This window comes from Mesoplodon mirus (genome assembly GCF_964341445.2).
Source record: "Mesoplodon mirus genome assembly, chromosome: 2".
Lineage (NCBI taxonomy): Eukaryota > Metazoa > Chordata > Mammalia > Artiodactyla > Ziphiidae > Mesoplodon > Mesoplodon mirus.
The window spans coordinates 25,963,018-26,107,196 of NC_138977.1; the positions used below are offsets into that span (position 1 = coordinate 25,963,018).

General features: G+C 40.2%; 1 protein-coding gene across 1 annotated transcript; it reads left to right on the forward strand.

The window, feature by feature from the left end:
• The first annotated feature begins 49,753 nt into the window (after positions 1–49,753).
• On the forward strand, positions 49,754–121,045 carry GPRIN3 (GPRIN family member 3). The gene is made up of 2 exons (XM_082611407.1): positions 49,754–50,048; positions 110,016–121,045. Exon 2 carries the CDS (start codon positions 110,130–110,132, stop codon positions 112,479–112,481), a length of 2,352 nt encoding a protein of 783 aa, XP_082467533.1. The 5' UTR covers positions 49,754–50,048; positions 110,016–110,129; the 3' UTR covers positions 112,482–121,045.
• Positions 121,046–144,179: the final 23,134 nt, after the last annotated feature.

Below are 144,179 nucleotides of genomic sequence, written 5' to 3' on the forward strand. Positions count from 1 at the left end.
TTCTTCTTGATGAGTCTGGCTAATGGTTTATCAATTTTGTTTATCTTCTCAAAGAACCAGCTTTTAGTTTTATTGATCTTTGCTATTGTTTCCTTCATTTCTTTTTCATTTAGTTCTGATCTGATCTTTATGATATCTTTCCATCTGCTAACATTGGGTTTTGTTTGTTCTTCTTTCTCTAGTTCCTTTAGGTGTTATGGTAGATTGCTTACCTGAGATTTTTCTTGTTTCTTGAGGTAGGCTTGTATAGCTATAAACTTCCCTCTTAGAACTGATTTTGCTGCCTCCCATAGGTTTTGGATCGTTGTGTTTTCATTGTCATTTGTCTCTAGGTATTTTTGATTTCCTCTTTGATTTCTTCAGTGATCTCTTGGTTATTTAGTAACGTATGGTTGAGCCTCCATGTGTTTGTGCTTTTTACGTTTTCCTCCCTGTAATTGTTTTCTAATCTCACAGCATTGTGGTCAGAAAAGATGCTTGATATGATTTCAATTTTCTTAAATTTACTGAGGCTTGAATTATGAATCAAGACATCATCTATCCTGGAGAATGTTCCGTGTGCACTTGAGAAGAAAGTGTAATCTGCTGTGTTTGGATGTAATGTCTTATACATATCAATTAAATCTATCTGGTCTATTGTGTCATTTAAAGCTTGTATTCCCTTATTAATTTTCTGTTTGGAACTTCTGTCCATTGATGTAAGTGAGGTGTTAAAGTCACCCACTAATATTGTGTTACTGTCGATTTCCTCTATTAGAGCTGTTAGCAGTTGCCTTATGTATTGAGGTGCTCCTATGTTGGGTGCATATATATTTATAATTGTTATATCTTCTTCTTGGATTGATCCCTTCATCATTACGTAGTGTCCTTCCTTGTCTCTTGTAACATTCTTTATTTTAAAGTTTATTTTATCTGATATGGGTATTGCTACTCCAGCTTTGTTTTGATTTCCATTTTCATGGAATATCTTTTTCCATCCCCTAGCTTTCAGTCTCTATGTGTCCCTAGGTCTGAAGTGGGTCTCTTCCAGACAGCATATATATGGGTCTTGTTTTTGTATCCATTCAGCAAGCCTGTGTCTTTGGTTGGAGCATTTAATCCATTCACGTTTAAGGTAATTATTGATATGTATGTTTCTATTACCATTTTCTTAATTGTCTTGGGTTTGTTTTTGTAGGTCCCTTTCTTCTCTTGTGTTTTCCACTTAGAGAAGTTCCTTTAGCATTTGCTGTACAGCTGGTTTGGTAGTGCTGAGCTCTCTTAGCTTTTGCTTGTCTGTAAAGCTTTTGACTTCTCCATCGAATCTGAATGAGATCCTTGCCAGGTGGAGTAATCTTGGTTGTAGGTTTTTCCCTTTCATCACTTTAGGTATATCATGCCTCTCCCTTCTGGCTTGTAGAGTTTCTGCTGAGAAATCAGCTTTTAACCTCATGGGCATTCCCTTGCATGTTATTTGTCATTTTTCCCTTGCTGCTGTCAATAATTTTTCTTTGTCTTTAATTTTTGCCATTTGATTACTATGTGTCTCACCGTGTTTCTCATTGGGTTTATTCTGTATGTGACTCTTTGCACTTCCTGGACGTGGGTGGCTATTTCCTTTCCTATATTAGGGAAGTTTTTGACTATAATCTCTTCTCGGGTCCTTTCTCTGTCTCTTCTCCTTCTGGGACCCCTATAATATGAATGTTGTTGCGTTTAATGTTGTCCCAGAGGTTTCTTAGGCTGTCTTCATTTCTTTTCAATCTTTTTTCTTTATTCTGTTCCACAGCAGTGAATTCCACCATTCTGTCTTCTAGGTCACTTATCTGTTCTTCTGCCTCAGTTATTCTGCTATTGATTCCTTCTACTGTATTTTTCATTTCAGTTATTGTATTGTTCATCTCTGTTTGTTTGTTTTTTAATTCTTCTAGATCTTTATTAAACATTTCTTGCATCTTCTTGATCTTTGCCTCCATTCATTTTCCAAGGTCCTGGATCATCTTCACTATCATTATTCTGAATTCTTTTCCTGGAAGACTGCATATCTCCATTTCATTTAGTTGTTTTTCTGGGGTTTTATCTTGTTCCTTCATCTGGTATATAGCGCTCTGCCTTTTCATCTTGTCTATCTTTCTGTGAATGTGGTTTTTGTTCCACAGGCTGCAGGATTGTAGTTTTTCTTGCTTCTGCTGTTTGCCCTCTCCAGAAAAAGCTTTCAACAAAATTCATCACCGATTTATGATAATAACCCTCCAGAAAGTAGGCGTAGAGGGAAGTTACCTCAACATAATAAAGGCCATATATGACAAACCCACAGACAACATCATTCTCAATGGTGAAAAACTGAAACCTTTTCCACTAAGATTAGGAACAAGACAAGGTTGCCCACTCTCACCACTAGTATTCAACATAGTTTTGGATGTTTTAGCCACAGCAATCAGAGAATAAGTAGAAATAAAAGGAATCCAAATTGGAAAAGAAGAAGTAAAGCTGTCACTGTTTGCAGATGACATGATACTATACATAGAGAATCCTAACAATGCTAACAGAAAACTACTCAAGCTAGTAAGTGAATTTGGTAAAGTAGCAGGATACAAAATTAATGCACAGAAATCTCTTGCATTCCTATACACTAATGATGAAAAATATGAAAGAGAAATTAAGGACACACTCCCATTTACCACTGCAACAAAAGGAATATAATACCTAGGAATAAACCTACCTAGGGAGGTAAAAGACCTGTCATCAGAAAACTATAAGATACTGATGAAAGAAATCAAAGATGACACAAACAGATGGAGAGAAAGACGATGTTCTTAAACTGGAAGAATCAACATTGTGAAAACGACTATACTACCCAAAGCAATCTACAGATTCTATGAAATCCCTATCAAACTACCAACGGCAGTTTTCACATAATTAGAACAAAAAATTTCACAATTTGTATGGAAACACAAAAGACCCTGAATAGCCAAAGCAATCTTGAGAAAGAAAATCAGAGCTGGAGACTCAGTCTCTGAGACTTCACACTATACTACAAAGCTACAGTAATCAAAACAGGATGGTACTGGCACAAAAACAGAAATATAGATCAATGGAACAGGACAGAAAGCCCAGAGATAAACCATGCATATATAGTCACCTTATTTTTGATAAAGGAGGCAAGAATATACAATGGAGAAAAGACAGCCTCTTCAGTAAGTGGTGCTGGGAAAACTGGACAGCTACATGTAAAAGACTGAAATTAGAACACTCCCTAACACCATACCCAAAAATAAACTCAAAATTGATTAAAGACCTAAATGTAAGGCCAGACACTATAAAACTCTTAGAGGAAAACATAGGCAGAACACCCTATGACATAAATCACATCAAGATCTTTTTTGACCCACCTCCTAGAGAAATGGAAATAAAAGCAAAAATAAGCAAATGGGACCTTATGAAACTTTGAAGCTTTTGCACAGCAAAGGAAACCATAAACAAGACCAAAAGACAACCCTCAGAATGGGAGAAAATATTTGCAATGGAAGCAACTGACAAAGGATTAATTTCCAAAATATACAAACAACACATGCAGCTCAATATCAAAAAACAAACAACCTAAATCAAAAATGGGCAGAAGACTTAAGTTGACATTTCTCCAAAGAAGATATACAGATTGCCAACAAACACACGAAAGGATGCTCAACATCTTTAATCATTAGAGAAATGTAAATCAAAACTACAATGACGTATCATCTCAACCTGTCAGAATGGCCATCATCAAAAAATTTACAAACAATAAATGCTGGAGAGGGTGTGGAGAAAAGGGAACCCTCTTGCATTGTTGGTGGGAATGTAAATTGATACAGCCACTATGGAGAACAGTATGGAGGTTTCTTAAGGAACCAAAAATGGAACTACCGTACGACCCAGCAATTCCACTACTGGGCATATACTTTGAGAAAACCATAATTCAAAAAGAGACATGTACCACAATGTTCATTGCAGTACTATTTACAATAGCCAGGATATGGAAGCAACCTAAGTGTCCCTTGACAGATGAATGGATAAAGATGTGGTACATATATACAATGGAATATTACTCAGCCATAAAAAGCAGTGAAATTGAGTTATTTGTAGTGAGGTGTATGGGCCTAGTTTCTGTCATACAGAGTGAAGTAAGTCAGAAAGAAAAAAACAAATACGGTATGCTAACACATATATATGGAATGTAAAAAAGAATGGTTCTGAAGAACCTAGGGGCAGGACAGGAATAAAGACACAGATGTAGAGAATGGACTTGAGGACTTGGGGAGGGGGACGTGTAAGCTGGGATGAAGTGAGAGAGTGGCATGGACATATATACACTACCAAATGTAAAGTAGATAGCTAGAGGGAAGCAGCTGCTTAGCACAAAGAGATCAGCTCGGTGCTTTGTGTCCACCTTGAGGGGTGGGATAGGGAGGGTGGGAGGGAGACGCACGAGGTAGGGAATATGGGGATGTATGTATGCGTATAGCTGATTCACTTTGTTATAAAGCAAAAACTAACCCACCATTGTAAAGCAATTATACTCCAATAAAGATGTTAAAAAGAAAATGTAAAAATAAATAAATAACTGTTGAATGAACTGAAAACACAGGATACAAAAATAAAAAATACATAGGGTGGCTGAATAGATAAAAAACCAAGACCCATCCACATGCTGCCTATAAGAGATCTACTTAAGAGCTAAGGACACACACAGACTAAAAGTGTGGTGTTGGAAAAAGATATTCCATGCATATGGCAATGAAAGGAACACTGGGGTCCAATACTTATTTCTGACAAACAGACTTTAAATCTAAGACTATAACAAAATACAAAGAAGAGCATTACATGATGAAAAGGGAGTCAGTTTAAGAAGAGGATGTAACAATTGTGTGTGTGTGTATGTGTTTGTATGTGTCTGTGTATGAATATATATATATATATATATATATTCACACAGGAGCACCTAAATACATAAAGCAAATATTAACAGACATAAAGGTAGAAACTTACAGTAACACAATAATCATAGGAGGCTTTAACGCCCCACTACATCAATCGATAGTTCATCCAGACAGATAATCAATAAGGAAACATTGAATTTAAATGACACATTACACCAAATGGACATAAGATATATATAAAAAGATAGATAGATATAGATAGAACATTCCATCCAAAAGGAGCAGAATACATATTCAAGTGCACATTGAACATTTTCCAGGGTAGATCACATGCTAGGCCATGAAACAAGTCTCAGTAAATTCAAGAAAATTGAAATTATTTCAGGCACCTTTTCTGACTACAACACTATGACTAGAGATGAACTACAAGAAAAAAACTGCAGAAAACACAAACACAGATGCTTTTTGTTTAGTGGAGGCTAAACAATATGTTACTAAAAAATCAATGGGTCAATAAAGAAGTCAAAGAGTAATCCCAAAAAAATACCTTAAGACAAAAGAAAATAGAAATGCAACTTTACAAAATCTATGGGATGCAGCAAAAGCAATTCTAAGAGAGAAATTCATAATGATACAGCCTTCCCCTAGAAACAAGAAAAGAGGACTTCCTTGGTGGTGCAGTCGTTAAGAATCCGCCTGCCAATGCAGAGGACATGGGTTTGAACCCTGGGCTGGGAAGATCCCACATGCCACAGAGCAACTAAACCCATCCACCACAACTACTGAGACTGCGCTCTAGAGCCTGCAAGCCACAACTACTGAGCCTGCATGCCACAACTACTGAAGCCTGCATGCCTAGAGCCTGTGCTCTGCAATAAGAGAAGCCACCACGATGAGAAGCCCGTGCATTGCGACGAAGAGTAGCCCCCATTCACTGCAACTAGAGAAAGCCCATGTGCAGCAATGAAGATCCAACACAGCCAAAAATTTTAAAATTAAAAAATAAAATAAAATAAATAAATTAATAAAAGAAGCAAGAAAACCATCTAACTTTATACCTAAAGAAATTAGAAAAAGAAGAACAAAGTTAGTAGAATGAATGACATAATAAAGATCAGAGTGGAAATAAATGAAATAGACTAAAAAAATAGAAAAGATCAATGAAACTAAGAGCTGGTTCTTTGAAAAGACAAACAAAATTGACAAACTTTTACCCAACTCATCAAGAAAAAAAGGGAAAGAGCCGAAATAAAATTAGAAATAAAAAAGAAGTTACAACCTATATGAACAGAAAAACAAACAATCATAAGAGGATACTACAAAAAATTATATGCCAACAAACTGGACAATCTAGAAGAAATGGATACATTCTAGAAATATCCAATCTTCTAAGCCTGAATCAGAGAGAAATAAAAAATAGGAACAGACAAATTACTATTAAGGAAAATGAATCACTAATATGAAAAATTCCATTATACCAAAATCCAGGATCAGATGGCCTCAGAAGTGAAATCCTATGAAACATTTAAAGAAGATTTAATACCTATCCTACTCAAACTATGCCAAAAAGTTGAAGAGAAAGGAACATATCTAATTCATCCTACAAGGTCAACATCACCCTGATACAAAAATCAGATAAAGACACCACAAAAAAGAAAATTACAGGCCAACATCCATGATGAACATAGACACAAATATTCTCAACAAAATATTAGCAAACCTAATTCGACAATACACTGAAAGGACCATACATCATGATCAGTAGGATTTATTTGAAAAATGCAAAATTGATTCAGTATCTGTTAATCAATCAATGTGATACACCAAATTAATAAAACAAAGCATAAAAATCACATGATCATCTTAATAGATGTAGAAAAAGCATTTGAAAAATTCAACATCCATTCATGATAAAAAAAAAAACTCTCAACAAAGTGGGTATGAAAGGGACATACATCAACATAGTAAAGGCCATTTATGACAAACTCACAACTAACATCATACTCAACGTGAAAAGCTGAAAGCTTTTCCTCTAAGATCAGGAACAAAACAAGGATGACCATTCTTGTCACTTTTATTCATCAGAGTACTGGTAGTCCTAGCCACAGCAATCAGACAAAAATAAATAAATAAAAGCCTCCAAATTGGAAAGGAAGAGGTAAAACTGTCACTATTTACAGATGACATGATACTTTATATAGAAAGTATCCAACAAAAAAAGACTCTGCCAAAAAAATTATTAGAATAAATGAATTCATTAAATTTGAAGAATACAAAATTGATATACAGAAATTTGTTGCATTTCTATACACTAATAATGCACTATCAGAAGGAAAAATTTTTTAAATCCCATTTGTAGACACACCAAAAAGAATAAAGTACCTAGAAATAAAATTAACCAAAAGGTGAAAGAACTGTACTTTGAAAACTAAGTAAGACATTGATGGAAGAAATTAAAGACAATGCAAATAAATGGAAATATACACTGCGGAAAAACCCAAATGAACTTTTTGGCCAACCCAATACCATGCTGATGAACTGGAAGTATTAATATTGTTAAAATTTACATACTACCCAAAGCCATCTACAGATTCAGTATAATCACTATCAAAACACCCGTGGTATTTTTCACAGAATTAGAACAAATAACTCTAAAATTTGTGCAGAACCACAAAGAACTCAAACAGTCAAAGCAATCTTGAGAAAGAAGAACAAAGCAGAATGTATCATGCTCCCTTTCTTCAAACTATACTACAAAGCTATAGTAATCAAGAGTATGGTACTACCATAAAAACAGACATATAACTCAATGGAAAAATAGAGAGCCTGGAAATAAACTCCTGCAAATATGGTCACTTAATCTAAGACAAAGGAGGCAGGAATATACAATGGGGAAAATACAGTCTCTTCAATAAGTGGTATTGAGAAAACTAGCAAGCTACATGTAAGAGAATTAAACTAGGCCATTTTCTCATACCATGTACAAAAATAAACTCAAAATAGATTAAAGACTTAAATGTAAGACCTGAAACCATAAAACTCTTAGAAGAAAACATAGGCAGTTTTAGCAACATTTTGCTAAAACTGCCCATGACATCAATCTTAACAAAATTTTTTGGATCTATCTCCTTAGGCAAGGGCAAAAAAAGCAAAAATAAACAAATGGGACTACATCAAACTCAAAAGCTTTTGCACACTGAAGGAAATCATCAACAAAAAGGGAAATTACTGAATGAGCGAAGATACTTGCAAATTATATGTCATATATATTATGACATATACTTGCAAATTATATGACATATATATATGTCAATTATATATATCATATATATATGATAAGGGATTAATATCCAATATATGTAAAGAACTCATATAACTTAATATCAAAAAACAAACAATCTGACTAAAAATCTGACTAAAAAGTGGGCAGAGGACCTGAATAGGCATTTTTCCACAGAGGACATACAGGTGGCCAACAGGCACACGAAAAGATGTTCAATATCACTATGATTTAGGGAGATGCAAATCAAAACCACAAGATATCACCTCATTGAGATATCACCTGTCATAATGGCTATTATCAAAAAGACAACAAATAACAAGTGTTGATGAGATAACAGAGAAAAAGTAACTGCCATGTATGGTTAATGAAAATGTAAATTGGTACAGTGACTATGAAAACCAGTATGGAAGTTCTTCAAAAAATTAAAAATGGAGCTATAATGTGATCCAGCAATTGCACTACGGGGTATGTATCCAAAGAAAATGAAAACACTAATTTGAAAAGATATAGGCACCCCTATGTTCACTGAAGCATTATTTACAATAGCCAAGATATAGAACCAACCTAAGTGTCCATCAATGGATGAATGATAAAGAAGATGTATATATACACAAGGAATACTACTCAGCCATAAAAAGAAAGAAATCTTGCCATTTTTGACAACATGGATGGGCCTAGAGGGTATTATTCTAAGTGAGATATCAGACAGAGAAAGACAAATACCATATGTTTTTAGTTATACGTGGAATCTAAAAGACAAAACAAATGAACGAACAAAACAGAAACAGACTCACAGACACAGAGAACAAACTAGTGGTTGCCAGAGGAGAGGATGTTATGGGGATGGGTGAAATTAATGAAGCAGATTAAGAGGTACAAATTACCAGCTATCAGATAAATGTCACAGGGATGTAATGTACAAAACAGAGAATGTGGTCACTAATATTACAATAACTTTATATGGTGTGTAACCTATAAAAATATCAGATCACTGTTGCAGACCTGAAAATAATATAATATTTTAAGTCAACTATACTCAATGAAAAATGTGAAAGTAAAAAATAAAATAAAATTCAGAAGATAATCTTCTGATCTTAAAAAAAGAAGAAATGAGATTCTTAGACACAGTGTTGTGTGGCAGATATAAACGCAAGGTGGCAACTGCTAAGAAATGAGAGAGTGGATCATATAAACCAAATTTTATCGGCCTCATGACTTCACTTAGGACCAAGCTTGACAACACATGCAACACGTTGTATGGTACTAATTTTCACTGTTAGCCAGAGTAATGAGTTCACATATTTTTTCTATATTCCTGTTTTAAATTCAGAGCAAAATTTCTTTGTCACTGTCTTAAGCATGATTCCTTTAATTCAGTATGGGAATGGGAGGAAGAGTTTTTCTAAGGAATTTGTGATAAGAAGAAAGATGAGGCTTAGGGTCAAAGCAACAAATACCTGAGAGAGATAGAATGAGGTTCTTCCACAAGAACAGCCTGACTTTTTAAAATAGAATCAATGTATTGGCAGAATTCACTGGTAGACAAGAGTTCATTAGAATTGACTGCAGTCACACTGAGACATACTTTCATAATTGATGTCACACTTGCAGATGGAAACTGTATCCTAGATTATTTTATTAAGTTGAGGTTATTCTTCTGACACAGGGAAGGCTCTCGAGATTCAGGAAGATGCCTCCCACAGTTGACAAGACTTCAGCTGATGATGGAAAACTCTTCTTTACAGAAAAATGCTCTTTCCCAGTCAGATGCTTTTTTTTCAGAGAATTAAATTTTAGGGGGTAAGGGGTGGACCATCAAGAGCGATGAGTGGGAAGAGAATATCTTTTGGAAGCAAAATATCAGTTTGAATCGTGGCCTACCCCTTATCGCACTTAATAGTGTGGGCAAGTAACTTGAAATTCTGCGAACCTCAGTTTATTCACCAGTAAAATGGAAATGAAACTACCTACATAAGAGGCTACTGTAAAGATTAAGCAATATAAATTTCATGGCCTGAGACCTGGCACCCTTAAAGGAAATTAAAAGTTTTGGTTCTCCTTTATTGTTATTTATGTAGCATTTTGAAATATGTTATTATTTTAATATTTGTACTTTTTAAAATCTTTTTTTCATAAGCTTCTCCTTTTGAGCCAGAAGTGTTCATTGCCTCAGAGAAATTTAGTATCTTTACAGCTGAAAGCTGTAATAAAAATTAGTGAAATGAAATGAAAGCACAAATAAAAATTAGTTGTTCATTTCTAGACTTCCACAATAGGCACTAGAAATCCATCTCTGAAACAACAGTCCTGAAATCCAGGCTTTTGATTATAACTTCTGGGCCTTTGTGATTTAAAAAAAAAAAGTATTCTAAATTCCAAAATCTTATCATTAAATATCAAGGATCAAAGCCTGACCCTCATAGCATAGTGTTTTTACTATAAGCCACAGACCAAGAAAGATGTAGAATATGGCACAAGTGCTTACTCTATAGCGAGGAGATTATAATAGCTAACCCATCTGCATTTTGTATTCCAAGTACTTTAGATACGTTAACTCGCTCACTCTCATAACAACCTTTTATACAGGTAGGGAAATTGATGCTCAGAGAGGTTAAGTAACTTATCTAAGCTCACACAGCTTGTAATCGATGGCTCTAGTATTTGATTCTATGTGATTTGGCTCCGGTCTGTGCTCTCAACTACTGCACCATGGTGCTATAAAAGCAGGTCCTGGGCTTGGGAGAAGGTGCTTGGAGAGAATTGGTAAGAAAGATCTGAAATCCTAACACTTGGAAGGGGCAGATTAAACATATCTCCAGTTATGTTTCAAAATTCGAAAGCAGAGGAGGCTGGGTAAAGATAACCCCACAGAGGGTCCCACTCCTCCTCCCCAATGCTGCCACACACACACCAGTCCTGGAGTAGTAGATACACTGGCATGGAGCATCTATTCAGAAGCAGGACTTGCGGTAGCATGCCCTCTGCTTTGCAAGTCCTACATGACCCTGCATATCAGTGTGATACCCTCAATGTTACTAGGGCATTAAATGCTCCTGAACTCAGAAAGGGAGGGAGGTGTGCTGAAACATGCATGCTCAGGGAACACAGTTTCTGGAAGACAGCTGGGGTCTGGACAAGGAGAACAGAGAGTCGCTGCATAGGGGCTAGAGTCCAAGCCCCCATCACACAGCAATGTTCACACCTCAAGGGACATAAGGAGAGCAGAATAGGGTTCACAGGGCATGAAACTTGCCTCCAAGCTTTGGGGAGCCCTGTGAGAAAAAAGAATATAATATGCTAAATACAATACTAAGAATGAAAGTAAATGTTTCTTTAAAAATTTGAGAAAAGAGGGCTTCCCTGGTGGCGCAGTGGTTGAGAGTCCGCCTGCCGATGCAGGGGACGTGGGTTCATGCCCCGGTCCGGGAAGATCCCACATGCCACGGAGTGGCTGGGCCCGTGAGCCGTGGCCGCTGAGCCTGCGCGTCCGGAGCCTGTGCTCCGCAACGGGAGAGGCCACAACAGTGAGAGGCCCGCGTACCGCAAAAAGAAAAAAAAATTGAGAAAAGAAAACAACAAATATATAAAAGCTAACATACAAATATCATAAAATCTAGATAATAGCAATGGTTTTATAAATTATTTGTTTATATCTCTATAAGACATTTTTCATACATTTGGGGCTGCACACTTTTTGATCACTTATTCATATGATAACTATTTTGCAACAGTTTCTGGAGAGAGAATAAAATGGTAGATAATCCAGGTTTTCCTCGATGATCGTTGATTGACATTTATTTTTTTATAACGATAGTTGGAAAGGAGGAATCACGTGGCCTCGCACATGGATGCACCTGCTCTCCATGCCTGTGCCTTACAAACATAGGAATTTTAAGTTCCATTTTGCATAATTTCTGCCAGAAAAAAAATATATGTAGCATTTATAATTGCATATGCTACACTATTGAAATATTCCTGGCCTAAAAATATCTGTATGTCAAGCTGTCAAGGAGAATTAAATTTTCTGCTTACAATGTTACCCCTCTGGTAACTGGAAGAATCTTCCATAGGCTTTTCCCAAGCCTTTTCTCCTCCACTCCCCACATACTTCTAGTGCCAGGCATCATAGGCGCTATATCCTGATATGACCCCAGCCTTCCACAGTTTTGAATTGGCACAGCAGGTGACAGGAATATTTCTAGAAGCCATTTCTAGCCAAGGTTGACCAGCCTATAACTTAACTATTCATAGAAGTGACTGTAAACCACATGAATCTATCACACTAAATACAAACTGAACATATCCCCATCTCAGCTTCCCCTTAATCAGGTCCCCCAAATTCCTACAGCCACTCCAAAGCTATTTCATATGAGGGAAAGTTTTGGTAGAGTGGAAATCAAGTGGCAAACAACAGTGGTCTTAATCAATTGCTGATAAAATATTTTACTTCCATAAATATTATAAAATCTATGACGATGTGAACCCATCACTGCTTCCCCTTCCAAGGGCTCAGAAGAAGCCCTGAAGTTGAAGCTTCATTAACAGTACGGTAAATTCAACTCCAGGTATGAGATACTTCAGCCAAGACCAAGGAGGGCAGGAGGACCGAGCAAGGACCAGTGCCTTTCCCAGGGATCTAGAGCTTACCCTGGGGGCAGGAAAGGGGACAGACACACTGACTTACTCTGGAAAAGAGGAAGATTTAAACTAAAAATGAGTAAGAAAACTTGAACGAGCAATCTAAGTTCTTCCCCATTCCTGACCAGAGCTGGGGGGGCTCATGGACCAGTTGAGTTCAGTTACAGGAAATAAAATTCCATTTCAGCATGTCTAAGTGGTGACATGAAATATAAACCCCCTACATATGAAAAGAAAATGACTGAAACAGAGACAAGTCAAGGAATTTAACTCTCTGTCCTCAAAAGATTGTGAGTTAATATGAAATGCTAAAAAAAGGAAGAGATAACTGCTTAGATAGCTTTAAATAACTTTCTGTGGTAACCTCTGAATCTCCACGGTTCTGGATGATTTTGACAGAGACCTGGACCCAGAATGGGTTTATCTTGTTTTGGTTTGAATGTGACACCGGTAATTCGGCCAGGTTTGGAAACACCACCTGGTGACTGGCAATGAAGCTTACCCCTATTTTAACCCTGCTCTCACCAGAAAGAGTGAGGGATACAGCTGGAATAAACTACTCCATCAAAGATAATGTAAAGAATGAATTCGGTTGGTCCTTGTTATGGACTGAATTGTATTCTTCCCAAGCTCATATGTTGAAGCCCTACAGCCAGAACCTTACAATGTGACGGCATTTGGAGACAGGGCCTTGAAAGAGGTTAAAATGAAGGCATATGGGTGAGCTCTAGTCCAATATGACTGGTGTGCTTATAAAGAGGGGAGATGGAGACACAGACAACTTAGACAGAAGGAAGACCACGTGAGGACAGTGAGAAGTCTTCTATCTGTGCACCAAGGAAAGAGGCCTTAGAAGAAACCAACACTGCAACTACCTTGATTTAGGACTTCCAGCCTCCAGAATTGTGAATAAATGAAGTTCTGTTGATTAAGTCACTCCGTCTATGGTACTTTTTGATAGCTGCCTTAGCAAACTAATACAACCCCAAACTGGGGTCTGGGTGGGGTAGAAGTTTCCCTTTATGCTCATAAATAACCATGATATTCATGAAAGTTTTTCTAATAGCTTCACACCTATATCTACCATATCTACTATTTTTTCCCCCATATCTACCAATCCCCTCTGGGCACTGAAGAGCCTTTTCAAAGGGGAAATATACCAAAAATTAATGTTGCAACAGGGCCTACACCCCCTTAAGACCTCCATTGGGTGTCTTAAGCACACACCGTGAATCCTGGGGACTCATGACAATTTCTATGTAAAAATTATTCTTTCCCTGTGATTTCTCTTCCTTTCTCTGGCAATTTAATATTTCTCTGGGAATTTAATATTTTTACCTTTGAACTAAATTGCTGAGCCTATATTTGAGATGGGTTTTTCCTCTATTATTTTGTAAAAAATATATATATATCTGTATGTGTGTGTGTGTTTGTTATATAAAATATCAACACTTCATTTTAGTGCCAAAAAGAAAGAGTTGTCAGCATTTGAGGCCAGACACGTTTTATAAATCAAATACGGGGAAAAGAGTTAACTCATTTTTTTTATATTTTGCAAGCTTTTGTGTAACATGAAATCTCCTTTTCCAGTAGAGAGTCATCATTTAAACACAGAGAGAGATGTGGAAAGGCTAGACTGTTGACTGTGAAGATGGAGCAAGGGGCCAGTAGCCAAAGAACACAGCTAGAAAAGGCATGGAAGTGGATTTTCCCTAGGGTCTCCAGGAGGAACATAGCTCTACCCACCATTTTAGACTTCTGACCTCCTGAACTTTCAGATGACACATCTGTGTTGTCTGAAGCCCCTAAATCTGTGGTGATCTGTTACAGCAGTAATAGGAAGCTAATATTCAGTGTATACTGCAGTGCACCCCACAAGCCCAAGCCCTTTCGTGGTCCTGAAAACATCATGAGAAGGCCAGGAAACGTATCAAAACTCTAAGTTCCACTCTCCATTGGAACATGAATTAAATGATGCCCTCAATCTGACCCAGTAAATAGCTCACTGAGGAGCAACACGGCAATTTTGTAGCCCTTGAACCCACATCACTTCCTGTCCACTCCTTCTTCCCCAATCTGTGTGGGCTTCTTCTGGACACTGAGCTCCTATCTGGACCCACACTGGTCCTATCTTGACAAAGGCTCCAGGCTTTCAGAAATACCACTACCCATAACTTGGGTAAACTCAGCCCCATGGGGAAGGAGGGCCCATACTGACACAGAGCAGGGTCTTAGCAAAGCAGAACAGAGAAGCAAAACCCTTTTAGGAAAGAATCAACATCCTAAGCCACAAGCCTGAGAGCAACTTCTTAAGATTTAGTCTAGCAGAAGTATATAATAATGGCTAATATTTCCTTGAGTGCTCAATTTGTGCAGGGGACTTTACAGGAATTATCTTATTTAATCCTCACGGCAATGCCTATGAGGAGGTATTTTATTCCCCTCATTTTACAAATGAGAAAACCAAGGATTCACAAACATCATTACTTTGACTAATGTTACGCAGCTGGGCTTGAGCCCAGGCAGTCTGACTCAGAACATCTACAAAGACTTCTAGCCAGCAATGCAGTGAGGTTTTGGGCAATGTATTATATTTTAAAGCTACACAAGTAAGATTGTCAGCAGTCATCACTTCCTAGGATGCTTTAAGAAGCTAAGTGAGGAGGGGACGAGAGTTTTAGGGACCCAGGTAAAGGGGGGGTGTGGGGAGTCCTGTACAGGGCTCCAGTTCCAGAGATACAAATAACAAAATCAGAAGGGGAAACAGCAGAAAGGCCACATCCCCAACAGGACCTGGAGAAGAGTGGAGCTGCAGGGAACCAGGTAAACTAAATTCCCGCACTGTGACTTGGGGTGGGGAGGGGTTGAGGAAGCAGGCACTTTTTCAGACTTCACTGACAAGAGAGAAGGACCATCTCATTACATCTTCAGGGCTGGTTTTCCTTGACTTGGGGCCCAAAAGGGGCTGAAACTTTTGGCCCTTTTGGCTAGCTACAGGAAAGGGGCTGGAGTAGGGAAAGGTGGATCATGGTGATGAGTGTGGGCAATGGGGCCCCTCTTCCTGGGCTCAAATCCCACCCTGCTGCTTGAGCTGTGGGACCTCCAGCAAGTTACTGACTCTCTCAGCCCTCAGTTTCCTGACTACAAAATAGGGATAATAAAAAAAACCTACCTGGGGTTTCCCTGGTAGCGCAGTGGTTGAGAGTCCGCCTGCCGATGCAGGGGACACGGGTTCGTGCCCCGGTCCGGGAGGATCCCATGTGCCGCGGAGCCGCTGGGCCCGTGAGTCATGGCCGCTGAGCCTGCGCGTCCGGAGCCTGTGCTCCGCAATGGGAGGGGCCACAACAGTGAGAGGCCCGCGTACCGCAAAAAAAAAAAAACAAAAAAAACCTACCTGATAAAGCTTTGGAAGAATTAAATAGAAACTACAGGTAAAAGGCTTAAAACCATGTATAACTCATAATAAGCTTGCACTAAATATTAGCTATTATTATCATCTGCCTCTTGGAAGTTTCTTCCCTGCCCATCCCCCCTCGTTTACATGTGGAATTTCCTAACCAACAACCCCTTCCTCCCAGGTGCAGCATGTAAGCTCAGGTGGATTCTCTCACCGCCCCATGTCCCCATCGGGGTCTGGCTCAGCTAGGCCACGCCCAGTTTCCATCCATCCCAAACACCTGTGTTCACTGCAGGCCAGCAGCTCACACATCTTAGTTAGTTAGGAGCTCCCCCAGGCTCCTCAGGAGCAAGGCTGAGCCTGGACAACGGAACTGATCTGAATTCTCAGGTTTGGAAACTTGAGCCCAGGGTTTGATTGTCAAAGGGCAAACTCTTGCCAGCTCCCCAGTTCAGGATTATAGCACGTGCTAGGGCATCCCTACAAGACTTAGGGAACACTGGATCATCTATCGCTTTTAGGATCTCTGGGGGAGGAGGGTTGTTAATGTCCAGGAGAATTTCCTCCGTTTTTTTAAAAAAAAATTCTGCATAGCAATACAAATTATCTGAAGTGCACTTGCCAAGATGATTCTCTGACATAAAATCCTTGCACTCTGCCCAGTAACACTGGAAAAAGGAAACCTCCTGGATAGGAGCCTCCTTAGAAGCTCATGAAAATCCTCTTCCAGAAAACACACCTACAAACGTGTGCTTGAAATTTTGTATAGAATCTCAGAAGGTTCACATCACCCCTGAAACTGCCCAAGGACCCCAGGTTAACTCCTAGTCGTCTGTTAAAAATCATTTTCTTTTTTATTATTCTCTAATTTTTCTTTCATTTTTCTCCCATCTCAATCACTTATACTTCCTGCCAATTTTGTAACAAGTAGACCACATACAAACATATCTGTACATATTCTGCATCTTGATTTCTAAACAAGTATCAATCCAAGAAATTCTTGAGCATCTGATTGTAGGCTTGGTACAGGGCTACTGGACAGATAAAATAGTGAATAAGAAACATTCCTTGCCATTAAGGAGCTTGCAGAGAATCTTACTTATCCGTAGCTGATATCCCCCTATAAGAAGGGGATTGAGAAGAGATAATAGGTTCAGAAGCATATCCATTTTGGCTAATTAAATGAAACTTGATTTAATGATGAGTAGCCAGGAAAGAACATCTTGAAATGATGCAGATTTCATGTTGGCAACTTTGCTAGTCTGACCTCACTTTGCCTTTGGTTTATGTTAAATTAAAATTAACTTCAACCAGCATCGATATATTTAAAAATATTGGAGTTTTCCTTTGAGCTGAATCAGTGAAAAGGCCTAATGACTTTCGAACAAATTGATCAAAATGTTATTTCAAGCCTGACATTAAAGCAGAACATGACAAGTAGCTTACTTGCCCTCAAGGAAAACTTAGACATAGAAGTGCTGTAATTTAAACTGTTCTTCCAACAGTGAGAAAGCTTGTTTATTGAAATAATGATAATGATGATGAGAAAATCTCTCATCCATTGAGCATCATGCATACACCAGACACCATGGTAGGTTCTCCACATGCATTATCTCTAGTCCCTGCAACAACTTGGAAAGGTAAGGTCTATTTATTTTATATATGAGAAATCTGAGATCAAGTAACTTGCTTAAAATCACATAGATAATATATGGAAGAATGCACATAAATGTGCAATATTTACATGAAAGATAAAAGTCATTTTGATTTATTCACGTATTTTATATTGTACATTACAGAAAGGCCACCTATTTCTGTTTTCTCTTACTCTTGCAACTTACATTTTTACTTTTAGATATTAAATCTCTATGTAGTATTTTCCAAAAATTCTGAGAAATGATAGACATCTGTTGTTTTTGCCTACTCAGCATTCACACATCCTTCAGATAATAGTACCTCTAACCACTTTCATTCCATGTGATTAGGTGGGCCTGACCCCATCACCTGGCTCCAGATTTAGGCATGTGAGTTATGTCTAGACAATCAAAGCACTGAATTACTCTGACTACAGGGTGTCTGCTTTTAAGATGGTCATATGACAAAACAGGGCAAATGAGAATTGTCCTCCAAATGTTTGTTGGAACTCTTGAGAAAGAAAACCTTTCTTTCTACTGGCATTGCTAGAATGATAAGGCAAAAACCTAGAGACAAAGAAACAACCTGCCTGAATTTGAAATTAGCACAGAGGAGTGAAGTGTCATGTGATAAAGAAAGGCAAATTCCTGGATCCATCTGTGCCTGAAGCCATCTGAACTTCTCCACTTAATAATTTAATGAATATCTTTTTTCCGCTTTATCTCAATTTCTTAATTCAATCAAAGTCATCTAATACAGAGCATAATTGCAGTCTGTAACTTTCTATTAGACACTAGTCATGATTTTTGGTAACACTAATACAATAAGAATCAATGAGCAGATTCTGTGGCAAGCAAAATAATGACACCCCCCCCCAAAGATATGCACATCCTAATCTGTAGAATGTTATCTTACAAGGAAAACTATCTTTGCAGATGTGATTAAGGATAAGAACCTTGAGATTAGATGGCCCAATCTAATCATGTAAGTTCTTAAATGCAGATGTTGGAAGCAGAAGAAAGGTCAAAAAATGAGATGTAAGAAGAATAAGGAAAGAATCTAAGCATGAGAGGGACTCCACCTGCCATCATTAGCTTGAAAGACGGAGGAAGCAGGCCATGAGCCAAAGAATGTGGTGTGCTCTAGAAGCTGGAAATGACCACCAGAAGGCAGCAAGAAAACAAGAACCTCAGTTCTACAACCACAAGGAACTGAATTCTGCCAACAACGTAAGTAGGGAACATAATTTCCCCATAGCCTGCTGGCACCTTGATTTTAGTCTGATGAGACACACACCAGGCTTCTGACCTTCAAACTGTAAGATAATAAATTTGTGTTGTTTTAAGTCACCACATTTGTGGTCATTTGTTCCAGCAGGAATAGAAGACTAGTATGGATTCTGATCACTGTTTTTGCCTTGGAGAGTCTGGGGAATCAGACCATAACACCAAAGGTTCTATTAACAGGATCTCCTGGGTTTTGGGGGAGGAAACTTTGGGCCCAATCTTAGCACCCACACAAAAAGGGAGAGTAGGAGGAGAGGCCTTAGAATCAGAACATAGAGAAGGCAGAGATCTTAGGCTGATAAAACACATGCCTCATTTTGTGTAACTCAGCAATCACTGAAGAGAAATATATCTGCTGTGCTAAGCTTGGGCTTTGGTAATCATATCCAAAATTCCTAATACAGAATTAGTAAGGAAAAAAGCAGCCAAGTAGAGCCTTGGAGGCCTAGAAAGCCTTTACCAGTGATAGAGAAACTTCTCTCCATCACTGTTAGTTCCAATGTCAGAAGTTTTGACAACAAGGGAAAGTAACAAAGGAAGAGGATGCAACAAGAGTATTGAATGGGGGTGGCAATAGCAGCAACACTTACAGGCCTGGAATGATCTAGGCATTGGCAGCAGCAAAGTTGTAGCAGCCACTGAGAAAGAACATGAAGTCCCCAGAACCCTTGAAGTGAGAGAGGAAAGAAAAGAAAGGGCGGGGTTTCCCATGAGAATTCTGGGGAGGGAGCAGAGAAATTAAGGAAATACTATTGCAATTATTGTACAAGACCTCAGTGGCCCCAAGACCCCACAGTCTGGCAACATATGGGTTACTGTGCACACAAGTTTATATTTTCAGAACCTTCTCAGAATATACTAAATGAGCTCATGCCAGCTTTTTCAAGGATGTTGCTGCCTTTGGGATGATGCTTTGGAGACTCTCAAGGTCCGCCATTCAAGGTTCACTAGTCTGTTCACGATGGTTTTACACTGCCATGGCAAAGGGTCCAAGGTTCCAAACTCACGACTCCCTTGTGCTGATTTGACACAATGAAGAGAAGGCTTAGGTACTTAAGGAAGAATGTTCCTTCCATTTCTCAGTATACCTGCCTCCTGATGTCTCCTGAAGGGAATTAATCAGGGAGTTCCTTAGTCATAAATCTCTGAAGATAGTACTCAAGAGAAAGAAACAAACCTTAGAAAGTGGAACTCTTAAGAAACATATTTTCTCCAGTCAACAAAAGTAGCATTTATAACTAAAGCATTGAAACCAACTTTCTCTCTTACATAAATCACCATTTTATTTTCTTTCTTTTTTGTAATGTGCTAGGATTATACTCTTAAAATGCAATGTTGTGTCATATGAAAGATTAGCCTATATTCAAAAAATCCTAAATATTTGAATTATTCGTTTAATTTTTCAAAAATATCCAAACACTATTTAAAGACACTTCTAGCTACTTGGACTTTGATATTACGTGGGTCAAGAAAAAAAAACGACCGAGAAAATAACAATAGTAATAGCGGCAAGAATTCATTAGGTCTATGCTACTTTGTACTGAGGAATCAAGGAATAAACACTATATTTTTTAAAGTTACGGCTAGAAGTTTTATCCATGTATTCTTTTACTTCTTTGCTCATATATAGCTACAAAGCCTTTATTCATTAATGACTCAGTTGGCTGATCCTAGAAAATCTATTACATGGGGGCCATTGGCCTCTCAAAATACACAACTTGGAAGAAAGCATTCTGGTTCATATTTCTTATAGTCGTCCGAGCTTGGGAAATTTTAAAGAAGACAACTGGAAAGAGTTTTTTCTGTAATACTATATTTAGTTTTATTTGTTTATCTTCCTTCCTGCTTAATTGAAATGTGAACATAAAATAATCTGATTTCTGGTTACCCAATCTACATCTACTAAACAGTAAACAACAGCATGTCCTTTCTAACCTCCAGGATTCTCAGAGTCGTCATACAAGTTACCCAATGGTAAAGAGCAATGCACTGCCTTTCTTTGATAATTAAGATTCATTATTCTTCTTTTTAAAAAAACATCTTTATTGGAGTATAATTGCTTTACAATCGTGTGTTAGTTTCTGCTATATAACAAAGTGAATCAGCTATACACATACATATATCCCCATATCTCCTCCCTCTTGCGTTTCCCCATTATTCTTTGTAATTCTCAGAAATGGCTATCTGTAAGGTTAGTAATATATAGTAGCACAATGTGGATTTTTCTGCTCTTTGTTTTTCTTAACAAAAAACATTAAACTCATGCACTGGATGCACTCAAACAAAAAACTATTTTGTGAAACCCTGTTTTCCTATGAATTTTGTTCCTGGGTTTATGAGAAGTCCTTCTATGTATCAGGAGATTGGATTTTAAAATTATTTTTAGGAACTCTGGGCAAGGAACATGCCTGGCTTTTTCTTCACTGAACTGCATTACAGAAGAGGAAGTTGAGGCCCAGTGACCATTATCACTCCACCAGCCATTAAGGGAGCAGGGCTCCTAACTTCCTGTCTAATTTTTATTTCCTGCATCCAGGGTCCCTGGAGGATGTGAAAGTTCAGAACAGTAATCAAAATAATGATGCTGATATGATATTAGAGCTAAAGGAATGTAGTCATCTAGTCCAACTCCCATATTTTCTAGCTGAAAAATACAAGACCCAGATAGATTGCAATTTGTCTGAGGTCATATGCTTTGTCAGAGGAAAAGCAGAACCCAATGGTGTTGCTTTCTGGCCCCCATCACCATCAGAAGTCAACATGTTCTTTGTAGTGGGACCTGGAAAAGTGAGACCAATTCCTGGGACCTCGATAGCTCTTTCATCTTTTTGTATCTCATAGATGAGTCCTGTGTAGGTGACTTTCTCCAAATGGAGTTAGTAAAACTACTTAAAATGCCAAAATAATGAAGAGCCTCAAGACATTCCTAAATACCTTGGGTGAATGATGCCATACAACTGGCCTTTGAAAAGAAACACGTTAACCTGCCTTTCACTCCACCCTTCTTGTTGTACAAGAACAGAGCCATCTTCTGCCCTAATTTGGGGCTGAACATCATAATTACATTCTGGATACTCTAATAGTAAATAGAGGTTTTCAGGTGCCATGGGAGCATAGATCCAACATGTCACATTTTTGCTAAAGGAGAAAACATGTCTTAGGGGAGGGGTAGTGTTTAATGGATCAAAAGAAGGAGACTGTTGCTTTTAATTGTACTTTTTACTTAACCTATTATAATGCAATGAATTGTACTTTTTACTTAACCTATTATAATGCATTGAATATTTGTTTCCCCCCGTGATTCATATGCTGCAGCCCTAACCCCCAATGTAATGGTACTAAGAGATGGTGCCTTTAGAAACTATTTGGGTCATGGGATATATCCCTCATGAATGGGATTAGTGCCCTTATACAAGGGACCTCAGAGAGCTCCCTTGCCCCCTTTCCATCATGTGAGGATACAGCAAGAAGACAACTGTCTATGAACCAGGAAGCAGGCTCTCACTAGACATCAAATCTCCTGGCACCTTAATCTTAGACTTTCCAGCCTCAGAACAGTGAGAAATAAATGTTTGTCATCTATGCCAATCTTAGATCTGGTACAGATCTTCTTCCACTTACGATGGGGTTACATCTGATAAACCCATTGTAAATTGAAAATATCACCAGTTGAAAATGTATTTAACACACCTAATGTACAGAACACCATAGCTTAGCCTAGTCTACCTTAAATGTTCTCAGAACACTTACATTAGCCTACTTTGGGGCAAAATCGTCTAACACAAAGCCTATTTTATAATAAAGCATTGAATATCTCATGCAATTTATTGAATACTGTACTGAAAGTGAAAAACAGAATGGTTGTAAGTGTATTGGTTGTTCACCCTCATGATCTCATGATTGGCTGAGAGCTGTGGTTCACTGCCACTGCCCAGCATCATGGGAGTATCGTGCTGCATGATGCTAGCCCAGGGAAAGGTCAAAATTCAACATTCAGAGTATAGTCTCTACTGAATGCATGTTGCTTTCATACCACCGTAAAGTCAGAAAATTGTAAGTTGAACCACTGTAAGTTAGGGACAGTCTGTATTTTTGTTATAGCAACCTATAACTAAGATACCTATTTACGTTTTCAATAGGAAGAACAGTGAAATCCACATTACTAGACTCTCAGATTTGGCAGGTCATTTGGGGACCTTGGTGAGGAAAGCATTGAGTGAGTTTATTAGGGATGACTTTCTCATTGGGTGAAGACAAATGTTGTCACAGTCAAGTTCTCTAGACTCCCTCTCTTATTTACTTGATACTCCAGAAGTATGTGTTTTCCACCATGGCTCTGAAAATTTTAACTTTCTTAATTCATTTATAAGCCCTGCTCTCTCTGAAGCAAAAAATAATAACAAAAACTGCCATTAAATGAGCTCTACTTTTGTGTAGGTACTGTGCTATATGCTTTAAATACATTATGCCCATTCTTATGATAAATTACAAGATAGATCTTATGACACTCCCTTTACAGATGGTAAATCTGAGAAGCCCAGAATTTTTTCTTTTTTAAAATTTATTTATTTATTTTTGGCTGCATTGGGTCTTCAGTGCTGCTCGTGGGCTTTCTCTAGTTGCGGTGAGCAGGGGCTCCTCTTCGTTGCGGTGCGCGGGCTTCTCATTGTGGCGGCTTCTCTTGTTGCAGAGCATGGACTCTAGGCATGCGGGCTGCAGTAGTTGTGGCATGTGGGCTCAGTAGTTGTGGCTCATAGGCTCTAGAGCGCAGGCTTAGTAGTTGTGGCGCAAGGGCTTAGTTGCTCCGCGGCATGTGGGATCTTCCTGGCCCAGGGCTCAAACCCGTGTCCCCTGCATTGGCAGGTGGATTCTTAACCACTGCGCCACCAGGGAAGCCCCCAAAATTTTTTCAACAGGTAAGTTAAGGATATAGATTACTTCCACTTGTGTCTCACCTGATTCAGGTGTTCTTTACAGATTCCTCTTCTCCTCTAACTTAATTCTAGTTTATAATCTTCTAGATGTATTACACCTAAACTGAAGGTTTGGAAATGATGTACAGCCTTGGAGAGACTGCCCCTGCTCTGGCTTGCTTGCTTTCCGTTGTTAGGGTCTTAGTAACAAAGAGAAACCGGGGAAGCCCAAAATGAGAGACTGTTGATTTAGTTGTGCTTTTTACTTAACCTATAGTCTACATTTTCAACAGGAAGAACAGTGAAACCCACATTACTAGACTCTCCAACTCAGCAGGGCATTTGGGGACCCTGGTGAGATAAGATGTGAGTGGGTTTAAGGAGATGTTTGAGCAAAGGAAAATTTAGAGATTGAAGCTTGACACTTCTTAATCAGAATAATATTCAAATCCAAAAAAGTGGAGCAAAAATAAGTACTAACTATGGGATAGAGTGGGAGAAGGAAACAATAAGATTAAAAAGGTTTTAGAAATACTCAGTAAGATAGAAGGAATGTAGGAGGTGATGAGGGTGATAGTGTGGTTGGCAGGGGTGGAGTTTTGGCATAATTTTCAGTGTATACCTAATAAGATTTAAACGTGAGCTGTCAGAGGAGTAGTTTCTAGGTTAGAACAAGGTATATACAAAGACATGAAGGATCAGAGATTTATTACTGTCTCTTAACTTTTGTAAAATATTACATAATTATGTTGACTCCCCCAGCAATAAAAATTGACCTACCCTTCACATTAACATAGAAGTTAAATCTTGTCCAGAGTTATTCAACAATGTTGTAACATTGAGATATGGCCCAAGAGAACTTAGGCTTTATGTTTTCAGTAAGACTAATGATTGAGTTGTTTTATATATTAAATTTGTGCAAAAATAACTTTCCTGAATCCAGTGTCTTTCTTCTGTTCTAGTGATGAAGGGATCTCTCATCTGTACCCAAGTAGCAGTGGAATATTTATTCTCAAAGGCAATAGTGGACCATAACTGACTAAAGGTAAAGAGTACATGATTGTAACCCATAAATAAAGAGTGTATTGTCTCTTGTTTCCTAGGACTCAGATATGAAGCAACATATGAAAGAAGAAATCTTATTACTATTCACCCTAATGTGTACAGGTCTTATGTCTATGGTAATCATATTGCCAAAAACTTCTCTGAGCAATAGACATTGTTATTGAGCATCTAATCCATCTATAATCTAATAGGTAGGTAGGTAGATAGACAGACAGAGAAAGATATGCATATGTCTGTGTCTCTGTGTGATGTATATGTACTTAATTATTTTGATCAAATTTGGTTAATTGAAATATTTCTAGACTTCAAAATTTTTAAATTCCCATTACTCAGCTTATATATGACTATTTGTAGTCTCTAGGGGTTTTGTTATTAGAAAATGTTATAAGTTACAAAATTAACCTATGTTGCCACAATCAGAGAAAACTACAAAAAAGAAAAGAAAACAAATACCCTTGCCCCAGAGCCCTCCATTCCCATAGACCATCCATACCCTGGGGTAACCTTCATTGTCTGTTCACCTCTTTGTGTGGTGGTGAGCTCAGGTTTGGGATGAGTCCATTTATCTCAATGTACCTGAGAGTTTTTAATGCTATTTTGTAGCCATTGGATGACAGAAATGTGTGGCACATATCCCCAGGTTTATGTGTGTGCATAAAGTTCCAAAATTTAACATCAAAGAATTCTCTTTACACTTCAGGAAGCTCTATGAAAGCTCAGATTTCTCTGTCCTCAGATCACTAGAGTATCTGAGGAATAGGTTCATCAATTTTAAGTCTTCCTCCAGTGACATCCTAGGGTTAAGGAGGCCGATCTGGGGAGCCTCCTAAAAAGGAAACATTTTTAAATGTTTGATCTCAGCCATTTCAACCTCTGTGGGTTAGTAATGTCACTCAACCAGTCCAGAGTAAGACATGTCTTTCTTACCATTACTAAGTAAGGTTGTTTTAGACCCATTTTTATATTAGCCGTTTATATATTTTTATTTTTTTAGATAAGAGATGGAACATAAAGTGCCACTCCATGTTCCATAGATCTTCCTTTTCTTATTAATGATTTTGTTGCTAGACAGTACACTCTAAAATCATTAAAAGTGCTGTAGAAAATCAGTGGGTATTTTATTCTTATCCCTTCGCATACTTTTCTGTTTCCCATGATGCCATTTCTGGGCTTTTTGCCCACTCTGAAGACTCTCCTTTAATGAGCCCTGAAGCATTTACTTGTACAGAAGTTGCAGTTAAGAGGCAGGTAAATATCTTCCAAAGCCCTTTACGCTCTACATAAAATACCTACAACAAAGTCTCCAGAGGTCACCTCTTTATTCCTGATCTACGAAGAGTTCAACAACAAGGTGGCCCTTAGCATAAGGGAGGATCAAGGATAAGTTGTGGGAGAATCAGTGAGAAAAGTCCATATTTAAGAAAGCAATGTGGACAGAAATCTTTTCCATCCCAAGAGAGAACTTTGCTGGGCATCTTCACCTAAGTCAGCAGTTGGCAAACATTGTCTGTAAAGGCCAAGATGGCAAATATTTCAGGCTGTGCGGTCCACACAGTCTTTCACAGCTACTTATTAACTCTGCCACGTTCCAATTAAACTTTCAATTTACAAAAATAGGTGGCAGCCAGACTTGGCCTGAGGGCCATAGTTTGTTAATCCCTGATATAAATAATCACAGTTTCAAACTGATATCATTAATAGAGAAGAAAATAGAAGGGAAGATAGATTTCATGAGAAAAAATATGAGTTTGGTATTAATAAACATTTGATTGAATATGACAAATATTTCCTGAGTACTTACTATATTCTAGGTGTAGTATTAAGTGTAAGGGGTTAAAAAATGGACAAAATATGAACTCTGCTCTCAAGAAACTCACAATCAATCATACAGTGTGATAAGATCATATCATGGAGCCACAACGTCGGGGAAGTTCTGTGTCTTGAAATAAGCAAGCCATGAACACGGCCTCAATAAAGGGCCTCCATTCAAATCACATTAATCCTCAAAACATGCTCATGGCTCAGTGAGCTGGGCTGAAAAGGGCAAGTTGAAAAATTTGCCAGTGAGTGTTGGCTAAATGAAGATAGGAGTGTTTGATGACTTTTGAATCATGTGGATGGAAATGCGATTTAAAAATTCAGACAGACCAAGCCTAAATTGTTGCTGACAGCTGAAGTTATGCTTATTCCTTTAAGAGGAACAGTGGAAGCTGAAATGCAACATGACACTTTAAGTGTAATAATATCATAAGGATATGGACGAGTGATAGGTAAGCATATCATCTACTTTAAACAGGATGTGTTCTGTGTACCACAAACCACCATTATAAAAAGAGAAAAGGGTGCACCACTGATGTCAGCACAGGTTCTGAGTATTCACTCAAAAGAGTTTGCCTACATGTCAAGTTTGTGGATTTGATGGAGGAACCAATCCCACTCCTGGAGAAATTGAAAGAAAAAGGGAAGTACCATTATGATTATCTAGTACAATGATTTTTAGTATTTGACAAGTTTACAGACCCTTAGAAAATATAATAAGAAATAGAGATAAGATTCCCCCTAAAAAAAAAAAAGTGTGTTTATACATACAAACAAAATCTTGGATGTAAATCCAGAGGAGCAGAGATTCATTGAATCCTATCTGTGGATCCCCTGGAAGTCTGTGTACCAGAAGTTGAGAAACCCTGCCTACAATAAGCCTAATGCTTTTCATATTTATCTCAGATGATCCTCAGACAACAGATAACAACACTTGACAAAGATCCTATTATCACCATTTTACAGAGATGAAAGAACGAAGGATCACAGATGCTGAGCAATTTGCCTGAGATCACAGGCTAGAAAGTGGTGAGGCTGAGTCTGTGAACACCCTGCTACCTAGTAAAATAGAACTCATGTGTGCCTTCTTGTTGTAGCAGCCTATCTGCCAATTGGAAGAGAGTAAATGAAATTTTTCTTTTATAAAACAACTTCTACGACACTCCAACTGAAGCTTACCCCAGAGGGAAATAAGTTCTTTGCCCTTAAATATTGAAAAAGTGTGATAGGGTGAAAACTTGCTCCCTACCTCCCCCAAAGATATTCACAGCCTAATCCCCAGAACCTGTGAATATGGTAGCTTACGTGGCAAAAGGGATTTTGCAGATGTGATTAAATAAATGATTTTGTGATGGTGAGATTATCCTGGATTATGCTTGTAGGCCCAATAAAATCACAAGAGTCCTAATAAGGGACTCAGGCAGATCAGACAGAGGAGAAGAAACTGTGATGATAGAAGCAGGGGGTGGCGTGATTTGGCCACAAGCCAAGGAATGCCAGCAACCTCTGGAAGCTGGAAGAGACAAGAAACAGATTCTCCCCTAGAGCCTCCAGAAAGAACTAGCCCTGCCAATACCTTGATTTTAGCCCCATAAGTCTCATTTCAGAACTCTGACCTGCAGAACTAGAAGAGAGTATATTTGTGTGGTTTTAAGCCACTAAATTTGTGTTACTTTCTTACCTTGGCAATTGGAAACCAGTACCAGAAGTAAAACCAAGCTAAGTTATATTATAATTTCATTTTTTTCCCTGAGCTCCATAAGGGCAGGGAGTTTTCTATCTTAGCACCTAGAACAGTGCCAGAAACAGAGTATATGCTCAATAAAAACACAATGAAGCAATGAATGTTCATAGTGGTATCATGTACACTTTACAAAGATAGGAGAATTAAAAGTGAACCTAGAGGAACATTCCTACAAGGAGAAAAAAATGTTTAAAACTACTGTTGGAAACTATAGTATAAAAATAACTATATCTTTGCCATGTGTTTACACCCAAAAGGTGCAGGTGAATTATTATATAAATTTTAAGGTGAATTGATTAATTATTCAGCCAAATTCCCTAATACACAAGTCCTTTTCTCACATAATCTTTTGTTATTTATGAATGAGGTGGTCCAAACTTCAGTTCTGCTTAGTAAATAATTCTATTTTTCTTTTTCTGCACTCCTGCTCACTCTGGCTATTCTTGGAAGTGGGCAGGGAAAGAATTAGGGAATAATGAATCAGTTAGGAGTTGCTGTAGGGAGGAGGCTGAAGCTGGTGATTCCTACAAGCCTTGAACTTCATGTCCTTACCTCTCAGCATCACTAAGACAAAAGGTGATTATCCCCCTTCTCTTTAAAACAAAAGCCTTCAGATTGATCTTCTGTGGCCATTTTGCTTCTTTAAGGTTTTCCCTCCAAAGGGGGGCTGATTTGGGGGGGGGGAGTATAGGATAAAGAATGAAGAAAAGAAAATGAACTCAAATATCAAATTCAATAGATGCCTCTTTTCAAGCCCCACCTACTAAAAACTTCATTAGAGTCACTGGCTGCTGGCAATGCCTGGAATTGTAGCCATTATAGGCAGCATCATTAGATAGATAGTGTGAGTGTGAAAGATTTCCAAGGGCAGGAGAGAAGAGGATGGGAGAGAATAATTCCAGATCTTGTGGCTTAGCATAGTTAACTGTATTTTTTGTTTATACGAAGTACAGAGCAAATGTTCCTAGTCCGTGAGCAGTCTTCCATGTGCTTAGTTAGGGACGCAGGACTGCTCAAGGCCTTGGAGTCCTCCATGAGACTGGAAATCAGAGAGAAGCGGGAATCATGCAGAACCTTTATGTAAGTAAGTCTGGGAGTAGTATACAGCATTTTTACCACATCCCAGGGGTTAGAACTCTTTCATATGGCTACACACCCCTACCTGCAAGGAATTCTGGGCAATATATAGTATGGCTCTGAATGAGAGAAAACAACTTTGGCAGAGATAAGTGTTCTATATAACTGGCCTCTGGCCACTTCTACCAACTCATTTCCTGTCGTTCTTCCCCTCATTTACTGTACCCCAAACATTCTGGCCTCCGTGTTGACCTTTAAACATACTAAGCCAAGGTCCCTGTCTCAGAACCTTTGTACAGGCTATTCCTAGTAACTGAAGTGCCGTTCCACTAGATATTCACACAGCTGGCCCTCTAACTTTATTCCACTCAAAACCACTTCTTCAGAGAGGATTTCCCTGACATCCACCCCCATCTAAAAATAGCACCGCCAGGGGCTTCCCTGGTGGCACAGTGGTTGAGAATCCGCCTGCCGATGCAGGGGACCCGGGTTCGTGCCCCGGTCCGGGAAGATCCCACATGCCGCGGAGAGGCTGGGCCCGTGAGCCATGGCCGATGAGCCTGCGCATCTGGAGCCTGTGCTCCGCAACGGGAGAGGCCACAACAGTGAGAGGCCCGCGTACCGCAAAAATAAATAAATAAATAATAATAAATAATAATAAAATAAAAATAGCACCCTGTCACTCTCTGGTCCCTCACCCTGCTTTTTTCCCTATATGTCATACATCACTATCTGACGTTATAATTTATTTGTTCATTCCATTTTTCTTGTTTTTCTCACTAGAATGTAGGCTCCTGAAAGGCAGAGACCTTTGTCTGTTTTGTTAGCTGCTGTATTTGCAGCACCTAGAACATTGCCCAATACATGATAAAACACTCAGGAAGCATTTTATTGAATGAACTGTGTTTCTTAATAAAGACGTCAAATATGTAACAGTGCAATGGCTCTATTTTCTAATGACCCATTTTGAGCACAGCCCAGGATATCCTCTCACACAAATATCTCCTGTTCATTCCACTTCTTCATCTCATTAACTCCTATCCATCTTGGATTTAACTCGTTTCAAGGATCCTCTCTTTGCACAAAACTCCAGCTGCCCTGTACTCCACAGTGCTTCATGCATAACTCATTCCTATATGGAAATCAAATGATTATGTGTCTGTCTCCCCTACAGAACAATGAATTCCCCCTGGGCAGGGCTGTGTATTATTCAACTTTGTATCCTCGTTGCTTAGGGTAGTATCTGGCATTTGGTAAAATCTTAACAAATATGTGTTCATCAGAACTGTTCAATAATTTTGAAGACTACTTGCTGCAGGAAAACTTAACAAGAGAAAAAAATATCAACCACTCAAACTTCCCTAAGCAGTTTTAATAAGGATTTGGCAAAACATTATTCTTCTCAACTCCTTCCAAATTGTAAGGATGCAAACAAAATTGTTCCTTGAATCATATATAATTAATGCAATGGTTATTAGAGCTGGATTATTCATTTTAAGTAAGTCATTATGATACAGTACAGTTATAATTGTTTTATTATTATATATGTACTGTAGTACATTGAGATCCCATGAATAATTGACGTACACAACCTATTTATGTCATTTTATAAAATTTAGAACATAATCTTATTTTAACTGACTGTAGAGATTTTCTTATTTGTTAGTTTTTAACTTTGAGTCATTTTGTTGTTGAATTCATGATCAGAGAAGCCAGGCCTAATGGTAACATTATTGTTATAGGGAAAAAAGATCCATTTCACACTGACATGCTTTACGATATAACTTCCAGGAATGTCTTACAGAGAAGTGTGGAGATTGCTTATAGTAAATGGACAATTAGAGAGACAAATTAATCCTGGAAATAACAAACAGAAATAATAACCCATTAGATGATTAGGAAAATCAAGTCTTTTTCTTAACTAGAGAAGTCTTTTTTTGCATTCATCTTTCATGTGCATAAAAGGTTTCCAGAAAATATGGTAACATTTGGAAAAATGTAAATCTTGTCAGAGACACCTTCAATCTATAAAAAATAAAAGATTATCTATGTATCTAGACTTTGTGGATCCCCTATGTACATGTATATATTTTCTGTGATACACACATATATTCATATACATCTGTATTTGTACATAAAGCATTTTCTCTCTCTTCATATATATATATATATATTAATATTTAGCATGGTTAATAACCATGCCTCTCAGGGTAGGGAATCATGACTTTTAGAAATCCTGTTCCACCATGTTATCTGCACTTCATGGACCGATTAGATGTTTGGTTCTGCCTTCACCCATGCCAAAAGAGCAGGGTTAAGACACAGCAGCCAAACTGGATGTGAGTTTACAAAATGCATTTGTCCCATTTCTATTTTGATACTCACCTAAAAATCAATCATGTCCTGGCTACCACCTCATGGTGAAGACCAGCCATAGGAAACTGAGCCAATTGGATGTCATAATATTAATACAGTTATCAATGCATATGAGTCTATAGGACCATAAAAACCAAATATAGCTTACATTTCTCTGGGATCTTGAGTAGGCATCAACCCCATTGACTCATCAGTAATGTGTGCTGTAGTGATTTCAGTTTTCAGAAAGTAAAGTGAGACACCTGGTACAATTCTACCCTTGGGTGAAGGAAGGGGAAAGATAGGATATAAAGAACCACTTTTTCTTTGAGGTTCCAGGTTTTCCTACCATTCTAACAAATAAATCAGATTTTCCATTTTGTTCAAATTTGGAAAACACCATTTACATAGAATACAAGTTAAGTTGTATTCCTTGAGTTGTGCAATTTCATGATAACTAGATAAACTTAACCAGTCTGGGGCAAACAAGATACCTTCATCAATCTACAAACAATATTCTTATGACATGAGTTTATTCATTCATTAATTCAGTTCTGATGACTGATGTAGTGGTGATGTTGAAGGCCAAATCACTGTTTAGTCTTGCCATGGTTTCACATCCATTACAGAAGACAAAATCAAGAACTATATCTTATTTTTCATTTATTTTTGGTTTCTTTTTCTTTTGTGATATGATACTGCACATTCCCAGCAGGAATCTTTATAGTTCTGCACTGAAAAATAATATTCCATCTAATTTATTGTAGCTGAGACCTGTCAAAAAGAAAGAGCAAGAGGCCAGCTGGCTGACTGGCTAATGATTTTAGGGAGGGTCTCTTGGGGATTCAGTACCTGTGTGAGGCTAACACAGGCCAGGGGTTTAGCTTTGTGGTTTGCTAAAATTAATTCTATCAGTTCATCCCAAGTGTGATCAAACTCTGGGGAAATTATTTAGACTGGAAAAACTCACAAGAGATGGGCATGCAAACCAGAGTATCAGTTTATGTGCATGGTTGACATATTTGGCAGGGTAAGTATCATTGATTAGGATAAAGCACTAAGGAAACTGAATTAGAGGTGAAGTGGTTGTTTGTGTGCTCAGCCTTAGAATAATAGGAGTTAAGAATTCTCAAAAAGTATTCCATCAGTCTAAACTAGTTGTTAAAGTAATATTTTTAAACAGCTTTATTGACATATAATTTACACGCCATACAATTCACACCCTTTTAAAGTGTACAATTGAATGTTTTTAGTGTATTCACCCCTACCTAACTTTAGAACATTTCCATCACCTCAAAAAGAAATCCCATACCCATTGCCAGTCATTCCCCATTCTCTCCTCCCCTCAGCCGTACATCCCAAGGCAACAACTAATCTACTTTCTGTCTCTATTGATTTGCATATCCTGGACATTTTATATCAGTGGCATCCTACAATATATGGTGTATTGTAGCTGGCTTCTTCACTTAGCTTGTTTTCTAGGTTTATCCATGCTGTAACGTGTATCAATACTTTGTTACTTTTTATTTCTGAATAAAATTATATTTTATGGATATACTGTAAATATAGAGTATATGTAAATATACATTTTATTTATCCCTTCATCAGTTGATGGATATTCGGGTTAATACTATTTTTTGGCTACTATGAATAATGCTGCTATGAACACTTACATACAAGTTTTTGTGTGAATAGATGTTTTAATTTCTCTTGGGTATATACTTAGGATGGAATTGCTGGGTCATAGGATAACTCTGTGTTTAACTTTTGGGGGACCTGACGAATTCTTTTCCAAAGGAGCTGCACCATATTTAATTCCCATCAGCAATTATAAGCATTCCAATTTCTCCACATCCTCACCAGCACTTGTTATTTTCTATTGTTAGTAGACATCCTAATGAGTGTGAGGTAGTTAGGATCTCATTGAGGTTTTGATTCACATTTCCCCAGTGACTAATGATAGTGAACATGTTTTCATGTGCTTATTGACCATTTTATATCTCCTTTGGAGAAACATCTGTTCAGATCCTTTGCCCACTTTTTAATTGGAGCATGTATGACTACTTCATTCATTTTATTGATGAGTAATATTATATTGTATGGATATACCACATTTTATGTATCCACTTATCAGTTGATGGACATTGTGGAATAATGTTTGTATTTTTATGGAGAATGTTGGTGATGTCAGCAGGATAGAGAACCAGAGAAATGTGTACTATGGAAATTAATTTGGTTTATAGGCCTAACTCAGAAAAAAGTAATAGTGCCTGGAAAGAACACAGCAAATTTATAACATACAGCCAACATCTTTAAGGTAGGGGGAAGGTGGAGTAGTCTTAGAAGTCTCTGCTCCCCTAAGAAGGTGGAATAGTCTTAGGCAAGGCAGCCAGTTTCTAGAGAGTGGTTATACCTGAAGCCACGTGCTAGTTGCATTCTCTTTCCAGGAGGTCTATCCAATGTAGAGCTGAACTTTACCCAATTACTGGAGAAAGTTGCACCAAGTACCATTAGCCCACTGCCCTTGGAGAAGAAGGACTGGCAAGGGATAAGCAGGGTCGGGGCCTTAAACAAGCAGGCTGAAATGCCAGCAGATGAAGTATTACTGAGAAGTCAGGCAGAAGTGGGACCATATCCATATGAACCAGGAGAACATGGTGGAGAACAGAGATGAAGGTTGATCATCATTGTAGACATGGTGGCTCAGGGCCCAACTCAGTCATTTCACGTTCCATGTGGAAATTTAGTGAACTTATTTCCATACTCCACCAGCTGGAGGGTGAGAGTCTACTGCCTGTCTTTGTTAGACTTGGCTTTGGATCTGAAAACTTGAGTATATATGGCGAAAAGCCTGAGGTCTGTAGCAACATCGTACAAGAGAAAGGTAGGGACTTCCAAGCCTCTGCAATCAAAAGATATATTCAACACTAGCTCACCTACCTGTCTGTCAGTCTGTCTATCTATCAATCATCTATCCATTTTTCTCAGAAGAAAGTAGTATCTCCTCTTTTGAACCCTTTCTTCCAGCATTGGAACAGATTTCTGAACCTTTGGTATAATACCAAAGCAAGTCATTGATTGTGTTCAGGTGCCATAATTTATGGGAATAAAAGGACCTTTAAACACCAGAATACTCCCCAGTCTGTCAAGAGAACTCTGCTATGAGAGCCTTACTGAGGGAACAGCAGGTTTTTGTCTCTTATCTCATGCTAACCCTGGGTCAAATGCTAAATTGTGGAATGTCATGCCCTAATGCCTGTATCATATGAATTGTTATTGCTGTATTTCTCTCACCATCCCTCCCCAATACTATGTATTTATATTTACATAAGTTAAATGGTCATATGAACTTTCAACTCATGCTACACTTTTCTTTACATTAGTTGTATTCCAGTCCTTTTCCCGATGTTACACCTTGAACATGTTGAGTGAACTAATTCTGGAGATCCCTTGCTATTTTGGTCAATGGTATTTCTGATAGAGACTGGGGATACACCCTAATCTAACTGTCAATTATTTTCTTCAATAGCTAACAAATATTGTTTTTTTGTATTGACTATGTGCTATGTACTACGCCAGATGCCACTCATAAACTAAGAAGAAAGTCCTGTCCTCGAAGAAATTACAGTCTAGGAGTTGTGGTAAAGAGGCAGACAAATCAATAGGCAATATAATACCAAGTGATGAACAGGTAGGTGCTTTAGGAACACAGAGGAGAAGTACTTAACCCAACCCCAGAGACTCAGATAGCCTTTTTAGAGGAAATGGCTTTACCTAAGACTTGAAAGATATATAGACATTGGCCAAAAAGGGGGGGGGGGCAGATCTGGGGCAGGAAATCATGCCAGAGGGAACGACCTACAAGAAAGCACTTCAGAAAAAATCCAGGGACTTCTGGGGAAGATGGCGGAAGAGTAAGACGCGGAGATCACCTTCCTCCCCACAGATACAACAGAAATACAGCTACACGTGGAACAACTCCTACAGAATACCTACTGAACGCTGGCAGAAGACCTCAGACCTCCCAAAAGGCAAGAAACTCCCCACGTACCTGGGTAGGGCAAAGCGGAGAGATTCCCACACAGAGGATCGGTGCCAACCGGCACTCACCAGCCTGAGAGGCTTGTCTGCTCGCCCACCGTGGCGGGCGGCGCTGGGAGCTGAGGCTCGGGCTTCAGTCGGAGCGCAGGGAGAGGACTGGGGCTGGTGGCGTGAACACAGCCTGAAGGGGCTAATGCGCCACAGCTAGCTGGGAGGGAGTCCGGGGAAAAGTCTGGACCTGCCGAAGAGGCAAGAGACTTTTTCTTCCCCCTTTGTTTCCTGTTGCGCGAGGAGAGGGGATTAAGAGCGCTGCTTAAAGGAGCTCAAGAGACGGGCACGATCCGCAGCTGAAAGCGCAGACCTCAGAGACGGGCGTGGGACGCTGGGGCTGCTGCCGCCGCCGCGATGCCTGTGTGCGAGCGCAGGTCACTGTCCACGACCCCCTTCCGGGGAGCCTGTGCAGGCCGTCACTGGTGGGGTCCCGGAATCCAGGGACGGCTTCCCTGGGAGAACGCACAGCGCGCCTCGGACTGGTGCAACGTCACGCCGGCCTCTGACGCCGCAGGCTCGCCCCGCCTACGTGCCCCTCCCTCCCCCCCGCCTGAGTGAGCCAGAGTCCCCGAAGCGGCTGCTCCTTTAACCCTGTCCTGTCTGAGCGAAGAACAGACGCACTCCGGCGACCTGCACGCAGAGGCGGGGCCAATTCCAAAGCTGAGCCCCGGGAGCTGTGAGAACAAAGAAGAGAAAGGGAAATCTCTCCCAGGAGCCTCAGAAGCAGTGGATGAAAGCTCCACAATCAACTTGATGTACCCTGCATCTGTGGAATACATGAATAGACAACGAATCATCCCAAATTGAGGAGCCAGGAGTCAGTGCTGTGCCTCTGAGGTGGGAGAGCCAACTTCAGGACACTGGTCCACAAGAGACCTCCCAGCTCCACATAATCTCAAACGGCGAAAATCTTCCAGAGATCTCCATCTCAACACCAGCACCCAGCTTCACTCAACGACCAGCAAGCTACAGTGCTGGACACCCTATGCCAAACAACTAGCAAGATAGGAACACGACGCCACCCATTAGCAGAGAGGCTGCCTCAAATCATAATAAGTCCACAGACACCCCAAAACACACCACCAGATGTGGACCTGCCCACCAGAAAGACAAGATCCAGCCTCATCCACCAGAACACAAGCACTAGTCCCCTCCACCAGGAAGCCTACACAACCCACTGAACCAACCTTAGCCACTGGGGACAGACACCAAAAACAACGGGAACTACGAACCTGCAGCCTGCAAAAAGGAGACCCCAAACACAGTAAGATAAGCAAAATGAGACGACAGAAAAACACACAGCAGGAGAAGCAGCAAGATAAAAACCCACCAGACCCAACAAATGAAGAGGAAATAGGCAGTATACCTGAAAAAGAATTCAGAATAATGATAGGAAAGATGATCCAAAATCTTGGAAATAGAATAGACAAAATGCAAGAAACAGTTAACAAAGACCTAGAAGAACTAAAGATGAATCAAGCAACGATTCAAAACACAATAAATGAAATGAAAAATACTCTAGATGGGATCAATAGCAGAATAACTGAGGCAGAAGAACGGATAAGTGATGTGGAAGACAAAATAGTGGAAATAACTACTGCAGAGCAGAAGAAAGAAAAAAGAGTGAAAAGAACTGAGGACAGTCTCAGAGACCTCTGGGACAACATTAAACACACCAACATTCGAATTATAGGGGTTCCAGAAGAAGAAGAGAAAAAGAAAGGGACTGAGAAAATATTTGAAGAGATTATAGTTGAAAACTTCCCTAATATGGGAAAGGAAATAGTCAGTCAAGTCCAGGAGGCACAGAGAGTCCCATACAGGATAAATCCAAGGGGAAATATGCCAAGACACATATTAATCAAACAGTCAAAAATTAAATACAAAGAAAACATTAAAAGCAGCAAGGGAAAAACAACAAATAACACACAAGGGAATCCCCATAAGGTTAACAGTTGATCTTTCAGCAGAAACTCTGCAAGCCAGAAGGGAGTGGCAGGACATATTTAAAGTGATGAAGGAGAAAAACCAGCAACCAAGATTACTCTACCAGCAAGGATCTCATTCAGATTTGATGGAGAAATTAAAATGTTTACAGACAAGCAAAAGCTGAGAGAGTTCAGCACCACCAAACCAGCTTTACAACAAATGCTAAAGGAACTCCTCTAGGCAAGAAACACAACAGAAGGAAAAGACCTACAATAACGAACCCAAAACAGTTAAGAAAATGGGAATAGGAACATACATATTGATAATTACCTTAAATGTAAATGGACTAAATGCTCCCACCAAAAGACACAGATTGGCTGAATGGATACAAAAACAAGACCCATATATATGCTGTCTACAAGAGACCCACTTCAGACCTAGAGACACATACAGACTGAAAGTAAGGGGATGGAAAAAGATATTCCATGCAAATAGAAATCAAAAGAAAGCTGGAGTAGCAATTCTCATATCAGACAAAATAGACTTTAAAATAAAGACTACTAGAAGAGACAAAGAAGGACACTACATAATGATCAAGGGATCAATCCAAGAAGAAGATATAACAATTGTAAATATTTATGCACCCAACATAGGAGCACCTCAATACATAAGGCAAATACTAACAGCCATAAAAGGGGAAATCGACAGTAACACATTAATAGTAGGGGACTTTAACACCCCACTTTCACCAATGGACAGATCATCCAAAATGAAACTAAATAAGGAAACACAAGCTTTAAATGATACATTAAACAAGATGGACTTAATTGATATTTATAGGACATTCCATCCAAAAACAACAGAATACACATTTTTCTCAAGTGCTCATTGAACATTCTCCAAGATAGATCATATCTTGGGTCACAAATCAAGCCTTGGTAAATTTAAGAAAATTGAAATTGTATCAAGTATCTTTTCTGACCACAATGCTATGAGACTAGATATCAATTACAGGAAAAGAGCTGTAAAAAATACAAACACATGGAGGCTAAACAATACACTACTTAATAACGAAGTGATCACTGAAGAAATCAAAGAGGAAATTAAAAAATACCTAGAAACAAATGACAATGGAGACAAGACGACCCAAAACCTATGGGATGCAGCAAAAGCAGTTCTAAGAGGGAAGTTTGTAGCAATACAATCCCACCTTAAGAAACAGGAAATATCTCGAATAAACCACCTAACCTTGCACCTAAAGCAGTTAGAGAAAGAAGAACAAAAACACCCCAAAGTTAGCAGAAGGAAAGAAATCATAAAAATCAGATCAGAAATAAATGAAAAAGAAATGAAGGAAATGATAGCAAAGATCAATAAAACTAAAAGCTGGTTCTTTGAGAAGATAAACAAAATTGATAAACCATTAGCCAGCCTCATAAAGAAAAAAAGGGAGAAGACTCAAATCAATAGAATTAGAAATGAAAAAGGAGAAGTAACAACTGACACTGCAGAAATACAAAACATCATGAGAGATTACTACAAGCAACTCTATGCCAATAAAATGGACAACCTGGAAGAAATGGACACATTCTTAGAAATGCACAACCTGCCAAGACTGAATCAGGAAGAAATAGAAAATATGAACAGACCAATCACAAGCACTGAAATTGAAACTGTGATTAAAAATCTTCCAACAAACAAAAGCCCAGGACCAGATGGCTTCACAGGCGAATTCTATCAAACATTTAGAGAAGAGCTAACACCTATCCTTCTCAAACTCTTCCAAAATATAGCAGAGGGAGGAACACTCCCAAACTCATTCTACGAGGCCACCATCACCTTGATACCAAAACTAGACAAGGATGTCACAAAGAAAGAAAACTACAGGCCAATATCACTGATGAACATAGATGCAAAAATCCTCAACAAAATACTAGCAAACAGAATCCAACAGCACATTAAAAGGATCATATACCATGATCAAGTGGGGTTTATTCAAGGAATGCAAGGATTCTTCAATATACGCAAATCAATCAACGTGATTCACCATATTAACAAACTGAAGGAGAAAAACCATATGATAATCTCAATAGATGCAGAGAAAGCTTTTGACAAAATTCAACACCCATTTATGATAAAAACCCTGCAAAAAGTAGGCATAGAGGGAACTTTCCTCAACATAATCAAGGCCATATATAACAAACCCACAGCCAATATCGTCCTCAATGGTGAAAAACCGAAACCATTTCCACTAAGATCAGGAACAAGACAAGGTTGCCCACTCTCACCACTCTTATTCAACATAGTTTTGGAAGTTTTAGCCACAGCAATCAGAGAAGAAAAGGAAATAAAAGGAATCCAAATCGGAAAAGAAGAAGTAAAGCTGTCACTGTTTGCAGATGACATGATACTATACATAGAGAATCCTAAAGATGCTACCAGAAAACTACTAGAGCTAATCAGTGAATTTGGTAAAGTGGCAGGATACAAAATTAATGCACAGAAATCACTGGCATTCCTATATACTAATGATGAAAAATCTGAAAGCGAAAGCAAGAAAACACTCCCATTTACCACTGCAACAAAAAGAATAAAATATCTAGGAATAAACCTACCTAAGGAGACAAAAGACCTGTATGCAGAAAATTATAAGACACTGATGAAAGAAATTAAAGATGATACAAATAGATGGAGAGATATACCATATTCTTGGATTGGAAGAATCAACATTGTGAAAATGACTCTACTATCCAAAGCAATCTACAGATTCAATGCAATCCCTATCAAACTACCACTGGCATTTTTCACAGAACTAGAACAAAAAATTTCACAATTTGTATGGAAACACAAAAGACCCCGAATAGCCAAAGCAACCTTGAGAACGAAAAATGGAGCTGGAGGAATCAGGCTCCCTGACTTCAGACTATACTACAAAGCTACAGTAATCAAGACAGTATGGTACTGGCACAAAAACAGAAAGATAGATCAGTGGAATAGGATAGAAAGCCCAGAGATAAACCCACGCACATATGGTCACCTTATCTTTGATAAAGGAGGCAGGAATGTACAGTGGAGAAAGGAGAGTCTCTTCAATAAGTGGTGCTGGGAAAACTGGATAGGGACATGTAAAAGTATGAGATTAGATCACTCCCTAACACCATACACAAAAATAAGCTCAAAATGGATTAAAGACCTAAGTGTAAGGCCAGACACTATCAAACTCTTAGAGGAAAACATAGGCAGAACACTCTATGACATAAATCACAGCAAAATCCTTTTTGACCCACCTCCTAGAGAAATGGAAATAAAGACAAAATAAAGACAAAAATAAACACATGGGACCTAATGAAACTTAAAAGCTTTTGCACAGCAATGGAAACCATAAACAAGACCAAAAGACAACCCTTAGAATGGGAGAAAATATTTGCAAATGAAGCAACTGACAAAGGATTAATCTCCAAAATTTATAAGCAGCTCATGCAGCTCAATAACAAAAAAACAAACAACCCAATCCAAAAATGGGCAGAAGACCTAAATAGACGTTTCTCCACAGAAGATATACAGACTGCCAACAAACACATGAAAGGATGCTCAACATCTTTAATCATTAGAGAAATGCAAATCAAAACTACAATGAGATATCATCTCACACCAGTCAGAATGGCCATAATCAAAAAATCTAGAAACAATAAATGCTGGAGAGGGTGTGGAAAAAAAGGGAACACTCTTGCACTCCTGGTGGGAATGTGAATTGGTACAGCCACTATGGAGAACACTATGGAGGTTCCTTAAAAAACTACAAATAGAACTACCATATGACCCAGCAATCCCACTACTGGGCATATACCCTGAGAAAACCATGATTCAAAAAGAGTCATGTACCAAAATGTTCATAGCAGCCCTATTTACAATAGCCTGGAGATGGAAACAACCTAAGTGTCCATCATCGGATGAATGGATAAAGAAGATGTGGCATATATATACAATAGAATATTACTCAGCCATAAAAAGAAATGAACTTTAACTATCTGTAATGAGGTGGATGGACCTAGAGTCTGTCATACAGAGTGAAGTAAGTCAGAAAGAGAAAGACAAATACTGTATGCTGACACATATATATGGAATTTAAGAAAAAAATGTAATGAAGAACATAGGAGTAAGACAGGAATAAAGACACAGACCTACTAGAGAGTGGACTTGAGGATATGGGGAGGGGGAAGGGTAAGCTGTGACAAAGTGAAAGAGAGGCATGGACATATATACACTACCAAACGTAAGGTAGATAGCTAGTGGGGAGCAGCCGCATAGCACAGGGAGATCAGCTCGGTGGTTTGTGACCGCCTGGAGGGGTGGGATAGGGAGGGTGGGAGGGAGACGCAAGAGGGAGGGGATATGGGAACATATGTATATGTATAACTGATTAATTTTGTTATAAAGCAGAAACTAACACACCATTGTTAAGCAATTATACTCCAATAAAGATGTACCAAAAAATAATAAAAATCCAGTATTTTACATTAAGAAACATTTAACTAGTTTGAGATACTTAAAAAAAAAAAAAGAAAGCACTTCATACATTTAAGGGAAAGTATCAAGTAGTCAATCAGATTCTCTTTCTTGGGAAGCTTGAACGCAAGTTGTGCAGAGAAAAAGAAGAATTCAGGGAATAGTGGTGTAAACAGAGAAACAGAAAGAAAGACAGTTACAAGGTCCTTTGCAGGCTTCAGAAAAAGAAGCAACAGCAAATGGCTTCTTCTTAAGGAATAGTGTGACTAAGTCACCAGAGCTTCTTGTTGGACCATAAGCACCATTGCCCATCACTGCGTCTGCTGCTCCATTCTGAGGGACATATGATGTCTTTCTGTGCCGCTGTTATAAGAGCCTATAAGAACTCTTCCCTTGCAGGAGACAAACCCACCTTGAAAATGACTGAGCAGTATAAAATTCAACAGTAGAACTTGAATTCAAGGATGGCTGAAGGTAGAGGTTTAAATGATATCACCAGAAATAGAACTCTGTCTCTTTCTCTCCATCTCCCAGCCCTGCTTTCCTTTCTTTTGTCTTCATGTCTCCCTCATGCAAGCTTCTTCCAAGTGGTCCCCACTAGCAGCCTCTGTTTTCCATTTGACTAGGCAGGAGACCCCATTCTTCCCAAGAGTTCCAGCCATAGTTTGGCTCTTGCACATATCCGTGAACCAATCACTATGGCCAGGGACAGGTGGTCCTCCTATTGCTCTGTCCTAGGTCCTATATGCACCCTGGATCAAGGTCAGCTCCACCTAATCACATGGACTGAGGTGTGGTTCCTCAGTGGATACTCCTCAGTGGAAGTTTAGAAGACAGAAACAGCAGCTCTCTTCCATAAATGGGTCCCTGTGTGTCCTTTCCGCTCTGCATCTTTCAAACAAGTTCACAGTAGCTGATGTCAACTCAGCATATTTGTGTGTGTGTGTGTGTGTGTGTATGTGTGTGTGTGTTCTCCTCATAGCCTGAAAGTTCCTGGGAAAAATAATCACTTGAAAAAATGGTCCAGTGTGAAATAGATTTTGTACGTGTGTGACATGTAAGTTTTAAATGGAAGGTGACGGTTATCCTTAAGAGCATGTGGCAAAACTGGCCAAGTACAAACCAAACACTGCCCCACTGTGGAGCCATGAAGATGGCATCAGCACAACCACCGTTTTCAGAGCCTAAAGTAATTCAGGACTCCTCCTTTGTCTTAAAGTTAGCTGGATGTCTTTTGTTGTAAAAGGATCATTCCATCTTCTCTGACTTTAATTGAATAGAGTAATAAACTTTAAAATGCCTAGCACAACGACTGAAGCAGTCAGTCCTTTTAAAAATTGAGCCGGCCTGAAATTCTACAAATGTTAACAATCAATAGGCAATGTGCCAAGTTTGACAGCAGAAAATAATATAATACAAAGACTTGTCCTCATGGGACTCAGAGTTTATTAAAGGAGAAGAACAAATAAATACACAAATTCTGGTACAGTGCTTTAACCAGAGCAAAGATTGATACCGGGTGCAGACGTATCACAGAGGAAGAAGTAATTAAATATGGGGCTGGGTGGTCTGGGCAAGGGTTCCTAGAGGAGGTGATAGCTAAACTAGATTTTGCCAGAAGAACAGGAATTTGATAAGTGGCTCTGAGGAAAGGGCGTTTCGGGAGGTGGTGAGGGGCGGGTACAAATCAAAACAAAGTCATGGGCTGTGGGAAAATATACTCCTGTGCTTTACAAACTACTGGGGCAGGAATGGAAAATGTGAGCTCGGGGAGCAGCAAGAGAGACACTGGTGTGACAAGCAGTGATCTGCATGTCTTTTATCCAATCAGCTGAACAAGCCTATCTTAAGACTATTGCAGATGGTGAGAATCTAAACCTTTGACAATAGGGCACTGATTAAATATACAGTGGAATACTAACTATGACTAAAAATGATGCTGCAGAGGCTATTTAGTATTAGAGGAGGGGAGGGAAGGAGGGGGAGGGGAGAAGGAAGGAAGGAAAGAAAGAAAGAAAAAGAAAGGAAGAAAGAAAGGGGAAAGAAAGGAAGAAAGGAAAAGAAGAACAAGAAGGGGGGGGAGGGAGTAGGGGTGGGACCGAGAGAGAGAGAGAGAGAGAGAGAGAGAGAGAGAGAGAGAGAGAGAGAAAGAGAGAGAGACGGGAGGAAAATAGGTAAGAGCCTGACTTATATGACTGGCCCTAGTTTTCCAGAAATCCAAAGGCAGTCAGGTAACATCAAAATGGACCTTACCGTGAGTCTTCAGTATTTCTATACTGATTCTCTGTGAAAGACACTACTAAGGGCTGATCCTAGAGCCTACGTTCCTTCTCTCTTAATAACAGAACCTTGGTTATAATTGGAGCACCAGGACAACTAGCCTAGAAAAATCAAAGCAAGCCTGTTCCTCCTGGCTAGGTGCTCACTTTCACAGCCTCCTTGGGTGATTTGGTGACTGAATTCTGGCCAAAGACTTGGGAATAAGAGAGCGGGTTCTGGAAAATATTTTTTTCTTCCATAAAAAGAAGAGGTTCCCTTTTCCACTGGAATTCTTTTCTTCCTATTATATAGGAGGGGAAAAAACCTTTTTCCTCTATCCCCCTAGGGTCTCTAATTGGGGCCCTGAAAATTAGACAGTCAAAATACAGATTAACAGGAGAAAAAGAAACAAAGTTTATTAATACGTATGTGCATCAGGTGTAGATGCAGAAGAAGCACAGTGATGAGTAACTCAAAGGGGTGGTTAGAACTTGGGCTTATATAGCCTCTTCACAAAAACAGTAAATTTGTATAGAGATAACAAGACAAAGGAAAAAGGGGTTTAGGCTCTTAGGGGCAGCAAACTGTGGGAAGGCAAATATATAAGGGGAAACCTAATTAAAGATGAGTTATTTTAATAAGATTTGTTTGCAGACTTATCTCGGGACCAGCTTTCTGTTTTCTTCATGGCCTTAAAACTTCCCGGGAGAGGGGATTTAGGGTCATCCTCCCTTCTCAGAAGTTGCTGGTTTTAGTCAGATAAAGGAAACTCCAAGAAGGCTTCTGTCTGCATCTGTTGGTTCTCATTTTCCTCCAGCTCAACATAATCCTTACGCCAAAGTGGCATAGTTTGCGGTGACATATTTGAATCCCCTACACGGTCTTGAATGTGGTTTGTAAGGATATGATTTTTAAAGCAATGGCAGCCATTTTGTAACCATGCGGTGATAAAATCTATTTAGAGTCCAGTACTGGGCAGAATGCATGGATATTAAAAAAAAAAAATAGAAGTTATAGTCCCGGAGCCCAAAAAGTGTAATACACAGTGTCAAGACACACATATGAATTAACCAGAGAACAATTACAAAACAACTTACAATATTACTCAGTGCCAACTAATGCAGGAGGGATGGCAGCCCTCCAGAATCTACCGCTGCTAACTCATCCTGCCAATGCCTCTTGCCAATCCAGCTAAAATGATGAAGCTTTTAGGAAAGATGTGACATTTAGAGAAGAGTCTCATTTTTTAAAATACAGTGCTGCCCCTGTCTAAATAGCCCTAAGAGCTTTCACTCAGAAAGGAAGTAAGACTATCAAAAAAGCATTTGGCTGGACACGGGGCTTTGGTCTTGGTAAAGGAACTGAACAGCTGTGGAACGTAACAAAGTTTATTTAAACATCTGGGATTTGATTCCTGATTTATAAATTGGGGATAATGATTCATTCAACTTACCGAGCCCTTACTAAATGGTGCGCACTGTTTTAGGTGATAGGGATTTAGCAGAGAACAAAAGACACAAAGTCCCTGCCCTCATAGACAGTAGACATACAATAAACAAATAAACACAGAATGCAGTAGGAAGTCTGATGGAAAAACATAAAGCAGGGTAAGGAGGATAGGAAGAATGATGGGTAAGTGGGGAGGGAGCTGCTATTTTATAGAGAGTGGTTGAGAACACCTCCTTGATAAGAAGCTTGCATTTCGTTCCCCATGCGATGTGAGGGGTGTATGTGTTCGTGTATTTGTGAGCATGTTGGCCTGCTTCTCTGGGGGCAGAGGGAAGGAACTCAAATAACTGAAAATATGTAAAAAGCACTTGGTGGGCTTCCCTGGTGGCGCAGTGGTTGAGAGTCCGCCTGCAGATGCAGGGGACGCGGGTTCGTGCCCCGGTCCGGGAGGATCCCACGTGCCGCGGAGCGGCTGGGCCCGTGAGCCGTGGCCGCTGAGCCTGCGCGTCCAGAGCCTGTGCTCCACAACGGGAGAGACCACAACACTGAGAGACCCGCGTACCGCAAAAAAAAAAAAAAAAAAAAAAAAGCACTTGGTAAATTACTCGGCACTATGTGAACATAAGGTATTATTATTGTTGTTATTATTTCAGGTTAAGTCTAAACTCTGTAACTTGACATTTAAGATCCTTCACAACACAACTTTCTAACCTACCTTTCCAGTTTTATTTCCACTCCCCTATATAAACCTAACTTCCAAATAAAGTTTTCACTTTACCTAATTCACTTGGCAATTAACCATGTACCATCTCACGTTGCTTCTCCTATTTCTTCTGTTTAAATCCTTTATTATTTTCATTTTCCATAAATTCTGTGCTCCTAATGAAATGTTAAACTTGTGCATGTCAGAGTCTTTCTATAAATTCCTTGAGGCATTCAATCATATGATTTGGCTTTGTTTCACATACTGGTTTAATGTTTATCATCACTCCGATAATTATTACTCTTTGGAATTTGGTGTTTTACTCAATTTTGTATGAGTTTTGAATTGCCTTATTCATCATAGAACAATGTACCCTTGAGAAGCAGAATTTTTTAAAAAAATTCTGTATTGCTAAAGTGAGCCTATAACTGTGGTTAGGACTTCCCCTAAGGATTACCTCAGTGCCATTCAGACCAATAAGTATCTCCCAATCTTATGTGTCCACTTCACAATCCTAGGCATCCTCATGGCTTTTTCAGGGCCTCGGGGTATTTCTTGCCAGTATACATTTGTTATTGTCTCTTGAATGACTTTCAAGTGAATATTTCCATTGAAAGAACTTCCCAGCAGTCTGAGAAATCAAGCAGAAGAGAAGGATGAGTAAAATACAGTAGAAACTATAGGATAAGCACTAAGTGAAGTTTTGGTAGATATAATGACCCTCACAAAGTATCTACATCCTAATCCCTGGGACCTATGAATATGTTACCTTGCATCGCAAAAGAGCCTTGGCAGATGTGAATAAATTAAGGATTTTGAGCTGGGGATGCTATTCTGGGTTATCTGGGTTGAATGAACATAATCACAAGAGTCTTTATAAGAGGGATGCAGGAAGGTCAGAGTCAGAGTAGAGGACAGAAACAGAAATCTGAGTGATGTGGTCACAAGCCAAGGAATGCAGGCTGCCTCTAGAGGCTGGGAAAGAAGATGAAGGAACACATTCTCCCCTCAAAGCCTTCAGAAGGAATGCATAGCCCTAATGACCCTTTGATTTTAGCCCTGTAAAACCTATTTTCAGGCTTTGGATCTCAAAAACTATAACATAATAAATTTGTGTTGTATTAAGCCACTAAATTTGTGGTAATTTGTTACAGCAGCAGTAGGAAACTAATACTGTGGTATAATTAAAAAAAAAGTCCTGAGCTAGGGATCTGTCACAATCTAGTCCCCACCACATGTTTATTAATTGTGTAATATCAGAAAAATCACTCTACCTCAGTTTCCTTTCCTGTAAAGTAAAATTATACCTGCCTTACAGCGTCGTTGTGAAGACAGATAAAATTATTCATGTGAGCACTGTGCAAAGTGTTTTGTGTTATACAAATGTTAGGTGTAAAACTTTGACTTAATGTTTTCTAAACAAGGGTGAGGACTGGAATGAAGACGTCCATCCTTGAATGTTACATCATAACCACCCTCAGTAACTGACGTGTCATTTTAGCAGTGGTAGAAGTGGCCACCTGGCACCCTGGTCACAAATGTCCCTGCGTTAACCAAGTTGAACATGGCTGATGGACTGCAACATTCTTTGCCCAAAAGCCAAGACACAGCCTTAGAATCCTTCTTAACCCACCTTTAGGAAGTTGCTGTCAGTCACCCAGAGCTGCCGTGAAAGAAGAAACTTATTAAAATCCCTGACCTAGTGGTTTAGAAAGTTTTGTCCCTTGGCCAGCATCACAGGCACCCCCTGTGCGCTTGTTAGTAATGCAGATCCTCAGGCCCACTCTGGGCATACTGAATCGGAATCTACAATTTAATAAGATCCCCAGATGATTCCCATGGGAGAGAGGATATATTTTGCAGCGTTTTGAATCCCAACTGTGCAGGTCACTACCGTGTGACCTCAAGCAGTGTCTGAATCATCAAAGCCTCAGTTTTCTCATCAATAAGGTGGAGAATAATACCTCACTAGGTCGTTATGAGAATTACAGAGGCTGCATATAAGGCATTTCACACAGTGCCTGCCAACAAATACTGAATGAATATGGTTTCTTTTCATTGAATCATTTGCACCATCTACAGCTGCTAACCATACTACACATCCATTCAGTGTTGCTGGAGCCGCTTTGAGTGGACACTTTCCAAAGCCATCCACGCCCAGGAGAGCGCAGTGGGGCGGGGGGGACAGGAACACTAGTAACAATGCTATCTCCAAATACGCAGGTAGCGTACATGTTGCAACACACAGGAAACGTTGGGTGGTCTCCCTGCTTTCAGATCTCCGCGGCGCGTGGCTTTATGAGAAACCGTCTGCAGGAGTCTAGACACAGCATGGAGTCTGGTGACCTGTGGGAGGGAGCAACAGCCAGAACCCCTGCTGCGTCGCTCTCGGCCCCAGCCCTCTACCTTAATCCTCTTCTTAACTTTCCATCTGCTGCCAGTCCGCCCGCAGGGGCTCCGCAGCCCGCCAGCCCGTGCCCGACTGCCCCCCGCCCGCCCCGTAGCAGCCGCCGCAAGCCCCTCCCCAGGGACGAGCGGGCTGGGCGGGGGCGCGGCGGGGGCGGAGCTGCCGCCGCCGCCGCCGCCGCTGCAGCCGCCGACCCCCCCCCCCGCCCCTTCCTCGGAGGCTCGGGCGGCGCAGCACTGCCGGCGAGGACAGATGGCCGCAGGCCGGGCCTGACGGATGAGCTGTCGGGCACGTGAACTCCCACCTCCAGTTTGGCTCAGTGCCCGGCGGCGGCGGCGGCGGCGGTGGCAGTCCCGCCGTGCCCCCCGCCGTCTCCGCCCGGCTCCTGCGCGCCGCCTCTGCTCTTTGCGTAGTAATTTCAGTTCCTGCTAGCACCCAGCTTGCTCCCGGAACGCGTCTGAGGAGGACCGCCGCCGCCGAGCCCGCCCGAGCCATCGGTGTGGCGCCGGGAGCCGCTGCTCGGGATATGCGACGGGAGGCCGCCGGCACAGCGCAGGCAGTGGCCCCGCCGCGCTGGGGAGAGCCGGCCGACACCAGGTAGGCGACCGGCGGCCGCGGGGAGGAGCCTCCCCCCCCGCCCCCGAGCCACCTCTGCCCGGCGTCCAGCCCTAGGGGACCGGAGCTCTGCGGTGTGCTCAGTACTGATGGGGAGTGGATTCGGTCCCACGATTTTGCCAGGTGGTCCTTTTTGCCTGTTGCTCTCGTCCCCATCCCAGCCTGAGCTCCAGGAGGGGCCGTCTTGCTCGCAGGTGATGAATTTCTCGGCAAGGTCATTGCTCCCTTAGGCTCTGGCTTTGAAGGTAAAAGAGAGAAGACGCCTGCTGTTCATGTTCTTGGGAGAAGTATTTATAATCAATCAGGTCTGCACACTGTGAATATCCAGATAGGAGTGTGTGTGTGTGTGTGTGTGTGTGTGCGCGCGCGCGCGCCTGTCTGGCAATACTACACAGGCATTTTTCTCATTTTCCTACGCTTATTCCCTTTAAGGGAAACATACTATCGTTATATATAATATACATGCGTTTGTGTGCGTGTGTATCCCCGCATTTACACATATACAGTTGTTCTTGAGATAGGCGGAGAGAGAAGAGCCGGCAGAGGTTGATAAAGGGAAATCATTGCAGAGACCTGTTTAGTATCTAGAGGTGAACTTTGGAACCACACTAAATAAGGGTAGAGAATAGAGGCTATAAACAGTCCTTCGGAGATGGATTTTAGAAAAGAAATCACTGAAGAACACTGTCAGCCAATACGCAGACAGATCCTGATGCCAACCAGGCAGATCTGCAAGATTCAGGCAAAATTTCAGACGCAACAATGGACAGTGAAGTGGGGGGGGGGAGAAAGGAATTTAAACACTGGAAAGTGAATTTTGGGTGGTGGAAGGCAGCAAAGCCCCAAAAGGTTTCAAGGGCTTTTCAGAGGGGCATTGGGAGAAATCTCGGCTTGGGGTGTAGGTAGTTCAAGGTTAAGATGATGGGAAGGTCCAGAAAGCAGCACAGGTGGTGGGAAAAAGGCAATGACTTGGAGGAGGAGGGGAGAAACGAAGCTCTGAAAGTCACCAAGAAGCAACCACCTTTTTTTAAGGTATCCTCTTCTTCCTGTTCAGGCAATACCTTGGATATGCTCCATGTAAATATTTTTCATAGCACATTTGTTAAAGATCCATTGGACCATGTTTTCATTTTGTTTTTGCAAAGAATCTGGGTCATGGTGGGACTAGAAGAAACTGAAGCGTTCATAGCACCAGCAAGATTTGGAGAGAGAGTTGATTAAGGCTTTAGCTTCATGAAATATTTACACATCTCTTGCGTGGGCTTTTGTTTGCTCTTCTGGTACTGCTACATATTTTACTTTGATAATGCTTTGAGTGTACTTCTCCGGAATGGGCCTATTTTCCAGTTATAAACTATTCTTTCTCTTCCATTGTGTTCACCATTGGCCTGCCCTGAGTAACAACTGTGGGAATAAAGATACATGAGTCACAGCTTAAAGAAGAAAATCTTCTCTGTTGTTATCTGGGAATGGCAGGAATTTATATTAGAGAATATTCTTTTGAAATAGGATCACGAAGAACATTTTTCAAGCTTTTTGGTGCGTTTAGTGGAGGGGATAGGTTGTTGACTCATAAACAGAAAAAAAAAGTAGTAATTGCCATGGCAAGCCTAGAGGTTATATCATCGGAATTTATTTTGGAAACAGTGCAGAGGAACTCATAGAGATCCTTGTAAAGTGTCCTTTGGTGTGGTGAGGCTTCACCTAATCACTAATTAGACTTTTATGAAAATGATGAGGGCAAAATTGCAAGTGTATATAGCTTCATATTGGAAACAGAGGACTGAGGCATGATATGAATCAGAAATGCCTCAATTGGAGGGCAGGGTGGGTTCCAACAAGCAGTTTTAAAATCTGGGTGTTTTTTTTTTTTAATTGCCTTAAAACACATACACTTGCCCAATACACTTAATTATTTGTCCTTTCAACATTTCCTTGGTTGTGCCCTAAATGAACTTGAAAGAATGTATTAGACACAGCTATCCTTCACTGTATGAATTTCCAGTGACAAAAGCTGCAGCCTTCAGGGAAGCACTAAAATATTGATCCTAGAATCACAAAATCATGAAAGGTTGGCCTCGGAGGGTCAGGACACACAATTCCAGTCCCAGATCACGCTCGAACATTTTCAGTGGCAGGTCTTTATGCACTCTCTTATTGATTCATTTATGCCTTCTACATATTTTTATGTCCTGAACTCGACGTGGTCCTAGATTGTGGCATAGAAGAGTCTCGGCCTGCAAGACTTGGGAGGGAGGGAGGAACAGCTAGTTAAGTGCTCTGACAGGGAGAGCACAGGGTGCTGTGGAAGCCAGGGTGTGGACCAGGAGAGGAACAAGCACAGTTCCCAGGGGCCTGAAGGATGAGGAGGTAGCCTGGTAAAGACGAGAGCGAAGGGTACTCCTGGTATAGGGACCAAAATATACCGAGGCCCAGGAAGAACAAGCAGCTCTAGGTAGTTGAAAACCTGTGAGGATCTAAAGATGGAAAGATGGCGATGGAGAAGGAAGTGGATCCATCCTCAAACCGAAGTCCAGAAGAGCTGCTAACTCATCTGGTCAGGAGACCATTTGATCCACACAAGTTAGGTAAATACATTCATATTGAGTCTCTAAGTTGTTCATATTACCCAAGTTTATCTCTTTCAACTATCTAGAAACCATATTTACCTTAATTTACAATAGCCTGATCAAAAGGGAGATATGCCCTTGAGAAAGTCAGAATTCTCTGTGCCTCAATTTCTTTATCCACAAAATGTCTACCAGCTACTGTGCATACTGCGAAAATAAAAGAGAATGAGGGAATGGAGATTGGAGCTTTATAGAAATGCAGGGAATCTTTATGACAGCATTGCTCAGGGCAAAAGAATAGAAAATAATTGTAAATTCCAAGCATTTAATTGTCCCAGATGACTCCAAAAGGCAAAAAAAGGAAAAGCCCAAAGGCCACAGATAATTATAAAATTATTTAAAGTGAAGGAAATTATATACAGCAATCCCAGAGTAATCAATAAGTGCCCTTCTAGAACTGGTCACAACCCATTGTGAAGTCAGTTTACTGGGTCTGATAGCACTTTTATTGTTGAAAAACAAAATAGAGTAAAACAGAATAGGCGAGTAAATAACTATTGTTCTTGGAACTTTTAAATAGATATCTATGTGTATATACACATCAGACTATGATAAAACATATATCTTATTATGCATCATTTCAGAAAGTCCAAAAGCTACTGCTTTAAGTGATACAAAGAAGAGATGCTTCCAGTTTGCAAAAACCCGAGAGTCAACTAGAGATCTACTACACAAGCATTTATGCCATATTCTGAATAGCAAACTGGTCTTGAGAAAGGCAAGGCATCATAATTTACCAGTAAATTCATGGCAGTAAAGTCAGAAGAGAGGGAGATCCTTGGGGACTGAATTAGTCTAGAAAAAGTTCAAAGTGGAGGTGGAACTTGAGGTAGTTTATGAAAGATGGATGGATCTGGGTGGGCAGTGAGCAAGGGGTGGTGATATAGGAGGAGGAAGTAAAGAAGGAGGTGGCGTAATGTGAGGTTTATTTAACAGTCACTTAGAAAAGAAAGAAATGAATATTGAGTTGGGAGGGAGAGAATTACAGCAGAATTTCTGTTTAGACTAAAATATGACTCCAAAATCACTTATTTCTATAATTTATTGATTTATTTTCTATCTAAGATTTATTTTCCTAATCCTGGTACTTTAGGAAAATCTAGACAGAAGGGCCATAATATCAGTCATTAATCTCTTATTTCCTGCCATCTTTTTATTTCTTTTGCAATAATTTAATGGCTAAGGCTTGTTTCAAATGAATTTAATGGTTGAATTATTGAAGTTATGTGATACACCACATTATAGCATGATTATTTCATTTCTCAGAACACAAGTATAGTCATTGGCACAGAAGGTCAAGGGTGATCAAGTGATTGCCATAAATAGAGCAAACCCTTCTATCGTTTTCACCAAGTCTTCTTTCTTGAGTGCCTTGTAGGTGTAACACCCCGTGCTAGGCACTGGCAGCTCTGTGAAGATGAATCAGACCACTTGGTACTCAGAATCCCAAAAGGAACGGCAGAAACTGCCAGATTTTCTCTTTCAGTTGCTCTATGACTTGTCCATCATTTTTGCTAAATATGTAAATATGTTTACATGCATTTTGAGAAATTAACATCGGAATGTTTTGCTATAGCTAAATAGTTATAAAATTAGAGAAAAAAGTCATTACTTGTGTTTCTGAAAAATTTTGGTGGGCTACTCTCAGCTCTTGCTGTCTTTCCTAAGCAATAAGACAATCTTATGATATTGATATCCTCTTGAATAAAGCTGTACCTTTAAGCAGGAGAACCACTGCCAGTTAAAATAGAGACTCATGTGCGTCAATTAATTGATTTGAAAGGCAGTCAAATATGGAAATTCACTTTTTTTTTTTTTGGTGGTACGCGGGCCTCTCACTGCTGTGGCCTCTCCCGTTGCGGAGCACAGGATCCGGATGCGCAGGCTCAGCGGCCATGGCTCACGGGCCCAACCGCTCCGCAGCATGTGGGATCCTCCCGGACCGGGGCACGAACCCGTGTCCCCTGCCTCGGCAGGGGAACTCTCAACCACTGCGCCACCAGGGAAGCCCGGGAATTCACTTTTTTATAAAGATGTCCTGGACTCCTCTTTCATCTTTCTCCACATCAGAATGTTTAGACTAGTGATAATCTAACATTTTTGCATGAGTCAAGTCTGGAATAATAAAAACATTTAGAGGCTGCATTTGAATTGAAAAGGCATTTGTTGAATTTCGTGGGGGAAGATGTATATACATATATATACATACTCTTACAATTCAGATTACTGTCTTGAATTCCGGTGAGAAAAATTTTCACAACCTCTTATCTGGGCATGTTAGAGTTGGCAATACGGTAGCAGCTTTCTAATTTTTCATGTCTGTAATTAGACTGGCAGCTTTACTTTGAAGCTAGCAGCGTAATTGAGGGCCCGAATTATTATTTTCAGTCAGTAATAACTGACCCTTAGCTGGAGGGTTAAATGCTATGACCTATGGAATCTGACTCCAAATCTGTAGGTAGGGCTTGAAATCTGTATTCAATAATGGTCCCCAAAGGATATCAATAGCCAGCCTTGGACACCCCTGTTTAGTCCTGCCTTTATATACAAGGAAGTAGACAGATTACAGGTGAGTCCCAGCCAAGTTAATAAATTGTCCTAAATCACTCTTAGAACTGGGGCAAAACAATCTAGACCTCCTCTTCCTAATTCTCCACTGATTCTCCACTAAGGGGAGGAGGAACAGGACCTGAAGTGAGGGTCTGAGGGCTCCTCAGTGGTAGGGGGAGGGAAATCAAATTACTCCTCCCAAATTGCGAGTCAGTGCAGTGATCTCTGTCTCAAGGGTCTGAAGTGGCAGAAAAATTGTGGCGATCAGCTGTGTGATCTGAGGCCAGGTGCTTTCTTGGCCTTACACACCAGATTCAATTTTAAAATGTTAATTCTTGGCTCCTAAACCCAGTGGGTACCCAAGCCATCCCTAGGAAGACTGCTTTAGTCAGTAGTCACAGCCTGTGACACTGGCAGAAGCAAGCAATCCCTGAAAAGAACTCAAGGCCAGAGAGTAAAAATCCACAAAGTCACAAGCGCCTCTAGGGACCTCAGGACTGTTGCTAATTCAGTAACAGACAACTGGACAGAGAGCTCCAGAGCTCCTTAAAAAATCTAATTGCACCTACTAATTTTCTGGAGGCATAGGAGTTGCAGAGAATCCTTTTTTTTAAAGCCTGAATTGCAAATGGTCCAACAAAGTGAGAGACCTAGTTTAGGGGGAATACTCAAGATGTTTTATGTGGACAGATTCTTGATTGTTTTTTCAGGATATTGACTTCTAAATAGACTCAAACTAACCATATTGTGTCTATGGGAGGCTCTTTCTTTATAATGTAAAACTTGGGGTCAATGAAATGCTTGAGGGAGTTAAATGTTTGTGTTCAGTATATTTTCTGAGGAATCAGAGAATCTTTTTGTTTCAATTCTTGTTGACAATTTTCTAAAATCTAATACCCTGTGCCTGTATGTCTGCCTTGATAAGGACAGTATGGCAAATATCAGGATTCAGAATTTTGCATCGCATCTGGGTATTTGTTCTGAATTACACCTGTGTAGGACAGGGCTGCTGAATATAATATAGAATTTTTAAACTGCTTTTCTTTTTTTTTCACTCTGATGTGAATGTGCCTTCTCATGATAGTTTTTAAAAATTTGTTATTGTTCAAAAATGCAAAAGATATTTGATTCCTTGTGGGTTCCACTTTGTTGGACTTTGGTCTTTGCCTTTGCCATTACATCATTTTGGAATGCGTATTTCTTCATCTGAAATTAGTTTCTCAATCCCCTCAAAACATGGTTTAAAGCTCAATTATTTCAGCAAACTCTCCATGCTTCTTTAGACCTGTTTCTAACTACTGTTTTATACATAGCATGAATTTTTTTTTAAATTTATTTATTTGGTTGCACCAGGTCTAAGTTGAGGCAGGCAGGCTCCTCAGCCGAGGCTCCCAGGCTCCCCAGTTGCGGCATGTGAACTCCTAGCTGTGGCATGCGTGTGGGATTTAGTTCCCTGACCAGGGATCAAACCCAGGCTCCCTTCATTGGGAACACAGAGTCTTATCCGCTGCGCCACCAGGAAAGTCCCCATGGCATGAATTTTAAATTTATCCTTACTTGTGTTGTTTTCTAAGCATGCCTTTCCTTGAAACCTATAAATTATTTCTCCTTGAAATATGCAGGCAAAAATGAAATGACTAGAATTTTAATGCTAATGAGAATTTTAACCAGAACTAAGGTTAATAAATAGATGTACATTTCCCCCTGCATCCTTGAATATGTAAAAATTGCTTATGACAAATGGGTGTGGAGGATTGGTTTTGTTTTTCATGTTGAACAAGTTCTGAAAGCAGTCAGAGAGCAGAAATCTGTCAATGTCAGGGTCAGGGGCTAAGCTCTGACTGAGTGAAAATGGCTATGCCTTCTCCTTTCACATGGGGGATGATTTCTTGTCTACATATGTAGATTCTCAGAGCAAAAGAATCCATTGCCATCAGCATCTGAGGGATCTGCTGCACTTCACTTAAACTGCCCAGACAGGTTTGAGGATGTATGCTACAGATCAGAAATTGAAAACTGGCAGTCTGTGGGCCCAGCAGGAGGATCATGTTCTACTTGGCCTGCAGGTATTTCTTTTTAATTAAGCCAATATTTAAAAATCAGAAGATCTGGGCTTCCCTGGTGGCGCAGTGGTTGAGAGTCCGCCTTCCGACGCAGGGGACACGGGTTTGTGCCCCGGTCCGGGAAGATCCCACATGCCACGGAGCGGCTGGGCCCTTGAGCCATGGCCGCTGAGCCTGCGCATCTGGAGCCTGTGCTCCTCAACGGGAGAGGCCACAACAGTGAGAGGCCCGCGTACCACAAACAAACAAAAAAAAAGAGACTAGTGGAAATTTTTGTTTGCTTGCTTTTTACTCTACCACGTGTTGCAAAAAGCAAAACAAACAAACAAAAAGTTTGATCAATTATTTATTCTTTAACTTGACCAATGATTACAGTTTTACATTGGATTGCTTTTTTGTTTTTGCTTTTTTTTAAACTGAGGTATAGTTGATTTACAATATAGTGTTAGTTTCAGGTGTACAGTAAAGTGATTCAGTTATATATATATGTGTGTGTGTATATATATGTGTACATATATGTATATATATATTCCTTTTCAGATTCTTTTCGCTTATAGGTTATTGCAAAATATTCAGTATAGTTCCCTGTGCTCTACAGTAGGTCTGTGTTGTTCAGCTTTATATATTTTTAAATGCACCATATCTTTGTTTTACGTACAGGTCTTTCCATAGACACTACACATGCATAGCCTCCTGAAAGCCCAAAGCATATCTCGAGGTTTCGGTAGATGGTACATTCTGTTTGGTAGGCAGGGCAGTTGAGAATAAACTGTCAGGGATGGTATCGACTTGTATCCCAGTTTGTAGCTGTGGTCTGCATACCTGAGGAAGGGTCACCTAACGATGGTAGTTGGCTGTGCTTCCAACCCGTGGCTGCAGCTGCCCAGATCCCTGTGCAGTCTAGCTACTTGATTGTGTGGAACTGCTCTGTTCATGTGGCTGAAAATGAGGTGACTCTGTCAGGGTTGATTTATTCGTGTTGTAAATAAAAACAAATGCCCTTTGGAGACAACAAGATGGAAAACGCAGGCAGATCACTAAAGTAGGGAAAGCACTTCCCAGCTCTGACATCTCTCCTACTTTCTCAACTCCAACTGCCACTCTCCTTCCTCGTGCACACTTCATGCCTGCCACCTCCACATCGTGCCTCCCACTTTGCTTCTAAAAACGTTGTCGCACCTAATTATTAAGCCCAAAGTATCAGTGCTTCAGCAGCTTCACTCCAAGAAGACAGTGCTGAGAATAGTATCAGTGGAAGCCAGCGGAGGACACGGTGCTACATCGACTCCGTGCTTTCTTGGGACAGAGTGTATTTCCTTCTAGAATAATGTCCAAATCTTTAAGTAGTAGGCATCACCTGAAGTGTATTGATAATACGTACAAAACCAGAGGTGTTCAAATTCTTTAGGGATAAAGTTATTTTTTTCTTAGTGATTTTAAGTACCTTAAATTTAGTTACACTGAAACTTTTATGCTCTCTCATGAAACTATTCTCCTATTCCCCTGGTGGTTATTTTGATGTTTAAAATTGCAGTGATGGGCTTTTAAAGATCATCCCTCTGGGGTTTGTGGCTTTTGAGTGGTGAGTCCAAGTCTCAGGAAGGGATGATCAAAGTTAATCATCTGAACTGGACTGGGTTGAGGGTACATCAGTACTTCTGCTTGGTAAATCAAATAAAAGCATTCCTCAAACCGGAAGTAGGCATTTATTTAGGAGTTGAAGGATAGAATGTGAGAGAAGGCTGGCAGAAAGCCCTGATTTAAGGAGGATGGATGCTTGGATCACTTCATAAGTTGGTGTTGAGTACTTTATATCTTAGACCCTGTGCTATGTGCTAGGGATTCAAAGTTGAATAAAACATAATCTGAACTTTCAAAATAATTCCCAGACTACTGGATTAGATGAACTTATTGATAAATGTGGCTCAGCCAAGTTACAGTGGACTCTTCTCCTGGTCAGGATCTCCGGGATTTCCCCAGCAGCCTAACAACCAGGCTCCTTTCTCAGTCCCGACCAAGCAACCCCTGTACCTTCCTCTTCCTTCCTCAGGCCCTAGCAATTCAGCTCCATTTCCGTCCGTCTTCACAGCTTCACCACCTTCTCGCCACACCTGGGTTTCTTTTTTCCTAACCAGGCCGACATGAAAACTAGAAGAAGTCTTTCCCACACTGTACTTCCTTCATGCCATCAAAAATACATAGACACATGTATTTTCAACTTCATCCTGCTAAAAACAACTAAGAAACAGAGGGTCCCAAGAGTGACTAAGATGGGGCAGATATAAGATTAAGAAATCTTCTAAGTTTCTGCTGGCGGCTAGTCTGAATACTATAGGACGTTTCCTCCCCATGAGTATACCAGAAACTCTGTGTAACTTCATCCCCTCTCTTTTCTATTCAAGAAAACATCTACAAATGCAAGCGAGATGAATGAAAGTAACATTATTATAGAAATGACTATTATCAAGATTGGCATAGCTGACATTAGAGAAAACTGCTCTAAATTATTCTTTTAATACATCATTTGTTGTCATTGGTACTTTATCATTGCTCATAAACAGTTTGTGATACACTAGTGTATTATTAGATGGTTTAAAGGTCATGGTTCTACACCATTACTTAGACTCTCAGGGATTACCTCCACCCTGGGGGGGATGATCTTGAGTCAGATCATTATTAGGTAATGTACCCATTTCAGGGTACTGAAGATACCTGGCTGTTTTCATAGTTGCTCAGTGAAATGCCCCGTGCCCTCATACTATCTTTTTTTTTCTAAGGTGGTGCTCATCACTTTACCCTGGTTTTCCTCTCCAGGGTTAGGACCCTGAAAGTCCAAATGGTAATTCATGTCTCTGCAAAGCCCTGGGGAATGGCTGCATCTCTGTGTGTTTACCCCTACTTAGCGGAGAACTTCCTAGCCTTGCTGCCCAGATGGTAGTGGCAGAGGGAAAAGGGGGGAGGGTACCTGGATTACAGAACTAATGATGATGAGTGGGAAAGAACAGACACATGAGGGAACAGGAAGTAAAGCGGGATAAATGGGTGCAAGAGACCAAAGGACCCACTCGGGCCACTTTGCCGTCTTGGTTCTGGGGCGCGAGAGAACGGAATACATTTCCCTTGATCCATCTGCTTTCCACTGTAAGGAAACCAGACATGGGTAGATTATAGATGTGTATAATTAATGACCTCTGACTCTTTCAAAACTTCATTCTTTAGGCTCCTCTGCCAGTAGCATCTGCTAAACTCATGTCTCATTTAAACAAATCTCTGAGGTTTGTACTATTATTTTCCCCATTTTAGAGAGGAGGAAACAGATTCAGTAACTTGCCCAGAGTCCCTCAGATACTAATTGATAGAGCTGTGTGAGAATCCAGAGTTGTCTACAACTTCAAGGCACTGGGCTACATACACTGCAATATATGAACATTATTAACATTAATTCTATGAGTCAAAATATGAGGAATGGGCAGGATTTTACAGACTGCTCTTTCCTATCTCAGATTTCATTTCATGTTGTTTAAAGAGCAAATGTGAAAGCTTCTAGATCAGTGATAAGTCATTCTTCCAGCAAACAGGGGGAGCTCAAGGACAAACATTTTAGGTTGAAACTTTATAAATCTTTGTATAGGTGGTAAACTTACAAAACAAAACATTTTATCAGAATATCCAGGTGGCACATATGTCCTACAAACAACATGTCTGTTTCTTGAAAGAAAAACCAGTGTCACACAGTCACGTGCATGCACATGTGCACATACACACATATAACAAGAAAGAAAACCAGGCATGAGTCTGTGTTTAGCTTTCCCAATGGACTTTGGACCTAGAAACTATTTATAGAACTAGTGTTTCCGTGATTGATGTTTTAATCACAGACATTCATTTACTTATGAAAGTGAGCGATTCCTTATTATAGCTTGCAGCTAAGTGTTCTGGTGGCAAATTGAAGGCTGAACAAAAGGTAATCTATGTACAGGAGGCCCATTTGAGACAAATTCCTTCTTAAAACTCTATTTCTGACAAACTAATGGTGCTTGACAGGAGGATGGATATACATATATTTGTCCATTTCAAACATGAAAATCCACTAATTGTTTTCAAGTTGTGACTTCTGCCTTAGTTTTTTAAAGTAATGAGTGACTGATTTTTTTTTTAGTGAAAAAGAAAGAAAACAGAAGTCCCCTACAGGCACTAGGCTTGTCACTGGACTCTTGTCATCAATATGGAATGTCTTTACCACTTTGTGTTGTTTCAAAATACAAACTCTGTTCCAGAGGGTAACACAGTAGAATGCACTGCTTTTCAAAGTGCGGGAGATTTCCATCAGTGACCTGTGAGATGATCGTAGGTAGTATATGGATTTACTTTGTATTGAATAGTTATGAATTTCTTTTAATATAAAAATACTTAGAATAAATTTTAAAGTATATATTTTAAAATATGCTATATGAAAAATATATCACTGTCACAACAAACCTGTGATCTTACAGGTATCATTTCTTAAGGCTAGGCTAATATTTTTAACTAGTGCACCAGTTACAGTCAATTGAATGAAAAATATTAAGTCAAAAATCATTTAGACAAGAAGTACATAAGACAGAAATCATGAGAGAGGTACACAGGTGTCACAATCTGTGAAAGTGGTACATGAAATCATGTCATTGCCCAAGACACCTCAGGTTCTCTAGAAATGAGAAGGTTACTCCAGGAACTCCTAAGATCAATTCTAGCTCTAATGTCCAATTATTTATTTATTTTTTATTTATTTACTTATTTTTTGTGGTACGCGGGCCTCTCACTGCTGTGGCCTCTCCCGTTGCGGAGCACAGGCTCCGGACGCGCAGGCTCAGCGGCCATGGCTCATGGGCCCAGCCGCTCCGCGGCATGTGAGATCCTCTCGGACCGGGGCATGAACCCGTGTCCCCTGCATCGGCAGGCGGACTCTCAACCACTGCGCCACCAGGGAAGCCCCTGTCCAATTATTTTTAACAGTCTTTATTCTTGGGCCTGTCTTCTAAATTTTGGTTCTCTTCAGCCTTTTCTGGACCTTAAAGATACCCTTCTTACCTTCCCCCTCCGTCAGCAGCAAGCATTCATGCATTCATTCATTTACGCCACATACTCCTGAAACAAACATTCTATGGAGAACTTACATACTAGGTAATGTGGGCAAACAAGAAAGCTACAGAATTCTGTATCTCTGACTTCAGTTTTGAATGAGTATACATGTCTGTTATTCCCATTGAAGTTAAAGCCCTCGAAAGCCCTGGACTTCCACCATAATCTTTTTTTTGTACTTCCTGAACAACTAAAAGATCTTCAGTGGAAAGTCCCTTCATTGATAAAAACACATTATCAAGGTTCACATTACAAATTTAAAACATGTGTTGTGCAAATCCTGAATGGGATTACACATGAGAATGGACCAAAAGGGCTTTCTGTATTTCATAGCTAGAGTGGTCTAATGCTTGGGATCTTTTGAACACAAAGGGAAAAAAAATAGTACTTTCTTGATTTTTGAGTACAGGGCAATGCAGTTGGTCAGCCAGAAATTTTTACAGGTCTGAGTGAAATGAGGAATTCATCAGGTGTTTTTTTTGAATTCAGTTACATTGAGGGAGGAATTGAGTTTCAGTGGTGTTTATTGTTTTTCTATATAATTTACCCCCAAACACATGGTTAAGGTATAACTATTATTGTGACTATATTTCTTTGGGAATTTGTCCTTGAGAAACATTGCAAAAATGTTGTAAAGCCCCTGAGTGTCGTAAGTAGAAATTGTCACAAACATCTGTGTAATGTCAGTAGAACTCTTTTATGCTTGCCAGCAATTCATAAGATTCTCCTATACTGGCAGAAAGGATATAGCTGTGGTTTCCTGCTGGAGTTTCTGTATAATAGTGAGAAAAGCATCAGAGGATGCAGTTGCTTGTGGTTGTTGGTTCATGCACTGCTGTGCTTTTCTTTCTTGTAAAAAACAGGAAGCTGAAGTTTGTTTTTTACTCAGTTCAATAGATGTTTAATAAGGAGGTATCCGTGTACCTCTCTGGGAGGATGTAAAGGTGAAAAATGCATCCCTGCCTTCAAAGACCATAAAATCTTAACATTAAGAATAAGAGGTTGAAACATTCACGGCAGTATTTATCTACTTTCAGTGCACATACATTGTGATAAAAATTAATGGCAATTGTTTTCAAAATTTTAATGTTTATGTTTTGTCATGGCAGGTATAACATTCCAAGTGTCACATTAAAACATATTTTGAAGAAACAGCTAGTTAGTGCGGGTGGTTTTTCATGCTAGTAATTGCACCAAAGTTCACATTAGTTTGTTAGTTTTTCTGTATTCTCTGGTGATGCATCAAACTTCTAATTCCCCAGCCCAGTAGTTCTGAGGGGAATTGGGCAAAAGAGCATATTCCAAGTCCCTTTCTCAAAGAGAAGGTAAAATAAAATGATATCCTTAGGCTTAATAAATCAGTATGATTGCACTTGACACTATCATACATTTCAAAGAAAGAAAGAAAGCCATGCACAGAAAGAATATTTGTAACCAAGTATGTATTCTGAATAGAAAGGATTTAATGGAAGCCATATCAGTTAGGAAAGCCGAACCACGATGGTGATATGGAGTAACGGACTTATTATACGTTTTAGACCTTGCACAGTTGTGGGAGCTTATAGAAAAGTTAATGAGCAGTGGTTGCTTTTGCATCTGGTATTGGGTCTGAAGTCATCATAGGTTAGCAGAGCTGGCAGTGGAAAGAAAAGCTGGATGTGAAGTGGAGACAAGCAAGGACAGACCAGAACCTGTGTGGGACTCCTGTCTCCTCCAGCCTCAGTGACCTGGGAGAACTGTGGAAGGAGCTGGCACTCTGCACTGCAAAGCTGTTTGTGCACCTGGGCCACAAGGTGAAGATGGGGATCTGGTGGGAGGCACAGGACCAAAGCCTGGCTGCTGCCCGGCTCCACCAGGGTGAACCGGAAGATCAGCGCCCAGCACCTGTTGCACCACACTGTCCTTCTGAAGGTAGAAACGCTGCCGCCTCACTTCGGCCTTCCAGACCTCACCTAGGTTTCCCTTGTAACCAGCTGTAACGAAGAACCATTTAGAGAAGGGAATTCTGGGAATGGATTTCCATCTGAGCTAAATTGACAGCTGGTACAAAATCATCACAGAAACTAGCCAATAGGAAGAGAAATGTCTAAGGTCAGACAGTCCCTTGTTTTTGAATTCTGCAAGAATCCTTCCTGCTAAAGGACTCAGAATCCAATCTGCTCGTGGATTAAGTTGCAGACGTTTTATTCTATTTTATACAAAGTTTCTTCTATACGCAACTATAAGTTGTTGGTTTACTTACACTCAAAAACTAAAGCTTCAGAAGGAGTATTTATAAAAAAAAGTTCCAAGATTTATGTCATTTAAGCCACTGAGCTCATCTCTTCAAAATATATATCATCTTGCAATATAAAAGTTAATGAGATTAACTCAGCACATGTCTGGGTGATATAACGATAAACGTATTTTCTGCCACAGTAGATTCCAAACTCCATTTTTAGATTTCTGTAGGTGCTACAGAAGGTTCGTATAATATCATGTTACAGAAAAGCAAAAGCTTGTTTAGAGAGAGAAGCTGCCTTCCTGATGTTTCTTTTATTTATTTTTTGCTTTTCTTTGAGACTTTTTTTTTAACATCTTTATTGGAGTATAATTGCTTTACAATGTGTGTTAGTTTCTGCTTTATAACAAAGTGAATCAGTTATACATATACATATGTCCCCATATCTCTTCCCTCTTGTGTCTCCCTCCCTCCCACCCTCCCTATCTTTGAGACTCTTTTGCTTGTAAGGATGTATACAGTGGTGCTATATGAAGTGGTGAGCTTATTAATGGTAGAAGGATTCAACCAGCTGCTACAGCCAGAATTCCTGCAATGACTGGGAGGTTGGCCTTCAGAGCTTCTGAGACTCATTCCACTTAGGAGATTCTTTGAGTCATTATCAGTGACTCTCAACCCCCCCCCTTTTTTTTTTTTTTTTTTTTTTTGCGGTACGCGGGCCTCTCACTGTTGTGGCCTCTCCCGCTGCGGAGCACAGGCTCCGGACGCGCAGGCTTAGTGGCCATGGCTCACGGGCCCAGCCGCTCCGCGGCATGTCTCAACCCCTTTATTTTTTTGGCCCCCAACTCACTTGATAACTGATGTCTACAGTTGGGTACCCCTTGTAATTCCAACTTTTTCTCTCTCACTTAAAAAACACATTAAAATGCAAGAAGCGATCTAACTCAAAAAAGAAAATTATAAATAAATATCCATTATCCCTTACTTAAGTACTAGGAAGAAAAATCTTGTCTTTCATATACGCACAAGAAATCCGTCAAAAAACAGATCACAACCATATTTTGCCATGCTAACCATATTTTCTAATTTACTTCTTAGTAAAGCAAGAAAACAAAAATCTATAGTTTACATATATAAAAATGGAAATATCCATAACAAGGAAGGAAAATGCATAGTTTTATAAAAATTCCTGTGGTATACAACAACTGATGAAATTGGGCAATACTGTCTTAATGTTTTGGATGCATTAGTTGTATTGTTGTGTGTGTTGATCTAATCTGATCATAGAGATGCATTTATTGAAGAAGCATGTGGTATTGGCCTATTGTTGCACATCTCTGCACTTGGGCTAGGGTAACAGTGCAGCATGTGTACACAGGTGGCTAGGATTTACTCCTTATCCACTAATGAATCTGCAATCTAGTAGGAGAGAGAACACAGAGATTCAAGCAAAGGGAGAGGAGGAAGTGCTAAGTGTGTGCTTAATATGGAAATGGTTCTAAAAAGATGAAGTTTTAAAATTCTGTTCCACACTATACATCTAGAATGACAAAGACAAAACAAAAAAACTTGACAATACCAAGGGTTGGCAAGAATGTGAAGCAACTGGGGCTCTCGTATGCTGCTAGTAGGAATAGAAAATGGTACAGCTACTGTGGAAAATTTGGCAATTACTTATAAAGTTAAACATTCACTTACCATTTGACCTGGCAATTCCACTCCTATTTAGTTAAGTGAAATAAAAACCTATGGTAACACAAAGACCTATTTCTAGGTCATAATCAACCAAAACAGGAAATACTGAAAATATCCCTCAACTAGAGAATGAATAAACAGACAGTGGCACACCTGTACAATGGAATACTATCCAGCATTGGAAAGGAAAAAAACTGTTGATATGCACAACACAGATGAACCTCACATATAGTATGCCAAATGAAGAAGGCAGCCCGAAACAGTTCCGTACTTTTATCGTCACACGACAATCGGGAAAAAGCAAAACCAGGAGGAGAGCACAGATGAGTGGGGGACAGTGTAACTACAGTGGAATAGTCAGTTCCCAAAGGAATTTCTTTTCGGGATGATAGGATAGTTTTATATCCTGATTGTGGTGGTGGTTATACAACTATGTATTTGTCAAAACTCATAGAACTGTATACCAGAAAAAGAAAATCTTACTGTACATAATTTTTTTTTAATTCTTAAAAAATAAATTTAGCCTTGAATCATGGTCCAAATTTTAGTATCCTCCTGCTTCTGAAATCAGAAAAGCTGGCCATATGGAGAAGATGCTAATCCTATTCTCTGTTTATTGACACAGAAAAATGTGCAGACTGAACAGATTTGTGCTCTGATGTCCAGAAATCTTGGGTTAGCTGAGATCTCAAAACTCTCTTTAAATGGATAGAGGCCCTGGATATCAGCTGACAGTTCTGTTGCTTAAAATTATGTTATGTTAACCATCCGGTGGATGTGTGTGAGAGTAGTGTGAGCTTTCTGTGTCATCTACTGTCTGTGTGTAAATGGGCTGCCCCCCCGCTTTCCCCAATCTCATATTCACAGACCCTGAAAGTAATTATTTACAATCTGATTTATTAAGGTCTTATAATATGAGAAGTGCTGCTCTACATGCTGTGAGCACTAATACCAAGCTACTTAGAATCTCTGTCAAAGGTGGTGCTTACAACCTAGGGTGAGAGATAAGACGTGACTCAATAACTATAATTTAATCAGATTATGATAAATCCTATAATAGAGGTTTTCTCACTGTATTATGGCTGTTGAGAGGAGGAAGTCATCACTTCCCGCCAGGAAGCATCAGGAAAGGTTATTTTGCGGAGAGGGTGGCATTTGTCCTGAACTTTAAGATTTTTAGTTCCTAAGCTCTTTGAGAAATGGGTCTCTTCTATCTTGTTTACTAGTTTTCCCCCATATCTAGTCCAGTCCCTGACACACTATTGATACATCAATATTTCTGAATTAATTAATAAGAGAAAGAAAAAACAGAGACAGAGAACACTCTCCAGGGGTACATGGCCTGAGCACAGGAATGCAGGCAAATGCTTGAGAAATGCATGTTTGAGAAACTGAGACTTGTTCAGTTTGGCTGGAGTATAGGGTGCTTTGGGGAAGCAATGTTCCAAAACGGTGTTGAAATCAAACTGGAAGTGTTCTTCTGAACATTTTTCGGTACAGGAAGCCACTGAAGGATTTTGAGCTGAGAATGATATGATCAGTCTGTTTTAAAACAATGTCATTTGACAGTGATTATGAGACAGTGACTTTTAGTGATTATATAAGCTGTACTGGAGCAAAGCAGAAAGACCACACCTGAGGCACCTACACCAGCCCAAGCATGACTTGGAGAAGGCAGGGGTTGGAAGACTGCAGAAGGCAGAAGCCCTGGGATCAAGTCCTAACTCTGCTACTAAGCTATGGGACAAATCACATAAGTTTCTGAAGCCTCAATCTTTGTATTTAGGAGGTTAATGTGGAAATTATAAGAAAGAATATCTGTGGGAGCTTTGTATATTCTAAAGAGCTATATAGGGCTTCCCTGGTGACGCAGTGGTTGAGAGTCCGCCTGCCGATGCAGGGGACATGGGTTCGTGGCCCGGTCCGGGAAGATCCCACATACCGCAGAGTGGCTGGGCCCATGAGCCATGGCCGCTGAGCCTGCGCGTCCGGAGCCTGTACTCCACAACGGGAGAGGCCACAACAGTGAGAGGCCCACATACCGCAAAAAATTTTAAAAAAATAATAAATAAATAAAGAGCTATATAAATGTGAGTCTCGGCTATGGGAAAGAAAGTTGCAAATATTTCTGGCAGAGATGTCACACGAATTGGTAACTGCATGATTATGGGGGATAAGGGAGCTGAAACTGTCAAAATCACTACAGGATTTTAAGCCAGACCTGGCTGGGAGACCATTGGTGCCATTAACAGAAACAGAGCTGTCAAGAGGGAAAGTTCATTTTGGCATTGATTGACTGATGTCCAATCCTAGGTTGGATGTTAAGTTTGGGATACTGGCATGACATGCAGGTCCACAGCTATAAAATGGAGAAGGACGGCAATGTTGGTGGAAAAAGTGGTGCCTGAAATTACAGCCATTAGGTCAGCACCGTTAGATATCCTAAGTGTGAAACAGATTTCCAAGGACAGGAAAGAAGAGGACTGAAGAGAAGAATTCCTAGTAAAACCCAGATATAGGGGTCAGAAAAGGAAAAAGTTTGATCTAAGGCTACAAAGGGACCATCCAAAAGTGGAAATGAAAGTCAACAAGGAAGAGTGTCAAGAAGAGGCGGGCATCAGCAGGGAAAACCATCTTCTAGACAGATGAATAAAATTCAGTTTCCTCATTTTGAACTTAAGAAAATAGGGCTTCCCTGGTGGCGCAGTGGTTGAGAGTCCGCCTGCAGATGCAGGGGACACGGGTTCGTGCCCCGGTCTGGGAAGATCTCGCATGCCGCGGAGCAGCTGGGCCTGTGAGCCATGGCCGCTGAGCCTGCGTGTCTGGAGCCTGTGCTCCGCAACGGGAGAGGCCACAACAGTGAGAGGCCCGTGTACCGCAAAAAAAAATAAATAATAAATAATAATAATAATAATACTTTCTCTGCTGGCTTGTTGTGGAGAATAAATAAGAAACAGTATGTAGTGCAATATACATAATAGGCTTAAAATAGGAGCTATTATTAGCATTGCTACTGGAAATTCATTCCCGTTTTCAATATCCTTTAGGAATTTTAAAAAATGTAAACCAGGCCTTGTGAGTTTTACATATGTGTGATGTTGCTTTCTTAAAAGTAAATCATAGGCTAAATTTGCTGCATAATAACATCTCCCAACCTTTAAAGTGTAAAACCTAGTTCCACCCTGGTTTCAGAAGAGCTCCATACTGTCCTGACAAGAGCATATTGTTTTTCAGTAACTCATGAAGGTGCCCTGCATGAAAAACATTTCTCCTATCCCTGCCAAAGTTAAATCATAGCACAGGTACCCAGGGTAAGAAGAGCTTTCCCATCTGCTTCCCACTGCCCTAATGTGGAATGTATCATTTATATGGCATTAATGCAACATTTCAATCCTGAAGGTGGCAATGTAAAATAAACTTAGTTGACCCAGAAAGTCACTAGTGAAGGTAAAAAATTAAAAGAATATTGGTTTGATGTATACACTTTTACTTTGTCTTAATGAATAAGTGATCAGGACAGCAAATAACAGTCATAAAATCTATCTGTGCCATGCCAATTATTTTTTAAATTTTTATCTAAGAGGCTGAGCATCTCTACTTTGATTCAGGTAAAAACCAGTTTGCTTTTAAAACAGGAAAACAAAAACAAAGAAACCCCTCTCTTCCAGGATCACATCTTGCATCTCATCTCAAACCAGCCACCTTGAAAACGTACAAATGTACACAATTAAGGAAACGTAGTGAGAAAGCAGAAAAGGCTCAGGGACATCTGCAGTAACTCTGGGGAAAACTATCCAAGGCAAGGCGCAGGATGCTGTGGTCTTTCAAGATCCTTGTGGCTCTGAAATTCAGTGGCACATTATTGCATGTGTTCAAATGATTAATCAAAAACTGTAGAGGGAAGGTGGCCAAGATAGCAGAGCAGGAAGACCCTGAACTCCCCTCCTCCCACAGACACACCAAACTTACAGCTACTTACAGAGCAACTATGTATGAGAACTACCTGAAGACTAACAGAAAAAAAATTTTCACAACTAAAGACACAAAGAAGGAACCACAGCAAAATGGGTAGGACAGGCAGACACACAGTGTAGTCAGAACTCACATCCCTGGACTAATGACCCACAAATGGAAGGAATATAACAATCATAGGGGTCCTTCCCAAGGAGCAAAGGGTCCAAGCCCTACAATGCGCTGAGCTTGAGGGTCCTGCACCAGGAAGACAAGCCCCAAGAACATCTGGCTTTGAAAACCAGGGGGCTTATGTTCAGGAGAGCCCAAGGGCCATAGGAAACAAGAGACTTTGCTCTTAAAGGGTGTGCCCAAAATCTCATACTCTGAGTCCCGACACAGAAGCAGTAGTTTGAAAGGAGCCCGGGTCAGACCCACTTGCTGATCTTGGAGAGCCTCCTGGAGAAACGGGAGGCAACTGGGACTCCCCCTGGGTATGAAGATGCTGGCAGCAGCCATTTTGGGGATCTCATTCTACCGAGATAACACCAGTGCTGGCAAGCACTATTTTGGGATTCTCCCTATAACCTATTAATACTAGGGACACAGCCCTGCCCATCAGCAGGACAGTGTCAGCCCTGAGCACCATGGGGTCATGCAGACAGCTGCATAGGGACCCAACTCCACCCTCCAGCAGGCCAGCACCAACCCCATGGCCCCCTGTGCCGTGTAGCCAACTGCACAGGAAGCCTACCCCACCTACCAGTGTGCCCACAGTAGTCAGTTCTGCCATAACAGAAAGGTGCACACAGTCCACATAGGGAGCACCCCTAGAGCATATGGCTCTGGTGGCCAGAGTGGAGCAGGCTGCTGGATCCCATAGGACATCTCCTACATAAGGCCGCTTCTCCAAGATCAGTAAATATAGCCCACCTACCTAACATGTAGAAATAATCACAGAGAATTGGGCGAAATGAGGAGACAGAGGAATATGTTCCAAATGAAGGAACAAGACATAACTTCAGAAAAAGAACTAAACAAGTAGAGGTAAGAAATCTACCTGATAAGTAATTCAAGGTAATGATCATAAAGATGCTAACCAATCATGGGAGAAGAATGGATGAACACAATGAAATTTCAAGGAAGAGTTACAGGGCTTCCCTGGTGGCACAGTGGTTGAGAGTCCACCTGCCGACACAGGGGATACGGGTTCGTGCCCCGGTCCGGGAAGATCCCACATGCCGCGGAGCAGCTGGCCCCGTGAGCCATGGCCACTGAGCCTGCGTGTCCGGAGCCTGTGCTCCGCAACGGGAGAGGCCACAACAGTGAGAGGCCTGCGTACCACAAAAAAAAAATAAATAAATAAAAAAGTTACAAAATGTAAAGAACCAAACAGAGCTGAAGAATATAACAACTGAAATAAAAAATACACCAGAAGGAATCAACAGTAAATTAGATGATACAGAGGAACATATTAGCAAACCAGAAGACAGAGTAGTGGAAATCACGGAAATCAAACAGAAAAAAACAAGAAACTAGGACAGTTCAAGAGAACTGTAGTGGAAAACACGGAAACCAAACAGAAAGAAACAAAAACAAGAAGCTAGGACAGTTCAAGAGACCTCTGGGACAACATCAAGTGTACTAACATTCACATTATGGGTGCTGGTAGGAGAAGAGAGAGAGAAATGGGTGGAGAACATATTTGAAGATATAATAGCTGAAAACTTCCCCAACCTGAAAAAGGAAACAGACATCCAGGTCCAGGAAGTACAGAGTGCTAAACAGGGTCAAGCCAAAGAGGACCACAACAAGACAGTCATTAAAACAGTATGTTACTGGCATAAAAACAGACACATAGATCAGTAGAACAGAATAGAGAGCCCAGAAATGAACCCACACTTATATGGGCAATAAATCCACAACAAAGGAGGCAAGAATACACAGTGGGGAAAAGACAGCCTCTTGAATAAATTGTGTTGGGAAAACTGAATAGCTACATGCAAAAGAATCAAACCGGACTACTCTCTCACACCATGCATGAAAATTCAAATTAGATTAAAGACTTAAATGTAAAACCTGAAACCATAAAATTCCTAGAAGAAAACATAGGCTGAACACTCTGACATAAATCATAGCAATATTTTTTTGGATCTGTTCTCAGGGGAAACAAAAGCAAAAATAAACAACTGAGACTACATCAAACTTTAAAGCTTTTGCACAGTGAAGGAAACTATCAACAACATGAAAAGGCAGCCTACCAACTGAGAGAAATTATTTGCAAACGATATGTCTGATAAGAGGTTATTATCCAAAATATACAAAGAACTCATACAACTCAGCATCAACAAACAAACAAACACAAGTGAAAAATGGGCAGATGACTTTAATAGACATTCTCCCAAAGACAACAGTTGGCCAACAGACACGAATCATTAGGGAAATGCAAATCGAAACCACAGTGTGATCACACCTGTAAGAATGGCTATCATCAAAAAGACAACAAGTAACAAGTGTTGAGGGGATGTGGAGAAAAGGGAGCTCTTGTGCACTGTTGGTGGGAGTGTGAATTGGTGCAGCCACTATGGAGAACAGTACGGAGGTTCCTCAAAAAATTAAAAATAGAATTTCCGTATGATCCAGCGATTTCACTTCTGGGTATTTACGCAAAGAAAATGAAACACTGATTTCAAAAGGTAAATGAACCTCAATGTTTTTTGCAGCATAGCTTACAGTATCTAAGGTAGCAACCTAAGTGTTCATCAGTACATGAATGGATAAAGAAGATGTCATATATACAGTTGACCCTTGAACAAAACGAGAGTTAGAAGGCTGACCTCCCCACCCCCGTGCTGTTGAAAATCTGCAGATAACTTTATGGTCAGCCCCTCCTTATCTTCAAGTTGTACATCTGTGAATTCAACCAAGCAGATTGTGTAGCACTTTATTTAATGAAAAAAATCTGCATGTAAGTGGACCTGAGCAGTTCAAACCAATGTTGTTCAAGAGTCAACTGAATATATAATGGAATATTAGTCAGCCATAAAAAATGAAATCTTGGCATTTTCGACAACATCGACAGATCTAGAGGGTATTTTGCTAAGTGAAAAAAGTCAGAGAAAGACAAATACCATATGATCTCACTTATATGTGGGAATCTAAAAAGCAAAACAAAACGAAATGAAAACATTCATAGATACAGAGAACAAATGGGTGGTTGCTAGAGGGGAAAGATTGGCGGCGGGGGGGAACAGGTTAAGGAGATTAAGAGGTACAAACCTCCAGTTATAAAATAAATAAGCCACTGGATGTAATATACAGCATAAGAATATGGTCGATAATATTGTAATAACTTTGGTGACAGATGGTCATTGGACTGGTGGTGATCATTTTATAATGTATGCAAATGTCGAATCGCTGTGTAGTATACCTGAAACTAACATAATATTGTAGGTCAACTGTATGTCACTTTAAAAAATTGTGGGACCTCCCAAGGAAATTGATAACACCTTTTTGTCATCATTTGATATAAGTTGCTGTCCCAACACTGAAACCAAGGCAAATTTTCTTCTATCTTTACAGTAATCAGTAAAAATCAGTATTATCATGGAATCGGCCCATCAATCTTTCTTAACTTTAGGATTTATTATGATTTTCAAACATTTCTAAACATACACATTTCTTTCTCTACTTTCGTTCCACATTTTAGTTATTAGAGTCATGTATTTTTCACTTACTTCAAAGTATGGAACTTTGAAATAATTTCTAGAATACAGTTTCTTAACTGGCACTGAAGTCTATTCATAATAGACTTGGGCCTAGAGCCATGTTCCCCAATGAGTATCCCAACCCATACCCTGTTTATACACTACTCCCAGCTCTCCTCTTTCATATACTCTTAAGTTCCAGGCATAATGGACCACAGTAAGTCTATAATTTCCCATCTTTGAATCTTTGCTTAGGCTTTCCCTTTTTGGCCCCAAAACTCAACTTTAAAAGCCCAGCTCAGATCTTTACCATGTGCTAGGAAATAGCACACAGTCCAATTTAGTCAGTTTAAATATATAAGCCAGAGTAGACTAACTTCTAATAACATATAACCCCAAAATGTCAAGGCTTAAGGAAATAACTTTATATGTATGTACTTTAAAAAATCTTACCCAGCACTTCCAAAAAGCCTTTGAATTTCACTCTAGTGTCAATTGAACATTTGCCCTCCTGTACTCCCATAGCACTTTCCTTTACATGCCTAGTATTATAGTTGTCTTTAGGGGTATATCTTCCCTAAAATGGTCAATTGTAGAGCATATCAGCCAGCTTTTCTATATCTTTCTATATCTTTGCATAGCCCCCCAACTTAACATAATGTCCTATACATAGGAATCCCCAGTAAATGTTTATTGAATTCAGTTCAGTTTTCCATTGAGTTCAGTACTGAATTCTTCAGGAATTTGAGACGAGAGTAGTAGATTAAAAAAATAATAATTTGCTTTATAAGTATTTTTGTGGTATTACCATTCAAAACCTTGTAAAATTAACAGTTGAGTTTTTTTTTAAGTGGCTTTATTGTATCTAAGGTTTTTACTGTATTTAAGGTATCTTTAATGTAATGAGATAAAGCATATATTTCCCCGTCAGTACTTGGTGATTTTTCTCCTTGAGATTTTTGTTTTCTACTCATTATGAAAGTAAGAAAGCTCCTGGAACCAATGATAAGGGATAAAATAAAAACAGGAAATTAATGTATAAGAGGAGATGTACATAGGAAATGGAAATACATTTAAATCGGAGTCACACTTTTAAAACATGAAAAAAAAAGACAAAAGAACATTAGTATTTTTTAAAGTAAGCTTTCCAAATATGAGGTAGATTCTCAGATGAAAAGAAAGTATATCCCATGTGTTAAAGACAGAATATAGGAAAGGCGAATTTGGCTGAAAAAGGAACATCAAAGCTGTTCTGAAGCCAGCCCCAGCCAGAGCATGAGGAATCAAAAAGTTGAGGGCAAGATTTTTGGGATCATCATTATACAGTGGTTATAATGAGCATCACCCACCCGATACTGTCATCTGTATAACTTTAACAAGATGATCAGCAAAAACCATACTTTTGTTGAAGCAAGTTCAGCTTTTGAAATGAACATCTTCATATTTTGCAAACTGGTGTCCTTCCTGACTTCTACTTCTTTTCATTGCTCTTGTTAAAACATTCAGAGAATATGACAACTACCCAAGCATCATGTCCTCTTTATTTTTATGTATATTTACATAAGGAAAACATATTCCTTCTATTCAAAAAACTGAGTGTAATTGAGCAACCTCAACCAAAAGTAAAATGTCTAAAAGTTAAGGAAAAAGGTATATTTTGCAAAAGGAAAAGGGAGAGAGCTGAAAAGATAAGCAACTGATGAAGTCAAGCTAGAAAATGATGAATCTAAATGGAGAACTAGTGTATGACTTCCTTTTCCACTGAGGATAAATTAAGCAGTTGGAGCATCAGAGTTAGGGATTTAGGCAAAGAGTGGATGTTCTAACAGGCTACTTGTTCATAGTGTTTCCCTCTCAAACACCAGTTCCTCCGCCAATTCTTGGATGCTGACTTACTTTCATTTTATGTACAGGGAATCTTTAGTAATTTCTTTCAGGAATAATTATGGAGAAAGGACATAGTAAGGTTTGAGAAAAGTAAAAAGAAGTGCATTGGATGACGGAGTAGAGAACTGAGGTCTTTGCAACGCAGGCTGAGGTTGCCGATGCATTTTCTTAATTACAATGTCAAGTTATGGACCATGATCTTTTTGTTATTCTGTGATTATGGAGTGGATGGAGTGAGAGAAGGGAGGTGGGGAGCGGGCAGCGGACATGGAAGGTCACCTGGCAGTGAGTTTACATTAGTCAGAAAGTACAGGCAATTGTACTGTGACCATCACTAGTACTACTTACGCTGCTCCTAGCCAGTTCTGTGTGCCAAGCTCTCTTCTAAGGGCTCCCAACAACCTCTGTTTCCATCCCTGTGTTACAAGCCTCAGGCACGGAGGAGTTAGGTCATTTACCCAAGGCCATGCAGCTCATACGTGGCAAGCTGGGTGTGAATCCAATCATCTGCTTCTAGAAGCGCGCTCGAAACAACTGTGCTCACGTAGGCTCTCACACAGAGAACTGTTTCCTGAAGGTAAGGGACACAGTGACTCCAAACTGTTAGTAGTTCTCTACTGTGTTGCGTTCAGTCTCCTGCCTCTGCTTATGCTGTTTCCTTCCCTTGAGTGACCTCCTTTCATCCATCCTGCCCTTCACACAGCTAACTCTTCACCCTTCAGGTCTCAGCTCAGGGGCCATCCTGCTCAGCACAGCTTTCCAGAACCCTCCTCAAGGTGGGTGGGGTTCCTTTCCTCACGGACGTGTGTGGTACCCTATGAGTACATCCATAATAGCATTTACCATAGCATCCTGATAGCACCCTCCTGCCTCATCTTGACACCTTGGACCCTCCTGCTCATTTGTCCTTCACATCTAGTCAATCATGGTGCACAGGAGATTTCACCTCTTCTAGTATTTCTAGACCAATCCCTTCCCCTCTGTTCCTGTGACCACTACCCTGGTTCTCTCAGTACCTCCTGCAGTCGCCTTCTGAGAGGTCCTTCTGCCTCCAGTGTCCACACACCTGCCCCGTCGAGCCCTCTGTGACCTGGGGAAAGGCCATACGAGGCCCAGAGCAGTCTTGTTTTGTTACTCCCTTTAGCCTCCTCTCCTGACAGATGGCTGCTTTGTGCTATCGGCCTAGGTAGGCCCTCACTCAGTTGCACCAACAGTGTGCTCTCTTCATGCCCTGTACCTTATTCTTTCATGGAGCTCATTACTTTATATTCCAATCATCCCTTTGTGTTTCTGCCTCCCCCACTAGAGAGGAACTTCTTGAAAGTGAGGACTGGTATATACTTATTATGATATTGTCAGTGCCTGGGACATAGCAAAAGCTTGATAAATGTTTGATGAATTAATTAATGAGTTAATATACATGTTTAAATGTCATGTATATAAATAATATTATTTCCACCTTTTATGCCTCATGCTTTACTATTTCTCCTTCCCCCTCACTGCTCATTAAACTTGGAGCTGTCCTTGTGTGTACCATGATCTGTGTGGTTATTTACACTGTTCCCGATGCTCCTCTTGGGCTCCTGTTGAAACCTCTGGCACTGAAATTGCCTCTCTCCCCAGCAGATGCCAACCCCTATAGGCAGGGATGGAGATTTGCTCATTTTTGTGTCTCTCTAGTACCTACCAGAGGCTCAGCACTAGTATATATTAAACAGTGTGGAATAGCTAAAAAAAGTAATATGTTTCATGTTTAGTACTTCAGGCCCTGTATTTAGCTGTGTTGAGTTGAGTGAATACAAAAAATAATTACTGTGAAGGCCCTGCTTTAATATCATCTCATAGCCTTCAATTAAGCAAGAGGTTTCACAAGCAACACACTAAGGCCCTTGGCAAGCTTTGTTAATCTTAATAACAGGTGGTCTTATTAGGCCTGAACAGACGTAGATGATGTTCTTATCACTTTTAGAAAAAAAAATGGCCTCCATTACCATCTGAGAGTAATATAATTGCATATATGACAAATAATCAGATTAGTGAATTCTTAAAGTAAACAAGTCCAGCTTGTTATATCTTTTATTAGGCGAATTTCCACAAATTTGTGAGGTCTTTGATGTAAATTCATAGTTCCCATGATAACCAAGTGGGAATAACCCACTAAGCCACTTCAGGCCATGTAGAGGTCATTTTTAATTAAAAGTGCCAACACATCTGACAAGTAAGTTCTCAGGCTAGCATCCTACACACTTTGGATTGATCCTTTCTTAATGAACTCTTATAAACCTGTGGGTTTATCCCAATGAAGGATGCACACTGCTGAAGCAAGAGAGAGACTGCAACCGCTCATGGTCAGGCTGACAAGGCATGATGTAAACTTTCCTGGCTTCCATTTATTTTATTGTTTAAAAAGGATATTTCTATTACCTAGATAATCATATAATATTTATTTTTGTTATAAACTGCTAGTCAAAGCAGTAAAAAAAATGCAAAGCAAACAATTCATGATTTGAGATAGCATGGACATAATTCTCGTCATTGTTAGTGAATAAAATTAACTTCAATAATAGAAACAGCTCTTCCTTTATGCTGAAGTAATTTTGTTGGCAATACATTGCACATTATTGGTCTTATGTGAGATCTTATTTTTCCCATTAATTTATATCCACTCTACTTGATGATTTGTAACTTTCTATTTGAAGGAAATAAAATCACACTTCTTTTGAGGCATGTTAACTTTTACCAATATTAACTGCATGTATTTTTTCTCTTGTTAGTGCCATGCAGGATACTGGAGCTGCCATGTAGGCACCCTCTCTATACTCTCTCAGAGCTTACTGCCTAACAAAGAAAAACAAAGGAAAAAAAACCAAAAACAATGATGGACAGCATAGCAATGCATTATAATGGAGATACGCACAGATGCAATGAGAGAACAGCATTATAATGGAGATACGCACAGATGCAATGAGAGAACAGAGGGGAGGTATCTAAAGCAGGGACTGGGAAAGGCTTAGGGTGGGAAAGTTCCAAGAAGGCTTCCCAGAGGAGGAGATGCTGAGCTGAACTGAGGTTCTCAAAGGGGTAAAGAGTTAGGAACAGTGTGTTAGCTTCCTAGAGCTGTCGTAACAAAATACCACAAACTGGGTGGCTTGAAACGACAGGAATTTGTTCTCTCACTGTTCTGTAAGCTAGAGTCCAAGATCAAGGTGTCAGCAGGGTTGGTTCCTTCCAGTAGCTCTGAGGGAGAATCTGTTCCATGTCCCTCTCCTAGCTTCTGGTGGTTGCCAGCAGTCCTTGGTTTGTAAATACATCACTCCAATCTCTGCTTCTATCTCCTCACGGGACATTCTCCCTTGTATTTGTGTCTTTGTCCATATTTCCCTCTTCTTATGACACATCCTAACTTGATTCTATCTACTAAGACCCTCGTTGAGGATTAAGGTCATATTCACAGGTTCTGGGTGGACCTGAATTTTAGGGGACAGTATTCAGCTAGTACAGCAGGCATTCAAGGAATAGGAAGCAGCATGGATAAAGCCACGTGGAGACCTTGACATGTTTGAGCAACCATGGATGCTTGTCAATGGTTGGATTGAACGGCTCCGGGAATCCTAACAAGTTATGAGGCTTAAGAGGTAACAGGAGCTTCATCACAAAGAGTTTTGTGTGCCAAGCTCAGGAATTTGAATTTCCTCATGAAATGTGTGGGTGTCACAGAAGGATTTTAATTCTAGAAGGTACATGATCATATTTTCATTTTAGAAAATCTCTCTGGCAGCAGTGTGGAGAATAGAAGAAGGTACAGATTGCAGGCAGAGAGATCATATAGGAAGTCCTTGAAATAATTCTGGCGAGAAATGATAAGCGCCTACATTACATCAGCAGCAGGGAGACTAGAGAAGAGGTGGTCCATAGAGGAGATATGTAGAAAGAAGGGTCTCTGAGACATGGTGGCTAGTTAGATGTGAAGGAGGAGAAGAGAAAGACGAGAATGGCTTTGAAGTTTCTGGCTTGCATGAGGAGATGGAGGTGACATTTGCTGAGATAATTAAGGAGGAGGAACATGCTTAGAGGTAAAGGTGGATGAGTTTTTGGACCTATTTGAGGCACCAATAACACTTCTAAGTGGACAGCTGCTATTTTGGCGATCAATAGGCAGTTCTGGCTTGAGATTTGAGATTCATGAACATATAAGTAATTGTGTCCCTCAAGTTGAGTGTAAAAAGTGAGAGGAGGGCTTCCCTGGTGGCGCAGTGGTTGAGAATCCGCCTGCCGATGCAGAGGACACAGGTTCGTGCCCCAGTCCAGGAAGATCCCACATGCCGCGGAGTGGCTGGGCCTGTGAGCCATGGCCGCTGAGCCTGCATGTCCCGAGCCTGTGCTCCGCAACGGGAGAGGCCACAACAGTGAGAGGCCCGCGTACCGCAAAAAAAAAAAAAAAAAAAAAGTGAGAGGAGCAGAAGGTCTGGGAAGTTACAACATCTAGGAAATTAACTGAGGAAAAAAGAACCAAAGAATGCATTAAAGAGGAGATTCCTGTAGAAAAAAAAGAGGAAAACCCAGGGAGAGCATACCACAGATAAGAGAGCTTCCAGAAGGACACAGTGCTCAGACTGTCAAATGCTACTGAGAAGTCAGCAAAGATAAGGAGAGGAAAGTGTTTGTTTTGGCAGAATCCAGTCATTGATGGCTTTAGCAAGGCCAGTTTCAGTGGATGGCAGGAATGACAGAGGAAGAAACAAGACCAGAGTAGATTTGGGGAAAGGGAGGCGTGTAGGGATTGTGGGCTGTCTTTTCAAGAAGTTGGACCATGAAGGAATCGAAGATCTGTTGGAGTCAATAGCTCCGTGGGGTTAGGGAAGAGGTTTCCCCTAATGATGGGAATTTATGCATGCTGTGGTCCAACTCAAGTGGGAAAATATGGGTTCTACAGGGTGGCCTTGGGGAAGAGGTGGAAGGTGGAAAAGTGTAGGGATATCTCTTACACATAAAGGAGTCTATGAGGACATGTTCTTAAGGCAGTTGAGGGATTTCTCATACAGTTGCTACATGGACATCTTGTTAATAGGAGTAAAAATGTCTCCTTCATTCTCCATGCAGTGGGCATTGTTTGCTGGCTACCTTTCCCAAATCCATGCCCTGTCCTTTGGGAACAACGCTCCCATTTCCTCTTGGGGAATTGATTGTTCTGCTGTGTGTGCAGCCTTAGAACTCTTAGACAAGATGCCCTGTCCTCCCCAGGCAAGGGTCAATTGTGCCTCTCTCCTTGGGCTTTGAATCTGGTGCCTTAACTGGTACAGGGGTTTGGGGGATGGGGGAGGGGGTGATTAGCGTTAACTTATCCCTGTGACAATTCTTTACCATACCCTGGCTTCTACCCTCTTCTGCCTTGCTTCTGTAGCCTCTCCTTCAATTCTGTGACTACCCCATATCCTTTGATAGGCTATAGTGCCAAAGACTCTGGAGCCACATGGCTTGGGTTCAAATCCAGTTTGGCCACATCCTACCTGCGTGACCTGGAGCAAGTTATCACTTAGCTTCTCTGTGCCTTGGTTTCCCTATCTGTGGGACTAGTAATGGTGCCTATATACAGGGCTCTCTAGGAATTAATGAGGGTTTTTTTTTTGTTTGTTTTTGTTTTTTTGCGGTACGTGGGCCTCTCACTGCTGTGACCTCTCCCGTTGAGGAGCACAGGCTCCAGACGCACATGCTCAGTGGCCACGGCTCACGGGCCCAGCCGCTCCGCGGCATGTGGGATCTTCCCGGACCGGGGCACAAACCCGTGTCCCCTGCATTGGCAGGCGGACTCTCAACCACTGCGCCACCAGGGAAGCCTGGAATTAATGTGTTTAATGCTTAGAATGGTGCCTACTCAAAGTAAGCTAGGTGTTTGTTATTCTTATTCCAATAAATCCCCCTTCTCTGTAAGCTAACCAGGATCATCTGTTGCTATGTGGCACAAAAGAATATTAATGGATACCTCTTTCATTCCAAAGGCGTAACATTATATTATACTGAACTTGAAAATCACATGTAATTAATACTTTCATAGGGGTTGACCATTCACAATGGTTTAGAGAGAAAGAGAATTTGAATATGATAGTATAGTTGTGCAAATGGATGAAAGCTCTCATTTAAGTATCAAATAAAGGAGGTTAACAAGAGACATTAATGGCATGTTTGTACAGAGTTTTGGAGAACAAATATGGGTAAGTTTTAAAAAATTATTTTGAAATGTGGTAACTCCACACTGGCTATTGATAGAAATGAGATGGATATGATTGTTCCTTTCTTTCTAAATTCATAATACAGTAGAAAATGCAGTGATCCAAGAATCAGATTTGAAGGCTTATGTCACTTATGTCCCCTAAAGGTAACATTTCTCAATGAGTCTCAATTTCCTCATGAAGAAAATGCTCACTGCTCTCCGACATTGAGCTCTGGCGTAGTTTGTTACACAGCAATACTGCAGCTAAAAGTAACTGATAAGATGGGTTATAAAGCTGGGATTAAGTAAGATCCCCTTTAAGGAAAAGGGGGAAAAGGCTGAGGAATAAATCTAACAAACTCTGGCAGTTAGAGCTAAGGAGGAAAAGCTACCCAAGGCGGACTGCAGAGAAATACAGAAGAACATGAATAAACTGCGGGTCATGGAGGCCAAGAGAGGCACACATTTCAAAGAAGAAATAGTCACGTGTTGAATGTGGCTAAGAGGTCAACTAAGATGAAGTCAGAAAGTCTTTTGGATTCATCCACATCGAGGTCACCAGTGATGGCAGCGTGAGGCTGGGTGGAATGCAGTGATGAAGGTTGGGCTTTATGAGTCAAATAATGAGCAACTAGTGACAAGAAATTATACCCAGGAGCCTCAGACACCCAAGGACAGAGGACGGAAAAAAGGAGTTTGGAATGACTAAGGCCCAGCAAGTGGCCCAGCATTGAAACATGACAATTTCCTCTCTGCAGACAAGTAATCTAAGGTCACCGTTGTGGACTGACTCTCCAAGGTCCCATGACACAAGGGGAAAAGCCAAGTTGTAGATCTGATAGGTGGAGTGATAATGGGCAGGCAGCCACGTTGAGCAACATCTGGGTCAGCACAAGAAAGCACAGTGGTTTGAAAGTAGAATATAGTTCAGCCTGTGTTCCCTGGGGTTCCTGGTCCCTCCCTGGCATGTGCAATGTGTGGACTACAGACTGCCCCTTGCAGACAGATGTTCTGCTCTTGCAGGGCTCTTGTGTCTTCCCCTGGGATCCTCTTGCCTCCCACCTAGACATAGGCCCCACAAGGGCGGGATCTGCCATTTCTCCTGAGAAGTTAGCCCACAAATAGAGGGAACACTGGCTACTCTTTTCACCGTTTGGGCTGGAATCTACAATTCCTAAGCCATTTTAAGAATTCAGCTGTAACTTCAAAAGCCACTGTGATAGAGAATGGACACTTCTGAGGTCATAACACTCCCCAACTTTAATGGTTCTAGGAGAAAAATTCTTTGTTTCAGCTGAAGGCCCTTCCCAAAATGTGTGAGAAGCTAATGAATCAGAATGAACTGTTGAAAAGGAAAAAAAGACATTAAAAAAGCATTATATTTAGGTCTGCCCAAACAAGCATACTTGACCCATATCCTTTTTTTTTCTTTTTTTTTAAGTGATTCAGTAATACATATATACATACATATATATTCTTTTTCAGATTCCTTTCCATTTAGGCTATTACATGATACTGAATATAGTTCCCTGTGTGATACAGTAGGAACTTGTTGTTTATCTGTCTTATATACAGTAGTGTATATCTGTTAATCCCAAACTCCTAATTTATCCCTCCCTCCCCATCCCCCTTTGGTAACCATAAGTTTGTTTTCTATGTCTGTGAGTCTATTTCTGTTCTGTAAATAAGTTCATTTGTATCATCTTTTTAGATTCCACATATAAATGATATCATAGGATATTTGTCTTTGTCTGACTTATTTCACTTAGTATGATAATCTCTAGGTCCATCCATATTGTTGCAAATGGTATTATTTCATTCTTTTTTATGGCTGAGTAATATTCCACTGTGGTGTGTGTGTGAGTGTGTGTGTGTGTGTGTGTGTGTATGCCACATCTTCATCCTTTCATCTCTTGATGAACACTTAGGTTGCTTCCATGTCTTGGCTGTGTACACCATGAACACCGGGGTGCACATATCTTTTCTAATATTAGAGTTTCATCTTTTCCAGGTATATGCCCAGGAGTGGGATTGCTGGATCATATGATAACTCTTTTTTTAGTTTTTTAACGAAGCTCCAGACTGTTCTCCATAGTGGCTGCACCAATTTACATTCCCAGCAACAGTGTAGGAGGGTTCCATTTTCTCCACACCCTCACCAGCATTTATTATTTGTAGACTTTTTGATGATGGCCATTCTGACTGGTATGAGGTGATACCTTAACAGTAGTCACAAAACCATGTATTTTTGACATGCATTTCTCTAATAATTAGCAATGTTAAGCACCTTTTCATGTGTCTGTTGGCCATCTGTATGTCTTCTTTGGAGAAATGTCTATTGAGGTCTTCTGCATATTTTTTGATTGGATTGTTTGGGTTTTTTTGTTATTGAGCTGCATGAGCTGTTTGTGTGTTTTGGAAATTAATCCCTTGTCAGTTGCATCAATTGCAAATATTTTCTTCCATTCCATAGGTTGTCTTTTTGTTTTGTTTATGGTTTCCTTTGCTGTGCAAAACCTTTTAAGTTTGATTAAGTCCCATTTGTTTACTTTTGCTTTTATTTCCATTACTCTAGGAGGCAATCCAAAAAAATATTGCTGCGATTTATGTCAAAGAATGTTCTGCCTATGTTTTTCTCTAGGAGCTTTGTAGTGTCTGGTCTTACATTATAGTATCCAGTCTTACATTTGACATGTATTGTTATAACCTATCATTTTATGAATGTATCCCTCTTCTCCCCATTATGGGAATATTAAGTATATGTTCAGACTAACGCTGCAGGAGCCAAACTCTTCCTGCTGGATTCTTGGCAGGCAACCAACATACCCAGCCAACATACCCACTCTACAAATGAGAGTAGGAGAAATGATGATACCACCACCTTTGAATTCCCGTCATGTGGGTAATAGAGAAAAGGCTGGGAAACACTGCCAATATGCTTGACAATAATAATAATGTGAAACTGTTCTTTCCCTGTTTCTTTACAGATTGCAATGCACTTACATTATTTTCTAATACATTTATGTTTCTTTTCTTTTAGTTTTAGAGGCTTTGGGATGAGTGAGGGGAGGATATACTTCTCATGTGTAACAGATTACCTGTTATTTCTGTAGAGAAACATAAGAGTGATGTCTAGTTTTTCAAAAGAAACTAACCACCATTTATGTTAGCATGCCCCAAATGAAATATTTAGGTATAAATCTAACAAAATATGTACAAAATCTATGAGGAAACCTACAAGACTCTGGTGAATGAAATCAAAGAAGTAAATAAATGAAGAGCTATTCCATGTTCATGGATAGGAAGAGGCAGTAATGGCAAACTGTCAGTTCTTCCCAACTTGATCTTTAAATTTAATGAAAAACCAATTGAAATCTCAGCAAGTTATTTTGTGATCTTGACAAACTGATTCTACAGTTTACGTGGAGAGGCAAAAGACCTAGAATAGCCAACACAATATTAAAAAAGAACAAAGTGGAAGGACTGATGCTACCAAACTTCAAGGCTTACTATAAAGCTACAGTAATCAAGGCAGTCTGGTATTGGTGAAAGAACAAATAAACCAATGGAACATTGAAATGTCATTAGAGTCCAGATATAGGCCCACATAAATATAGTCAACTGATCATGAAGAAAAGAGCAAAGGCACTACAATGAAGCAAAGATAGTCTTTTCAGCAAATGGTACTGGAACAACTGGACATCCACATGCAAAAAAGTTAGTCTAGGTACAGATAGTTAGTCTAGGTACACTCTTCACAAAAATTAATTCAAAATGGATCATAGACCTAAATGTAAAATGCAAAACTATAAAACTCCTAGAAGTTCACATAGGAGAAAACCAAGACGACCTTGGATATAGTGGTGACCTTTTAGATACAACACTAAAGGCACAATCCATGAAAGGAAAAATTGATAAACTGAACTTCATTAAAATTAAAAACTTATGCTCTATGAAAGATGATGTCAAGAGAATGAGAAGACAAACTACAGATTGGAAGAAAATATTTTCATAAGACAAACCTGAAAAAGGACTCTTAATTCAAATATGCAAAGAACTCAAAACTCAACAAGAAAACAAACAACCTGATTTTAAAATGGGCCAAAAACCTTTAACAGATACTTCACCAAAGAAGATACACAGATAGCAGATAAGCATGTGAGAAGATGCTCCACATCATATGTCATCAGAGAAATGCAAATTAAAGCAACAACAAGATATCACTACACACCAGTTGGAATGACTAAAATCCAAAAAAATAATAACACCAAATGCTGATGAGGATGTGGAGCAACAGGAACTCTCATTCATTGCTGGTGGGAATGCAAAATGGTACAGCCCCTTTGGACAACAGTTTGGCAGTTTCTTACAAAGCTAAACATACTCTTAACATACAATCCAGCAGTTGCACTCTTTGGTATTTACCCAGATAAGCTGAAAACTGATAGTCACATAAAAACCTGGACATGGGTGCTTATAGCAGCTTTATTCATAATTACCAAATCTTGGAAACAACCAAGATGTCTTTCAGTAGATGAATGAATAAGTAAGCAATGGTTTATCTGGACAATGGAATATTATTCAATGCTAAGAAGAAAAGAAAAAACATGGAGGAACCTTAAATGCATATTACTAAATGAAAGAAGCCAATCTGAAACGGCTACGTACTGTATAATTGCAACTATATGACATTCTGGAAAAGGCAAAACTATGGAGACAGTAAAAAGATCACTGTTTTCCAAACTATAAGACACTGATGAAAGAAATCAAGGATGACACAAACAGATGGAGAGATATACCATGTTCTTGGACTGGAAGAATCAATATTATGAAAATGACTATACTACCCAAAGCAATCTACAGATTCAGTGCAATCCCTATCAAATTACCAGTGACATTTTTTACAGAATTAGAACAAAAAAATCTTAAAATGTGTATGGAGACACAAAAGACCCTGAATAGCCAAAGCAGTCTTGAGGGGAAAAAAACAGAGCTGGAAGAATCAGACTTCCTGACCTCAGACTATATTACAAAGCTACAGTAATCAAGATAATATGGTACTGGCACAAAAACAGAAATATAGATCAATGGAACACAATAGAAAGCCCAGAGATAAACCCACACACCTATGGTCAACTAATCTATGACAAAGGAGGCAAGGATGTACAATGGAGAAAAGACAGTCTCTTCAGTAAGTGGTGCTGGGAAAACTGGACAGCTACATGTAAAAGAATGAAATTAGAACACTCCCTAACACCATACACAAAAATAAACTCAAAGTGGATTAGAGACCTAAATGTAAGACAGGACACTATAAAACTCTTAGAGGAAAACATAGGCAGAACACTGTATGATATAAATCACAGCAAGATCTTTTTTGATCCACCTCCTAGAGTAATGGAAATAAAAACAAAAATAAACAAATGGGACCTAATGAAACTTAAAAGCTTTTGCAAAGCAAAGGAAACTACAAACAAGACGAAAAGACAGCCCTCAGAATGGGAGAAAATATTTTCAAACGAATCAACAGACAAAGGATTAATCTCCAAAATATATAAACAGCTCAAGCAGCTCAATATTTAAAAAATAAACAACCCAATCCAAAAATGGGCAGAAGACCTAAATAGACTTTTCTCCAAAGAAGACATACAGATGGCCAAGAGGCATATGAAAGGATGCTCAACATCACAAATTATTAGAGAAATGCAAATCAAAACTACAATGAGGTATCACCTCACACCAGTTAGAATGGGCATCTTCAGAAAATCTCCAAACAACAAATGCTGGAGAGGGTGTGGTGAAAAGGGAACCCTCTTACTGTTGCTGGGAATGTAAATCGACACAGCCATTGTGCAGAACAGTATGGAGGTTCCTTAAAAAACTAAAAATAGAATTACCATATGACCCAGCAATCCCACTACTAGGCATATACCCAGAGAAAACCATAATTCAAAACACATGCACCCCAATGTTCATTCCAGCAGTATTTACAATAGCCAGGTCACGGAAGCAACCTAAATGCCCATCGACAGACAAATGGATAAAGAAGATGTGATACATATATACAATGGAATATTACTCAGCCATAAAAAGGAACAAAATTGGGTCATTTGTAGAGACGTGGATGGATCTAGAAACGGTCATACAGAGTGAAGCAAGTCAGAAAGAGAAAAACAAATATCATATATTAATGCATATATGTGGAACCTAGAAAAACGGTACAGATGAATTGGTTTGCAGGGCAGAAATAGAGACACAGATGTAGAGAACAAACGTATGGACACCAAGGGGGAAAAGTGGTGGGGGGGGGGTGGTGGTGTGATGAATTGGGAGATTGGGTTTGACATGTATACACTAATATGTATAAAATAGATAACTAATAAGAACCTGCTGTATAAAAAATAAATAAAATAAAATTCAAAAAAAAAAGAAAACACAGACATCAAAAAAAATTTTAAAAAGATCAGTGTTTTCCAGGGATTAAAAGGGCAGGGAGGGTGCTCACTCAGGCAGCACATGTACTAAAAAAGAAGGGCAAGGAGGGGAGGGATGAATAGGTGGAGCACAGAGTGAAATAGAACACTGAAACTACTCTGTATGTTACCATAATGATGAGAACACGTCATTATACATGTGTCCAAACCCACAGAATGTACAACACCAAGAATGAACCCTAATGTAAACTATGGACGTTGGGTGATAATGCTGTGTCCATGTCGGTTCATCAGTTGTAACAGATACACCACTCTGCTGGGGGATGTTAATAGCGGGGGCTGTGCATGTGCGGGGTTAGGGGTATATAAAAAATGTCTCTATCTTCCTATCAGTTTTTCTATAAACCTTAAACTGCTTTTTAAAAATAAAGTCTTAATTTAAAAAAAAAGTTTAATGGTATTTCCAGAATGACATTAGGAATTTTTAGGTTTCTTCTTTAAATTTTTTTATATTCTAAAATTTACTTATAGTTATTGTTGGTGGTTGCATTAATCATATTTCTCAACTCAGTTTATGAGCACTGGTCTGTAAAGGCCGCTATCTTGTTTAATTATTTAAATAATTCATTTCTCTTTATCATTTTCCCCATGGGTCACTGTGGCCTGTCATGCCATTTTTATGTTCTTATAAAAAGGATATTATATCAATATGTCTATTTCTATTGTATAAAATTTTTTTAAAAGAAACTAACTACTGAGGGTATCTTTTTCAGCTAGTCTTTCTACATGTATAAATAAGGAAAAGGAAAATCTAAATTCTAGGCAATAACAGAAGTGTCTAGTGCAATAGTAAGTAATGAAAGGGATCTATAATTAAGAGAGATTACATTAAAATGTGAATTAGAATATCATTAGCAAAACTATAATAATTAAATTAAAATAAATATTCTGAAAGGGACCTAAAGATCAGTGTATATTTTAACTTATATGTGGAATCTAAAAGACAAATAAATGTAACAAAACAGAAACAAGAATAGAACAAAGTGGTGGTTGCCCTCTGAGGGGAGGGGGGTCAGGGGATGTGCAGAATAGGTGAAGGGAATTAAGAGGTACAAACTACTAGTTCTAAAATAAAAAAGTCATGGGGATGTAATGTACAGCACAGGGAATATAGTCAGTAACATTCCATAACTTTGTATGGAGTGTAAGCTATAAAAATAATTGAATCACTATGTTGTATACCTGAAACTAATGTAATATTTAAGTCAACTATACTTGGATAAAAATTTTTTAATTAATTTTTAAAGGATCAGTGTATAGACAGTTGATAGAATAAATAAGAGGAGTAAAAACTATAAAATACAATTATACATGTTTATACCTGGTGCACAGTAGGTGATCAATAAATATTTATGAAAGAATGGTTGGTAATTCATTGTTAGTATCAAAAAAATACTCTATATTATTGGCTATATGGCAGAGGGACAAGATAGCTCTGAGCTCCAAAACAGGTAATTCTGTTTTTAAGCAATAATTTCCTGGAATTCAAGTCTCTTGAGACAGTTAAGGCTCAGAGGAACTTCCCTTGAAATTAAGTCTGCCTGGCCTAGGTAAATTGTAGACATTATTTATTATGGAACTGAGAGAACCGCATGAAACTGACCCACTGTTAAAATCACTTAGGCAGATTAGGATTTTGTTTTCCTTTTTTTCTTTATGAAATGTGTTGGCAAATATTAACCAGTCTGATTAGGATCCCAGATTGCATTATGGTGACGACATTACAGTTCGTCATTACTGGTGACGTTGACAGGGAGGCAGACAAAGGTCTATTTCATTAAGGAAGAAATAAATAACAGCCAAGGAAGGGGTTGCACAATCACTTTCCTAGGGCTCTTTGCAGGGCTGGCAGGAAATGAGTGAGGACGAGGAAGGGCTGCATTCGGCCCCTCGTCCAAGGATGGATGCAATTCTCAGCATGTCAGCAGGCGCACAGAGCTGCCAGAGCAAATCTAGTCCAAGTGTTGGGGAATCCGAATCTGTTCTGAAGAAGGAACAAGAAAGCTATCCTGTTGTCTTTTATCTCTGTTTGGATTCCTTTTTTTCCGACTGATTCCAAAATACTCAAATACAACCTGAGGTCAAAGAATGTGCTAACTCCGTCTAGCATAGAGTGGCTGCTGACTCTAGGCAGGATGCTATTATTTTATTATTGATGAGAATATCTTGAAATGGGACTTCCCTGGCGGTCCAGTGGTTAAGACTTCGCCTTCCAATGCAGGGGATGTGTGTTCCATCCCTGGTCTGGGAGCTAAGACCCCACATGCCTTGGGGCCAAAAAACCAAAACATAAAACAGAAGCAATATGGTAACAAATTCAATAAAGACTTTAAACATGGTCCACATCAAAAACACTTAAAAAAAAAAGAAGAATATCTTCAATAATACAATGTAAACATCATTGATAAAACTTTAAAATTAGGTATCTAGCTTTTGTTCTATTACTCAAATCATAGGGCCAAACCTGTCTTCTGTTTGAGTTCTCTCCTCAGACAAAGGCACTGCTTTACTCTTAGGTTAGTTGCTTTCCTCCCCCTACACCCATGTGTGAGTGTACTCACTGCACGCACACACACAGACACACACAGTTTGCCTGGCCCCTTCCTGGAAAATGCAGAAGTCACCAGGACACAGTGCTTGCCAAAGAGGCTGAAGCTCCTCTTGGCACATCTATAGCTCCTATGCCTGTCCATGACCTTCAGAAGATTTAAGCTCCAATTTGTTGTAGCTGTTAGATTAATGCTATAGTTGGGATTATCTGGGACTTGGGAACACATTTACTAAATTTGCAGACGGCATAAACTGAGATGGTGATGCAATGAATTTACCAGATATTTCTTAAGAAAAAAAAATGATCTACCAAAAAGATGTGATTCCTTCCCTCTTTCTTGTCGGCAACATTTCTAAAGCTCTATGTGTTAGATTCTGTGCTGGGCACCAGAGGCCCAAGCTGAACACATGGTTACCTCTTATTTGGCACTCTGAGTTAAACTGTTTTTCAATCTTTGGGTCACTACAGGTATCAATTTGGTGGGTTTTAGTCAGCTTTTTTTTTTTAAATTTATTGGAGTATAGCTGATTTACAACATTGTGTTAGTTTCTGGTGTACAGCAAAGTGATTCAGTTATATGTGTATGTATATTCTTTTTCATATTCTTTTTCATTATGGTTTATTACAGGATATTGAATATAGTTCCTGTGCTATACAGTATGACCTTGTTGTTTATCCATTCTATATATAATAGTTTGCATCTAGTCAGCATTTTTAAACGGGATGGAATTGAATAGAAATATCAGAACTATTGTTTCTAGTACCATTTTATTTTAGTGGACTAAACAATTGGATACAAATGTGTGTACTGGATTGTGAGGTATTTTTTTAAAGCTGGATTGTGTCAAAAAAGCTTGAAGTCGGGCTTCCCTGGTGGCGCAGTGGTTGAGAGTCCGCCTGCTGATGCAGGGGACATGGGTTCGTGCCCTGGTCCAGGAAGATCCCACATGCCGCGGAGCGGCTAGGCCCGTGAGCCATGGCCACTGGGCCTGCGCTTCCGGAGCCTGTGCACCGCAACGGGAGAGGCCGCAGCAGTGAGAGGCCCACGTACCACAAAAAAAAAAAAAAAAGCTTGAAATCCACTGGTATAACTAATATATTGACAGAGAAAATTTGCCGTAGCCCGAGTATTCCACTGAAGCAAAAATCCCATTAACCACAGTTCTTTTCAAACAATTAGAAACATGCCATCAGAAGAGTACCAAACAAAATCAGGGGCAATGGAAGTTTGAGTTTAATGCCCAAAGAGTGATTGAGAATGTGAGAAGAAAATGTTATTTTTATAAATCTTAAAATAGTAAGTGCTAATATAATCATGACTGCCATAATGGTATGATTGAACATAAAACTCTGAAAGGAAACTCCTTATGGGATTAGCAGAGTTCTGTGTGCTGTGGTCAGGTGTAACTCATCCAATACCCAACACCAGCAATTGCCATTCTGTGACTGTACTGCCTTCCCCTTTCCATCCACTCCCTGCAGGCTTATATTAAAGACCTAATTTTTACAGCCTTCCCACCAACACGTAGGCCCAGTCTCCAGGTTCTTGTTTCTTCCATCATCCCCTCTGACCAGTTAGAGTTTCAAGTCCTGGTAACTCTTCCATCAAAAGATGTATTGCATCCATGTCTTTCTCTTTCCACTTTCCTTCTCACTGCTTGTCCAGACTATTGTTTTCACCACCTGTCCGTTGCCTTTACTCCACTCCCCCCAGCGTTCCCATATACCCACGTCCTGCCCACTGCCCTTTGATGCTGCCATCCCTGTCCTGTGTGCTTCACTCCCAGTCCCAGCACTTCAATGAGCTGAAAGAATCTGAACTCTGAACCCAGAGGTATCGCTTATTAGCTATTGACTTTGGATAAGTTAATTAAATGTTATGAGCGTCAGTTTCATCAACTATAAAATGTGAGTTAAATGAGTACTACCTCATAGGATTATTGTGGGTTTTAAATGAGATCATGCTTATGAAGTCTTTAGGACATAAGAACACCTAGAGCATAGTATGTGCTCAACAAAATATGTTTCCACATTACAACATATTGCTAACCTATATGATGGGGTGTACACTCTTCAAAAGAATACTCAATTTTCCTCAGTCTGACATATTGTATTCATAGTGTCAAATCCTTCTGATTCACAGACTCACCACTGTAGCTGTCCTTGAGCACTGTAGCCTCTGAAATGTTCGCCTTTTCCCTCAACTGCCACTTGCCCAATGCACTCTTATCCTTCTCTGCTGTGCCACATTCCAGCGTCTGCGTCATGCTGCATCTTGTGTTCTGTCATTCACTTGGCCCTGAGCAATATATGTGATGAGTTACTGTCTCTCCTATGTGTATCTCCATGCATGAGATTTATAGGAAGGATCCCATAGCAAACGAAAAAGTAAAAATGCCAAATATGTTATAATACGTATAAGAACAAAATGTGTTTGAAAGAGTAAGAAAGAGATGAACCATTTGTATTTCAGTGTCTACTCAGTGAGGCCTACCTTTGTCTGGCAACTTTGATAAGTTAATTTGATTCTAGTTAACTGACCTTTGTTTTCTTAGCCTCAAAGCAAATTGCGAGGAGACTGACTTAGTCACAGAGATTTGATATAGACCCCAGAGGTTATCAATGTTAAGCTGCCTTCTTCATCCCTGAGAAGCTGTACTAAGACCACCAGATAAAGGGAAGCCCTTTATCTTTTTTTCTCCCACTCCTTTTGTCCTTTTTATGGTAAATCAATTTATCATATCCCTCTCCTCACCTCCTTTATGTTTTTTCATGTCACTATGTACTCTGCTTTGGTAACTTTAAAATGGTAATTAATCAATAGGTCTCGGGTAATATTGTTCTCCCTGAATGAGAATTGAAGATACTCAGGTTGACTAAGAATAAATAAATGCTCAAGAGTTACATGCTATTGGTTGGCTAAATTAAGCTGACAGTTCTAAAAGTGTTTTAAGTGAAAGGGACATGTATTACCTTAGGTCCTCAAATATTTGATTTAAAGCTTAGTGCAATGAGAATCCTATCGCTACAGAAAAATATTCCTGTCTCTCCACAACTATTTTTGATCACCAATTATGCATCAAACCACATAGCAAAACGTTGGATTCTTTGATAGTGCCTAATCATTGCCTTGAAAACGGGAATCCCTGTTGCTTAATCTATAGTTTTTTCAACACCTGAGTAGGCTTGAAGAACTGTGTTTTGTCCTGTATGGGAGAATATGGTTCTAAATAATGGGTATCTTAACCTTAATCCAACCAAAAGGTCATTTAGGCATAATCGCTTCTCGTATTCTGCCTGCTCTGGTTAACAATTTCTGTAATAAATTTCACAGTTGAGGGATTAAGCCTTAGAAATGATTCATTATGAAAAGAGTGAATACCAACGACACTAGCCTTTTGGAGGAGGGAGGAGAAAGACCAGGCAGATGTGGTTGTAGAGAGATGGGGTGGACATTTTAACACAGACCTACTTCCAGAAAGGTGCCCTCAAAGAGAAGTTTAGTGATATACTATTGAGGTGAACTGTTAACCTTTTTAAAAACTGCTACACATTAAGCATGCTAGCCCACTGGAAAAAAGTCATTATTGCTCAGTTGAATAATTAACCAAATTTGCAGAGGAAATCCAGCAGCACCACTGCCACAGGATGGATGAGAAGCAGGTGCCACCTACAATGGTCATCTTTGAAAAACATAATTTGAACTGGAGTATGAAATATTGTCTTAAAAATCAGAAGAAATTTTTCTCTGGAGGAACTAATAACTAACGTAGAAATGTTTAGGGATTCCTTCCAGGTGGGAATACATTCTGCCACCCCACCTTCCTTCAACCTTGATAACGTGTATATCCAGCACCCCTCAAAGTCATATGCTTGTCCCTTTCGCCTTCCAACTGATTTGCCTTAGAATCATTCAAGAGCTTCACTGTTTTCCTTACTTCCATAGCCAGCTTCTCGAGAAAGGTGTAAATATTTAACAACTGGCTCTCTGGGAGAACAATCCCCCTTAGATTTGGAGTTTGCTGGTGATGTCACTGATTACAGACTTACTGATTACAGAGATCCGGCACACTATTGCTTGTAGGCCTAGCTAGTCCCATCTTTCACCACTTAGGTACCTTAGTAGTGGCTCCAGAATTTCTATATAAAAGGGAGTTGCAGGGCCATTGTAACTGCAAAGGGAGGCTGCATATTAAGTGCACTATTTTTATTGGATTATATGGGTTTGGAGTGAATTCAGGGGCATAGAGAGAGCAGTGGGCTAAAGCCCCCAACCCCCAGTTCATGCCGTGCACCCACCTTTGGCAACAGTCACCCATTAAACGTCTTCCGGTCCAGCCTTGGTCCCTGTTCTTTAATCGTCTTGTCAACCTTCCCAACATCCTCCCAGTCACTCTGATTTGAAATCTTGGGATCATCCTTCATTCCTTCCCTCACCTTGCTTCCCACATGCCACCTCTGCCATAGTTTTCACATCTCTTTTCTCTTACTACCAACGACATTGATGGACCACTCCCTACCTTTTACGTGCCAGTAGCCTTGTCATTGATCTCCCTAACTGTGGATTCTTTTCGACTAGTCAGTGCAACTCGAAACCTGCTTCCTTTGTAAACTTTCTAATTGTCTCGCTGGCCTGTTGGAAAAGCTCTGGTAGCTTCCTACTGCCCACCATAAAAACCCCAGATATGTCAACAAAGCCATGAAAGGTTTTCCAGTCTCACCTGATCTACCATTATCTGCTTTTAGCCCCCAATAGCCACTTTTATGGAACTGCATACCAGTATGGGTTGTTTTACAGATAGCATCCTATCTGACAAGTCAGGTGCATGCAGGCGTATGCTAGCTGGTAAACATTTTTAGTGACACTCCTGCATATGAGTACACTATGTTTAAATTTTCAGGACAACCCATTCTTCCTTGAAAAACTAGTATATTTTCCCCATGTCTGCATCTTTCTTTTTGTGTCTGTGTCTTTCCCCTGTGTACGGTTGAAATCTTCCCTGTCATTCAAGGTCTGACTCAAATTCATGTAGCACGTTCAGACATTAACAAACAGAAAGAGGAGGTAATACGTCTTAAAACAAGAAAAGAGAAATGACTGTGGCATGTAAATGGCTTAAAGCAGAAGCCAGAGACTGGCTGGAGCCCAGGCAGGAAAGAAGGTTCAGGACTGAGCAGGAGCAGTGATAAGCAACTCCCAGGAAAGGCATGTAAATGCTGTTGAACCAGAGATGTCAGGGCGATTGTAACCCTTCTAAGGCAGCAACATAGAAGACTACCTCAGTGGGGCAGGTTTAACCCCAGATTTCTTCCCAGGTATCTAGCAGAGTCTAATTGTATACTGGGGACTCGCGTACAGAACTGGTTTAGACAAAGTAAAGAGCTGGTGTAATATCTGAAAACCCAGAGAGTGCATCAAGATAAAACAAGGTCTGAGAGTGCAACGTGCGAGAAAAACATCCTTCCCATGTTTACACCATGAATACTCTTAGCAATGGGAAACCCAAGATTTTAACATGCATTATAAAATAGGAAACCTCAGGGCTATGGAGTTTGATTTGGCAGTAATCGTGTTTCTCCATTCTTACTCTTCTTTACGTGTTTTGCTAAGTTTTACACAGCTCAACTAAGACTACGTTTACAGGGTTTTAAAAGTACAAAAGAATAAAGTTTTAAAAATCACCCATAAAACTACTATATATTGACTCAGCATTTTACACATTTCCTTCTAATATTTTCTTCTACATATGTATTTTCTCTACCTATTATATTAGATATAAATTTCTCGCAGCCTGGAGCATCACAACTTACTGATACAATTGATCAAAATTAGAGAAAATCAGGAATTATGAAAATGATACGTATATTCCTAAGATTTTTTTCCTTCCAACGAAAACATTTGAATTTGCATCATTCACTAGTCTTTTGATACAGGGCAGATGTTTTCTTTGAGAATAGAACCACTAGTTGGAATTTTGTAACCTCTTTCTTATGTAAACTCATAATGGACTCTCCATATTTTTCTACTTCAGTTTCGTTCAAGTGAAGCAAAGCATTTCTAATTAAGAATGTTAAGTGTTTACCATTATGTTCCCCTTTTATAGCTGTCTCACCCATTCCTAGTTCAATCGCTCCTTTTTTGTAGTCACCCACCTTTGTCAAGCCTTACCAAAGCATTCAACTTAGTTTCCAGGAAACAAAAACACCTTTTCCCTCAAGTTATCCTTTTAATGCAATACAGTTGTCGTCAAATGATGGGGTGACCAGAACAAGGGTAACTGGCACAGGCAGGTTCAGGAAGAGCCACTGACTCTCGGTCTTTACAATGTAAGTGATAGAAGCAGAACCCGGCAGGACCACCAGAGAGAGGGCTACCAGCTAGAAGGTTCCATGAGTCATGAGGCTCACCAGTAAAGCCTACATTGAGAGTGGAAAGCTCTTTAGCTGGGTGGGGTTATGTAGAGAGCTTCTGCTGTATAACCCTCCAGTGAGCTTCATGGTTCACAAACACTCACCAGTCATTTTGTTTACATCCTTAGGCTCAGGTCCCAGAAGTAGAATTATGTCAGCTTAGTAGGACTTCAGAAGGGACAGAGAGTGGCCGTCAGAGGATCGGCGGTTTGACAATAGGCTGGTCTGGAGGGGCCTCACTGGGAAGGCAACACATGAGCAAAGACCCACAGAAGCCCTGTGCGATCCCCCCACCTGACTTCACTCCCCTTCCCTCCTACTCAGCTCCCGCTGCCACGCTGAGCTCTTCACTCTTCCCCATAAGCTCCTGCCTCTGCACCTGGAGAGCAAAGGATGAGGCACAATGTACAAGGTGCCGTTGGTACAAGAGTGACCAGAGACGAGAGACGGGACAGTCGCTTTGGGTTGATGGGATCAGAAAAGGTCTTAGGGAGATATTATCTTTCCAAAATGCTTTGCAGATTCCCCCCCCCCTTGCTGTCTTTAATGTGCATACATCGTGAATTCATTTTTACCTCCCACTTTGTGCTCTTGGACGCAGTAGAGTGTGGGTTCAGACTCACCTGGATTTGAATTCCAACTATGCCACTTACTGAATGTGCGACTTTGGTGAGCTGGATTTCTCTGAGCCCCAGTTTTCTCATCTGTGAAATAAAGATAATAACCCTCTTTGAAGCTTGCTGGAAGAAAAATAAGTAACATACAAGGTCTGACAGATGATGAGAGAGGATATCCCTGTTACAAGAGAAATGGATCAGATAGTGAAGGACATTTTTTAAACTGTGCCGAGGAGCATGTATCTTATTTTATAGGTAATGGGGAACCATTAAAATTGTTTTGCACAGAGAAGTGACATAGTATATGTTTGTTTTAGAAAGACAACATGAGCAGCAAGTGGAGGGTACGTTTTTCAGAACTGGCGAAATGAGACCAAGTAGTATGATATGGCACTGTTGTGAGATGTGATAAATTCAGTTAAGCCTGGTAGAGATAGAAGAGGTGGATTTGATAACTGGCAATTAAAATATATTTTCTAAACTTTGTCTTAACATGTAGTTGATTCTCAAAATATCGGCAAAATAAATAAATTTTTCTTAATCATTTTCATCGATGGTTTGACCCGGTTTCCCAGAGTTTGGCTTTAGGTCATCCTTGGATTTATTGTTTGAGGTATATATGATTTGAGGACCAACTGCTCAAGCTACCAAGAATAGGAAAGGAGGGAAAAAAAAGAAATCAACTGATAAAAAGGAGTCAGAGAGTCTGGGAAAAGAAACTTAAGTAAACTTTATTTTGTGGCCCAACAGACATCGCTTTAAAAAGCACTTGTCAGCTGTTGCCTTTGAAAAATAATTACATCATCTAGCTTGAAGCTTGTAGATAACAAAAATGGATAAAGAAATTATGGTTTCTTTTTAACTGGTTGCATTCTGGGCTGATCTCCTTGCAGAGCAAAGAGCAGATGGAAAGAGTGTGGAAGGACAGATGGGCACAAATCCATCACCAGTGATAGAAAAGGTTCAGGGTGCAGGCATGTTCAGTTTTGCCTGGCAGGGGGGCACCAGCTTTTAAATTTTTAATTATTTTTGAATAGGTAATACATTCATATACTTTAAAATTCAAAAAGTACCAAAGGATATAGAATGAAAAGTCTTCCACCCATCCTACCCCCCAGGCAGCCAGTTACCCCCCTCTGATAGCAATTTCTTACTTATCCTTGCAGAGATATTTTATGTATATACAAGCAAAAGATATTCATTTTCCCCTTTTTAATACAGTTGGTAGCACAGTAAACATACTGCTCTGTATCTTAGGGTTTTTTCTAACTATCATTGTGTTTTTGTTTTGTTTTATTTGTTGTTTTACTTAACAATATATTTTGGAGGCTATTCCATATCAATACATAAAGAGTTTCGTTGTTATTAAATCAGGCTGCTTGTATATCGTTATATGGAAGCGCCATAATTTTTGTAACTAACCACTTCCTATTAATGGACATTTAGATTGCTTCTAATCTTTTGTTATTTCATGCAGTGAATAACCTTGTACATATATCAATTAGTACACTTATTTATTTTACTCATAAGGTTACCTAAGTAGTACCTAAGGTGGAATTGTTGAGTCAAAGTGTATTTGACCTTGTATTTTTGACCAATAGTGCCAAATTGTTCTTTATAAGAGTTGTAATAATTTACATTCTCAAAAAAACATTTGCATTCTCACAGGTAGAGTATGAAGAACACTATCTTTAACTTGAGAGCAGAAAACTGTATCGTTAATTCATGTGTACCTGGAGTAAATTCAAAGGGTCTCACATCAACTTCAGGTGTTCATTCTGAAGAGGTTGCTTTCTATCCAAGGTGATAAGTTTGTCTCCTAGATCAGTGGTTCTCAACTGGGGACAGTTTGGCCTCCCAGGAGACATTTGGCAACGTCTGGAGACATTTTTGCTTGTCACCACTAGGAGGTGGAGGTGCTGCTGGGATCTAATGGGTAGAGGCCAGGGATGCTGGGAAACATCCTACAGGCACAGGACAGTCACCTGTCTTTCCTCCTCCACAAAGAGTTATCTGGTCCAAAATGGCGGTAGTGCAGAGTAAGGACATCTGCTCTAGATCAATGTCTACGTCCTGCTGGTGGTATTAAATACATCTTTTACAAAGCTGAGGATCCCTGACTCTGAGACCTAAGGTCTGTGCCAAATAAAATAACGAGTCCTCTGTGCTTCTATAGTACATTTGGTTTTTGTTTCTTCTCCAACATTTATATTGGATTGAAATTAATGATTTATAGGAACTGTGAGCTCCTCAGAAACATGAATGTATCTTACTTATATCTGTATCCTGAATATCTGGCACAAAGAAAGCACTCAGCTTATTAAATGAATGAATGGATGTAGCAGTACTTTCTAGTTGTCTCAGTGTGACTTAAGGGATTATTTTATTTTTCTCTCGTTTCTTTTTTTTAATTAATTTATTTTTTATTTATTTATTTTTGTCTGCGTTGGGTCTTTGTTGCTGCACACGGGCTTTCTCTAGTTGCGGTGAGCGGGGGCTACTCTTCGTTGCAGTACGCGGGCCTCTCATTGCAGTGGCTTCTCTTGTTGCAGAGCACGGGCTCTAGGCGCATGGGCTTTTGTGACACGCGGGCTCAGCAGTTGTGGCTCGCAGGCTCTAGAGCGCAGGCTCAGTAGTGTGGCTCGTGGGCTCTAGAGCGCAGGCTCAGTAGTTGCGGTACACAGGCTTAGTTGCTCCGCGGCATGTGGGATCTTCCTGGACCAGGGCTCGAACCGTGTCCCCTGCATTGGCAGGCGGACTCTCAACCACTGCGCCACCAGGGAAGCCCGGCAGGAGGATTCTTAACCTCTGCGCCACCAGGGAAGCCCTATTTTATTTTTAATCAAAGGCCATTTTTTTACTCTTATTTGTTCAATTTCTCCTAATTTCAAATGTCCAGTTTTCTTTAGACTTACGCAAGTAATTTTTTCTAGCCGACAGAGGAATTGTACCAGGAAGTGTCAGCTGAATAAGAAACATGGGCCTCTCCCCTGACTTAAACTTCTGTAAACTGTGGTTTATTACCACAGCATTAGTCACTTAATTATATACTAGCTTTCTCATTTATAGCTTCTGATTGAATTTGTCTCGTCTCCTCAAATGGATTGAAATCTCCTGAAGGGCAAAAATCATAAATTGTAAGGACCTCAGTGAGGCCTTAGTACTTTACAGTCTATAAAGCAGGAGAGTGACAGGTTGTTGAATTCTCTCTCTTTTTTGTTAATCACAACTCAGACCAAGCCCAAAGAAGATCCTGACCTCGCAAAGAAACTCTTCCTTCTCAAGAGCAGAGGACCCCAGATTCTCCCAGACACTCGGGTCCTCCTCCCTTACCAACAGCAGAAGAGCCAGGCGCAGCGCCCTGAGGGATCCGTCTGCCTCCTGACTTAGCTTTCTCCCCCCGCCCCACCTTGTTCTCTAGGAGAGAAGAGCCCCGACTGACCGGTTCGTGCACAGCTCTCTTTCCACAACTGTGTCCATCACTGCAAATGCTGCCACCAGACGCTTTCCCAACTCAGCAGGACTAAAGGCCCCAGTGTGACTTGAGCTACAGACAGAAATCACTCATAAGCTTTCCTCCCACTGCCCGCTAGCAGGGGTCTCCACGTAGCGGCCCCCTCCAGGCCCACCACACCGGGGCAGGCACGGAGCCTGAAGGACAGTGGGTGGAGCCGAGGCCTTGTTTTAATGAGAAGCCCCTGGTGTGGGTGGGGAAAGGGCGTCAGCGGACCAGCGAGGTCGGAGAGAACTAAGCAAGGGCAAGAATCCTTGTTTGTAAGGCTCAGTGGCGCTAATTAGATCCTGCAGAAAATTGGGATGCGGGGTAGCTTTGATCCTCTCTGAGTTTAAAATGCATATACAAAAAAAGTGCAAAAGCCGAACCGCTGGGTTTATTTCCAATAGCTTGTCGTTTAACTACCATTTAGCCCTGAGATCCTGTTGCTTTCTCTTTCCAATTAAAATAAGCTTGCAGTTGAAGACCTTCAAAGCTGAATTGTGAGAGAAAAGGAAAACATTCAGATTGGAATATGTCAGGCATACCGAGTAAATGATAAGAGACAGCTTGATGAGGGAAGGTAAAGAAATAGCAAAACTTAAATATTTTAATCATCTCTTCCCTAGAAGAGTTCAAGTTTTAAAAATACCGATTTCAAGGCCTTTTTAAAATAGCAACTTTGATATTTAGTTATGAATTATCTCCACAGGTAGGAAAGTGGAGCTGTTGAGGGGTTAATTTTTGAAGGTTACTAAAACCTGAGTCGACTTTGCTGAGAAAGAACCCAAAAGGTCACATTTCCCACGTGATCTAAAAAGAATAGAGCTCATTATTGTGTTTATTTTCAAGTTAGCTAAAACTTTCCTCTTCAAATGATAGTCTTTGGGCAGGGGTTTGGGAGAACATATAGTAAACTTATTTAAGTGTTAGAACGTGTAATTTGGACTCTCTAGAAGGAGATTGCATAGTTTCTACCTTCTTAGGTAAATGATACCGAAATAATAATTTTTAAATAATAATAATTCCCCATTGTGTATCTGTTATTTTCCAAGAACCATGCAGAGTATTTAACTTATTTAAGCTCTATAACAACCCTTTGAGGCAGGTAAATTCCATTTTGTGACATTTTCCAATGCCTTAGACAAAAGGATACTAACGTGCAGTCTTGGAAAGGTTTCCAGACATGGACCTCCTAAAATTATCTGCAAACATGTATGTGTGTGTGCACATGTGCGTTTCTATTGAGAGTCCATGGTTTTCATCAGCTTCTCAGAAAACTCTGTGGCCCTTAAAGCATCCAAATTGGATTAATCATTATGAAGAGCAGGAACTTCTGTGTTGCGTTGTCTACCTCTATTAGCGTGAACAGGTAAATGGCTTCAAGGCTATGTTTTCTGAGTTTTCTCTTGTTTCCCTCATTGTCTGATGATGCTTCTTGCCCAGGTCCCTGAGTTTGCCTCCAGAAAAAATGGCCGTCTCTGCCCTGTGTAAAATTGGTCAACAACTTGGACTCTGGAACCAGATGGTCTGGATTTAAATCTGGTCTCTCCCACCTACTACTTGCATGACTTTGCCTCGGTTTCCAGCTCTGCAAGGTGGAGTGCAGAGTAGGACCATGCCCCTAAAGTTGTTCTGAGGGTTAAAGAAGTTCATATAAAGAACAGCGTTTGGAATATAGAAAGCAGTAAGCGCTTGCAGTACTGTGTGCTTCTCATGTGTTGTGAATTTAGAAGCCGTCTGTTCAAATCATATTTGATGAAAAGGGAGGATATATTTGGGGTCTTCATGCTTCTTAAGGCCCTTTTTACTTCTTGGTTTTTGTCCAGCCCTGCTTACCATGGAATTCAGGGAGATAACAAGCCATGTATTTGTTTTTCTAAAACACTGTGGAACAAAAGAAGAACTGAATAGGGAAGGGATGCAGTGTGTTTCTCATAAGCCTTTATTAAAGTAGTCATTATAACTGAAAGGCCACGACACTGTTGTTAGCACCAAGCAAAGCAGCCCGCCTGGCTCTTCAGCCCTTCTGATTTGCTTTAGATGCAAGTCGAAGGGAAGAGCCAGTTTTTCAGCTGGTATCTTTGAAGAGTGCATTTGAGGCAGCTATTAGCGTGAGGGTATGCTTTTTTTTTAAAGAAAGAAGAAGCAACTGCTTTCCCCAGCCTGTGGGTGTTTCCTGGGATTGAATCACCTCCCCTTAATACTGCACTGGCAAGATCTGCTGGGTTCAGAATGCAAATGATCCAGGCAAACGTTCCCGATTAAAGGAGGCAAAAAAAGCTGGATTAAATAGGATACCAGACGACATTTTTTTCTTTATCCTTTTCTTGAGGATTAATAGTGTCTTATGTTTCACCTCACTCTTCTCTAAGGGTCTTGGTACCATCCACCTGAAGGCTGCTGTCCGATGATGGGTGGAGACGGGGATACCAAGGTCCCTAGAACACTTTCCTAACATCACTAAAGAGATTTGATGACGTCCTGGAGCGCTTGTTCTAGCAATGCAGCCGTTGTGAAGTGGGCGAAGGTATCTGCCGCCCTCTGGATTATCACCATGACCTGCAGGGTATCAGCATCTTGCTGGTCTGGAGCTGCCAAGCCTCTCTCCATTCTTTCTGTCTAATGCTCTTCCCACCGGGGCAGCTTTGGAGCAAGTCACAAAGGGCTGAGACTCCCCGCTACCTGTCTTATTAAGCAAGGGGGTCTGTTGTGAAAATAGGTAGCGTGGCAGCATAGTGGAACCTACTATTTTCAGAATGAGCAGAGGTGATGTCAGCTTGCAACAAGCTGGGCTTTTCATAAAGTGACCAGTTAATGAATGCCATTGTAGTCGGTGTTAGTACCATCCAGGCTGCTGCTAAGTTGCAAACGACTTACAAAAAGAAGTTTCCCTCTCCTTTGAAGATAGATGGATGATAGGTGATAGATAGATAGATAGATAGATAGATATAGATAGATGATAGATAGATAGATATACTTTTTTTCCTTTCCATTTTCTTTCAAGAGTTACAGATAACAAGGAAGCACATAGAAGGGGCCCAGGCATTACCATTCATTAGAATTCAGTTCAACTGGAATTAGATGTATTCAGCCTTGAGTAAGTTACTTAATCTCTGAAACTCAGTTTCCTTCCCTGTAAAAAGTCGTTAACGTGTACCCTGCAGGCTTGCTGCATTGCTGGAACAAGGCTTTAAATCTTTGCTTACAATTTTAAAGGCAAAAGCGCCAAAGGGACCTGCTATCAAGAATCCAGTTCCCATCAGATTTAAAGACAAACTCACTTTGAGATACCATTAGCTTCTATGGGATCCATGCCCAATTCAGAAAGAACTCATAATGCTCCAGGGACTCATAAGAAATTCCATATTTGCTGATGCTGATGAGAAGACAAGGACTCCTTCCTTTACCAAACTTTAGTTAGTCTCCTCTGAGCCCACTTCTTAAATTAGGCTTCAGTCTTGGGCTTCCCTGTCTGTCCTTGCAGAGTCCAGTGTGAGCAAGAATCCTGCTAAGCCAGTTTAGAGAGAATACTCCCACCCATGGTATCTGATCATTCTCAATATCCAATCAAATTCCTCCTCCTTCACCATCCCCCAGGTGATATCTGATCACCTGACCTGCCTTCAGCAATAATCCCCCTATCCTTGATGTCTGTTCTTAATCATTTTCCATCCACTGACAAACCTCCCCAACACAAACCTACCCCTTGGTTATAAATCCCCACACGTTCTTGTGTATGTATGTGGAGTTGAGCTCAATCTTTCTGAATCTTCCTTATCATTTTAACAAGTATAAGAATAATTTTTTCTTTTAACAGAGATCAAAGCTTAAATATGAGGTTTTTTTGTTTGTTTTTTTTGCGGTACGCGGGCCTCTCACTGTCGTGACCTCCCCCGTTGCAGAGCACAGGCTCCGGACGCGCAGGCCCAGCGGCCATGGCTCACGGGCCCAGCCGCTCTGCGGCTTGTGGGGTCCTCCTGGACCGGGGCACGAACCCGCGTCCTCTGTATCGGCAGGCAGACTCTCAACCACTGCGCCACCAGGGAAGCCCAAATATGAGATTTTTTTAAAGAGGCTAACAGTGCCAAACTGTCCTCAGAGGGCTGAAAATTAGGTTGGGAAGTCTACTGTGTCAGTGCACTTACAACAAAGCTCTCAACCTGAGCTGCCCATTGGAGCCGGGGTGAGTTATGTAAAGGAGTGAAGCAGGCTAGGTGAGGAATGGGCAGTCTGGAGTCGGGAGCGTCCCTGCCCTCTAGAGGGACTGCCCTTATCTGCGCCACCTAGTGTTGCTACCTGGAAATGACCTTCTGAGTTTTTTTTTTTTAAGAGAAGCAAGAGAGAAATCTGGATTTTTATGAAAGATCAATTCAATGGACAAAGAAAGAAAAGAAAGGGAAGGAAAGAGAAAAAGGGCAAGGAGAGAGAGGGGAAGAGGAAGGGGAGGGAAGGGAAGGGAAAATCACACAGGACACACACACAGACCTGCAGAAGGAATTCATTCAGTGTGTGGATCACCTATTTGCAACCTCATTTTTAGGTGTTATTAAATCTTATCACAATGGACTCCCATTGCTTTTAAAGACTTTTACTCCTGACTCTAACCCACCAAGTAATTACATTTTTAAATGACCTATTTTTCCAACCTATTAGAGACTATAGATTTCTGCTGTTTGGCTGGAGAGGAGAGGGGCAGATGAGGGAGGGCTGCTTCTTGAGCTTTAGCAGCCTTTCTGGGGCTCCTGGAGTTGCCGTGACAATTACAATAGCAGATATGTCTTGAGAAGTGTTGATTTCCTATCTACCCTTGAATCAAGAGATTTCGAATTACAGGTGATAGCCAAGCAATCTGGGCTTTTCTTCTTGATTCGTTTTTTTTTTTTAATAAATTTATTTATTTACTTATTTATTATTTATTTTTGGCTGCTTTGGGTCTTTGTTGCTGCACACGGGCTTTCTCTAGTTGCGGCGAGCGGGGGCTACTCTTCGTTGCGGTGCATGGGTTTCTCATTGTGGTGGCTTCTCTTGTTGCAGAGCACACAGGCTCAGGAGTTGTGGCTCACGGGCTCCAGAGCGCAGGCTCAGTAGTTGTGGCGCACGGGCTTAGTTGCTCCGCAGCATGTGGGATCTTCCCGGACCAGGGCTTGAACCCGTGTCCCCTGCATTGGCAGGCGGGTTCTTAACCACTGTACCACCAGGGAAGTCCCTCTTCTTGATTCTTGAATTGATGGGTAATTTAGCCACTATTAACAAAGCAAACAAAAGAAAACATCCTTTCAAAAATCAACCAGTACAATCAGCTCTCTGTAGGAAATGGGGGTAAACTCAGTGACTTCTGAGAGTTTAATGAAGTCCCTCATCTTTTCTAAGTCTTTCAACTTTAAGTTGCTGAACTCTGAGGTGCTCGTATCTTACAGTCCTCTTTGGCAAGCCAGGCTTCTTGGCTCCAGCCGAATAACACAGGAGAGGTTCTGTCCTCCTGGGTTTATTAGACCTTCCAGCTTTTTGTAGCAGGTGGCCAATGTACTTGTTTTTAATTGTCTACACCTGGATTACAGATACATAAAACCTAAAAAATAAGATACAACCATGTTCTTATTTCTAAAAATAACACTCTTTTAAATTGTGTTTTCATTAATATTTCATGCCATGGGTTAAATTTTTTTATTATTTTGAAGTTTGGCAGGGCTTAATAATGGCCATTTTGGAGGGAAATGGAATCAATTAACACCTTTTTTGTGTGCAAGACCCTGCACTGTGTCCTGTGGAGTGAACAGAAAAGAATCAATAAGCTAGTTCCCTTACCTCCTGAGACTTGAAGGACTTTGGGAGAAATGAGGCATTTATACAAGTAACAGCGGTACAAAAACAGTACATAAAAAGCACAATACGAAGGACGCAGATGACCATAGCTGTAGGATTTTGAAAAGAGAGAGGGACTTTATGACCTGAAAGGCCTTAGAAGGCTTTCAGAAAGGATATGGGATTTAAGTGGGGCTTTGAAGAATGGGTAGGCTGTTTGAGGATGAGGGGCTCAGAGAGAGGACTAAAGGTATAATAAAGACAGGTGCGAAAGAGGGAGAGGAAAGATGGGCTGGCGCCACAAGAAGTGATTGAGATAGAAAACTCCAGAAAGGAAGAAATGGAGTATAAACCTGGGGACATGGTTTGAATGAGCAGAAAGCTGTCAAGACCAAGAATATTTAACCCATTAATATGAATAATGAAATTAGAAGGAAGAGCTGGTTTGGGGAAGAAGATAAGTTGGATTTATTGTTAGATGTCATATGATAGGTCAGCCAAATAACATTGAACCAAAATATAAAATTATTTATTTTCAAAATCTGGGCTCAACCAGATTTGCCTTTGCCTTACTTTGACCCTAAAGCTAAAGTTAAGATTGTGCTGTTTGATTTATTATCCAACACGTGCAAAACAGTAGGATCTTTGATTTTTGGATCTGGAAGAGTCCTTAGAAATCACATAATTCATTTCACCAATGAGTTCATTTGGGGTGCAGAAAGATTAAGTGATTCCCATGAGGTCACAGAACCTATGAGTGATAGAGGTAATATTAAAACAGTCATCTACTAATTCCTGAACCATTGCTGGAGTCTGGTTTTCCTTTCTTAAAAAATGTTTATGCATAAAGACACATGAATAAATTTTCATAAATACTTTAAAAAATTCAGATATACTTTTTAAAATATACTTTTAAAATCCAAAATACTTTTGGATACCTCCATTTCTTTTTCCCTGTTTCCAAAGTCATCACACTCTCTCTATTTACCACCTAATATGTCTCATTCTGTATATTTTTAGAATTTATATAATCATACACAAACATATCTGTACACACCCACAAAACCCATACATATGTAGTGTTTTAGGTCATTGTTTTACAGAAATGAAGACATATATGTTCTTCTCTGTACCTTGCTTTTCTCATTCAACCATACCTTGGGGAAATTTCTCCCAAGTGAAAAGTTATAGTCTAATTAACTGTTTATTTAAATGGTTGTATAATGCTCTACCATAGAGCTTTGTCATGATTTATTGTGCCTTTCCACCTAATCAAGGAGATCAGTTTATTTTGAATTTTTTGTCTCTACAAATAGTACTTCAATAAACATACTTGTACGTATATCTACATATGCTGGTATTTTATTTCTATGGATAGGATCACCGGGTCAAGGACATGTGTATTTTTAGTTTTAAAAGCTAAACTGCTTCCCTAAGAAAGCTGCACAATACACATTTGCACATACAATTAATGAAAATACTTCCCTTCACTAGATCTCCCCAGGCCATGGTGTTATAACATTTTTTTTTAAGTTTTTGCAAGTGCAATTGGCGTAGAGTAAAATCTCATTGTTACGTTATTTGCATTTCTTTGAGTACAAATGAATTTGATCATCTTTTCATAAGATTGTTGGCTATTGGATTTCCTATCTTGCAAACTGTTCCTTCATATTCTTTATCCATTTTTCCAGTGGATTATTTTGTCTCCTTGTACGTTTTTAAGAGCTTCTGCTATATTACAGATATTTTTGCCTGTCCTCTAGGGTTGCAAACATTTTTAAACCTATCGTATCTATTCGTCATCTTTTGCCATGCAAAAGTTTTGTCATTTTTAAGTCACCTATGCTGATGTTTTCTCTCATGGTTTTTGTATTTTCTGCCTCGCCAAAAGAAGCCTACCTACTACCCTGCCCCTAGATTATATTTATGATCCTACGTTTTCTTAACAGGATTATTTATTTATTTATTTATTTTCTATTTTAACCTTTAATCTAAGTCCATCTAAGACTTATTTCTGGAATTGGTGTAAGATAAAGATCTAGTTTTCTTTTCTTCCCATTGAATAGTTTGCCAGCCCCTTATATTAAATAACCCATCCTTTTGTCCCCAAATTGAAATGCCTTTTTTGTCATATATTGAATCCTCATTTATATCTGGATCTATTTCTAGATATTCTATTCCACATATCTGTTTAGGCCTATTTCAATACTTATTCATTTGATTACAGTAGCTTTATAGGATTTTCTGATATCTGGTAAATCGAATTACTCAGATGAGGTAATTATCAAGTGCATAGGTAAATACGTTAAAAATCTGTTTGCTAGACAGCAATGGGATGCAAGCAGAAACTAATATATCAAAATAATACCTGTATAATTAAAATAATTTTTCCAGAATCTTTCTTCCCAAGATCTATTTTTATATCAACAGATATGGGAAGAGAAGTTTTCATGGGCTTATGAGATCTTATACAAGTGACAATTTGGTGTAGTTTCAATCCGCAAATACTGTACTGTATTAATGGTACTGTTTCCTTGATTCACAGATTGGTCCTTCAGAGGAATCATCTCTGAGTGCATCTTCACTGTGAGCTACGACTGCTTCCCAGTGGGAGTGCTGCTCAGGGGAGAGCTCTGAGATTTTCCTGAAGAGAAATTCCATGGGGACTGTACCTGACCCTCTGAGATCGGCTAAAACTTCCCTGATTGCAGCTTCTGGAAAAGAAGAGGACCTGGGAGAGGTTCAGGCTGCTTCACCTCAGCTTCAACCAGCCGTCCTGGGTAGGAACACCAATGGCCTTTCTGGCACTCCTGCAGAGCCAGACCTCACTCCCAGGACAGCTGCTGAGGCCCTGATGCAGGCCAGTGGGCATGAGGCCGCACAGCCAGCCATGTCGTCTGCTGGCATTGTCAGTGAGGTGGGGAAAGCATCTCCCACGTTCAACTCTCCTGGCAATACCCAGCTGCCAGGGAGCAGGGAGCCCGCAGCGCCAGCCCCATGTTCTGCAGCAGGAAAGGATCTGATACACGTAACACTCACCATGCCAGCCAATCAGCACACCCAGCCGGCCATCCCAGGGGACCAGCCCAACTCCAGCCTCCCATCAGGACCTGAAGACACCCTGGTGAAATCACAGAGAACTGCAGATGGAGAGCAAGCTGAGAAGCCAAGTTGTCCGGTGGGAGGGATCCGTGGCAAAGATCAGGTGCCCCCTTATTTTCCTTCTCAAGAAACAATCCAGGCAGTGGTGCAACCTGCAGATACAGCAGCCAAGGCGTTCAGTCCCGCCTCCGCTCCTGTAGGCGGACCTGAAGGGGAAAGGCAGCAAGCCGTTTGTGATTCCCAGACAAGGTCCTGTAAATCTCCAGCCAGAGAAGTTAGATGTTCGGAGAACAGACCACCCTCTCCCATGACCTCAGACCCCCAGGCCGTGACTTCGGTGGCACCTCAATCATCCCACCTCCCTAGCAAAGGGTCCATGTTTCCTCCGGGTCCAGAGAAGATGCTGCCGCCAGCACAGCCTCAGGGGTCAAGGTTCAGAGAAGTGAGTACGATGACCAACCAAGCTGAAAATGAGATCAAGGAAGTTCCCCCCAGGGCTCAGCAAGATGCTGAGGTGCAGGCAGTGGCCAGTGTCGAGAGCAGATCGGTGTCCACCAGCCCCAGCATTCTCACTGCGTTCTTAAAGGAAACCCCCGCTCCAGAGCAGTTCGAACAACAAGAGCAGCTGCGTGTCGTCTGCCACGGCAGTGGCCACATAAGCCACACGTTGGAGCTGTCTGCAAGCACCCCAGCCCCCCGGGAGGCGGGTCAGTGCCTTGGCATCACGCCAGAGGTGCACATCCAGTCAGCTGCGGCTGTTTCTGCAGCTTTCCGGGGGGAAGGTAAATCAGTGAGCCTACCGGCTGAGGTCCTTAAAACCTCATCAATCAACGTGGCATCCAGTAATGCTCAGGCTACATGTAAAGAAGATGGGAGGTCAGCAGGAATGACCCAGGTGGGCCAAGAGCCCGCCTCTAGACAGCTTTTGGGTACTAATTCTACCTCCCTGAAAGCTAGCCTCAGTGACCAGATTTCTATCGGTGCAGGATGTCAAGCTGGAACAAGTCACGGATTAGGGAAATTTGAAACGAAGCCATCTGAGTTTGCAGCGGAAACCACCAGTGGCCACCAACCAGACCCAGACTGGAAACTCTCCAACTCTTGTGGCCCTGCCAGCAGAGCTGCCCAGCCCGGGAGCTTGGATCTCATGCATCAAGGGGACGCAAGAGAGAAGAAGCTTGCATCTCCTCAGATAGTAAGAGAACAAGAATCTTCTGGCATCGATATCCTGGACCCGAGGGCAAGGGCAGAGGCCAAAACTGTACTGCTCAACCCTAAATCTCAAGAAAGTAGAGGCACCGCAGCAGCTGCCAGTCCTACACCCTCCCCAGTTAGAAGGAGCCAGGGGGGCAGCGTGGAAGAAAATAGACAGCCCAAGACAGCCACCAGCCTAAGCCTGCCGTCTGATTCCATGGGGGACTCCAGCCCCAGTTCTGGCAAGAGAACCCCTTCTCGCTCCGTCAAAGCCAGTCCCCGCCGGGCCAGCCGGGTCAGCGAGTTCCTCAAGGAACAGAAGTTAAATGTGACGGCAGCTGCCGCCCAGGTGGGACTCACTCCAGGAGAGAAGAAGAAGCACCTGGGTGCTGACTCCAGGCTGCAGTTGAAACAGTCCAAGCGTGTCCGGGACGTGGTGTGGGACGAGCAGGGCATGACCTGGGAGGTGTACGGCGCCTCCCTGGACCCAGAGTCCCTGGGCGTCGCCATCCAGAACCATCTACAACGACAAATCAGGGAACACGAGAAGTTAATCAAAGCTCAAAGCAGCCAGAGCCGGAGATCCATCTCCTCGGATACTTCTTCAAATAAAAAGCTCAAAGGCAGGCAGCCCAGTGTTTTCCAGTCCATGTTGCAGAACTTCCGACGGCCCAACTGCTGCATTCGTCCTGCTCCTTCTTCTGTGTTAGACTGAAAAGGAACATGTACGGGAGCCCTTGGATACTTTGACGGTCTTCATAGATAGCCCCCTGTCTATGTCAAAGCTTAGTGTTTTCTGAGAGGCCAGGAAGAGAAAGCATTAACTTGAGGAAACTGCTATTAAGGATTGTGGCGTCCTTGGATTGGGGGTCCATAAATAATACATCATTTCAGTCTGAAAGAAAGAAAAGAAGCAAGCTTCACCGAAGGTTTACGACCTTAATTAAGAGGAAATAACATTCAGTGGGTTTTTTAATATGATGTTGCTTATAGAATAACATGATCATTACACGTGTCATTTTGTATTGCTCACTCAATTTATCACACTGTGGTATTTCCATGAAAATCCCTGCTTTATATTAAAAATAGCAGAAACACGGTTATACTTCCTAGTCCATTGCAATGAGAATGCTGATACCACACAAAATTCAAGTAGGTGATGAGAAATGTCATGTAAAAAATGGAAACAAATTTGACTCATTCCTCGGCCAGAAGATATTAAATAAAAGCATTTAAATGCATAAAACGCCAACTATGAAGTAATATTTGTCAACATCTGCAGATAACCCTTTTTATGAACCTTGTTATACCCGTTAATAAACGTAAGAAAGTCACATTAGGAAAAAAAAATCAGCACAGCCTTTGACTACGAATACTGCGCACATAAAACATGAATTTATATATACACATTTTCCTGCGCTGAAGGAGAGGGTCATCTCTGTGATCGTAACAAGATTAAATTCATATTTCCTTACCCTAGAGGAAGTACGTGTGACTGAATGCTTGAAGAGAGTCCTCAAATTATTGATAATACTAAATTTTATGTTGTTCGGGTGTTCTCCGACATTCGACTGAGAAAGTTATGGTTCTGGTAAGGAATTATAAATAGCCAATTACCAAGCACTTTTTTCTGTGTTGAAAAAAAGAAAGCCTCCTGAGTAACAAAAACAACAGGTTTAACTGAGACTCCTATAAACAGGATGCAATTTTTTGTTTTGTTTTGATTTGGTTCAGTAGCTTCTCATAGAAAATGTAGTCAAATAGAAATGAACTTGCTCACTGTTTTTGTATGTAGACTAATATCGTCTAATTACTTACGTCTAATCTGTGGTAAAAAGGTAACCTCTGCAAGCCTCTTGATTTTAAGAGAAATACCATCATATCTCATCCTTTGACCCCAATAAAAGAAGCCGCCTTTACAAAAACATGTTTTGAGCTTTGGGTGGGCTTGGTCCTTGAGAACACAGGCATGTGTTTGAGCTGAGCCCTCACCTGTCTCCATAAGGGGAGCATGTCCCTGGGGCCCATGAGTGCTGTGCAGGGCACTGGGCTGGGGTGACCAACAGTGGCTTGAGTCAGGGTAGTGAGGAAGAGGGGAGTGAGCAAGGGTCCTTGAAAGGCTTCCCCTCCTGGACTTGCAGGGAGGTTGCTGGTTTCCACCTTGCTTTTAGAAAATCACTGTTAGAGGTTGGAGGGGCATTGGCTGCCCTCTCTAAACGCACTGCCCTTGATGAGCCAGAAAAGATTGTCTGGCCGTGTATTCTCTCTCCAGAGATTCATAAATGCCATTTGTGCAGTAAATGCACAGTTTCTGTTTTGGCTTTCTTTTTTTTTTTTTAATTCTCTTTTGAAGATTCTGAATATATGGGGGTGCGTGGATCTCATACGTAAACTTTAACACCACAGGCTACACTGGACATAACCTAAATTAGTAAATAGCCATTTATTCCTTTCAAAGCCATTGGACTGTCGATGAAGGCTGTATAAGTAGACCAGTCACAGCATTCTCAGAGCCGGAGAATGGCAATTAGAGTTGTTAGACTTGAAACTTACAATGAATTTTTTAATAAAGCACATGTTTCAGTTTCTTACCAATTGGCCTCTAGTAAGAAGGTTATCTAAAGTAGAAATTACCATCAAATTAGCAGTCAAATTATTATTAATGAATTGAGTCTAAAACTCTCTCTTTTGGCCTTAAATACCCATGTGGCGTAGTGTTCATGTCACTTCTGTAGAAGATGCCTTGGCCAGTATGTAACCTCCCTCCTGTCTCGCTCACTGGCTGTCTCCCTCACACGTGCTGTGTACACGCAGAGAACACCTTCTGTATACAGTGGCAGCTGTCAGCAGTACCCATTCCAGATGGGCGGGCCCCAGGTCACCCTCTGCTCTGAACTGGCTGGAACAGGCTGTTCCCTGCATTAAAGTAGGAGGAGAAAAGGAAGAATTCAGCATCTGGTAATAATATTTGTTTTCATGAGTTTGGAGTAACCCCATGATTTATAAAGAGTAAAAGGAAACAGAGGCTGAAGAGAGTTGTAGGCATTTGTCACACATTAAAAATAAATTAATAAAATTCAATAAATTAAAACTGAATTTGGTGTTGTAGTTATGCCCCTCAAATTAAAGCTTAATGTGTGATGGAGTCACTTTAGCTGATTTTCTTTGGGACTGAAACTAACCTTTACTTCTTAATCTTTAATTTTTTACTTTCGATCTTTACCATACTCTAAAGACCGTCACAAAATGTTATAAGAGCTTTCTTCTCGCTTACTGAATCTTATAGAAGGAACAGCTTTGAAAAGTCACAGAAGTGAACAGGAGCCTATTTAAGACAGCAGTGTTTCTGCATTATGATCCCCTAAGGACCCTCAGGACAAAACCTTGATTTGAAAATGTTCTTTCACTTCGATCTGTGACACAGCATACACATTCAGGACATCATTTGTGGTTCCTTAGTTTCATTCAACAAATGAAGTTTCAAAATAATTTTCATGGCAGACTCTTTGAACTTGCTCTTCTTTTCCTTACCTGCATGGCACACACTGGGTTGAAAGCTGGTTTTCTCCTTAATTTATTTTACTTATGTTTTGGTCCTTTTTAATGCATTTTAGTTGTTGAAATAAATGGAGGAGATATTTTATTAAGTAAATAAGTATAAGATATCTTTTAAACCAGTAGCAAAAGAGAGATGAGTTTGAACATCTAAATGTTTAAAATGTGAAGATGCTTACCCAGTGAATATTAGAATTTCTAATTTAAATATTGATTTTTCTATCTTTATGACTATACGAAAAATGTGATCACTTCAACTGTCATATCTATGTATCTTCAGTACTTTTCTAATTACGTCTTTCTGGATTATTACCCGTGGTGCCACAGACCAACTACTTTATATACAGTAAAATCCTAATTAAGCTTTGTGTTTTGGATCAGTGGTATAAGTTAAACATTTTGTTAGGTCAAAGTTAACCAGAAACCTTTTTGTTTGCATCCAAAATTTATAAAAATATTTATAAAAAATATTACTGTTTTCCTACCTTGACAAGTCAGCTATATTGACTACAATTTGATGTTTGATGACGTTTAATCTATAGAATTGTCTAATATTTATTCTTTTGGATACCATTGTTCTCCATGTTATAGGTTAAATATCATAATTGAAGTAAATTGGACTGAACATGCATGTGTAACAAATACCTAGAGGTTGAATTTCGGAACCAATTTCTTAATAAGAGCTTATCTTAAAGTAGACAGCAGAAGAGGAAAACAGCTTTGGGTTGCATTTCAGAGTATTAAGGTTTTATAGTTCCTAGCTTATTCTAATGTTCTTCCTGTCATCTCTTGGAGTTCCTATCATTCGGGGAATACCTGTATATATACCACATGAAGACTAGAATACGATGTGACTTTAAAATTTGTTTACAGAGGACATATATGAGTATGCTGTTAATGTAAACTGTTTGACTCTGTTGTATCCACTTCGTTACTGTTTTGCTGCCAAAATGTGAGTTGTCTTCTCTTCCTCCTACATATTGTGCAAGTGTTAAAAAATTTGTCCATTTCTAGTACCACATAATTTACCACATCCCTTGTCTACTTTTTAAGAATCAGTATAAAGAAAAACAATACATTAGGGTAAGGTTTGCATATATGTATATGTGTTTTTACTGACAGTTGGGCACTTGTAGCCTTGTGTAGGCCTCTACCTGTCTGACTGACTAATCGTCTACAATGCTGCCACGGAGATGGCGCCGTTTACTCTCTCCAGCTTTGTCCTAAGTGGTGTTTGAGAAATGAAGCCTGTGAACTTCCCTTTGTGATAGTAATACAATGAACTCAGCAGTATCTTGGATAAATGAGCTGACCGTCTTGTCTCTACCCCTGTTTTGTCTACACCGTGAATCAGAAGTCTGCCTCAGTGTTTGCTATTTTATATTTGTATCTGAGCATTTTGTTTTCTGTTAGCAATGTTCTTTGATTCCACGTGTGGCCCCTTTGGTTGAATCTCTCCACAGGTGGGTCTGCTGCTGCCACCTAGCAAATAACAGGTGATATGATGAACCTCCTGTCCATCTTTGTAACTATATCCTTCTTAATGAAATTCTGCAACCGGCTGAGTAATTATAAATGTCATCTGTGCAGACACATGGGCTTAACGATGTCTACAAAATTTTAGACATTTTTGCAAAAGGGAAAAAAATAGTCTAGTAAAGACTGAAACAGATTTCCTTGAACTTTATCCTACGCTTGGAAAAAACAAATTCTCCTTGGCTACAGAAATAAGCTTGATTTGCAATAGCCAAGGACATAAACGAAGATGGATGGAGATGGAAAAATTGTCTCACAATCAGTGACATCTGCCAGAGTTCATTACAGCTGCTCTTAACTGTGAACATTCACCAGCTAAACTACTCACTAGCCACAACCAAATAACCTCTCTCAAAGCAAATCCAGTACATCTGTATATATGTATAGATTAAAAACAGCAACAACAACAACAAAAAAAAAAACCCTGAAAAATTACTGTTGGCTATTAGGTAAATCAAGGTGATAATTACAAAGGACATTGAAATAACAGCAGGCCTTGGTGAAATGACTGTGGAGGCCAGAATGGTGCAACAAAATGTTATTCCCAAGTTTGGTGTGTTTCTTTTTGTAAGACCCAGATATCTCAGTTACTCATCATGAGAATAAAGACTGTTGATAATGAAATTAAAGCCAAGCAATAATGTGCCAAAAAGAGGCAGTTATACCAGCAAGTGCATCTATCATGGGCGCACCATTATATAATTATGGTTTGCTCCATTAAGACTGACCGTAACCCACAGGGTAAAGTAAGCAAAGGCATAATTTCTGCTTTCTTGCTGGAAAAACTTGGTTAGGAGCTCCATAAAAAGGTACAGCACTCGTGAGCATTAGATTTTATGGTTAACAGCTCTGTTTTAACGCTAACCAAGACCAAAGGAATCACCAAGAATCTTGCTAGCTTAAAACTCAAGACAGCTCCAACCCGAAACTTGGTTGAAATGGAGGGGTTAAATGTATGGTAATTACTCTTCCTGGACACTAGCCTGTAGGAAAGCAATTCAGTTAACTCTGCCTAGAGGATTACCAGCCTTAGCTATGGAAAAAAAAAAAAAAGGTTCTCAAATGCAAAATAACTAAAATGAGAGTACTCATATCAAAAGGGGCCTGAAATAATGCCTTACAGAAAATGATGTTCCAGATGGGCGTTTCTAAATACTAATTCTTCATCAAGTATCCTTTTGGGTTCAAGCTCAAAATCAATTGGCTGGAATAAAGATCACATATTTTACACTTCAGAAAAAGATACTGATGATCAACCGGCATGGTGTTAAGTATGACGAGAGATACCCTAGTGACTTAAGTGTGTTAAGGAGAATTAAATGTGGGAGAAATGCCAACTTCTTTCTCAGTCTCTTAAGATGTGGGTAGGTCATCGTCTTATTTCAGGGTGAAAATGATAGCTTGATTTTTAACATTGCTGCTAGCATTACTCTTTGTTCCTTTGAAAATTAAATTATTCTTCAGCAAAACTTCTGAGCGGTTAAACATTCTTTTTTCTGGTTCATATTGCTTTTGTGTTATGTAACAGAGCAAACTATGAAATGAGCAAAGGGGGCTTACCCATGTTTATCAGTATCTCTTAATGATTTCAGTTTAGACTTCTTGGCATTTATTTTAACCACATCTTTGAGTAAATTATTTTCCATAATGCTTTCTGTCATGTCTTAAGATGATGTTGGTAGATCAGGAGATTGCAGTATTACAGTCATGCTCCTCAGTCCCTACAGGGGAGGAGAGACTAATTCTTGTTTTTAAGGGCATCTGGAAATACCTTTGCCTGAGGTCGAGAAAGGTCAACAGGGCCTGAAAACTCAAGAAGGAAATATACTAACAATTACTACTACATTTCTAAACGTATTTATCTCTGCTGTACTAACGTGTGAACACTATGCTGTGCATTATTACACTGTAGCTGGTTGTGGTACGTCAGTACATTCTGTAAGTGTGTACAGTCTGTAAGTCGTTGGTTTTCTATTTTTATGTGTAGAAAAAAATAACATACTGTATCCCATTTTAAGGCCAAGCTCTGTCATGAGGTAGGCACGTGGCTGAAAGTGAATAAAACCAACAAAAGTGTGTGTGTGGGGGGGTGTGTGTGTGTTAAGTAACAGAATTTGTCCTTTCATTTTTGAAGGTCAGAAATGGCTGTTGTTTTTTTTCTTTTAATCCTCTCCGAGAGTAGATAACATAATTATCACAAAGGTTGAAATAGTCATCAGTTCATTGGCATGTTACTAAATATGCCAGGGCTAATTCCCCACCATTAGTCACAGGTAAGGTCAGTTCTTTGACCACTGGGTTGATTTACATTCCTCACACATCTTCTCTGTGTTAAGTGTGTGATTAGGATGTACATACTATGGGTGTGATTGTGTACATACCTTGTATGAATTATCTAAATCTTCAAAGCAGTGCAGGAAAGCAGGAAGAAGAAACAGTTGTTCAAAAGCCTCAAAAGGGCTAATCAATGTGTATTTTCATTTTCTACACATAAAAATGTATACGTAACATAACTGTAAATAGCTTAACCACATATATATGCACACATAAATGCATTTTATTCATACTGGTATATTTAAATCAATCACGAATTAAAGCAACTAATTGAAAACTGCATCTTTTCATAATTGTTCTCTTTTACATATGTTAATATCAGATCAGATGCTCCCCATTAAATGGTGTGACTCCCTGGTAGCAGATTTGGCACCTAGGAAAGCCCAGACCCACTGAGTCGTGAAAATCTAGTTGGTATCTTACTGAGGCACAGACAGGTACTTAAGCAGCTTCAAAGATTTAATGCTGTTCTTTAAGCACCTAATTTTATATGTGGAAATGACAAACACCAGGGAAAACCAATTATGTTTCATAGACTTCATTTGTGCATTTATTAGTATTTTTATTTGCACAGGCTGATAAAAGCCCTACATTTTAGAGATGTATCCCTAGATTTCAAAAGTGTATAATCACTCGAAGTGAAGCATGATTGCAGGCATTATTCTCTTGAGATGAGCAAAACAACGTTTAACAACACCAGAGAAGTCATAGCGTAAAAACTTTATTTTTTAAAATTATAGATGATGCTGGTAGAATAACAGGATATTAGCAATTAGGATTTCCTTAAGATGGACTCAAATAAATTACTATTATTGACAACAAGTGATACTGTATGGACTGGATAACAAGATTAGAGTCATTAGCCAGAAAATGCCAACACTGGATGACGTTTGTCAATTTATCATAATTCCAATCAGTGAATCGATGTTGTTTTAGTTTCTCTCATTTATTTGAAAAGGAAGTACTCTATTAGACATCAAAAAGTCTGATCTGGTTCCTAAAACCTAATATGATTTGACCCTGATTCCTTGACACTAAAAATTATGTTGGCTGGATATTAGGTTGAAGTTATGAATAGAAATACCAGAATTGCCCATTAATAGAAAATTTTGTGGGGCAAAGTGCAAATATAACCACTTCTCAGTAGAAAGTTAATAATACCATTTAGCACATTTTCATATTTTAAAGACTGAATGTGCCATCTTTATATCTTAGATTTAAAAAAAAGAGGTTAACAACCATAAGAACACTACAATTACAACTATAGCTAGCTGTGTTTTTTAACTACTAAAAACATACTTCTTTATAAGAGCAGCATACATGAAATCTTGATGTCAATATCTACTGTTGCTTAAAAGATAAATGTATGTAATTATTTTGGAAGATATGTATTAAGTGCCAACCAGAAAAATTATAGCTGTCAATATAAGAATCATATATGTGTGTAAATACTCAAAAGAGAAAGACCAAAACTGTAGTGTGATGTTAAGTCACTGAAGAAACGGTAATATTTAAAATGAAATTCCATTTATGAATGTATCGATATTAGAATCTAAAGTTATGTCTTTTCATGATATTGATATACAAAGGTCATTAAATTGTTTATTTAAGAAAGCCCCCATCCTCTGGAAGGAAATCGACCTACCAATAAAATTTCATTTGCTAGAAAACTTGGAATGTTATGATAGATCAAGATTTTGAAATTACCTACACATCCACCCTCATTTTGGATTTGATTCTTGAATAGATGAATGAATGAAATTCAAGTGATGGCTTAGTTCTACCCTCGAAAAAAATGTCAAATATGATTTTTTTGCATTTTACTTTCCATAATAAATGTAATATAGATAAAAAGTTGCAGTCCTTGTTTTTTGTTGTTATTGTTTCTGCCACTGCTGTCAAAACTGTTCTCTTAGCCCTAGATGTTCAGAATCAGTTGATTTTCAGTGTGACACACTTCTGCTAGGTATCTGCAGTGGAGCTGAAAGTATTTACAATGAAAGGGTTTATTCCTTTGATTAAAATAGAATTCCTATGGAATCAACAGTGCCTGCAGGTCATCAGAGGCAGTGGTTTTCCCTGCTCTCAATGGCACGGTGGTGTGTGTGTGTGTGTGCACACATGTATGAACTTTTTGCTCCGTGAGAGGTGATGAGAGGTTGACATCCATGGAAATATGGGGGTGGGGGTGGGGGGATGTTACAGCGTACATCTACTCCTGTGGAGGCATGGAAACGTATATTCAGGCTTATATTGTCTCATACCTCTGCCCATGGTCACCCAGGTGTGTTGCTGTGTGAGTTCACCTTTTCTGCCCACTCCTGGGTAAATAAATCCGGATCCTGCAGTTTAGGTTCCTAGAAGGAGATAGAAAACCTAGCCATGGCCTCCAATCCAGTTTAATCATTAATAAAACTAATACTATATTTAGATCCCCTTTTGCCTCCTTGAATCTGTGTTCAATTCACTGAAGAACTGGACAGCTGTATAGATATAAAATTTATTAACCCCAAATCTCAGAAAATGATTTAGTGAATTTTCCATGAACTTTAAACAGTGACTGTTTCCAAACTTCCAGGGGCCATGCTCTCCCTCCAACAACTCTATATGGATAAATACACACCATTTCAGCCTAAAACAATGTCCTGAAGCTGCCATTACCTAACTCTTGCCTACTTAGACATTCATTTTGGCAAATTAAACTTCGTGCATTTCCAAAGATATAAATGCTATTCGCGGAGATGTCAGATGACGCAAGGGTCCTCAGGGGAGCTGAGATGGCTTGTCTTATGCCTCTAGCTGTTTGTGTCCCAGCAGCAGGCATTCCTATCATTAGGTGCCATTTCCAGCCAACTGTTCTCACTCACCCACATCTTTAATGTTAAGTAGTAAACACAAGAACAGCCTTAGCATAATCCAGTTTCACTGGACTGATTGTGAACTCAAAATACCTCTTATTTCTTGTGAAGAGTATGCCTTTTGTAAACCATATAGGATCGCTTTCAGTCTAGCATATATTCTTAATGAACTCATGAATACCAACATTGCTTGATTTTCCTCAACACCATTCTAGACTATCAGTGAGCTAAGTTACAGAGTTCTAAATTCTTTAGACCCTTTGAATTATCTTAATGTCCTACAGCCGGTTTTTCTAAATATATCATACAGGACTAACATAGTAGAAATTCATATTATCAGGATGAAAGCTGCAAGTGCTCAAAGAGATTTCTGGTGGGAGTATTAGCTTCCAAGAGAGCATATTTTCCTACGCCTTTTTTTTTTCATTCCCACTTGACACCTCTCAATCAAACTGCACAGGAACCTTGGCCTGTCATTCAAAAAGAAAAAGAAAAAAAAACTAAGCAGAACGTCATTGTCAAAGATATTCTAGGTGTTTAGAAGCAAGATAAGACTTCTTAAAATGTTGGAAAGTATTTGCTTATTATCTGTGTTCTTTTTGCCTAAAGTCAATACAAAGAGTAATGGCCAAGGGCTAAATATTCTGCTGGGCACTTCCGCATATATCTCAACCCTGGGAGGTACTGTATAAAAATGCACATTTTTTTCAGGCAATTTTTTTTCAGTGTTGACTTGAGGTGGAGCCTCAAAAAGATATAGTGGTAATTACCCAGGCTTAGAACTAAAGAATCCTGGGTTCAAATTTCAGCTTTAAAGCTAAATTTCTTGGCCCAGGTCCTTAATAGTTTTGAGGCTCAGTGCGTTTCACCTGTGAATTGAGGCTAACAATACATACTTTGCAAATCTGTGAGGATTAAATGCCACAGGTAAAACAAATTTTAGTTCCTTCCCCTACTCCTTTGAGCTTTGTGTTCTTTGCTTGAACGCTACCATTCTATTATAAAAAGGCTGGCATTCTGCTATTCTATTTAGTAAGCTTTTTATAAATCTAGAAAAGTACTAAGAATGGTTTTAAACATGACTATGACATACCTAAATTGTCACTTTAAGCATATTTCCCTTTTTTGTTTAAAACATAAGGATAACACTATTCAAACGTTTAGCGTTATCAGATCCTTAAGAATTAGTAAAAGATTTTAACTTTGTCACATCAAGTATGATTTTTAAAATATAAAGTTAAATGCTAATTAAAATATTACCAATTCAAAAAAGGAGGAAAGAAAGGGAAACAACTGGTAACTTTACTCGAATATTTAAAACTTAGAGATGATAAAAGATTCCATATGCAAATCAAAAGAGAAGTGATATAACTGACAAAATATTGGAATCTAGAAAAATAGGAAGAACACCTACAAATCAGTTACAAAAAGATGAATACAACAGAGAGATTTGTCAAACTGCACAAGCGAGCATCAGAAACGTATGAAAACATGCTCGACTCCACTAACAAATCTCTGTCCGCCACAGCTGCATGCTGTTGGAGGAGACAACGGGTTCAGATTCACAGGGTTTGAGTTAGGAGCTTTACATCCAAGAGTTGGAAGAGAGTACTTCACCTGCCTAAAAAAATGTGCAAGTTGGAGATCCCTGGTGAGGTGTGCGTGGGCAGAAGGGAGCCAGGGTGTGTGCGCATGCGCCCAGGAGCAGCACGTGTTTGCACGCAGGGGAGGCGGAGGTGGGTTCTCTAAAGAATCCACAGAACGCACGTGAGGGCGGGTTCGAGGTAACCCTCGCGAGAGAGTGCAACACTCGGGAAAGTATGAACTTTCCAGATCCCGTCCATTCCTGTCTCTCCCTGGTCTTCATCCAGATTATCTGGCAGAAACAGAATCTTTAAGGGGTGGAAAGAAACAAGAATCCAAATCACAGCCCCCTTCTTCATGGGGGTCTGTGGGTCTGGCTGATAAGGAGAGAACTTTCCATTGTAAACAGAATAGTGATTATTCCATGAGACCGGGCATTTGAAATTTGCGTTGAGACTGCATTTGCAATTTGAATGACCTGTGCCTGCTGAATCAAGGAGGGCTTCCCAAGCTGAAATAGACGATGTCACCAATGATGACCTTGCCACCTGACATAAAGCTTTGTCTGCACAGAAAATACTGGAAGTTCATGTGACTGAGCCCTGCTACCTGCTTGGACCATGAGAGCATCTGCATTTGCAGCTGCCGCTAGTCCAGAGGCCCCAAAGCTACCCCAGGTTTTAGAGGTCAGCAACCATATCAGACCTTCCACAGGTTTTGGAGACGGAGTCCCAGGTGATTCCTCTTCCATTTATTCAGACCCCCTGAGGCAGGCAGAATTCTCAGAAGGCCTTGGAGATTGCCGGCCTCTGATACTCACGCACCTTCCCCCAGTTATTCAATCAAGCGCTGCTGTGGGGGTGATTTTGTAGATGTAATTCAGGTGCCAAGTCAACTGACCTTAAAATAGATTATCTGCGTGGGCCAGACCTAATCACGTGAGCCCTTTAAAAGATACCTTCCCCCCGCCCCCACGCTCGTCCCAGAAGTCAGAGAGACGCGTTCCATCTGGCCTGGGAGAAAGCAAGCATCCCATGTGGGTGGCGAGGAGGAGGCCACGTGGCAAGGAACTGGGGTACCCTCGAGGGGCTGAGAGGAGCCGCCGTCGGATGACTGGAAGAAAACAGCGACTCAGCCTTATGACGGCAAGGAAATGGATTCTGCCAACAGCCAGTGAGCTTGGAAGGGGACTCCCAAACTCAGGTGAGAACTGCGGCACCTTGATTTCAGTCAGACAAGACTTGGAGGAGAATCCAGACACGCTGGACCTATACTTCTGACCTACAGAAATTGTTAAGATAACAAATGTGTACTGTTTTAAGTGGTTGAGACTCTGGTAACTTGTAACATAGCAATGGTAAACTAATACGGCTCTCAATTAGGGATTCGAAATTGCCAAAGATCAGTTGCTCAGTCAAGGGTTTGTTTCTTCCTTTGCTCTCCAAACCAGGAAACAGGAAGCCTTCCATGCTGAAGTATCAATTTTCCTGAAACATCTGATGGTAGCTTTAATGGGTGAGTACGTGAGTCACTTTAACACTGAAGCGAACATAGATGTTTGTGGTTACGCTAGGCATCTCCCCTCTGCTCTTACCCATCCACTCTTCACCCTTACTCATCCCGCTCTGTGCACTTGGAGGCTGACTTGGAGGGGTGGGTACCACAAGCCCCCTTGCCGTGCTTCTACCCACTGCTTTCAGCCTGTCCACTTGCTGGCTGGAGTTGGGTGGCAGGGGGAAGAGACAGTAAGGCTGGGACATTTATTTCCCGGATTGGCCCCATTTGTAGGCCTTGTGTTGGCTGTGTCACGCTCAACCAAGCCGAAACCCCTGCCAGGCAGACCTCTCCATTAGGTGGACTCCTGGTTACTGCTCCTGCCCTTGACTTCTCAGGCCTAAGAGGGGTGTCCTGGATCCTACCCTGTCTCGAGACCCCTGGTACTGCACGACTGTTTTGTGATTGCCCTAAAACCTACCTACATCCGTGTAAATCTCTTTATGGAATTCTCCTCAATTACCCAATTTGAAAATGCCAACTGTTTCCTACCAGAATTTGACTGTTCGAGGAATCAAAGGACAGAGTGCCCATTTTTAAATGATAGAACATGGGACTAAAGATAAATTTCTTTCTCTTTTGGCTGGCTACGTCCAGCTGTGCTCCTTCACCTTCCAGTATTATTAGTTTATTATTCTCACTTCCCTTTAGGGAGAATACTCCATAAAACTGGAAAACCATTTGTTAGTGTAAATAATGTAGCTCATATGCAGGTAAGATGTTCTATACTGTATGATAAAGCGTCATTTTAGTAAAGAAGCTTCCTGGTATGAAATAGGCACTAGGTTGTTACAAGATGTCTTCAGCTCTGTGCTTCCCAGGGCTCTTAGGATAAAGGTTTAATGAAATCATGTGCCTCATCTTCCCCATTCACAAAATGGGACAATTAGTATTATTTGTCCCTTGCTCACAACTAAATTTATATATACATGATTATACTTTAGTGGTTTTTTTCCAGACTGTTGCTGTTAATAATAATAGCTCAGGTATATTGAGTGTTTACTACATACTGGTCATTATTCTAAGTTTCTTATATACATTTCTTATTACTCTTCACAATAAGTCTGTGATGTAAGTGGTAGTATTATCTTGCACATTTTACCTATGAAAGCTGAAATGCAATTTACAGATGAAATGAAATGCAGGGAGATTAAGTGCATATAGCTAGTTGGTGTTGGCACCAAGATTCAAACCCACTCAAGCTCAGTGTTATCATCTACTTACATAACTAGTTCACTAAGGCTGCCTTACTGTACACAAAATGCTGATGACGAAAAAAATGGGGATTATCAGGATGTTAGATACTACTTCAATAAAACCTACTAGTTTTCTCAGTATGACCTAACTCATTCTTCTATTAGCCCTTACAAAGTTTTATTAACTCAGGCTTCTGAAGTGTTAAGTGATGCATCCCTCATAAAGGTAACAAATCTTCTCAAACCAAGGATGGAGTATTAAAAAAAAGGGGGGGGACAATTATTTCTAGAAGAAAATGAGTGTCACTTAAATATATTTCCTCCAAGTAGTGTGGAAAATGGGAGGAAGAAAAAAACAGGTTAAGTTACCAAAATATCCATTCATACTCTATGCAAATCTCATATTCACAATCACAATGTGTAATTTTATGCCAAGACTGCAAAAAAAAATAGGAGAATTCTTACTGAAACTGTACAGAATTACTTGCCCTTTTCTGGGAAAAGGGGGAAAAAAAGATCTGGGTGTATGAAGGCATTATTCTACGTGCAATCTGAATTACAGTTACACAAATTGACTAAAAGTTATTTCTTGTCTCCTAGCAGATGAGATTGCTGTCTACCCTCACAAGTGTTTGTAATAATTAATTAAGTTAACTTTTTATGAGCTTTAGAAACGTAACTTGTGAAATATATAAACAAGCCTTGAGCACATTTTAAAATAATTAATAAAATTATTGGAAGGTATAAATTTTAAATTACATCCTCCTTTATGACAGAACCAAGGCCTGGTACAACTTCTTTTTTCCCTTGAAGGTGAAATGTTCATTTAAAGATACCAATCCTAATAGCATTGGCCAAATGTGGACTGAGACATTTAAAGTAATTACGAATTCATAAGTGATATAATCATTTCATTTTGGGAAGATTTTTGATTTATCTTCCAAGGCTGTATATTGCAACAGAACAGAAACCATTGGCATTTTTGATGTGCCTAAAGAAAGAAAGGAAGGCAGACACAGTGTATTAATACTTCCTCTCTGGGAAAAACATTAGAAATACTAAAGAGATAAGCACAGAGACACAGATGACTTGGCAGGTAAATTCTCAATTTTAAAAAAGCAGGAACAGATCATATCTCCTTCTGAGGACTTTCCAGGGCATAATAACCAACTCTGCCCATAATTGGGGGACTTTTTCTCCACTAAGTCAAATGTCAACCAAAATCTTAACCTAAGAAACCATAATAGATTTTTTTCAAATGACATCAGAAGAGCCATTCTTTCAGTAGACATGAATTAGGCACCTGAACCAAGCACATATGTGACACGCAGGTGTTGAAAATGTGAATGACCCACACTCTAACCTTTAATAGGTTCTCAGATATATAAACCACAAAACACAACAGTATCAAAAAGGCCACAGTGGAGCTATTATCAGTTACTATGGGAGCCCAGAAGATGAAGCTCTGACCCTGTTTCTAGAGTTCAAGCTAGAAGTTAGAGGATGAAAACAGGAAAACACAGTGCCTAGAATGTCACAGTGTATATTTGCACTCCTACGTATTTATAGTATCTTGTATTATGTCACAAATTGTCATTAGACTATCACAATATTGGTAAACTTGAATGTACATTTTCACACATTCATTGATGAGATGTGAAAGTTTTAAGTGGGTAGTACCATGAAAAATAATTGAGTGAATGAACACTGAAAAGAAAAATAGTAAAATATATAGTATATAAAATCTGTATATACAACATGAGGAGATGATATATGGTGAGATACGATATATAGAAATGAACCTCCTCCTTTATCCAAAACCCCTAAATCGTGTTAGGAACCAATGGTTGAGAGAAATACACCTGACCTAAAATAGTGTTTAAGAAAATACTTTTTTTCCTATGAAACATGTCAGGCTGTTGTTTCCTTTCACTTTGACCTATTGCGTTTGTGATCTCTGAAACATGAGCATGACAAAGAATACCAGATGTCAGTGCAGGATTAAAAAAAAGGTCTACCAGTGTTCAATGTTTATTAATACAAAACAATAAGTCACATGATATTCTTGGCTGGAGAAGTCATGTAGGTCCAAATGGGCCTGAAACAGGAGTGTCAACTGCTCATTGTGCTCAGCTTGGGGTTCTCTGATGTCATTCATCCTGAGGTGCTCAGGCTGCCCCCTAGGAGTTACAGTATGGGGGAGAGGGTGTCCTTACACAACCATCAGGAATTCAGTATGTGAGGATCTGAGGTGGAAGCAACTTAATGGCTGTGCTCCTGTGATAGAAAACACTGGTGCCTTTCAGCAGTCGGTTCAGACCACAAGGCTTCTCACTGTCCGCATCTTGCCTGGTGCTGATGACCCTCAAAATGAGATGCCGAGAAGCAACAGGAGTAAATCAGAAATTATGCCATTAATCAAAAACTCTCATACATATCCTTTCACGTTGAAAGGCAGTTATTTTCCAACCTGGAACTAAAGGGTCAGAGGTTGCCTAGTTCTATCTCATGATGCTTATCTCGCCTGTAAAGCATGTCTTAGTCACAGAGAAAGGTAAGGTTACTGTGGTCTGGGTTTTCTCTCTGTCTCTACTTCCACTCTGGGGATATTGGAGAGTCTTCAAAATGAAAACTCTCTCCGTTTAGTTTAAAAAGGTCAGGGAGACGCAAACCTCCTCTTTTCACTGTTGACTATTCAGTCTACAGATCTCAGAGCTTCTGCTCCCATTACATGAATAGGATTAAAATCTAAGTCCTCTGAGCCCACATGCTGCCTGTAGGATAAGGCGGCACCTCAAAAATGTTGGAGTTTGTAGCTGTCAACACCACTTCACCCTCGGTGCCCCCCTCCATCTGAAAACACAACCCTGTATTCCTTCACGATAAGAGTGAGAGGCAGAAACTGCATCCTTTTTATGATTTAGCATTGGCAATCACATAGCATCACTTCTGAGATATCCATTAGTCAAGGCCCAGATTCTAGGGAGAGAACATCAACCCCATTGAGAGGAGTGTCAATCATCTGGTAAGAAAAGCATACAAGATTGAATAAACATATTGATGCGGCCACCGTTAGAGCATGTAATCTTCAATCTGTCACACCCTCCCTCCAAGGTAAGGAGGGCCCGGGCCTTAGAAATCTAATGGCCTTTCTCTCCTGCTCAAGGATAGGGAAAATAGTCTTATTCATTCTCTTACAAGAATGGACAAAATATTTCGTCTAAAAAAATGAAAATTATATATTCATATCCAGTTGGGTGTATATAAATGTGTTTCTGCCAAATAAATCCATTAGTAGGAATCTGTAAACCAAGGTTCATGTCACGAATTGTCAAGAGGGAGATTGTGGGCTCAAGGTTCTGACTGGGTTACTGTGATCTGTACTAAGAAGTATATGTTTGGTCTTTATCCTGTTTCTAGCATAGAGCTAATATTGTTGGCGTTTCCTAAGTGATGAGAGCTATAAATGTGTCTTTTGTTTATGTTACTGAGTGAGTTTTGGACCAAAACCTAAGAATGGGGGCTGGTTGCCAGGGGAGCTAATTGTGTAATTAGAAGTTTTCCTCAGGGAAGGAAGAGGGGCTGGGAGTTGGATCAATCGCCAATAGCCAATGATTTAATCAATCATGCCTTTGTAATGAAACCTCCATAAAAGCCCCAAAGGATGGGAGTCAGAGAGCTTCCAGGTTGGTGAACACATGGAGTTTCAAGGAGATTGGTGCATTTGGAGAGGGCATGGGAGCTTTGTGCCCTTTCCCCATACCCTGCCCTATGCATCTGTTCCATTTGGCTATTCCCAAATTATATCCTTTTATGATAAACCAGTGATCTAGTTAAGTAAAATGTTCCTCAGAGATCTGTGAGCTGCTCTAGCAAATTAATCAAACCCAAGGAGGGGGTAATTGGAACCTCTGACCTGTAGCCAGTTGGTCAGAAACACAGGTGGCAACCTGGACTTGGTGCCTGAAGGAGGGGTGAGGTGGGGCAGTCTTGTAGGACTGAGCCCTTAAGCCCCTAACGTGTGAGAATCTGACACTATCTCCAGGTAGAGAGTGTCAGAACTGAGTTGAATTGTAGGTCACCAGCTGGAGTCCCAGAATTGTTTGGTGTTGTGGGGAAATGTGCCCCCTGACGCCCGCCCGCACACACACACACACACACACACACGAATTGGATGTCGAACGTTTGAATTAAAATATATTACAATTTGGAACCAAAGAGTTACTTTACTAAGTTGTAACATCAGTAACTAGTAACTTTATATCTATCGTGAAAATATGGCAAAAAAGTATACAGTTAAGAATGCAATAGGTAACGCAACATTGTGAATCAACTATACTTCAATTTACAAAAATGAATGCAGTAGGTAAAACTTTATTATAAACTACTTGGCAGTTTATTGGAAGGTGAGTCTCTTGAATTAACTTCCCTGTAGGAACAGAAAAATAGTTTGGATGATTTGGCTAAAATATACTTTGAATCCCAAATTCAAATGAAAGAAGAGAAAGAAACAACGATTAATTTAACACATTTATAGCACATATTATCTAAGACTTGGTTGTTACTAAGAACAGCATAGCATTCCATTTTCCTATTTTTAAATACAGAGTTAATTAACAGAGTTGTGGACTATGGACTTGAATAAATTATTGTAGAGGAGGAAAAATAATTTTTCCTCTGCCTTTCTGAGTTCTTAGCTTAGACCCCTTTAGTAAAAATATAGATTAACAAGAAAAAACAAGCAGAAGGTTATTAACATGTATACCTCATGGGCACATGGGAGAAACCCAGGAAAAAATTGCGCAACTCTCTGAGGTGGCTTAGAATTCAGGCTTAAATATCATCTTAATAGGGAAAGGGGAGAGGGAATGTAGGCCTTTTAGGGGAGAGTAAATGATTTTTAGGAAAGGTGAATTGTCCCGTAGAAGAATAGATTTGAGGTATGATAGTTTGTGATAGAGTTTGTCTGGGTGTCAAACAGTCTCCTCTCCTGTAATGAGACTCCTGGGGAGAGGATTTATGACAGTTGAGTTTCTTTTGGAGGATCTGTCTTTAGGTAGATAAGGAGAGTTCAGAGAAAGCCTTTCTCTGCATTTGCTGTTTTTCAAGTGCCTACAGTTCAAAATAATCAATATACTAAAGAGCATATTTTGAGGTGGTGTATTCTGCTACCTTTCATTATCAAGGATCACTAGTAAAATAATTATTTGAACATAAGTACCTGCCTTCAAGATGTTTGAAGTCCCTTAAATAAGCGGGTTTCTTTTTTCCTCATACATTTCTGAAGTCTGTTAAATACTTTAGATTTTCCACCTTCAATCTTCTATATTTTTTTCTCTTTTGCAAGAAACTTTTAGTTGAGCAACAATAGCTTCAGTCAAGCCTTTTTTTTTTTTAATATATTTTTTGGCTGCACTGGGTCTTCGTTGCTGTGCGCAGGCTTTGTCTAGTTACCGGGAGCAAGGCTACTCTTTGTTGCGGTGCGCGGGCTTCTCACTGCGGTGGCTTCTCTTGTTGCGGAGCACGGGCTCTAGGCGCGCGGGCTTCAGAAGTTGTGGCACGTGGGCTCAGTAGTTGTGGCTTGCGGGCTCCAGAGCACAGGCTCAGTTTCTCCATGGCATGTGGGATCTTCCCAGACCAGGGCTCGAACCCATGTCCCCTGCATGGGCAGGTGGATTCTTAACCACTGCGCCACCAGGGAAGTCCCCTTCAGTCAAGCCTCTGTCTAAATCATATTCTGAACAGACATATGCTAAAGAGAGAACTGATCAAACTTGAGAGCAGGGAAACAAAAAGAAAATCTATGTGGATGGACCCTCAGTTCTGTGCCCTGAAGGAGAAAATGTAGCTGGATTTCCAAGGTCCTCTCTGGAATTTGAGACCTCAATAAATTTTCCCTTTCTACAGATTGGGGAAAACTTCCCCTGCAGAAGAGAGGGAGCTGTCCTACCCCATGCTTGGGACCCCAGAGTTAGCTCAGACCTGGCAGGGAAACCCAAGGAGTGAAAGCATGGATTGCCTGAGAAAAGCCAAGCTGTGACTGCCCTCTGCTGGAAACGCCTAGATGACCAGCCTCTCTGAGACTCCTCCGTAGGACCCAGACACCAGTCCCCCTTTATACTCTCCTTCCCTCCTGACAACTAAGCTCATAAATACTCTCTCTAGGCTAGTTGCTACAGCCTCTACTGTCCCTGCTCCAACTCGCCGCCATGCTGGTTCTTTCTCCTCCTGAGCTCTGTACTGTGGCTTCTTAAGTAGTGCTAAGTAAGTAGGCCTTGTATTTTTGCTTTCCCCAATTATTAACCAAGGTGACATTCTGCCACAAGCCTGAGACATTTTTCCCTTCCCGGTTCCACACAAAACACCAAAGTGTTAACCGACCAGGGTTCTTGGCCTTCCGCAATCAACAGAAATTGACTAGAGGCCAGACAAGAAATTCAGGAAAGGCTTTATTGGGGCCCCTGTAGCAGCACGGGGGAGCGAGAACAAACAGGAGGTTCCCTTGCTTGCCCACTGCCTGAGGAGGGGAAAGCTTGTTCCTTATGTGGGGTGAGGGTATGGGTGTGTCCATAGGGGTGGCTTAGGTGTTTTGCAAACCCCTTAGGTGGTGGTGTGTGCCAGGAGCATGCTCAGTACCCTGCTTTTGCTCCCGGCACCCTGTTTTGGCTCCAGGCTCTTCAAAAGTGGCAGTTGGTTGTTGTTGTTTTTTTTTTTTGGTCTCTTTGTATCTTTTGCGTCCAGAATTTGCCCCAACTGCTGCATGCACACAGTTATTTTTAGTCCCATAGAGTTTCTTTGTATTTTGTTGCTTGAGGAGAGGTGTGTCTAGGTGCGAGAATGCAGCACGGCAGCAAAGGGTCCCGGGACCCAGGCCCCAGCCTGTCTCAAAAGTACTTTATCTCTAGAGTGAAATGGACTACTAGCATATGTGACCACTTTATAATTCTCTAATTGCTCTGTATGTTGGCTGAGTTCCCTTCTTGTATGTAACACACGATTATGGGCTAGCGATATTTAAAATAACTAGGATGGACAGAGGATAAGAATAGAAAAACACTGAGTTAGAAAAAGAGAGCTGAGTTCTAATACTGACTTTATCACTCCAGGCCTCAGTTATCCCTATATGGATGGAAAAAGATGAACTATATCACTGTTCCCAGTTTAAGGTCCTTAGACCCCTAGAGATTCTGGAATGTAATCAAAAGGATCTGCAAACTACAAGGGGCCTATGCATGAAGGACAACACATATGTTAGCTAAAACATCACATTTCTAAAGACTTATATAATTATTAGTAAAAATATATAATTATAATAATTATTACTTTGGTCCTAGTTTAATACGTTTGGTTGGTTAGTTTTGCTTTAATTTGTAAATCATTATCTACATAATTCAAAAATCTTGGGACCTCTCTGTGGATTTAAATGACTTAATGTTATCATTTAAGCCAAAATTTATCTGATTCATCACCCTCATCTGTATAACTATCAGGTAGCCTCCTTAATCATTTCTCCCATAGTTAGTTCTGAGAATACCTGGGAAGTTATACAGATGCCCACAGATCAGTGAAATCCTATTTTTGCCCTCCTGTCAGCTAGACGGTAACTGTCCTCTGCAAATCCGAGATTGTAAACACCATCACCTTGGTTGCAGACACTGTCTACGGAGGTCTCCCAGGCCCATAAGGTTGTCTCCTTGACTTTCCAGTGCTGTGGGACCCTTGAGTTACTGACAAGCTCATGTACCCTATAGTTTCTGCTACACTTAGGCTAAGCCAGATTCAGCGCAGAATGAGGGAGAATAGCTTCTCTATATAAAGCCCAGATAGAGCCATGGACCCTAGCCAAGTTGAGAGCTAGGGAAGAGTCCACGTGCTGTCAGCCACTATCTTACAGTCTCTGAAGCCCCACCCCATCCCCTCTTCATTATCCCAGAGAGGAAAAGGGGGGAAGAATCATTCTCTTCTCCAGACTCTGTTCTCCCACACAATAGTTCATTCACTGGGACATCAGATCTTTTGGTGAACAGATTAAGTCAATGGAGGAAAAAGTAACAAAAGAAAATCTTAGTGGTGATAAAATTTAAGAACTCTGAGCTACGTAATGCTTAAGCCCCCTTTCAGGACTCTCTCGATGGTACATCCCTTCTGGCATCAACTTGTCTCACCAGGAATGTGGGAGTTTTCCTTGTAGGCTTTCCTGGAATACTTCCTCCCTGTCACCATCTTCACCACTACCACCTCCCACCCATCCAATACTGGTTCTTGATTCTTTCCTCTCTTGTCCTAACAAGCCTTACATATCTTATGTAAGAAGTACAATCTTTCTTGTCGGTACTGTTTTTATTTTTACTACTCTCAGATGTCACCAAAGAACAGTTGGCGAGCTTGATATTGATACGCCATGTTGTGAAAAAGACAATATCCACACATCTGAATGCTTCGAGATAGATGCTTTAGACGTATCATCTTATTTTGTGATATCATTATATATGTGATAAATGCATTCCTCCCCATTTAGAGAATAAAGAATATGGAGTATTGTGTTCATAACCAATAAAATGGCAAAGCAAAGATGCAAAACCAAATCTGTCCTTAAACCCATACTCTTAAATCTCTGCTCAGAAAAAAGCTAAGAAAAAAAAAGGAAGCAAAAAAAGGCCTCTGCACCCAAAATAAATTTCACATAATCCACACTCTAAAGCCTATTAACTCATCTCCAAGGGAATCCCTCAGGCTCTTAATCAGAACCTAAATCAGTCACTCTAATCCTAATCACAATTCTAGATTATCTGTTTTCTACATCTGTGTCAGGTAGAAAACAACCTGTTGAAAGCAGTGAGAGTAATAAAAGATGTAATTACCAGATTCAGAGAAAAAAAAGAGACAGGAAAGTTATAAAAATTAGTCTCACAAACTGAAAAATTCCCAGGAGGATAGGACTACTTGGAGGCACATAGCTCTGCGTTCTAATATCAGATTCGTGCAATAGTGGATGTTCATAAATTCTGGGGGCTTTTTGTCACCCTTATACCCTATTTATAGTAACTCCATTAAATTTTCCAAAAGACAAGAATCAGCAGCTGCATGTTCTCATTTACACACTTCTTTAAAAAAAAACTTAAAGATAACTTTCTGCATTAAGTATTCTAGCACCACTGTTGGAAAACAATTGATTTTATCCAACATGAAAATTGGATTTTTGAGAACATTCAATATTCTATTGATGGAGACTGCATACAATATAAATCCATTTTTGTAAAGATCAAGAAAAAGCAAAACAATGTTTTGTTTAGGGACATGTGAGAAAATTAATTTTTAAAGCCATACATTATTAAAACAATTTTTTACGCAAAGGAATAATGGTCCTAAAATTTGAGATAGTGCTTTCCTTCAGGAGGAGACAAGAAAATGGAATAAACAAGTAACCCAACTCAAAAATGGACAAAAGATTTGCATACACATTTATCCAAAGAAACTATACCAATAAACAGTACCAATAAGCCAATAAGAATATGAAATATACTCAACATCATTACTCATTAGGGAAATGCATATCAAAACCACTATAAGAGGGCTTCCCTGGTGGCACAGTGGTTAAGAATCCACCTGCCAATGCAGGGGACATGGGTTTGATCCCTGGCCCGGGAAGACCCCACATGCCATGGAGCAACTAAGCCTGTGTGCCACAACTACTGAGCTTGCACTCTAGAGCCCGCGTGCCACAACTACTGAGCCTGTGAGCCATACCTACTGAGGCCCGTGCGCCTAGAGCTCGTGCTCCGCAACAAGAGAAACCACTGCAATGAGAAGCCCGCGCACCGCAATGAAGAGTAGCACCCTCTCGCCACAACTAGAGAAAGCCCACGCACAGCAACGAAGACCCAACACAGCCAAAAATAAAAACAAACAAATAAATAAATTTATATTTAAAAAAAACATGATAAGATACCATTTCTTACCCACTAAGATGGGTATATAAAAAAGACAATAACAAATGTTGCCAACGATGTGCAGAAACTGGCACTCACACATTGCTGGTGAGAATGTAAAATAACACAGTCATATTAGAAAACAGATTAGCAGTTTCTTGAAAAGAGTTAAACAGACTTACCACGTGACCTAGCAATGCCACTCTTGCGTATCTACCCAAGAAAAATAAAAATATATGTCCACACAAAAGTGTGAATGCAAATGTTCAGAGCAGCATTGTGCACAGTAGCCAAAAACGTGGACATAGCTCAAATGTCCATCAACCGGCGAAAAGATAAAATGTAGTATATCCATAGAATGGATAACTTTAGCAATGAAAAGGAATGAAGCCCTGATACAGGCTACACCATGGATGAACCTCAAAAATGTGCTCAGTGAAAGAAGCTAGACACAAAAGGACACCTATTGTATGACTCTGTTTATATGAAAAAGAATCCTAGGGCTTCCCTGGTGGCGCAGTGGTTGAGAGTCTGCCTGCCGATGCAGGGGACATGGGTTCATGCCCCGGTCCGGGAAGATCCCACATGCCGCGGAGCGGCTGGGCTCGTGAGCCATGGCCACTGGGCCTGCGTGTCCGGAGCCTGTGCTCCGCAACGGGAGAGGCCACAGCAAAAAAAAAAAAAAAAAAAAAAAAAAAAAAAAAAAAAAAAAGAATCCTAAAAGGCAAATATGTAAGGAAAGAAAGAAAATCAGTAGTTGTCTAGGGCTGGAGGTTAAAATAGGGAGTGACTAAATGGGCACAGATTTCTTTTTAGAGTGATGGAGATGTTGTAAAATTAGATCCCAGTAGATGATTGTATAACTTTGTAAATATACTAAAATTCATTGACTTGTACACTTAAAATGGGTAAATTCTATGATATATAAAAATCTCAATAAAACTTTTTAAAAAAGCATAACAGATTTCAACTTTTTCCCCTAACATTTTAATAGACTACCCACATTATTCAAAGTCCCCATGAAATTGTTCTTAATTGAAGCAACACATGACTGCTGTTCATCTTCTAGTTTGCATAACTGACAGGTGGAAAGGAGAGGCTTAATTACCCCCAAATTACTCTCATTATCATTCCTTCCAATTTAAACAACCAAAGCGTGGTTATGAGTAATGTCACTAAAAATGTGCCCGTTTGCAGTCCCGACAACAACAGGAAATGTTGACGACTGGTGACCTTTGAGTCACTGTCCGTGATAACGTGGGCACAGCCAGCTTGCAGCCCTGCCTCTGCCTTGGATCAGCCAGTATATGTCCCATGTTTTACCTCAAAGTCAAAGAAAGGGAGTTGATAGTAACTTTTATTTTTTAAAAAAATGATTAACTTTTCTTGACTCACCTTTAAAATTATATAGGCAGGTGATTATCTGGAGGGCAAAATAGAAAAGTAGATGAACATGAACATGGCTGAAATGCATCAAATCCAATAAGAAAAAAAGAAAATTAACTTGGAGACATGTTTGCTATTCCTCTGAGAAAGTATTCTTTTGGTTCTTCACATAGAACTTGGCAAGGTTCAACGTTTCCTATCATTCATGTTTCCCCAGAGACTCAGGTAAATGTTTCTGTGATGGTTGTTTTTAATGGAGACATAGTCTTTAAATTTATGTCTAGTGTATTATTGCTCTATGGGGTTTATGGTGGTTGTTTTTTTAATATGGCTATTCTAAAAGCCTTTTAGAAGAAGACGTAGGATGAACTTAATGGCTTTGTTTATGCTTTTTTGGAGAGCAGGTTCCTTCTACCCTGCAAAATGAAAAAGTTATTTCGGGAAATACAGAATAGACTGGCATATTTTTCTCAGACCTGTGGTATGTTACAATGAGGCCAGAACCGTCAGACCAAGACAGCAAAGCCATTGAGAGTGCATTAGCACTGAAATGCACACAGCCTAATGTTCTATTACTGGTGATGCAAAAGGAAAATACGTCAGAGCAAGAAGAGAATAACAGGAATTATTTCCCTTTTTATTTATCACTATATGTTCAACCAGACAGAGCTGACTGACAGGAAGGTAAACAGCAATGGAAAATTCTCCATTTGCTAATAAAGCAGTTTAGACTCCTTAAACATCATTGGTCATCTCAGAAGAAGTATCCTGGGCTTAGAATTTGTTTTCACTGTTCAGGGACTTCCCTTTTTCTGGAATATCTTCCTCTTCGATCTTCTCCTGATAAGATTCATTACATGAGCCTGGAACAAGGACATTAGTGGGAAAAATGGGGAAAATCTGAGTAAAACCTGTCATTTAGTGAATAGTATTGTATCAGTGTTAATTTACTAGTTTTGTGCATTGTGCCATGAGCATGTAAGATGTTCACCTGAAGGGAAGCTGGGTGAAGGGGACAAGGGGACACCCTGTACTATTTTTGCAACTCTTCTGTAAACCCAAATATATTTCATAATAAAACCACTAGAGAAAACAAGGAGAGTTGCTAAACTTAAGCAGAGTTACGAGAGCTGGATCAGATGTCTCCCCCATTATGTCTGCTTTTATCCGTCCCCTGTGAGAAGTAAAACTTCATATTACATACTCTCATGGCCTTTTGTCTGCTTGCAGCATATATCACATTCTGACTTTTGTAATTGATGTACATATTTAATCTCCCCTGTTAAGAAAGCAGAATGGTTTAGAACCAAAAAAATATGAGTTTAAATCCTAGTTGTATCAACCTTGGGGAAATGACTTAATCTCCCTAAGTCTCAGTTTCTTTTTCTTTTTTTTTTTTTTACATCTTTATTGGAGTATAATTGCTTTACAATGGTGTGTTAGTTTGTTTCTGCTGTATAACAAAGTGAATCAGTTATACATATACATATGTTCTCATATCTCTTCCCTCTTGCATCTCCCTCCCTCCCACCCTTCCGATCCCACCCCTCCAGGTGGTCACAAAGCACCAAGCTGATCTCCCTGTGCTATGTGGCTGCTTCCCACTAGCTATCTACCTTACATTTGGTAGTGTATATATGTCCATGCCACTCTCTCGCTTTGTCACAGCTTACCCTTCCCCCTCCCCATATCATCAAGTCCATTCTCTAGTAGGTCTGTGTCTTTATTCCTGTCTTACCCCTAGGTTCTTCATGACATTTTTTTTCTCTTAAATTCCATATATATGTGTTAGCATACGTATTTGTCTTTCTCTTTCTGACTTACTTCACTCTGTATGACAGACTCTAGGTCTATCCACCTCTAAAAAAGTGAGAATAACAAGTTAACCATAGATTAGCTGACCTTATATGCGTAAAGATCTTTGGACAAAGCCTGGCACCTAGTAGATGCTCAAAATATGTATTTACGTTATTGATCCCATTACCCTTATTATTAGACTAAGTTTCTTGGTATCAGAGACTTTCTTGCTCCAGTTCACAGAGACATGAAATGTGGATGCTCAGAAATGGGTTAGTGAATTGCAGTGGTTCCAGAATATGTTTTTTCAGGTGGGCATGTATGTCAAACATTCTCATTTAATTCAGTATTCTAATAATTTAATTCTCTAAATTATTATTTCCCTCTTTACGGTGTTCTAAATTCTCAAAAGTATACATTTATATTCTATTATATCTAGCCCCACCCAATGAAGTTTCTCATGAAACTACAATAGGCGAAAAGGGTTTTTTTCCCTGTAAAGTTATTGAGTAAACCCTAAATGTTTCACTTTTCTGTTTCTCTCTCTGAAGCAAGAATTTACCTCTCACTACAGCTCAGTAGCCCGTCTCACATTCTTGGGCTTGTAAGTGCCTCTTTGAGGGGACCCTGCTCAAAATCAGCAGTGCTTGCTCTGGTTTGCTAATATCTTCATTTCCCACATAAAGCAAACTCTATGTATTCTAACCCTACTCATACCTATGTGCTTTGGGACTTACCAGAAATGAATAGTGCTGGAGTAAAATAGGATGACATTTTCATTTACTTTTTATATGAATATTCTGAAGATGTTTATTAGCATAAGTTTACTTGTTTTCTCATTCAGTCTCTTTCATGAAGGGTGATTGATTATTTAGTACCTACCAGCGACCAAGCAAAATACTGAAAATACGAATTTGAAAAAACAGTTCTCACCCTAAATAAGTTCATATCCTCTAGAGAGACAAACTCATAAAAGCTCATTATAATGCGTTGTGGACTGTACAATAAAACAGATGTTACAGAACATTATGGGATTATAAAAGAGCATTTCAATCTGGAGAGAAAAGGAGCATCCTGACTCCAAAGCATCATTCTCAGCCTGAGCTGCCATGGAAATCACCTGAGCAGCTTTAAAAAATACTGAATCCTGAGAGCCACTTACCTAAATTCTGTTGTAATTGGCCTGGGGTGTTTCTCAGGGAACAAGATCTTTTCAAGCTCTACTGTTCTAAAGAATGAGAAGAAACTAGTCAGGCTGAGGACTGGGAAGGTGGGGAAGGGCATGGAGAGATGGTATGTCAAGCAGAGAGCAGCATGAGCAAAGGCACTGAGGTAGGAAAGAGCTCAGTGTTTGACAAGTGTTTCAGTTTTGTGAGAGGGCAGTGTTCTTAAGAAGGTTTTCAGTGTTCTGAGAGCAGTGGTGGGAAATGAGAGGTGATCAAGGAAGCCATGTGCTGCTTTCAGGATAACAGATTTGGGGCAAAGAAATGGCACGGTCAGATTTACATTGTAGATAGCTTCCTTTGCTAGCTGAGTAGAGGGGGGAGTTTTTAGATAGACAAGACTGGAAGCAGGGAGATGAATCAGGATGTCAAAATGAGACATGATGAAGGCCAGAATCTTGAAACAGCATTAGGAAGAGATTCCTAAAAACTGTTTAGGGAGTCATATTAACTGGCCTCAGATATTTTTGGGGTGTGGTGAAAGAGGTGGAAGGAGAAATCTGGTGAACGGGTGGATGGAGATTAATACCTACAGAGACAGAGAAGGTGGTAATGGCAGTAGGTTTAGGAGGAAATAGGATCTGCTCAGCTTGGAACACGATACATTTGAGATGCCTGTGGAGCCTTGGGGTGGAGATATTGTACAAGGCCACCTGTGCCAGGTTTCAGGATGGATGAGAATATGGACTTAGACTCATTCAAGCTTGCTTTTGCTTTGGCTGGTTCCTGAAGCAGCAAATAAGCAATGTGAAGACAGGGATGTGAAGGGCTGACAGAGTTCCTCATTGCCTCCCTTTTGTCTTAAGGAGACACATTGCAAATGCGGCGTCTAGGCGACGTATGTGAACAATTTGTCCACAGGGACAAAAGAATTACAGATCTCTGGGCTTTCCTGACTTTTATACTCTGAGCCATGTCAGCACCCAGTAACTTATGGTACCATTTGAAGCTATAGTTCTGTTATTCGACAAGCCACATTACACAGGCCTGCTATGTGGGTTCTGAGCCTTGAAACTCTTGCTCTGTTTGTACCGGGGGAAATGCCTTATCTCCCCAAGTCAGTTTGGTCACATATAACTCATGGGTTCTTTTTGTTATATCTCAATAGGCAACAATATTTGGAGGTGGGTAGATAAGGGATAAGCCTCCCTCCAACTTCAATACCAGGTTATAAAGAAAGCAAGTTGCAGACCAAATTCTGCCATAAGCACAGGCATTTATTAGTGTTCTGCTATCTAGCCTCATAACAAACCACCCTAAAACTTAGTAGACTGTGTCGATGAAAAATTAATCAGTCAGTCTAAGAAAGAAATGGAAAATTTTCTTCGAGCCGTATTTGAGGATGATAACCCAGGAAGAGCATTTCAGAAAGCTCTGAGAACTGCTCCGCCCTTTAGAAATCAAGGCGCAGTTATACAAGTTTTTTGAGACAGAGGCCTGTACCTTAGATGACACATTATTGACAGTTCACATCACCCAAATCTAAGTGTCACGTGAACCCTTACGAGATCAAGAAGGAATGCGAACCCTTGTGAGATCAAGAAGGAATGCGAACCCTTATGAGATCAAGAAGGAATGCGAACCCTTATGAGATCAAGAAGGAATGCGAACCCTTATGAGATCAAGAAGGAATGCCGTCTTTAAGGAGCTGTCTTGTTGATGCTAGGAGAATGTTGCTCTTTTCGGTTGAGCAGGTATTTCTGCCGATGGGGAAGGATAGACAGTGCGCAGTGAGGGGAGAGAGGAGGCCGAAGTGCAGAGAAAAGTTTTGTTTAAAATTTTTCTTGTCTTGCCCTAAAATACGAATTTTATTTCACAGCTGAACTAACAATCTTGTTGTTAATCTCACACAGTTCTGAGGTATAACTGATCTCAGCTGGGTGGTTTTTCTCCCTTGGGATCTCTCAGTTGTCATGTCTGCTGGGGCTCTGGAGGACAGGTGGATTGAACATCCATGGCGGCTACTCACGTGGCCGGTTTGGATGCTGCTTTGGTCGGGAGCTCAGCTGGGGCCAGAACACCTGTGCGTATCCTCTTTATGTGGCCTGGGCTTCCCACAGCATGGTGGCTGGAAGCAGGACCGTTAAGGGCTATAACCAGAACTGGCAGAGTCATTTTGGCTATACTCTATCACCAGTGCAGCCACAGGGCCTATCCATATTCAATGGAATGAAGAAACTAGCTCCTATAGCTTGATGGGAGGGTGACAGGGTCACCTTGCAGAAGATCATTTAGTCTGTGAAAATACAATCTGCCACAGTTAGAAAACTGGCACAACAGTCATGCAACCTGTTCTTTAAAAATGATGAAGTCTCAGCTTTTCGTCCTTTTTGTTGCTCCAAAAATACTTTTCATAAAAAGCGTCACCTTAGGCAAGTGTAATACTATGCCACAGATAGGGTTTGACTGCCCATTTTAAAAAAATATGTGGCATCAAAGAATCTGGACGACTTGAGGCCCATGGGACACTTCAGGGATTAAGCTCAGGGCACTATCCCAAAGGTTACAGTTTACAGGGCTCATTAAATTCATGTTCTCTATGTATTTGAGGTTGGTGGAATGTCTAAAATATTCACATGTATACTTCCACACTATTAATGAGATTGTGAGATCAATGAATATTTTTAAGTAATATGTGAATGTCATCACAAGGCCCTGGGAATCTGCCACATGTGTCTACATAGAGGTTTCTGAGAGTAAGTTTGTTCCTCACCCAGCATAAATGCCCAGCAGACCAGTAGGTACGAAAGTCTGAGCCTTTGAAGAGACCTCAGGGTTGGAGATTTTAATTTAGGAGACATCAGATACAAATTTTTAAGCCTTTTTTTTTTAACCTATTAAAAAAATATGAGGGTGGATGAAATCACCCAGGAAGGGTGAGTACAATGAGAAAAGTAATGATTCTTGGTCAGTTGCTGGGAATCAGCAACATGTTAGGGTCCCCAGAGGAAGAAGAGCCCTCATAAGGCTCAGAGGAAGATTGTGGGTATAAGGAAAAACAGTTTAGGCAATTTCCAGAAAGAATGCAAATCAGCAATTTTAAATGCAGTGAGGAGGTCTGACAAAATCAGAATTAAAATCTCTTCACTGGCATTGGCAACTGGAAGTCACAAATGACCTTAGCAACTGTAGTTTCAGTGAATTGTGGTCAGAAGACAGAGAGCTGGGGCTTGAGGAGTGAGTGCAAGTCGAGGAAGCGAAGACTGACTCCTTTGAGGGCGTTTGGCTCTGAAAGAGAAGAGAGATGGACAGTATTCAAGAGTGACACAGGGTTGGGCTTCCCTGGTGGTGCAGTGGTTAAGAACCTGCCTGCCAGTGCAGGGGACACGGGTTCAAGCCCTGGTCCAGGAAGATCCCACATGCTGCGGAGCAACTAAGCCCGTGCTCCATAACCACTGAGCCTGTGCTCTAGAGCCTGCGAGCCACAGCTACTGAGCCCGTGCACCACAACTACTGAAGCC

What these genes read in the sequence shown, in the direction of transcription:
- GPRIN3 (XM_082611407.1), top strand. Translation starts at nt 110,130, where the DNA reads ATGGGGACTGTACCTGACCCTCTGAGATCGGCTAAAACTTCCCTGATT.